Genomic DNA, 144,179 nt, shown 5'->3' with positions numbered 1-144,179 from the left:
TGGTTGTCTAGTATTCCATGGTGCATATATACCATATTTTCTTTATTCAGTCTATTGTTGATGGGCATTTCGTTTGATTCCATGTCTTTGCCTTTGTGAAGAGTGGTGCAATGAACATACGTGTGCGTGTGTCTTTATAATAGAATGATTCCTTTGGGTATATACCCAGTAATGGGATTGCTGGGTCAAATGGAATTTTTATCTTTAGGTTTTTGAGGAATCACCACACTGTCTTCCACAATGGTTGAACTAATTTGCACTCCCACCAACAGTGTATAAGCATTAATTTTTCTCTACAACCTCAACAGCGTATTTTGGCTTTTTATTAATAGCCATTCTGATTGATGTAAGATGGTATCTTCTTGCGGTTTTGATTTGCATTTCTCTAACGATCAGTGATATTGAGCTTTTTTTTTTTAATATGATTGTTGGTTGCATGTATGTCTTCTTTAGAAAAATGTCTGTTCATATGCTTTGCCCACTTTCTAATGGGGTTGTTTGTTTTTTTCTTATAAATTTGTTTAAGTTCCTTATAGATGCTGGATATTAGACCATCACAAATTATATGTACAGTTTGCAAAAATTATCTCCCATTCTGTAGGTTGTCTGTTTACTCTGTTGATAGTTTCTTTTGCTGTGCAGAAGCTCTTTAATTAGAACTCGTTTGTCAGTTTTTGCTTCTGTTGCAATTGCTTCTGGAGTCCTCATCATGAAATCTTTGCTCATGCTATGTCCTGAATGGTATCGCCTAAGTTGTCTTCCAGGGCTTTTGTAGTTTTGGGTTTTACTTTTAAGTCTTTAATCCATCTTAAGTTAATTTTTATATGATGTAAGGAAGGGGTCCAGTTTCCATTTTCTGGTTATGGCTAACCATTTATCCCAGCACTATTTATTCAATAGTGAATCCTTTCCCCATTTATGCACCTTTTTTTAACTAACTTTATTTTTTAGAACAGTTTTAGATATACAGAAAAATTAAGAAGACAGTACAGAGAGTTTCCAAATAGCCAAACCCATTTTCTTTATTTTATTTTATTTTATTTTATTTTATTTTATTTTATTTTATTTTATTTTATTTTATTTTATGTTTGAGACAGAGTCTTGCTCTGTCACCAAGTTGGAGTGCAGTGGCACCACCTCAGCTCACTGCAACCTCTGTCTCCAGGGTTCAAGCTAGTCTCCTGCCTTAGCCTCCCAAGTAACTGGGACTACAGGAACGCGCTACCACACCCAGCTAATTTTTTTTTTTTTTGTATGTTTAGTAGAGACGGGGTTTCACCATGTTGGCCAGGATGACCTCCATCTCTAGACCTCGTGATCTGCCCACCTTGGCCTCCCAAAGTGCTGGGATTACAGTTATGAGTCACTGCACTTGGCCCATTTTCCTTATTATTAACATTTTTTAAGTACGGTACATTTGTTATAATTAATGAACCAATGTTGACACATTATTATTAATTAAAGTTCATATTTTATTTAGATTTTCTCAGTTTTACTTTATGTCCTTTCTCTATTCCAGCATTTCTATAGAATATCATGTGATATTTAGTTGTCTTTTTTCTTTAGGCTGTGATACTTTCTCACATTTTTTGATGCTAGATGACCTGGACAGTTTTGATGAGTATTGTTTGAACGTTTTGCAAGGTGTACCTCTATTGGAATTTGTCTGATATTTTTCTCATGATTAGAGTGGGTTTATGGGTTTTGCGAAGGAAGACCACATCTTCACCATATAGTAGCCATGGTACATACTATGAACATGACTTATCATTATTGATGTTGTCCTTAATCACCAGGCTAAGGTAGTATTGGTCAGATTTCACCAATGTAAAGTTATTCCTTTTGTCCCTTCCTTACTGCACTCTTGGAAGAAAGTTATTATGCATTACCCACAGTTAACAAGTGGGGAGTTATGCTCTATCATTTTGAAGGCAGAGTACCTACACAAATTATTTGAAATTCTTCTGAAGAGGAGACTTCTGTCTTCTCCCCCACTTATTTATGTGCTCAATCTTTTATTTATATCAGTATAGACACACGGATATCTATTTTATGCTTTTGTTTATAACCCAATACTCGTTAATTTTGTTGCCCAAATTACTCCAGCATTGGCTTTTGGTACCCCTTTCAGTTGTCTGCTGTGATCGTTTGACAAGCCCTCATCAATCTGGTTTTTTGTTTGTTTGTTTGTTTTTGCTTTGTTTTGTTTTTGTTTTTGTTTTGGCACTTCCTTACTTTTTGCTACTGTAAGATGCTTCCAGGTTCCTTTTGAATGTTTCCTCCTCCAGTCCTAGAAATCAATCATGTTTCCAAACACATGTATCGTTAAAAATCTACTTTTTCTTTTTTGAGAATGTTTTGGTTCTTATTTCCAGTTTTAGCTGTGCTTGAAAACTTTTATTGTTAACTTCTTTATATGTCAGTCCAGAGGTGCAAGTATTAGAAGAAAGTTTTCAGTTTCTATTACTAAACAAAGAGTTTAGAAACAGACTTGCAATTTCTCTTCTGAGGCTCCTATATCACCGGTGTCAAATGTGGTAGCTTGTTAACAAGAAAGCTACTACCCAGAGAGAGCTTAGAAATGCCAATTAGAGTCAGATCATTTATTTATAAATGTATAAATTCATTTCACGTTTTATCATGGGGCACAGCATGCCTTGCCCCTTTAACTGTAGAGATTACTGAGCTTCGTGGAACGAATGGCATGGTCTCCAGGTGACATTTCTGACTTGCTCATCAACTTCCCTCCTCCCCAAGGACCCCAACCTCTCCTGAATTCACAGAGGGTGGGTTTTATATTGTTTTTAAGAATAATTTCCCATGGAAGGCAGAATACATGAGTTGTTCTTGGTTAAGCAGTAGATGTGGACATGCAGAGAAGATGGATAACTTTAACCCTGGGCATGTTATCAAGCTGGTTTATGGGATTTTAAGAATATTTATTATTTAAGATTTTTATTTTTAATAAAATTTATATTTATTTATTTATTTTAAAAGAGTGGTAAAATATAACACAAACCATTTTTTTAATCACTCTAGGTCTAGGGCTTCTGAAGAAAGTCTTTCTCTTGGTCATACATAGATACTGAAAGAGCAAAAATCATTTCCCAAGGACCCTCCAGTGTGTCTTGTCTGGCTAGGGAGCAATTTCTTTTGGCCTAAGGGAAAATTATACATTTAAGTCCAGGAAAAAGAGAGTCCACCTCTGGCAGTTGCCTCTCGCTTCTGGAGACATAGATTATTAGTGTCCTTTTTTCGTGTCTGGAGCTGCATCTCAATGGCATCACTAGAGGAAACACAAATGTCCCCCACCCACCACCCCCAAGGCAGCAAGTGAATTATTCAAGGTGAACTTAATTAACAATACCTCTACCCGTCACAGTATCCTAAACAAGACTGCAATTTAAACAGTAAGAGCAGCAGTATTTTAGCTGCGTCTTAAAAATGTGCAAGGTGAACTAGGAGCAGACAACAGGGAACAGGGAAGTTTTATTTTTGGTTTCTATTAAGATATCAAATTGACTTGTCAGTAACTGTCACAAGCATGTTTTTAGTTTCATAGATATCTTGAAAAATCTTTAAATGTGTGTGCATGTATGGCTTTCAAGACTGAATCTCCCAGGAAAGAAAGAAAAGTTTGTTTGCTTGTTTGTTTCATTAGAGATAAATTATTTGAAATGCCAGAAGGGGCCAGGTGTGGTGGCTCATGTAATCCTAGCACTTTGGGAGGCCGAGGCAAGAGGAGGATCACTTGAGTCCAAGATTAGAGACCAGCCTGGGCAACACAGTGAGACCTCGCCTTTATGAAAAAGAAAAATTGTTGGGCATGGTGGTGTGTGCCTCTAGTTCCAGCTACTAGGGAGGCTGAGGTGGGAGGATCACTTGAGCTTGGGAGGTTGAGGGTGCAGTGAGCCATGATCACATCACTACACTCCGGTTTGGATGACAGAGTGAGACCCTGTCTTAAAAATAAACAAACAATAAATGGAAAGCCATTGATGTGGGTTGATAGTTCACCCTAACTGCAGTATAGTAGTCTGCACTTATCTGCAGGGAATATTCATGAGGAACCCTCAGTGCATGCCTGAAATCGCCCTTGCTGAACGAACCCTATATATACTATGTTTTTCTGATTTGATAACTGAGGCTGCTACTATGTGACTAATAGCTGGGTAGCAAATATATACAGTGTGAATAAGCTGGGCAAAGGGATGCCTTACTTCTTGGGCACCACAGAGCTGGATGGTGTGAAATTTCATTACACTACTCAAAAGGGTACATGATTTAAACTTATGAATCATTTTTTTCTGGGGTTTTCCATTTAATATTTTTGGACTGTTGGTAACTGAAACTGTGGAAAGCAAAACCATGAATGGGGGGTGGGAGGTGGAGAAACTGCTTTTACCTATTTTTCCAAATAAGTTCTTCCATCTGTATCAGTCCTTTGACATAAACTCAAAAATTCCTCTCTAGCTACAAAGTGACATGCCATTACTATTAAAATTGCTAGCCACAGTTTGATATATTAAACTTCACTTGTTCAATTCTGTTCTATCCAAGGTGTGAAATAATTACTAGCTATAACTTTGGTTCAGGTGAGTTCAACATTTCCTTTGAATTTCTTCTTCTTTTCATAGGGTTTCCAAATTAACCATCAATCATGAGAAATTCCTGTTGACACCCGCTTTCTCGACTTTCTACTCTGGAGTCCAAGTTTACAGGTCTTTTTGGGCTTGGGTTTTGTTGGGTGGATCAGAGGAGATGAGAGGTAGAGGTCTCTCAGCATCCCCACTAAGTGACCTCACGGGGTGATACAGAATAGGGACTCTAATTGCAGGCCTATTAAACTGGAAGGCCTTCTTTAAACTTGCCCATTTCCAGGTAGAGCTTGAAAGATATCCACATTAAAGTTTACCATGGATGAAATGTACATAATGGTGCAAGGCAAAATGTGTGACAGTCTCTTGGCAGGATTCATCAATCATTGCAGACCTTTTTCAGTGGGGATAAAGGGCTCAGTGTGACTCGAGTAAGGGTTTATATTCCAGGAATCTTGGTTTAGCAGAAATATATCCTCTAAGTTATTTTTTATTAATAGCTCTTTGGGGAGAATAGGTTGTAAGAAAATTCCCCCTTCTTGGACTATGGATTTATTACTAAAAGCCCATATCAAATCTCTTGATCCATTAAGTACTGTGAGTTACTATACATCATAGGTAACTATCTTTGGGGAAGCAATGACATAGTACATAAGACTGACAATACTTTGTGGGTGGAAGCCATTCAGTACACTTTACTTACCTCCTCTCCTCCTCTTCTTTTTTTAACCAAGAATGGTCAGGTACAAATACATATAATGCAGTTAAATATTTGGCCAACTGATAGGTATTAATGTATTTGCTATTGTTTTAGTAATTTTCAAAGATTAAAGAACAATGAAATATTCATGCTTTTAAAATATTCAAAATTTTCACTACTCATTTTTATTAGCTAAAAATACTTAATATTGGCTGAGTTTTCAGTGTGTGCTAAACATAGTATTAGCTGTTTTAGGTAAATTTTTTTTTCATTCATTTTTCTCCAGTTTTCTCTGAGGTAGGTGCCAGTATGGACTTTGATTTCATGAGTTGACAACTGAATCTCAGAGAGGTTAAGTAATTTAGCCCAAGGTCACACAGATATTCAGTGATGGGGCCACATTTGAACCAACGCAAGTTGCCTGTGTTTTCATCTGTTACTCTAAACTGACTGCTAAATAATATAAATTGCTCTGTAGTCTAAGTCAGTTTATTTCTAATATTCCATATGTGGGCTGGCTTTGGCTTCAATACACCAGAATGGGAAACTCTCTGGGTCTCAATATAGTCCTTTGTTATAGAAAATCATTTTTCTTTATTATCTAAAAATCTCTCTTCTTGCAGCTTTTATCCACTGCTTCTGGTTTGGTATCTAGACCTAGCTATATGAAAGCATATTAGGAACTACAGAGCCCAATGAGGGTATTATTTTTTTTTAATTATTATTCTATGAAAGGTGAACCTTGTTCTTATGTGGTAGACCTGCATGTACTAATGGGTACAAATATATTATTTGATAGAAGAAATAAGACCTAGTCTTCAGTAGAGTAGTAGGATGACTGTAGTCGACAATAATCTATTGTACATTTTGAAATACCTACAAGAGAAGAATTCAAATGTTTCTAGCATAAAGAAAAGGCAAATGTTTATGGTGATGGATGTCCCAAGTACACAGATTTGATCTTTACAAATTATGTAAGTGTATTAAATTGTTGCATGTACCCGGAACTATGTAATCTATTATGCATCAATAAATTTTCTAAATGGAGAAATCACAATAAGAAAATAAATAAAGACAATGATCATGATCCTTTATCCCCACCTACCACTTTTCTGGAATGAGCACTATTAGTCTCTACAAGTGTCTTCCATAAAAAATAACAAAAATAATAAATGGAATGCATAGTAATTCCAGAGCAATATGCTAAGGACTTACATAAATACAAACTCACTGAGTCCTCATGTACACCCTCTAATCTTGTTTCCACTTTACAGATGGGACAACTGAGGCCCAAATCAGTTGGGTGACATGCTCAGGCCACAATGCTTATAGATGGCAGAGTTAAATTGCAAACCTGTGTCTGTCTAACTCCAAAACTTTTGCTCCTATGGGATTTCCTTGATGGCAACCCTCATTAGGCATTTCTAATTGATCCCCAGAACCCATTGTCAGGGTCAGGCCCAGGTAGCTGTCTCATGCACTCCTTTTCCTCCTAGACTGTTGGTCCCAAGGCTGGAAGAAGTCACCTGCCTTCTTGTATAGAAAATTATCCCTATTCACTCTTTCTTTCGTGGGTGACTCTATCCAACTAACTGCAGAGTGGGGTCCAGTCTCCCAGCTTCTACTTCTTTTCTTTATAATTTTGAGTGTTTCCTACCAGGATACCAATGGAAAATCAAGAAGATGTAAAAATATCTCTAAAATAGTAGCTTCTGGCTCTGGCCAGTCTTTCTTGACTTTCATCTGGGAGTATGGTGACCAATTCATCTAGTTTGCCTGGGACTTTTCCTGTTTTAGCAGTGAAAATGCCTGTGTCCTAGAGTCTCCTCACAATTGGGCAACCAGGACAGTTGGTCACCTGAACTGGGAAGGTAAATGGACAAATTTTAGATAGGCTTGGGGAATGAGGAGATTATAAATTAGCCTCCTAAAATTGAACACAAATTGTATGTTGACTAGAGAGAGGTAGCAATCAGGCTGCTAGTAAATGGCAGAACCAGGTTTCAAACACATGTCAGGCTAAGTCCAAGCTAGACATGCCGTGTCCTTTCCATGATGGCTATGGAAAAATCTCTCCTAGGGCACGGCATCAACAGATTATCAAAAAAGAAAAAAAAAATGTCCTGGAAAAGGGCAAGTATCATGGACCTAAATACTGTTGAGTAAGTAAAATTTCCTTGTGAAAAGAGATTCTCAGAATGTAGCATTTTGGGCATAGTTAGACCAGTATAAACTAAGACTTCTAAATCTGTTCTTCTGTATATTATATCTTTATCCATATAGCTTTAAGACATAATTACAGCTTCTGGGGGGCCTGCCACATTATTTTTGATTCCAGGGTCTGAGATCAGTTAGTGTTCTTTTTTCTTTCATTTGAACTGATATTAATCTGGGTATCTACCATTTGTATTTTTCCAACCCTCTATTATTTCTGGATGTCTGAAAAAACTTTAAAAATTATTTCAATTTTCAGAGTGGTTGTATTCTAGATTGTCTTGTGGTTATCATTGTATCTATACATGTAGGCCATATCTAATAAATAAAGTGACACCTCAAAATGATAGTGTTATGAGTAGTTGCACGTTCACTGAAATTACAGATAATTTAGGTGGTTTGCAAGCTTCTTGTTTAATGGAATATGACAAGTGCAAAAAAATTTTAATATGAATTCCTTAGAAGTTCTATTTTGCTATCAAAAACCATTGATTTCCTTCTTGGTACAATAATAGCAGTTAAACCGTCCAGAAATACAACTATTTTAACTGGGAAAAGAATAACGAGACAATATGAGCTTGGGTATGTGATGAGGCAGTCTCACGTGTGAGTGTTACTGAAAAAGGTTTCTCACTGGTAGTTTTTCATGCAAATAAGAACAAGCTAATCACTTTACATGCATTATCTCATTTGGTCTTCACAACAAACCTGTAATAATCATTAACATTTATTATGTGTTTGCCATGAGTCAGGCACTATTTTAAGTACCTTATCTGTATTATCTCATTGCATTATCACTATATCTTAAGTACCTTATCTGTGTTATCTTACTGAATTATCACTATATCTCTAAGAGGATTATTAGGAATACTTTCTAAACCTGGCTAAGGTGGCTTAAACTGGCAAAAGCACTTACTGATTCATAGGAAATCCTGAGGCAGATTGTATTAGTCCATTGCTATGAAGAAATACTCAAGACTGGGTAATTTATAAAGGAAAGAGGTTAATTGACTCACAGTTCCGCATGGCTGAGGAGGCCTCAGGAAACTTACAATTATGGTGGAAGGTGAAAGAGAAGGAAGTACCTTCTTCACAAGGTGGCAGGAAAGAGAGCGAGCACAGGGGAAACTGCCACTTATAAAACCATCAGATCTTATGAGAACTCACTCACTGCCATGAGAACAGCATGGGGGAGAACACCTCATGATCTAATCACCTCCTACCAGGTCCTGCCCTTGACACATGAGGATTACAGGTGGAGGTGACATTGGGATGGGGACATAGAGTCAAACCATGGCACAGGTTTTACTGGAGCTCAATGATATCCTGAAGGATTCAGCCTTCTTTGATGCTTTCTTTCTGCCACCTTCAGGGGGTCATCGATGCATTAAAGGATGGCTTCAACAGGCTCTCCCCAGCATCATGCTTTCACACAATAGCACCCAAGCAAGAAACAAAAGGAGATGTAGCAAAGGGCCTTTTTGTATACTCTTCTCTCATTTTCAGGAAGGAAAATCCTTTTTACACTTGATCTCAGCCAAAAGAACTAGAAGCAGTAGGTAGGAAAACCCTTTCTAGACATTTCCAGCAAACTTCCTTTCTCAACTAATAAGTTAGAACTAGGTCATACCATCGTCCTCACCTTTCAAAGAAGTTAGGAAGCTGGATAACTGAAAGAGGAAAGTTGGGTTGCCTTGATTGGCTTAACAGAGTAATTCTTAGACTATTTTGTCTAAGGAGCCGTTTTCACCCTTAAAAATTATTGAGGACGCCAGAGAGCTTTGTTTATTTGTGATCTCTATTGATATTGAAATTAAAACATAAATTTTTAAAACATTCATTAATTTATTAAAATAGCATAAGTGCCTGTTAGCATTAAAATATTTTTGCTGAAAAATAACTGTTTTTCAAAACAAAAAATTAGCAAAAAGAGTGGTATTGCTTTATGTTTTGTATGTCTCTATTAATGTCTGACTTAATAGAAGACACCTGGATTCTCATATCTGCTTCTGTATTTAATTTGTTGTGATATTTTGATTTGGTTGAAGTATATTAAGAAAATTCAGCCTCAGGGTATCTTAATAGCTTTTTCAGGTAATTGTAGATATTCTTCTTTGATACTATACCCAAACTCACCAAGTGGTAGTTTGTTAAAGGTTAACTGCAATGTGGAATTTGAAGCCATAGCTATAAATGTTTTAGTACTTTGTTTCATTAGATTCCATTGGTCTCTTTTCCATTTGCAGGGGTCTTTTATCCCATATGATTTTGTAACATCATGCATTGGTAATTTGGAAGCTATTGGTTTTTTGAGTTATGCATATCTTCTAAAATACTTATATTTTATTATGTGACACAAAAATCACATTCATCGATATCCCCACGGATGTCATCACAAAAGTCTTTACATGTCTAGAAGTTGTTAAGCTGTCAATGATGGATACAAATTCTCTAAAATTCTAATTTTCATTTGAAAGCCTATATCTTATTGTTGACAACAAATACTATCCGTTGTTTTCCTTAAAGTGTGAGTTTCATACTGTCTGTCAAATACCTAAGTCTGAATTACCATGATTTGTCAGTTGCTCTTTTAGGTAAAAATGATGTTCCATGATAAAAGTGACTAGTTCAGCTCATAATTCAAACAATTGCACAAGTTGCCTTTTCTTAAAATAACCATAGATTTTTTTCATGCCTAGAAGTGCTTCATGTGTACTTCTCATTTCAACACACATAAAACATTTAAAAGATGTGTGTTTAAGGGTCCAGATTTAATAGAAATAATTTATTAATACTTTTTCTTGCTTTTCACCAAAGCCTTTTTTTTTCTTTTTTTTTTTTTTTCTTTTTTTTTTTTGCAATGGTGATGAAGATCACAACATGGCTCTTGATGTAGTTTGGTGGCTCTGCCTTGATTTATTCTTAAGACCCAAGCAGTTTTGCCCATCGTTGCTTTGGCATCACAGTGAAAAGAGTAAATAATGCATTAGAATTCTTATGAAAATAGTTTATTTCTTACAGACTTCCTGAAAGGATCTCAGGGACCCCCCAATGGTCCATGGATCACACTTCAAAAACTGTTGTCTTAGACCATCAATAATTCGTCTTCTAAAGTTGGACAAGCAGCTGCCCAAACCAAATTAGGTTCTGTTAGCAAGGACAGGAGAAGAATATATGTTTTATAGAGACCTATTGCACGCAAGACAAGTCTGAGTTCTGAGACAGCAGGCATGGGACTCAGCTCAAGGATTGCCTGTCTCTTTAGCAGTGACTTTTAATTACTTCCTGGTTTTGCCTCCAAAAATGATTGCTGCTTCTTAATTCATAAATCTAGCCTCTGATCCTTCACTCCACACCCTTGTTCTGGAATTCGTGTCTTCCACAATCTTTTTTGTTTTGTTTTGTTTTGTTTTTGTTTTTGTTTTTGTTTTTTGTTTGTTTGTTTTTCAGACGGAGTCTCGCTTTGTCGCCCAGGCTGGAGTGCAGTGGCACCATCTCGGCTCACTGCAAGCTCCGCCTCCCAGCTTCACGCCATTCTCCTGCCTCAGCCTCCCGAGTAGCTGGGACTACAGGCACGCACCACCACGCCCGGCTAATTTTTTGTATTTTTAGTAGAGACGGGGTTTCACCGTGTTAGCCAGGATGGTCTCGATTTCCTGACCTCGTGATCCGCCCACCTCGGCCTCCCAAAGTGCTGGGATTACAGGCGTGAGCCACCGCACCCGGCATCTTCCACAATCTTTACAGGATACTGTCGCACCTTCTATCCATCCACTCAACTCATTCATTCTCCAGTTATTTGCCACCCCTTGCTGTTCAGTGTTTCCCACTCATGGAGGAAGACTGCTTCTCCATCCTTGTTTGTTGAAACCCTACCCAAATCAAATGCCACCACCTTCATGATGCCTTCCCAGTTCCTCTGTTAGTCTGTCCATCCTTTGTGACCTCATATTATTAGAACATCCATTGAATCTTGCTTGTGTTACATATAGTTGTGCCCAGACCTGTTTTTCCTGCCAAATTTCAATTTCATTCAGGGTACAGCCCACAGCTTTCTTCACCTTTATGTGTTGTGCTGTTCCTAGCACAGTCCTGGCCCCTCCTAGATGCTCACGACTGTTTGTTGGGTGAAGTTTCACCTACAAAATTCTGATATGCAGAAGATGGAAGACACAGCTGAATGCCTGAAATGGCCTATCATTTCATTGGTTAGACAAAAGAGAGGAAAATTAGGATTGGTTTTGATACATATTCATCACCAATTTGACATATGTTTGTCTTCTGGGAGTAGCTGTATAATCAAATGTAAGCAGAGAACCATAAATGCAGTTTCTTTGATTTTATTTTTATTTTTTTGTTTTCTTTAGTGTGGTATGTTTCCTTCGTACCAATGTGCATGATGAAACGAGAGATCATTTTTGGATGTAATTCTTGCCTGACTCAGTCTTTGAGGTGGTTGATATGAAAATTTTGCACAGGTGTGCAATTCTTCTGCTAATTTAAGCTACTTTATCAAACTCAATGCCTGATGCAAATGAAAAACCCTGAATTTAATATTTTTCAAGTTACTAAAATGAAAGTGCATTGAAAATGAAGCTCTCTCTAGATTATTTCTGCTAAAGTCTTGATGATGAACCTTTGCAAGTAACTTGAAAACCTCTAGTGACATAACTGCAAATTGGAGGTGGCAGAGTTCGCACCATCATGGCTCTAAAGAGCATTTATCAATACAACTGCAAGGAGGGCTCCTTGCTCTGGGCTGTTATGCAGGGGCTCTGTGGAAGGAAGGAACAACTGAGATCGAGGGAGTGGTAAACTTGTTTTTAGTTGAGTTTACTGAGGTATAACTTACATATGGTAGAAGCCATCCCTTTCTTTTCTTTTCTTTCTTTTTTTCTTTCTTTTTTTTTTTTTTTTTTTTTTTTTTTTTTTTTTTTTTTGAGACGGAGCCTCGCTGTGTTGCCCAGGCTGGAGTGCAGTGGCGCGATCTCGGCTCACTGCAAGCTCCACCTCCCGGGTCCACGCCATTCTGCTGCCTCAGCCTCCCGAGTAGCCGGGACTACAGGCGCCCGCCACTACGCCCCGCTAATTTTTTGTATTTTTGGTAGAGACGGGGTTTCACTGTGTTAGCAAGGATGGTCTTGATCTCCTGACCTCGTGATCCTCCCGCCTCAGCCTCCCAAAGTGCTGGGATTACAGGCATAAACCACCGTCCCGGGCCGTAAGAAGCCATCTCTTTCAAGGTCCACTTCTATTAGCTTTGAAAAACACTTACAGCATCATACCGCCAAAATTAAGAAATAGAATGGTCTCATCACCCCCAAATGCCTCCTCTTGTTTCTTTATAATTAACCCCTCTTCAAACCCCAGCCCTGGGTACCCATTGATACGTTTTCTGTCCCTGTAATTTTGCCTTTTCCTGAGTGTCATACAGATGAGAATATAAAGTGTATAGCTTTGTGTGTCTGGCTTCTTTCACTTGGTATAGTGCATTTGAATTTTATCTATGTTGAAACAGGAATTATGAGTTTATTCCTTTTTATTGCTGCGTGGCAATTCCATTGTAGGGATATACCACAGTTTGTTTCCATTTATTAGTTGAAGGACATTTATTTTCAGTTTGGGGTTATTGTAAATAATGCCACTATAAACATTTGTGTACAGGTCTTTGTGTGAATGTTGAGTTTTCATTTCACTTAGGTGAACACCCAGGAATGAGATTGTTAGGTCATATGGTGATATGGTTTGGCTGTGTCCCCACCCAAATCTCATCTTGAATTGTAGCTCCCAGAATTCCCACATGTTGTGGGAGAAAACCTGTGGGCGATAATTGAATCATGGCGTTCCCCCATACTGTTCTTGTGGTAGTGAAAGTTTCATGAGCTCTGATGATTTTTTAAGAGGAAACTCCTTTCGTTTGGCTCTCATTCTCTCTCTTGCCTGCTGTGATGTTAGATGTGCCTTTCGCCTTCTGCCATGATTGTGAGACCTCCTCAGCCATGTGAAACTGTGAGTCCATTAAACTTCTTTCTCTTTATACATTACCCAGTCTTGGGTATGTCTTTATTAGCAGTGTGTAAATGAACTAATACATATGGTATGTTTAGGTTATGGTATTTTAAAATATATATGGAAAATAACTTATTCTTATAAAAATGTTATTTCTTACAAAAAATTATGTCTCTTTATGGTTTTTGAGGTGAACAGAACCATGGGTGACCTAAAACAATAGATGATAGTGTTATTGTTATTTGATTTGAGTAGATTTTATGTGGTAGTTTTGCAACAGACCTATCTTCCTAATTATATTTTGCTCCAAGTGGATATTTAAATTAGTTGGCATTCTCTGGAAACCACCCATGTAGCAGCCAAGCAGAAAGCCACAGGCCAGGGAGAGGGCAACTAACTGGGGATATCAGTGTGGCTACAAATAATTTGCAAAGTGGTCAGCAAACAGGCAGAAAGCCCATTGATGCCTACTGTGTTCTTATAGCTAGAATGGCAATTGCCCTATTTTACTTGCACAAAACATTGATTTTTTTTTTTCTCAGAGAGCAATATGAGTCAGAGCTGTCCCCAATCCTTAAAGTGAAAATATGAAATTCAATGATTTCCAAAATTCCTATTCAAACTTCTACTTCATCTTTCTCTACACTTTGCTAGTTGCTAGGGGAGAGTTAGGCATCTGAAAAATGGTATTTGTCCAGAGACTAACATCAGATATTCTGTCATTGTGAGCTAAAGGCAGTGGGCAACAGCATGATTGTTTTAGGAACATGAGAAGGGAAAGCTCATATAGGATAGGACAGTCAGGAAAAGTGCCATAGAAAGGATGGGAAATTGAAAGTGAGTGACATCACAGTGGTCCCCACCAGTGTTGAAACCTCCTTGCCTCTGTTGTGTTCCACAGCACCTAACATGACCCCTGATCTCAGCAGACGTTTACCAAAATATGATGAACCAGAAGAGTCAATACTGTAATTTTCAGTCCGAAAGCTGGCAGTCTTGAGACAGAAAAAGAGCTGATGTTTCAGTCCGGGTCAAGTTGACACGTAAAATTAATCCATCACATCAGCCATTTATATTCTCCTAAGTATGACTCCCGGAAAAACTTTTGCACATGTGCACATGTGCAAGAATGGTCAGAGCAGTATAATCCATAGTATTAAAAATCCAGAAATGAAACATATGCTCATCACCGGTAGAAAGGATGAATAAATTGTGCTGCAGTTGTTCAATGAAAATGAAATTAAGTAAACCATATACATACAATTTCAGCATGGCGAATATCTAAAATATCACGTTTGGTGTAAAGAAAAAGCAAGACAGAAGAATACATGCTACTTTTATAAAGTTCATTTATAGGAGGTTGAAAGTGAGACACAATTAAACTATATATTTTTAGAATGAAAATCATATATGGAAAAACTTAAAGAAGAGCAATGGATAAATCCAAATTCAGGATATCAGTTGCCTTTGGGAGAAAGAAAGGAGATATGATTTAAAGGAGCATATAAGAAGCCTCTAAGGCACTGGCAACATTTTATTTCTTCAGTAGGGTAGTTGGTACATGATGGTTCTTTTATTATCTTTCTTTAAACCATACATATATATACTCACATTTTATAATAAAAATTTAACAATTTTCTGAAATAGGTAATAAAACTTTTGAATTGCCTATGGCCTTATTGTCTAACATACTGAGCCAGAGTCTCTTATTTCCCAGTCCTTCCAAGTCTTGGCTGGAAACTTCTAGCAATAGGAATGGTATCTAGCCCCAGCTTCATGGAGCCAGTGGCATTTGTTATAAGCCCGCCCTTTCTCGAGTCCTTTATATGTTGAACTGAAAACTGTCTCTTGGCGACTTTGCCCACTGGTAGTAGTGTTACCCAATAGGTCAAGTGTCATTTCTAACTTCTCTTTCAGTTGAACCTATCCTTGAGTATTTGAAAATATCTATGTGTGCCTTTACCTTGCACTCAAGCATTCCTTACCAAGTCTCCTTGTTAAGCATCCCCAGTTCCTCGACCTCGAGACCACATAAGGAATGGATCATGTCTTCTTTATCCTGGTCCTCTCTTCCAAAGCCTCTAGTTATTTTTCCAAAAGTTTATAGTCAAGCTGGTTGGAAGTGATCTTAAGACAAGAAACAAATTTAAGTGCCAAAGTCTGACATGAACAAGACATGCTGGAGGGATCTGGAAGGAGATGAGTAAGTTTTGCTTAGAAGAGTGAAAAAGTATTCTATTATTTGGTTATTTGTGTTACCACAAATAAGTTTAAATTTTAATTTGGGTTTTTATCTGCTGAGTAATAAGGCTGAAAACCAAAGAGGGGTAAACATTTATAATAAAATTTATCTTTGATATTACAAAATAAGGCCTGTTCCTTAGAATTCATGAAAATGGTTAACATTATCTAAACATTAATATTAGTAACATGATAGGCAAGAGATGGCTTATGCAAACTTTTTTTTTTTTTTTTTTTTTTTTTTTGAGACGGAGTCTGGCTCTGTCACCCAGGCTGGAGTGCAGTGGCGCGATCTCGGCTCACTGCAAGCTCCGCCTCCCGGGTTTACGCCATTCTCCTGCCTCAGCCTCCCGAGTAGCTGGGACTACAGGCGCCCGCCACCTCACCCGGCTAGTTTTTCGTATTTTTTAGTAGAGACGGGGTTTCACCGTGTTAGCCAGGATGGTCTCGATCTCCTGACCTCGTGATCCGCCCGTCTCGGCCTCCCAAAGTGCTGGGATTACAGGCTTGAGCCACCGCGCCTGGCGATGCAAACTTTTAAAGATAGTGGGTCTCTCTCTTTCTCCCTTCCTTCCTTTCTCTCCTTCCCTTCCTGCAGTACTGTTATCTGCTCAGTATTCATTGTTTATGAAATGACATTTTTGGAACTCTGATATGTTTCAATTAGACTCCATTGGAAGGGATGCCCAGGCCCTTTCCTCATCACTTACTACCTATCATTCTGCTCCTCGGTTTCCTCATCTGTAACACTATAATGATTCTGTACCTACTTCATAGGGTGGTAGTTAGGATGTGATATAATGATGATTTTAAACCACTTAGACCTGGGCCTGGAACAAGGTAAACTCTCTATGACTCCAAATGAGCTTTGCTATTATCTCCCTCCTATCCTCAAGGGTTTCACAGCCCAGGATTCCACAATGCTAAAGTTCCAGGTATCTTCTTGATCATTCTTTGGGGTTTTCTGCTTTTTTTCAAGTACTTCCTTCTTTGTAAACCAAGCTCAGATGCTTAAGGGGGTTACAGTCTTTTTCCAACCTGAAAGTTGAAATGGATAGCTCAGGAACCCCATTTAGATTGGCTGGCAAAGAAATAGTCATAACTATTTTGAAAGTTGGGATTTCACATAAAATTCAGAATTCTAGTATCTCTTTAAAAACTGCAGTTTCCACCAGTACTGAGACTGCATTTCCTTAGGGCGCCAGTTGGCTCGAGCTGAGCAATGGCTGCCCATTTTCCCTGGGGTGTGCAGTCTTCCCTTCTCCACCATCTTCAGGCTAAGCATTTCACTGACATCTGCACACTCGGCCCACTCGGCCCACTCAGCCCAGGTGTCAAATGAATCTGAAATCCTTCCCATTCCTAATTGAAAAAGACCTTTATTGAAAACATGAGCTTGGGTTTTGCTATCACAGGTTTTCACTTTGGATTTTTGCAGAAGCTTTTGAATCTCTTCTCACTTGTTAGAGAAACTTTTTTTTTTTTTTTTTTTCCTGCAGCAGGTTTCTCTTTGTACTCTCCAAGAACAGCTTGCTGGCTTGCAAAAAAGAAGAAGCTGATATCTTTGGGGAGCCATCAGAAAGAGCAGATGCAGCCCCAGCATGGTGCTCCTGTTCCCTGCAAGTGGCTCCGTAACACTTTATTTGTGAAGAGGAGGACAGAGAATGTCTCTTCTCCCCACATCTCTATTTGCATTTTATTAGGGACCCAGTAGGATGGTTTATAAATCGCCATCTTCACTCACAGATCTCTCTATAAGCCCCCAACTTACCAGAGGGCAAAATACAAGAATGCTAAAAACAGGATGGTGTTAAAAGGAATCAGAAAATGAGGCTCACAGCTGTGACTTTTTCTTCTGCTTCAAAAAGTGCCTTTTGTTTATAAGACTTCTAGGGGAAATAAATGGTTTCTGTCGAGATACATGGAGGTAGTACAAGGCTCAGTTGAGGAAGGCTGTTTCAGGGGAGTGAGGCAGAGAGATTAGGGTTCTACATTTACCACCTCCATTTTCTGGCCACTTGTTCTGGCATGACTTCATGCTTAACCTCAGCTTCCTTATATCCTGTTTCATAGAGTTGGCTTGGATGAAGTAGAGCAAAGCATGGAACTTCCCTGGCCATCTCCATATCGCCATCCCCTCTCCTTCATCTTTGCAACTTCCCTTGTCCAGGATTCCTATGTTTAATTTTGACTCAGTGAGCAGTAGGAAGGCTGTACCTTTCAAAGAGCTTTGACTTACTTGTTAAGCTCAGTTGATACTATTATTTTAATCATTCTAGAGGAAACTTGCTCTTGAAATAAGGAAAAGAGAAACCTAATTTTCCCCCAGAATTTTATTAACTGAAAGAGGGGAAACTAATGTATGGAATCATGATTATCTTCAATCTGGGATACGTCCTGGGGAATCTTTTGAAACATGAAAGAAAAAACTAGTTGTGTTTGGTTGAGTTTGTCTTAAATGTAAAGTGGGTGTGCTATGTATGGTATATGTGATACCTCGCTTGGTGTCAAAACAGTCTGGTACCTGACCATTCTGCAGTTAGTTCAGGCTGCCTTCAATACAATTTGGATTTCAAAAGGGAAGCTGTCAGCTCAGCACTAAGGAGACAGAGAGGTAGAATTGAAGTTTGAAGTCAAAGTTAAATAATTTATTGTCTTTTTCTTAAATATAAAACTTTATTACAAAGCCAAACCATCTTTGTCTTATTTTCCCATGTACACTGGGGCTAAATTTGCTCTAGCTCTTTCTCTTTCTTTTCGGGATATTGAGAAGAGATTGGAATGGTGAATTTCTTATCCTATCTCCCATGCTGGGTGCTGAAATTAGATCTTCCAGATCCCTGGAAGGTTGAACTCAGTGATCTCTGAGAGTCTCTGCTAGGCCTATGGCTCAGTGAAGCTCCACAGGCTTCACTATGTGGCTGGTGAGCTTCGTATCTCTTGTCTCTGTGGGTTTCTTATGATGCCTGTTACCATGGAGAAAGACCACCTCCCCACAGTTACTTACTTCCTCTACTGGAATTCCTTAACACCAAATAAAGAGCTTCATTTCAGCACTTAATACATTTCAGTGTAATTACTTATACATCTGTTGATGTATCTCTTGCCTATGACTTTCCTGAAGAGAAAGATCAGGTCTCACCCATCTTTTTATTCCTGATACTTAGCATAATGGCAAGTACCTATTAGGGGGCAAGTCCAATACAGTGTTAAATAGAAAAGAATGAATAAATGTGGTGCCCAATGCAGGCAAAGGTATGGAATAGGGTGAGGTGTGGTGACTCAGGCCTGTAATTCCAGCACTTCAGGAGAGTGAGGCAGGCAGATTGCATGAGCTCAGGAGTTCAAGACAGGCCTGGGGAACTTGGCGAAGCCCTGTCTTTATAAAAAAAAAAAAAAAAATTAGTCAGGTGTGGTGGTGCACACCTGTAGTGCTAGATACTTGGGAGCCTGAGGTGGGAGGATGGCTTGAGCTCGGGAGGTCAAGGCTGCAGTGAGCCATGATCATGCAACTGCACTTCAGCTTGGGGGACAGAGGAAGATCCTGTCTCCAAAAAGGAAAAAAAAAAAAAAAAAGAAGGTATGGAATATCTTCTTATTCACACTTTCATATCTCCAACGTAGGAAAAAAATTGGGCTAGAGAAAGGCTATTGGGAGGAAAAATACCCAATCTTATAACAACTGTTTGGCTCAGTTTTACCACTCGGGAGGGGATAGTGGGAAAGGAAGGTTAATGAAACAGATAGGGTCCGATGCATAAGGGAACTTGCAAACAACAGCAATAAGTATGATGACAACACATTGGATTTTGTTGGTTTGTTTCAGTTGAACCATGGTCCCGGGAAAAACTGCCATCTTCCCTCATTTACTCCATTCTTTTCCAAAGTAAAAATTATGGGGCCAGGGGGCTTTACCTTTGCCATCAATATCACCCCTCAGATGCCCAGATTTCACCCTGTTTACCTTTGACACTACAAGGAGGGCTGCCCACATGGAGTTGTGTACATAGGGAAAGAGACTTAACAAAATCTCAGATCTGGGAAGTCCCTCAGGCAGAAACAACTGGCTAGTGGCAAGGGCAAGTCCTCCCCAGAAGCTGGGGTAAGCAAAACGGAGAGCTTCGGAGGCAGAAGTTCTGGACTGAGCAGTGATCACTGGGCTGACACTAGGGATCTTCTGAGCTACACACTTAGCTCTCACAGTGAATGTTCCTGGCAGGGTCAGCTGCTGAAATGATCCAAGTTTCTATGGCCCTATATGTTGACCTTCTTACTCTAGACCTCGCTGATTTCTCTTCTCTCATCTTTTCCCTTTCTGTCTAAGCTGTGTCTTTCACCCAGGGAAATGTTTGACTATTGAAGGTGGTGAAAAAAATCCTTGCTATCTTTCATAATGTTTCTTCCAAATATTTTTAAATGCCTTTTAGTACATTCTAAAACTTTCTAAGGATTATGCCTTTGGAAACAAAACAAGGAATACTGCCTTTCTTGCCTCTGTTTTCTTCCTAGAGTCACTTCCCTTTCCTAGCACAATGTATGGAAGTGTCTTAGCTGCCTTAGTGAGAGTGGGAATAGATAATGGGGAGGGGAATATGAAAAACCAGCGAAACAAATAGAGTTACGCTTTCAAAACTACTGTCTTGCCAAATGTCCCATGCTGTGGATCATAGAGTTTATCCTATAGACAATGAGAAGCTATAGAATTTTGAGCAATGTGGCAACACGATCAAAGTTGACTTTGATGACTGATATATCTGTTTGGAAGGCTTTGTTTGCCAACTCATATTTTTTTGTGATTATACTTGTTCTCAATATTTTACTAGGATTTATGATGGTTACATAAAGTAAAAGATAAGACCTATGTCTTCAAAATGCCTCAAAAACTTAGGGGAATAAAATATTGTATCCATAAATAACAGAAATTCAGTTAAGTATGTGTATAAACTAGTCTTCTGGATGGTACAGGATGGACCATAAGTATGATAGGGGTGTATGGAGGAAAAGAGCCAGAGGCATGGGAAAAGGCTTTGTGAAGAGGTGGTATATGAACTGAGCCTCAAAGGATGGATGAGTAGAAATTGACTGTCAAGAGGAGTGGCGGGAAAGTGCAAAGTGGAGGAGAATGCTGTTATGACAGGCTTATGCTATTTTCCCTCCACAACATTTCCCCTTATGCCTTCCCAACAGACCCCAGCATTTGTTTGGGGACCCACATGGCTCTGGGAAGCCTGATTTCACCCCTAGTCCTGGAAGTAGATCTTTTGGTCTAGGCTAAGTCATTCCATCCCCCAGGTCGTGGTGATTAATTTGGGCTAGGGCTTTTGCTTAAATGGTAGAATAAAAGTCTTTCTCTGATCAGTTTCATGTGCAGATGTGGGGCCGATAAACTGCTGCATGAGAGAAGCCATCTTTATAATGGTGCCAATGCAGAGTAGGATATAGTCAAGAGATTCAGTGAAAATAGTTTCAGAGATCGCTGGATCAAGCCATATTTGAACTTGTCACTTATATGATACAACTAAGGCCTTTCTGAGTTGGGTTTTCTGTTCCCAGCATTAAAACATATTAACAAAGAGAGCTGTTCAAAGTATGCTGGCCTGTGATTGGAAGTAATGAGTAGATTCTTTGGAAGGGAGGTTTGAAATTGTGGAAAGAAGGAATAATAAGAAGCTGAGATTGCTTATTCAGGGTGAGACGAAATTCTGAAGGGTTTTGAATACTAGACTGATGGAGGTATATGTGGATAGGCATTGATGCCATTGCTTGATGATAGGAAAAAGTTACTAAACCTTTTATAAAGATGTAAGAATGAGACTGGCCACTAATGCTCAGAATCAGAAACCATGTAATGAGCCTGGGGAAGACTCTTGTCTTAGTTCCCAGTTTCTCTTTTCCCCAGAAGAAGGACCCATAGGGGCCAATTAATACCTCCCCAAGCCTTTACTTTGCCAGATATCATCTTTACACCAGGCTTCTGGAACTGCTCCCATAAAGTTTAAAAGTTGGTGTGTATAAGTTTATGTGTTTCCTTGTAAAATGCATTTGTTATATTGCTTCTGCTTGAAATAAAATGTGTTTCCCAAGTTATAAATATGAAGTTTAGAAAAGAGCATATTTCTTGGTAGGAATGTTTTCCTTGTGACACATTTTGAAGTTTGTTTTCCATTTTTCTTTATCTCTGTTCCTTCAGAACTGTTTTGTTTTTGCCGTTATGCAAGATTTGCAGCCAAACACTCTATCATGTTTGTATATTCTTCCTTAATCAGATAAGAAAATCACTCTAAGCTTTATCTAGAAATTTCCATAGTAAAAATAGTTTTAAATAAATTCAAATAACACTACAAAGGTGACTAAACCTCAATAGGTATGAACACAATTGTCCATAGAAAACACACACTACAAGCAGGTAATGGATGGCACAATTTCACATGAAATTCCGAGCTCAAAGGCTATGTAAGATTTACATTCTTTCAGGCTACACTACTTAATAAGAAAGATTATCTTGCACTTTGTGATTTATTTCACAACAGTCATTTTTTTTTTCTGCCTCATGTTGCTGATGTTTATGGGGAACTGTGTGGTTTCCAAGCACCTGCCACCACAGACTGCTAAATACTACACCTCCACTTTAGGGCAGCACTTTAGAGCAGTTTGGCTCTGGGTGCCACATAAAGGTGCTGGTGATCTCTGGGGAATTTGGACTGATGATCTGAGCATTCAGTTCAGCTGGCCAGTTGCAGTTTAGTTTCCAGGGGCAAAGTCAAGGATCAAAGTTGAGTTTTCTGATTCTTTTTGCTTTCTTCTCAATAGAATTCCTTAATGCACTATTTGTGTAAGAAAACACCAGTGATTTTTCTTTTAAAAATGGGGAAGAGTAGGGGACTAGTAAACCCAATAAGCAGGATCATCACCTAAAAAGTCTGATCAAGATATGCATGTGGAAAGCTATTGCACAATCCACCAATCATTTAGTCACTGATAATAACACATATTGAGGGCCTAGTTTGTTCCAGGAACTGAGCCGTCAGTGCTGTTTCTAGCAGAGCCTGAGAATCCTAAATTGGCTAGCAATCAAATTCTCAATTAGACCAGAGTATGTGGATCCTCTCAAAGGGAGAAACACTGGAGCAGAAATCAACAGAGATGTTATCAGATAAAATGATTCCATGGGGGATAGCTGTGGTCTACTGCAGTATTTTCCAGCTGGTATATCGTGCCATACAATTGTTATTAAAAAAAAAATAAAAACCTTAATGGTAGATGAGGGCCTCTTTCCTGTCCTTCCATATTCTGTTAACTTAATCTGATAAGCTTGTTTTAAATTAGTAGGTTTTTATTTGACTAATAGAGCATTCTTCAAAGTGTGTGTCATAGAATGCAACTCCTACAAGATAGCCCAATTAAAACATTGTTATGGGATCAGTTAATTGTGGGACACCCTACAAATTATATGCCCTTCTTGGAGTTGTTATTTTCATACTAAAGACTCTGAGAGGTCCTGCAATACAGAACTTTTACAGTCCCGAATTCTTTTTAACTTGATCATAGAATAATTTTATGTCATCTGTGGCTATGTCTTTTCCCTTCTCCCTATCTAGAAAAGTCAACACTCCTGAGCCCTGAAAAAGACAGGCAGCTAGCAGCCTCAGTGGCCCGGATGCAAAGGCAGTTTACACAGGACACCAGGAGAACTAGAGTCTATTTTTTTTGCCAGCCTGTGTCTTCTGTTCAGCATGGATACCAGTCAAAGAATCAAGGCAACGTGGACATAAAGCTACATGATTTATGATCAACAATGACCCAAACAGAGATGACAGGAAAGACAATGGGTACAAGAGAAGGTCTCCACCATATGAGATTTACAAATTCATAAAACACAAGACAATATTTCTGGCTTTGTTCCATTCCTCTATTCTACCAACCTTCTTGACCAATATCTCCTTGGGGCCCATCTACAATGCTAGCTAGCCTGGTGCCACATTAGATTTCCAGCAGGGAGTCACCTTTGTTTGAATACACATATGTGCGTGCACACACACACACAAACATACAACATACACACACAAACTTTTTATTCCTTATCATCTTTTAACCTGTTACTAACAATAGCAGTCTTGCTATGAAATGTTTTAGTAACAAGATTATCATCTACAAGCATTTACCACATACTTTTCTATAAAAGGCTTGAAAGGCACAGGTAAGGGCAAATGTAGTTCCTGCCCTCATAGAATTAGTTAGGAAGAATTTCCTCCTCTTCTGTTTTTAGAAATAGTTGAGAAGAATTGATAAATTCTATGCAGCACAATGAATATATCATCCCATTTTGCAGTGAAGCTATCCAGTTCTGGTTTTTTCTTTGTTGGGAGACTTTTTATTACTAATTCAGTCTGGTTGTTCATTATTGGTATGTTAAGGTTTTCTATTTCTTCCTATCTCAGTCTTGCTAGGTTGTATATGTCAAGAAAATTATCAGTTTCCTTTAGGTTTTCTAATTCATTTGTGTATAATTGTTCATAACAATATCTAATGATCCTTTGCGGTTCTGTGGTATCAGTCTCAATGTATCCTTTTTTGTTTTTGATTTTATTTGAGTCATCTTTTTATTTTCTTAGTCCAGCTAATGATTTGTCAATTATGTTTATCTTTTCAAAAAAACAATTTTTTGTTTTCTTGCTCTTTTGTATTTTTGCCCCTGATTTGTTTAGTTCTGCTCTCATCTCTATTATTTATTTTCTTCTGCTAATTTGGGATTTGGTTTGCTCTGGATTTTCTAGTGTCTCAAGGTACATTGTTAGGTTTTTTAATTTGAAATCTTACTACATTTCTGACATAGGCGTTTATTGCTATTAATTTCCCTTTTATTACTGCTTTTTTGTATACCATGGGTTTTGGCATATTGTGTTTCCATTTTCATTTATTTCAAGTAATTTTTAAACTTTGCTTTAATTTCCTCATTGACCCAGTTGTTCAGAAGTATGCTATTTAATTTCTGTGTAATTGTACAGCTTCCAGAGTTTCTCTCATTATTGATTTCTAGTTTTCTTCTATAGTGGTCTGAGAAGATACTTGATATAATTTTAATTTTTAAATATTTTTTGAAGTTTTTTTTGGCTTAACATATGGTCTATCCTGGAGAATACTCCATTTGTTGAGGGGAATAATGTGTATTCTATAACTTTGGATGAAATGTTCTATAAATGTTAGGTTCATTTGGTCTATAGTGCAGTTTAAATCTGATATTTCTTTGTTGATTTCTGTTTGGATGATCTTTCCAGTGCTGAAAGTGATATGTTAAAGTCCCCAACTATTATTGTCTTGGAATTAATTTTTCTCTTTAGCTCTAATAATTTTTATTTTATTTTATTTTATTTTATTTTATTTTATTTTATTTGCAATGGAGTCTCACACTGTCGCCCAGGCTGGAGTGCAGTGGTGCGATCTTGGCTCACTGCAACCTCCGCCCCTCCAGGTTTAAGCAATTCTCTGCCTCAGCCTCTGGAGTAGCTGCCCAGCTAATTTTTTGTGTTTTTAGTAGAGACGGGGTTTCACCATCTTGGCCAGGCTGGTCTTGAACTCCTGACATCGTGATCCACCCACCTCGGCCTCCCAAAATGCTGGGATTACAAGCGTGAGCCACCACACCCAGCCACATGTTTTATATATCTAGGTGATCCAGTGTTGAGTGCACATATATGTATAATTGTTATGTTCTCTTGCTGAATTGAACTCTTTATCATTATATAAGGGCCTTCTTGGTTTCTTTTTACATTTTTGTCTTAAAGTCTATTTTGTCAGATAAAAGTAAAGCTATTCCTGAACACTTTTTATTTTCCTTTGCATGAAATACCTTTTTCTATCTCTTCACTTTTCAGTCTATAAATGTCTTTACAGGTGAAGTGAGTTTTCTAGGCAGCATATATTTGGGTATTTTATTTAAAATTGACTAAAGCAATCTGTATTTTTTAATTGGAGAATTTAAACTGTTTATAATCAGGGTTGTTTTTGATATTTTTGATAGGTGAAGATGTACTCCTATCATCTTGTTGATTTCTGATTGTTACATATGTCCTTTGTTCTTGTCTTCCTCTCTTACTGTTTATCTTTGTGATCTGGATTTCTGTAGTGATAACATTTCATTCCTCTCTCTTTGTTATTTGTGTTTCTGCTCTGCCAGTGAGGTTTACACGTTCATGTGTTTTTATGATGTTAGATATTATCTTTTTACTTCCAGAACTGTTAAGCAGTTCTTGTAGGACTGGTCTAGTGGTGACAAATCCTTCAGTTTTTGCTTGTCTGGGAAATATTTTCTTTCTCCTTCACTTTTATAGAATAATTTTGCTAGGTATAGTACTCTTGGCTGATCTTTTTTTTTTTTTTTTTTTTTTTTTTTTCTTCAGCACTTTGAATATATCATTTCATTCTCTCCTGGCCTCTAAAGTTTCTGCTGAGAAATCTGCTATTAGTCTGATGGGAATTTTCTTATATATGACTTGATGCTTTTCTCTTGCTGTCTTTTTTTTTTTTTTTTTTTTTTAAAGACTTTTGACAGTTTGACTACCATGTGCCTCAGAGAGGACGTTTTGAGTGCAGTGTATTTGGAATAGTTGAGCTTCCTGTATCTAAAAGTCTATTTCTCTTCCAAGACATGAAAAGTTTTCAGCTATCATTTTATTAAATAATTTTTCTAGGCCTTTTCCAATATTTTCTCTTTCTAAAATTCTTAACATTTCAACATATGATTTCTTGATGATGGCCCATATGTTATGCAGGCTTTCTTCATTCTTTTTCATTCTTTCTTTTTATTTCCTCTTTTTTGTCTGACTAGGTTATTTCAAAAGATCATCTTTAAGTTTAGAAATTCTTTCTTCTGCTTGATCTAGTCTATTGTATAAGCTCTTGATTTTATTATTTATTTTATTAACTGAATTCTTTATTGTCAGTATTTCTGTTTGATTCTTTTTTATATCTATCTCTTTGTTGAATTTCTCATTCAGATTATGAATTGTTTTCTTATTTCTTTGTATTGTCTATTGTGTTCTCTTGTATCTCACTGAGTTTCTTTAAAATCATCATTTTGAATTTCTTTTCCGGCATTTAATAGATTTTTCTCTTCTTCAAAGTCTTTTACTGTGGAGTTACTGTGTTTCATTGCTGTTTCATATTTCTTTTGATCTTGGTCTTGCATTGATATCTACATCTTTGGTATAAAGGTTATTTCTTCCAATTTTATGGAGTAGCTTTTGTTGGGAAAGACATTTTACTATAGATATATCATAGCATCTGTTGGATAGAGTACTTTGGTTTCGGTTCTGGGTGAGCATTGTAGTGTAGTCTCCATATAATTTCTTTGGCTGTAATCAGTATTGGCGATGTCTATGAGTTCCTCAGTAGCTTAGGCTGTGGTCATTTGTAGAGGCTGTGGTGAGGCTCTGCTGGGGATGGGGGCCCCAGGTGGGCTGGTCCTCTAACCTCTAGGTGGTACAAGAGGACAGCAGCTGTGGTGGCAGTCTGCCCTGGAAGCAGCCAAGGGCTGCTTCCCAGGCCCTTGGGTGGCATGCACAGGACTCAGTGGTCGTGGCAGCAGCCCTTCAAGAGCCAGTTCTCAGGCCTCCAGAAGGCACACTCAGACTGTGGTAGCCATAGTGGCTGAAGCAAGCTAGGTTTTGGGTCTTGGGCAGCACACCTGGGTGCATGGTGGCCCCACCATTGGAGAGGAGAGGTTCACTGTCAGTGGCAACAGCCCTGGCAGACTTCTTTCAGGCTTTAGGAAGCACCCACTTTGGCTGCATTTATCCTGGGAGCAGCCTCTTTAATGTGCAGAACTGCCTGTTCCCCGGGTGGAGGGTACTGTGTGGGCTCAAGGGTCAAGGATGTAGCTGCTTTACTGGATTCAGCTGGTGTCACCTGGTGAGATGTTGATGAGGCCCCAGAGATTTGATGATACAGGGATTATTGGGCCTCAGGGCAGGATGTAGTCTGGTGTTGGCTCTTCTCTCAAAATGATGTCATGCAGCAGCAGCCTCTGCCCCAGGGAGTGAGTGGAACTCAGTGCGAACTTCCTCTAAGGGACAAAGTAGTTGTGTGGACACCAGGCAGCTTCCTGTACTAGGGGCCTCAGAGTCTCAGGGCCTTTGGAGGTTGAAGGGCTCTCCTGTAGCTAGGAATGCAGGTGTCCATAGTAGGAATATGAACTTTTAGGGATATCTCACCTTTTGTTTGCAATAAGGAGTCCTTCCTGCCTCTGAGCCAAAAGTGGCTTGCTTCTTCACTTCTCTTTCTATGCTGTTATTTCAAGTTTCTGTACATCTAGGGTCTCAGTCACTTCTCTGCTGAAATTCAGTCTTCTCAAGGATGGGATTAATAATGACATAATGTCAAAGCTGAGAAGTTCTGAGGAATCATTTTCTTGAATATGCCTTTTCCCCTCTTACCTCTCTAGGAGGACCTGAGAGGGTACCTAGACCCACAATGCAAAGTACTTTGGCAGCAAATATCTTAATTTAACAGGTGTACAAAAATGTATTCCCTCTTTTCTAGGTGGTCACAGTCTGGTGGGAGAGAGGACAAAGCAAATGATAAAGGCTATGACAAAGGGAGGTACTGGTTATTATGAGAACACAAAGGAGGGTATTCAGCTTGGGCTGGAAGTTGGGAAGATCAAAGGAAGGGTTCAGACTTGAATGATAAAAAGAGCTCTATTGACCTTCTTTACAAAGCACTGGGAAATTCTGTGCAAAGGTATAGAGGAAGGAGAGTTGCTGCAGTACCAGAAGACCCAAACTTGAGCATGGGATGCACTGTGGGAGGTTAGCATTGGAAGGCAGGCAGGAACTGGATGCCAAAGCCCTTTGCATGACATGTTAAGGGGATGGATATTCATTTGTCAGGGGATCAGAAGATCTGGGTTCCACTTTTAGGCTGCCAGGCACTGGTAATGTAATTCTTGTCACCACTTTCTTTGGGCCGTAGTTTTCTCATTTCTAACCAGAGAGGATTAACTCCTTTGAGATGTCGTCAAATTTTAAGCTGTCTATGACCTTTGTGTAAGAATTTTTAATGAATTATGATTCTTTTCTGTCTTGTTCCTGTTCCTGGTCTGCTTTTGTCAGAGACTGACCAGGCCACTTCTCACTGTATTCACAAACAGGAGTTTTTTACCTCAACATGTTAGGAAAAGTCTACTTCTCTTTTAAGCCTTTAGCTTTTGTCTTAGAGTGAAACAAAGAGCTGTTGCAAAGTCAGACTGGAATAATTATTATTCAGACCTTTTCCCTCTTCCATGCTGTGTGGTCTTTTTCATATTCATATGACTTTTCTGTTTTCATTGGACCAAATACAATGAATTTAATGAACTTTTTATTAAATTCTGTTTCTTACAACTAGAAAGACTTTTTCCTTCTCTCCATGTTGTGAGTTTGTACGTGTTACTAAATATTCAAGCTTTTAAAATACATTAGTGGCCTTTTTTCTATTTTGTTATGCCTTAACATGGTATAAATATTTTTGAGAAATCAAAAGATTAATAAACTAGAAAAATATAATTAATACCGGTGCTTTCACCATCCAGAATGAGATGCCATTTTTATTTTAAATTTGCTTCTGGTTGAATTTAAACATTTTAATAAAATCATTTCAGATGAACGTAGAATTTTATTTGATTGTTATCAATATCAAAAGCTTGTTCTCCAAACCCCCTACCATGTGCTTTATCTTCAAATGTGAAATGCATCCATTTAAGAAATCTAACCAAATTACAGACATCCAATATACGTGTACAATAAATAGACCCACAAATCAGATTCCTTTTTTTTTATGTTTTAAACTTTTTATAATGCATACCAATAAATACAGTTGAAAATTAAACTTCTATGGGAAAAATTAGATAAATGAGGATTAAGGAAATGAACAAAGGCCAATGAAGGAAAGGGAAACACTGGGCAAATAGTCAAGTGACCACTGTATTGTTCTGTTGGATGTGGTTTCTGGCCGTGGATTACTTTTAATTGACTTCTCCTATTCTAAAGTCAATTTTGCCTTGTACCTGTCAACATGGGCTATAGAGACATTAGTCTTTTCTTTATCTTCAATTCGATGCCCAAATAGTCTTCCTATTAGAGGGCTGTTCAATGGGTGAGATACAGCTTTGCTTTCCCTATGAAAACAAAGATAAAAGAGTTTCCTTGTTTCCACCCTCTGAGAACTAGGGAAGGATGAATTCAAATGACCTTGTTCATAGTTTGAATCTTGAGACAGCAAGGCAGACTCAGGGACAGTTGATAAATCATTCATGAGTTGGTTTACAAGAATAATAAAGGTTCCTGATTTCTCCAATTTATTTTCAACACTGTGTGTTTGTTGTAAGTACTTTTATAAATATTACCTCTCTTAGTCCTCATAACTTTATGCATTGAGTACTCTTATGGTATCCACTTTACATATGAGGAAACTGGTGAGATTTTAAGCAATTTGTTCAAATTTATTAGTAAAACTTGTTCCTTGATGAAACCCCTGGCATCTTGGCTTTATTACCATGTTTTGCACCTTGGGCTTCCCCATCGAAAGTCCAGAACCAAACTGTTCCTATTGTGTAAACTAAGTCATGCCTCCTTATGGTCAGCCTTTCTTGGTTGCTGCCCAAAGTTATAGCTGAATCATCTAGCCTCCCATTGATTAATTAAATTGATTAACTAATTAACAAGAAATTAACAAATTTCTTGTTTTCCTTAAATTAGCTCAAGCTTGATTCTATTACTTGCAATCAAAAACCCTGATTGGTACACAGCCTCTGCTTCCAGTTTCTTAATGATATATTAATCCTTATTCATTTCCAATAAACTGCTTAAAATATTATATTAAGTACTAAACTTGATATTACAGGTTAGATTTTTATTCTTTTTTTCAAGTTATGACTTCTAGATATCCTCTTTCTGAATTAAGGCTTAATTTTAAAAAGGAAGTCAATCTTATTTCCCTCTTATTTTGACAAACAACTTAATTAGTTGATGTGGATGGGCAAATAATGGTCTGTTAAGATATTTAGTACCTAATCTCTGGAACCGATGAAAGTTAATTAATATGGCAAAAGGGACTTCACAAGCATGATTAAGTTATGGATATTGAGGTGAGGATATCTATTCTGGATTACTTAGGTGGGGCCTAAATGTAACTAAACTATCTCTATAAAAAAGAGGCAGAGGGGGATTTGACTTCAGAAGAAAAGCGAGCAATGTGATGAGAGAAATAGGGATTAGAATGGTATGCTGTGAAAACAGAGGAAAGAACCACAGACTAACGAATATAGGAGGTCACTAGAAGCTGAAAAAGGCAAGGACTTGGATTATCCCCTCAGAACCTCCAGGAAGAACCAGCCCTGTTAATAATTTGGTTTTATTCCTGTCAGACACATGATCTCCAGAACTATAAGAGAATACATTTGTGTTTTTTTTAAGCCACTACGCTTGTAGTAATTTGTTACAGTGGCAACAGAAAGCTAATTGTTGATGGAACAAGATCATCATTTTGTAGACTTATGCCTGGTATAGAAAACTGAGCATATTTTGACTCTATTATGTTTTTAGCCTAGGAAGGATTGATGACAACTCACACACATGCTTTGTAAGATGTTCAGACAGTTACTGGGAAAATTGTGTCATGATTTCTGTTGTAAAGAAGGAAGAGCACTTTTATTTTATGGTCAATGGATTTTTTTTAAAGGTGAATGATAGGAAAGCATCAATTGGCATAAGCTTGATTAATTGCCAAAATTCACACCTCAAATTGTCTTATGGGTTTTTTTTTTCATGAAGTATCATTGACAACGTTCCTGCCACCAGTTTTTCTAGTGTTGAGAGTAATTCAATATTGATGGGAGCGGCAGCAGGAAGTAAGTTTGGCTGGAGTGCCAATGTAATGTGACCTACATCTAAAAAAAAATCCCAAGGAAACTGTCTGCCCAAAATAAAGCTCCGTTTTTATTCTAAGTGCTATTTGTCCTTTAGAGAAGGGAAGAGTCGATTAATCACTGAGGCCGAGTCCTTTGAAAGATTACAAGGCTTGTAGAGTATGTTGCTGTGAAAGCGATGCCCCTTGAAGATACTATACACTAGATAAGGTTTTATAAATTTAATTTTAAAAGTTATACATATTTTAAATGACATGGGGCTTTTTGCTGGTAGGGAAAAATAATGAGCCCTGTGATTCTTGTCATAAGTGTGTGTGCCTGTGTGCATGTGCACATGTGTTGGGGATGGGGGGAGTGGGTGGAGTGAATGAATACCTGTTAGAATTCTTTTGAGTTATGTCTCAATATATTGCTATTGTTAATAAAATTATGGTTGGTGTACCAAGCAGAATACATTTGAAATAAATAGCTTCTAAACTGATATTACAGAGATTTCCAATATCAACTTGTTTCTATTTCACCGTGTGTAGATAATAGGAGGGAGACTAAAGGTCATTGCTTATGCTGTAGTTATATGTCTTACAATGCCTGACTGATGTTTTTAAAAGAGTGGCTGAATACTTATACCATCCAGGATGGATATTCTCTCAGATGCTGACAAACACACATCTATCTAGATAATGGAACTGATTCTTTCTTTTTTTAATGTGTGTTTGTTCACATAAATACAACGCATAGAGCATTCAGCTGTGACTCATGAATAAATCTTGAAGATGCATGAGAAGACACAGCATTCAAATTTGATTTTCGATTAAGGGCAGAAAGAGAGAGAGAGAGACAGAGAGAGAGATAATATCATCTATGGGGAAGAATGCTATTTCATTAAATTCCTTTGGTGTTACTGGGGAGGTAAGGTTATACATCATGATAGAGAAGTGACATGTCTTAGATTCAACCATTGTTGATAGATGCCAAACATATTGTGTTTTTTGTTGTTATGGCTTCTGTTGTTACCATTACAGCATTATGATCTCTGCCAATTAGCTAAAGGGAAGGCCATTTTGCTAGGTCAATTTTATGAATGACCTACCATCAAGCACCTAAGATGTGCTTAAGTTTGGCTCTGGTGGATTACATAAAAATGTCAGTTTCTTTCCACAAGTTAGTGGGGAGTTAGAAGAATAGAGTGAAAAAAGTATAATTCTCAATGTCAGCAAAGTGTGGCACACCTACTTGCCACTTCCTTGTTAGTTCATGGTAGATATTGCTAATTGCTCAGGCCTGTCCTTTCCTCTGACCTTGGATGTGACTTCTCTTCTCAGCATCAGACGCTAGGAAAACACTAGCAATGAATTGAAGATGGCATTCTCAGTAAAGCTTACCCGCTGTCTTGTCCTCAGGTAAACAGATAACTCAACCTTACTAGGTGAGTGTATTTATTTACTTGCAAAATACCTGCCCTCAAAGGAGTTAGTGAAATAATGCAGATGAAAGTCCTGTGGTGCTGATGGGGCCAGACAACAGTTGCGAGTGTTCCTCTCCAGGTGGCTGGATGAGACTTGTACACATGAGACAACTTGTGAAGAATATTGTGATCAGTAACAGCTTCTCGTAGCTCAGAAGTTAGCTTTAAAACCAAAATCCCACCAAAAATGTGCAATGTCCTCTTTAGTGGTTAATTTACCCATGAATTAATTTGTTAATCTGATAATTCAACAAAGAACACACCTACTATAGATCAATGTCTGTGCTTCTGGAGGAAGATTCAAGCCAGTAGGAGGAGAAATGCTCATGATACATGCCATTTTATATCTTGGAATTGTTTGCATCTTTGGATAAATTAGCATTTAATTTCAATAAAGAAAGAAAAAACTCTCCCTGCCAAGCCAGTTTGTTACAGTCCTAAACTCAACTGCCTCACAAATCTTTCTAGAAAAAAAAAAGGGCAGGAAACACCATCATGCACCCTTTTGGTGCTCAGATGAGATATATGTGACTTTCGGCACAGAAAAATCAAGTTTTTCGTTAAGCCATTGTGGCCTTCCTGGGGACAAGAATTGTCACTGAAATATCTCTGTAGTATCACCTTGGCACCTGGTAATTAGGCAGGTCTCCTGTAAATGAACATTTTGGAAATGACACATGCAGAACAATAGTGTATATGGAGCATCATAAATACTTTCTGGTTTAGGTGCTAAGTGCTTATACAGTCTTGACTACAGACTCAAAAAGGCATTGGAACTTTTTCTGCAAAGGTAAGTATGCTCATATGGTTAGCCGTCATGACATAAGTATGGCAGTTACATTAAAATGATCCTGTGAAGCTAGACACAGTGGTGCATGCTTGTAGCCCCAGCTACTTGGGAGAATGAGGCAGGAGGATTGCTGGAGCCCAGGAGTTCCAAGCTGTAGTGAGCTATAATCATGCCTAGGAATAACCACTGTATTCAATCCTGGGCAACATAGCGAGGCTCCATTTCTTCAAAAAAACAAAAAGAATTCTGTGAAATAAAAATTTAATATGAGTTTTTTTCTGGTGGAGTTGGAGATAAGGAACAGGAGATTAAGAAAGGGAGAAAGAAGAAAAGTACATTCATTTAAAATGACAAAAACTGATATTTTTCAAATAGAGATAATAAGACCAGGTAAAGATTGGGGAAGAGATTTAAAGTTCATTGAAGAGTAAGAAGTAATGTTTTTGGTTTGTTGTTTTGTTTTGTTTTTGTTGTTGTTTTTGTTTATTTTTGTTGTTGTTTTTTGTTTTGGTTTGTTTAGATGGAGTCTTGTTGCCCATGCTGAAGGCTGGAGTGCAGTGGAACAATTATAGCTCACTTGCATCCTCAATCCTCCTGCCTCAGCCCCACAAGTAGCTGGGACTACAGGTGCATGCCACCATGCCCAGGTAATTTATTTAATGTTTTGTAGAGACAGGGTCTCCCTTTGCTGCCCAGGCTGGTCTCAAACTCCTGGCTTCAAGTGATACTCCCATCTTGGCCTCCCAAATGGTTGGGATTACAGGCAGGAGCCACTGTGCCCAGCCAGAAGTAGGTTCTGATATTCCCTTCAGTTCTAACTTAAAATGACATAGGTAATGTGTTTCTAGTAACAGAAAGTGGAATGGACTTCAAGTTAATAGGAACAATGTTTCTCAAACTTTTTCTCTGTATTCCACTCAACAAAAGTACCACATGGAGCTACATGGTGTAAATAGACCCACGAATGAATGAAGCAACAAGTCCAAGGGCTCTGCTCACCTCAAGTCGGCCAGGTCTCCCTGAGGGATGAGCTTCTTGGTACGCCTGTCACCCAGAGGTGGCTTGACTGAGGTGCTGATGAAGTTCATACTGCAGGAGGACTTACTCTCATGGGTTCTCTTTACAGTCCTACATTTAATTTTGCATCTATAGTTTTTCATTCATTTTCTTTAAAAAAAAATTCCCCAGGCCAGGCATAGTGACTCACACCTGTAATCCCAGCACTTTGGGAGGCCAAGGCAGGCAGATCACGAGGTCAGGAGTTTGAGGCCAGCCTGACCAACGTAGTGAAATGCCGTCTCTACTAAAAATACAAAAATTAGTCAGGCATGGTGGTGTGCACCTGTAATCCCAGCTACTCGGGAGGCTGAGGCAGGAGAATTGCTTGAACCCAGGAGGTAGAGGTTGCAGTGAGCCAAGGTCATGCCACTGCACTCCAACCTGGGCGACAGAGTGAGACTCCATCTCAAAACAAAACAAAACAAACAAACAAAAAATTCCTCAAATTGCATACACTTCCAATGCGACATTACTGGTTTCCAACTCTGCTTCTCTGCTTACAACTCACGTATGGTATACTTGCTGGGAAGTTCTCACGTGTAATGTGTTCATGCTGGGCCCTATACTAGCAACTCATTCAATAGCCATGAGGGGGATCTAGAATATAAGGTGGCTGAACTTCTCTACACATGAAAGTTTAATCCTTGGCTGTTTAACATAAACAAATAAATACCTTAATTCATTAATATGTGTGTCCTGTACTGAGCACTAACAATATCTGCAGCCTTCTAAAACACCAAAGTCATACACTTTGGAGCAAGGGTTTGAGAAATAGCATAATTAGTCATTAGTTTTCAATGTCTTCTTGCAACATTCTACCAATAATTCGTGCAATAACCCCCGTATTTTAATTCCTCTTTACAGAGATGATGGCAATGGAATGCAGGCTCCCAATCCATGATGCCTCTGTTAGATCTTCCAAGCCTAGAAAAGTCTTTGATATCATAGGAATCTGGACCTATCACAGGCTTCATTTCCAGATGCCACTTGATATGACGTGATAAAGGACCCAGTTCTCCTCTCTTTCTATTCAGTTATTCCAAAAGCAATTTTACTTTACACAAAAAATACAAAGTAGGTAGAATTTGTCTTTGGGATGTTCTACTTTTCTTCTTAACACCCCCTTACCTCTCTAACATCTACTTTGTCCAATTTGCTTTCAATGAGCCATGGAATCTCAGAGTTAGAGGGAAACTTAGAATTCTTAGAGTTCAACACTTAGCTGATTCTCCAATGATATATATAGCATCCTCAAAAAGTGAGAGCCATTAGCTACCTAAATAGACCCAGGGATGGAGAGTCCGCTGCCTCCATCCATTTGACTTTGCTCTAATTGGAGGACTGCTCTTTCTTATGTTTGACTGAAACCATTTTCCTTCCCCATGGGTTTAAACATCCTACTTCTCTGTTCACTGGTTTCATGATTATTCTCTTCGTACTTTGGCAGGATTTCTACCAAGATGCCAACTGATAATTTAAGCTCTTATTTCTACAAGGCCTATTCTCCATGAACAGGAAACTTTAGAAAAAAATATAAATATATAAATCCGTATAAGAATCCCAAAGAATAATTAATACCAATGAAGTTCCAAGAACAAGCTAGAAAGAGCAGTCTGTTATTTGCCTATTAATTGCTACCCCATGCTTTTCTGGCCTCACATTATCACTGTAGACAGCCTCAGATGGACAGCCTCAGCATCAATTCAGGATCAATTCCTGAACTAGAATTGACAAACTTTACTACGAATGGGACCTGAACAAGATACAACTTCTCTGGAAGTCTCCTAGTTTCTCATCTTCAAAATGAAGAGGTTCATCTCAGTTTCAAAATGTTCTCCAGCAGCCAAGTACCATGGTTTGGAGTGCCTCAATTTTTACCTGACAGAGAACTTACTGAGATTTCCAGGTTCCAGAATTCAAGCCATCACCAACTCAATACATGTAGAACACTGATTTTGTATACTTGAGTAAATTTAACCTCAAAAAACCATTAGGTAGAATACAGTAAGTTGGAAAGTTGTGTTTCTTTAAAATTACATCACTGGGTAGATAGTAATTTTTATTTCTGGAAAGTACTTATTAAGCCATTTTGGTCTCTGTTGATATTGGATTATTACATATCATAAGAGAGCTGTCAGAGAGTTATGTGTGAACAAAATCATATGAATTACAATAGTTTACCTCTAAACAGTCTATTAATATATTCATATAACACTTAGAGATCTTTCTTTGTGCCTCAACTGTGTTAATGCAGTAAAGATTAAAAACTATGCACTTGTGGTCAGCACCAATATTTGTAATTAATTTTGACTTACAGTACACTAAATTATAAATCAGGTTAAAATTGTAGCAGTTTAAGTGAATAGTCATTAATGTGTTACTTTTCTGTTGCCTTATTCAGTTTTAGAAGTATATTAAAAGAGTTTTGATGTTCTAAAAAGCAGATTAAAGACATGTGGAGCCCAGATAAAGCCTAGTGAATGTGATTATTTAGCAGCAATGCAAATTGTTCTTATAGCCATCTCCCTTGGTCCACTGTGATACTCTCTATTTCAAGAGATGAAAAGAACTCTGGAAACAATTAATTTCTGTGAATGGAATTCATCCATTAGGACAGAGACAGACCTTGGGAACCATGAATGATGGAGGAAAGGGAGATTGGTGAAGGTACATCTTGGGTCACATTCTTTCCAAAGTGATAGAAAGCAAAGATGATTGTGTAACTTCATATGTGAGTGGACAGAGCTGAATATGAGATGATATTTTCAATGATATATCAATATGTACTACTAGTGACACTATGTGACATTATAGAGCATTTACTCCATTTCTAGAATGTAAACATTCTCCCTATCACCAATAACGGATCATGGCACATCCATAATTAGTGATTTGTTCTCTGACGTATGGAAAGGTGCAGGTTGTATATACATCACAATGGTTAGCCAGGTGCTGGCTACATTTTAGGTGCAATTAATTGTTGTATGAATTGGGTAAATAAGCATTAAGTAATTATGTGGTGCTCTGAATCTGATATTTTAGATCAAACCAGAATCACAGGTCTTCACTCTATTGCCCTATTTTCCATTACTCTGTCTTAATTCATGCTTGTTTTTTTACAAACATATTTTCTTTCTGCTTAACCAAGACAGAGTCATTCATTGTAGCTTTTTCATTCATTTTGGTTCATTTCAGAGGCTTCCTTCCATTCTAGGTGTTTTGATTGGTTCAGGGGTAATACCTCTCTTTTTCCTCAACTCTCTTGAAGCCCTTTGCAGCAATTTGGCATGTGTAATGAAGTGGCACACAGCTGACCATAATCAGTATTTTCAGTACTGAATTTAGCAATCTGAGCCAAAACTGGCTTGTTAAGGATAGCAAACAGGATATAATGGAAATGAAATTTCTTGTTCTTGCAAAGATTCTATGACAAAAATATAATACAACTAGCATAAATTTTGAAAAAAATCAGTTGGTATAGGACTATCACCAAGGAAGGCTGCTCAAATGCCAAACAAGATTGTCCAAGAGGCCAAAACATGTTTCATAATATGAGAACATGACTCCATGCTGCCACGTTTTCACCCCAGCAGACTGGGCTCACTGGGTTTCACTGTGGAACCCATAGGAATAGTGTGGTGAAATATCACCCTATGGGGCCTACAAATAGGCCAAGGAAAATCTAGGTAGAATTTAAAAATGGAAAACAGAAGGGAGAGAGTTTGGTTTCATAAGGACTATGAAAGTTTCAGTGTGTGTATGAAAATGTCTTGGATACCATCTTCTTCATGAGTCTGTGAGTTGCTTCCTGTTGCTTGGCCCTCTCCCTCTCTCCCCCTCTGCATCTCTGTGAGAGATACTTCTGAGAATGCAAAATGGGAGTGCTTATGAACTGAACAGAGATTGTAGACAGAGACAAACTGCTCTCCTGTTCCTTGGAGTCACCAATGAGAAGGTAGACCCAGGGAGAGGGGAATAGGGAGGATGTTGTCAATACTATCTTATATGATTTATTAAGTGTGTGCGTATAATGAAAACAAGTGGTATAAAAACTTCTCCTTGTTGCATGTTTACTGTGTTGCAGAGAGACTTCCAGAAGGTAAAATCTTACAAACCTTACTTGAAGAAAAATCTTTATTTTAGGCATGAGGAGACTGAGGTTCTCATAGTTAATGCATGGCAGAATCAGGATCTATCCTTAGATCAGTACTGGATTTGTCTTACATCTGTTTTTAAATCTGCCTTAAATCTGTCCTTAGATCTGTCCCACTCCAAGGCCTCTTTGCCTCCATCCTACGTTGCCTTACCAAACATGGAGTTCTTGGGGACAAGGGCCTATTGTGCATCTTAATGTCTGAACACCAAGACATTCTACAGTTGATTAAAACAGTAGCAGAAGGAATGTTCTTCTCTTCAACCCTCTGCTCTTGTATTATAAAGTATTTCAAAAAAGAGACAAGTATATGGAAAAAAACATGGGAAATGCCAATCTGCAAAATCAGTGGTTCTTAACCAAGGTGATTCTGTCCACCCCCGCCTCCAGAGGACATTTTGCAATGTCTAGAGATAGTTACAATGGTCATGACATGGGGAGGTTCTGCTTGGCATCCAGTAGGTAGAGGCCGGGGATGTTGCTAAGTATCCTGCCATGCACAGGGCTTTCCTCCATGACAAAAATTATTTGGTCCAAAATGTCAATGGTGCAAAGGTTGAGAAACTAAATAAAGAGTTTAGCAAACCAGACATTTTTAAAGCCTTTTTATATTTATCCTTGATTTTTCTCTTCTCCCTAAAGCAAGCAACCTTGGGCATGCTTTATGTATATACTACTAATATATTTACTATTCATATAAATATCTATCAATAATACAATGGATCATTTTAATATCATCTGTACATATCATTCCCTGACTCATTTTTTGAATTAAAATTAGATTTTTAAGAGTTATGTTTTAAAAACATAAATGTTTTTTATAAACATTTTAAAAACATTATCTATTTTTATAAATTTAAGCCTAGTTTACTCATTTAAATATCAGGAGAATATTTATTATATGAACACAACACAATTTATTTACTCACTCATTTTTTGATAGACATTTAAATTATATCTGATTTTTTCTTTACTGTAGTGATTCAATAAACATTCTTGTACATGTGTGTATAGAATGGACTTTCTCTAGGGCTTACAGAGAAAAGTCAAATCTCTGGGTTATACCAATATACATTACCAAGAGTGAATATTAGTTTTCATAACCTTACATCTTCTCCAGGGCATGATATTGTCTAATGTAATTTTTGTGAGAAATTCTTTCTTTTACATTGCAGAGTCTTCTGGGAGTCCTTAACACTTAATCTTAAAGGATTATCAGATTCCTTTAAAATGTTATGTGGATAGTCATTAATATGTCTCGTTTCTATTGCCTTCTATTCATGTTCAGAAGCAAATTAAATGAATTAAAGTCAGTACCCTTTTCAACAAACTGTATTGCCTCTTAATCCAACTGCCATCTAAGTGTTCATTCCTGAGGTTGAACTTTCAAGCTCACGTCAAAAATTCAGAGGTCACTGTAACTCTTCTTCTGCCTTTGGCCACACTTTGATACCACAGCATTAACCTTTTGGTTCCATCCAGTTCTTTTTACCCCCACTGCTAAACCCTTGATTTGAGTTCATAATTTCTCACGGAATTTCAGCAACAACATGCTAACTGATTTTCTTGTCCTCAGTACTACCTGTCTCCCATCTGTTTTCCACCCAAGGTCCAGATTAGTCTTTCTAAACATAAAAAAGGGCCAGGTGTGGTGGCTCACGCCTGTATTCCCAGCACTTTGAGAGGCTGAGACAGGTGGATTACTTGACGTCAGGAGTTTGAGACCAGCCTGGCCAACATGGTGAAACCTGGCCTCTACTAAAAAATACAAAAATTAGCTGGGTGTGATGAGATACCATCTCACACCAGTTAGAATGGCAATCATTAAAAAGTCAGGAAAAAACAGGTGCTGGAGAGGATGTGGAGAAATAGGAACACTTTTACATTGTTGGTGGGACTGTAAACCAGTTCAACCATTGTGGAAGACAGTGTAGCGATTCCTCAAAGATCTAGAACTAGAAATACCATTTGACCCAGCCATCCCATTACTGGGTAGATACCCAAAGGATTATAAATCATGCTGCTATAAAGACACATGCACATGTATGTTTATTGCGGCAGTATTCACAATAACAAAGAACTTGGAACCAACCCAAATGTCCATCAATGACAGACTGGATTAATAAAATGTGGCACATATACACCATGGAATACTATGCAGTCATAAAAAAAGATGAGTTCATGTCCTTTGTAGGGACATGGATGCAGCTGGAAACCATCATTCTCAGCAAACTATCACAAGAACAGAAAACCAAACACCGCATGTTCTCACTCATAGGTGAGAATTGAACAATGAGAACACTTGCACACAGGAAGGGGAACATCACACACCAGGGCCTGTTGTGGGGTTGGGGGAGAGGGGAGGGATAGCATTAGGAGATATAACTAATGTAAATGACGAGTTAATGGGCGCAGCACACCAACACACCACATGTATACACATGTAACAAACCTACACGTTGTGCACATGTACCGTAGAACATAAAGTATAATAAAAAAAAAAAATTAACTGGGTGTGGTGATGTGTGCCTGTAATCCCAGTTACTGGGGAGGCTGAGGCACGAGAATCACTTGAACCTGGGAGGTGGAGGTTGCAGTGAGCCGAGATAACACTATTGCATTCCAGCGTGGGCAACAGAGCAAGACTCCATCTCAAAAATAATAAATAAATAAATAAATAAATAAATAAATAAATAAAATTTTAAAAAGTTATTTTTAAAACCATTTATTGGCTCTTCCCAATGGAATTCAAACACTTTAACCTGACCTGGCTTGCCTCTTTAGCCTTCTTGCTAACTATTCTTCCCTCCACAGTCCACCTTCCATCGTAATCAAATGGACCTACAGTAGTTCCCCCTTACCCGGAGAGGATATGTTTCAAGACCCCCAGTGGATGCCTGAAACCACCAATAGTCCAGAATCCTATCTAGAGCACTACATTTTCCCCTATCCAATAATGGGCAGTTAGAGTATATAAAGTGAATACGCTGAACAAAGGAATGATTCATTTAAGTTTTTAATTTTCATGTTCTGAATGGGAACAAAATGGAATGGTGTGAGATTTCATCATGCTACCCAGAATGGTGCACAATTTAAAATTTATGAATTGCTTATTTCTGGGTTATTCCATTTAGCATTTTTGGACCACAGTTGAACCCAGGTAACTGAGATCACTGAGGGCAAACTCATTGGTGAGGAGGTCGGCTGTACCAGCATTCCCTGCAGCGCCAAGCTTCCCATGCTTCTGCTCTGTGCATGCTAGTCTCCATGTTGCAATGTCCTTAACAAACTCTGCTCAGCTACTCATACTCATCCTCCAGGTCTCCTTCAGGACATCTTCCCTCATGACTCCCGCAAACGTGAATTGCCCCTCTTTGTACTGCCCTGACACTATGTCATATGTCACTAATCACATTTCATTGTTGTTTGTCTCTTTCCATTCTGGTTTCCTTACTAGGAATTCAAGGTCTTGAAAACAAGGTTTGTCTTTCATTTGTCTTCACATCTCTGATTTTCAGCACAGAATAGGTGTTCATGAAATCGGTGAGGAATAATTGTAAAAGCTTCCTTAACTATGGAATGTCTCTCAGCCCCTCAAATCATAGGCCTACACTGGGGTGAAACCAGGGTCCAGAGACCTGATGCTCCCCTCTTTGAAATCTCATGTAAGAGGACCAAAGACCTCCTCTGTTAGATCTGCAGGAATTATGCAAGACCCAACCTGCATGTTGACCTGCCCCAAATATCCTACATATCTTACACTTACCATGTTGTAGAATGTGTTCTTTCTAAAGTATTTTCATTAGGTTTTAAAGCCCACATGCATCTTAAAGAAAATGTAAACCACATGTTTGACATTTATTTACACTTAACTACTTTTTTCCTATAAAAAAGAAAAATGTAAATTGATGTTCAAATGCCTTTGGGCTTTTTAATAAATGAGGCTTTCAAGTCGTTTTTCTTTCCATGGAATTATTACAAAGGAAAATGCCTTTGAACAATAGAAGGTCATGGATCTATCCCAAATTCTAAATAAGTGGTATTTTAGCGGGTTTTAAACTTGGTTAAAGTTCTTATCCCAGAGCTCTAAACCACAAAGCCCAGTTTTATTTGTTCTCTTCATCTGTCAGAGATAAAAACAGAGGATATTGACCTTTTATTTATCTTTGAAGCTTTGAAGTATAATTTGTTCAGAGAAAGGGTTCTGTACTTAGAACATCTGGGTTCTAGCTTTGACTCATGCTAGAAACAAGGATTATGTCTGTATTAGTCTGTTCATACACTGTTATAAAGAACTACCTGAGACTGGATCATTTATAAAGAAAAGAGTTTTAATTGGCTTATGGTTCCACATGCCGTACAGGAAGCATTCCTGGGGAGGCCTTAGGAAACTTACAATCATAGCAGAATGTGAAGAAGAAGGAAGCACGTTTTCTCATGGCCAGAGCAAGAGGAAGAGAGAGAAGGGGGAGGTGCTATTCACTTTTAAACAACCAGATCTCATGAGAACTCACTCACTGTCACAAAAATGGCAAGGGGGAAATCCACCCTTGTGATCCAATCACCTCCCACCAGGCCCCGCCTCCAATATTGGGGATTACAATTTGGCATGAGATTTGGGCAAGGACACAAATCCAAACCATATCAACATCCCTACTCTACTTTATACACTTGGTGGGAGAATCAAGTGGCATGGGGATGAAAGTAAATGGATACAGTAAAGAGGACTACTCATGGTCTGAAAGTGGGAGAGTGAATTAACATGATGCCTTTAGAGGGAATATCTACAGAAGTTTTAAAATAATGTATGTTCCTTCACCAAACTATATATATAAGAGTGTTTATTGTACTCGAGATTTTAAATGCCAAAAAGATGTAATTTAAATGAACATGTGTGAGAACTAGTTAAATAAATTAATGAAATATTAAATGATTGTTAAAAATCATGTATATAGATTATATATATGAAACAGAATACTTTTTCTTGGTAGGATATATAAGACATATACAAGTGGTTACCTCTGGGGACAGAGCTTGGGGAAAGTTTTTAATTTTCACATTATACTAATCCACTCTTGGATTTTCATGCCATGTACATGGATTGGTCTGTGGGCTTATGGGACATTTTTCTTTTTTCTTTATATTCTTCTCTACACGCACATTCAACACACACACACACACACACACACACAAGTATTTAAATAATGTTTAAAGAAATACAGAAGTATATGGTCCAATAGAAGATACTGGAGGAGCTTGTGCCCTTAGCCTAGAAATAAAGGGTTTGAGCTTCAGATCAAACAAATTTGGGTTTGCATCCTGGCCAAACCGCCATTCTAGTTCTATCACCTGGGGAAAATTACTTGAATTCTCCGAACTTCAGGTTCCCTATATAAAATTGAGGGCAATAACCTACCTTTTAAGCCTATTATGAGAGATGAATTATGTAATAAATAATGAATAACAATAATGCGTAATAAATAATGCATAAAGCTGCATACAGCTTGCAAAATGGCAAACCCTCATTAAGTTATGTTTATAGTTATTGTTTTTATTATGATCATCATTATTATTACAATAAGATAGCTAACACCTTTAAAGCTCTTTCTTCGTTAAGAAGACTATTTCAAGGGGATTGAGTCCCTCAGCCTTGTTCGTGGCTAGGTTTAGGGGAAAAAAATATGAGAGTGTGCTCCAAGTATGGCTTAGCTGTTAGAGCCAAAAGGCTCAGGCAGTGGAGGAGTAACAAAGTACATATACTGAAGCAGCAGATTTCATGTGAAACATTCCCCATCGACCTTCTATGGTACTGAGTGTCAGCCCGTGTTGCGTGGAACTCTCAGCTGAAACAGTGCTTCTTAAGTAGCTCACAGCATTTAGCTTTCCAAAAAAAAAATTTTTTTTTTTTTTGAGGCAGAGTCTCATTCTGTCACCCAGACTGGAGTGCAATGGTGCAATCTCCGCTCACTGCAAGCTCTGCCTCCCTGGTTCACGCCATTCTCCTGCCTCATCCTCCCCAGTAGCTGGGACTGCAGGCGCCCGCCACCACGCCCGGCTAATTTTTTGTATTTTTAGTAGAGACAGGGTTTCACCGTGTTAACCAGGATGGTCTCGATCTCCTGACCTCGTGATCCACCTGTCTCGGCCTCCCAAAGTGCTGGGATTACAGGCGTGAGCCACCGCGTCCAGCCCAGCTTTTCCGTTTTTATAATAAGCTCCAGTGCCAGGTTCGGACTCCAGAATCCCTAGTCTCCAGATGAAAATCCTTCAGTGGACCCATGGTTTAATGTCTCCCCGGAACAGAGCTTTCTAGAGTTTGAAAAAGTTAAAGTGCACTCCTGACCCAAAACCATTTCTTGACTCTGAAAAGAAATTGTTCCTGGAAGTGCTTCAGGGGAAAGCTTTGGAGGAGCAGCTTTCCATTTTGCCTTGAATTGCAAACTCACATTAAAAAACATTAAGGATAATAAACTGGAAATTCAATTACCAGGCTTGAAGCCAGAACACCGCACACTCGATTTGGATTTGCATCTTAACTTATAGCTTGTTCTTGCCAATATTACTTACCATTCAGACCTTTGCTCATGGTATAAAAAGCACTTAGTGCACAGATGATTTCTCCCCAAGTGCTTTTTGATGGACCTGCCCAAATGTCGATTTGGGTATGAGTTTAAATTAGGAAGAAATTTAAAATATTTCTCCCTTTTATTTATATGTTTTTATTTTTTGCACTTTAGGAATCCAGAGAACTACATGACAAGAGTTTCAAATTTCTAACAGTGTTGAATGTCTCCTCTTGGATACCAGTGAGGGTTTCTATTGGACCTACATCCTAATTAATTTACAAACTCTCATGCGGAGATGTTAGCCACCTCCCCTAATGAAGATGATTCCTAATATGACAGTTTGATAAAGAATACGTGGATGCGTGGTAACCCTGCCAAAGAAAACAACTTTGAGTATAAATTTTTGTTAAAACAAACGTTAATTGAACCCATGGAGATAGAGGGTAGAATGATGGTTACCAGAGGCTGGGAAGGGGAGCAGGGAGAGGAGGAAAAAGTAGGAATGGCTAATGGGTGCAGAAACATAGACAGAATCAATAAGACCTAGTCTTTGGTAGCATAACAGGGTGACTACAGTCAACAATAATTTATTGTATATTTTAACATAACAGAAAGATTATAACTTGAAAAATTTTAACCTAAACAAATGATAAATGGTTGAGGTGATGGATATACCATTTACATATTGTATGCCTGTAACAAAATATATCATGTAGTCCATAAACACATACATCTACTATGTATCCATAAAAAGGAAAAATTTAAAAATCTAAGTTAAAAAAAAGACAAGAAAAGAGTATGCATTTTTGGCTGGCTTTGATTGTTTCAGTAATTCAGGTATCCAGTTGTGGGTGTCTATGAATCTGGATAAATAACTCTAAAGGTAGATCTCCTCAATCCCTGAAGCATGGTATGTCTTAGCCCTGAAGGACACAGGCAGTACTTACTAGGTGTGAACTCAAGCTCTGTCACTTAGCAACAGTGTCAATACAGACAAGTTGCTTAAACTTTTGTGACTCAGTTCTCTCATCTATGAAATTGGTATGCAGATGAGAGAACCTCTCTTACAGGGTTGTGTAATGATTAAAGGACTTAATCATGGGTGTAAAGCTCTTAGAATAGTGCTTGGCACTAGTAAGCACTCAGTAAATATTAATTTTTATTGTTATCAGGTGGGATTCGTAAAAGTTTTCAAGAATAATTATATGATTCTGCTTGGGATAGAGAAAACAGTGGTTTCTCTTTGGATGCCTTCCAGGATTTTGGCTTCTCTCTAGAGCAGTGAATCTCAATCTTGGATGCATATTGGTATCACCTGGTGTCAAAGTATAGTTTTTCAAAAGTTGAAAGCTCGAATCTCATACAAATGTACAATGAGTACTTGCCAAAAAGCTGTTTAATTCATTTAAGGAGGGAGCCAGCAGGATAAGTTTCAACTGGTTTCAAGAGAACTTGAAAGACCAAGTAGACATAGGTCCTGAAAGAATACTGAAATAAGATTGCTAGATGAGATACAAAACTTGGTAATGTTATATAGGGCAAAAACTCTGTAATCTTGGAATTAGACAGAAATTATTTGCAGCTCTTCTAGTGAAAAAAAGTATTTGCATTTTTATTGTACCTGAATCTATTGCATTGCTATCAGACTTTTCCAATAGTTGTCAAACTTCAGCACATGTCAGAATCACCCGAGAACTTGTTAGAATTACAGAAACACAAGCTCTATTCTATTTGAATAAGCCTGGGCCTCTGTTTTTTCTGCAAGGCAACATCTGCTTTTACAGAGTTGTGTAATATCCTAAGTAAATATCCTAGTAAATAGTAAAATAAATGAAGGTACAGTCCCCTAAAGAATTAGATAGTCTTTGATAGGCTTGTTAGACAATCTTCCATCATGACAGTGAATGACTATGTAGTCATCTCTTAACTTAGCTCCACGTGTTTTTTCCTCAATGCTGAGTGACAATTAAAAAAAGAAAACTACTTGTGACTAGGTACCACCCCTACCTTCTGACTAATTGACCTTAAGTGTGATTTAGGAATCAAGGTCATAAAATTTCCCCAGGTGATTCTAATACGCTGTCAAGGTTGACAGCCTCTGGTCTTTTAGGTTGCCTCATTTCCTGACTGCATTCTCTCTTGTACTGAGTGTCAATAACATAAAATGTGCTCAATATTAGGTATTAAAGATTTAATAAATTAAATGAGGACAGACCAATTTGGAATGGCTTGAGTAGCAGTAGGCACAGATTTATTTAACCAATCTTCAATAAAAGTGGACACTTCCACAGGGATGGAGAGTGTACACCCTCCTCAGTTTTGGGAAGACAGCAGAGACTTCTCCAGTTAACATTCTTTTATAAGTGGTACACCATTCACATCACTGTACCTAATTTACAGGTCTCTTGGATGTGGCTAAACTATCTCTTCCTTCCCACCTGTTCTAGACAATTTTTTTTTTTTTTTTTGTCAAACACAAATCTTATTTTTTTCCTGGAACATAATTGAAATCTTAACCATTTGCAAAAGTCTTAAGAGGGAACAGTCTTCACAAGATAAAAATAATCCTTTTTTTTTGCTTCTATTTTACTCTCAAGACCTCAAAGACTGTCATCATCACCCAATTTTTTTCCACTCCAGGATTCTCGTGTCTTCCCCTCAAGGTGCAGCTTTCTGTATGGTGTTGCTGTAGGAAGTCAGTAAGGTGGGTGATTTAGGAAATGGACTCCTCAGCCATCGTTCCCTTATTAAGATCCATTCTTAAGGTGCTATCAGTCTTTTCTTTTGGTTGTCTTTACTTTTCTCCTCTTTGCTTTTGTTTAGTCATTCTGTAGGCAGGAGTGAAAATTATCTTCACTACTATCACCAGAATTATTTTGCCAGGAGGAAGATGCCTGATGTGGAAAAATAGCATCCCTAAGTGTTTGTATTCAAAATGAGCCTCTGAGGGCATGGGAGTGCCTAGGACAAAGTCAAGATAATGGCTGAACTCCTCCACCTGCAACAAAGAAAGGAATTTATTTCTCTTCCTGAGAGGAAGGAGAAAAGACAAGGAGAAGCAGAGAAGAGACACGGTGATGGTGGAAATCTGGTTGCAGCACGAGGCTGAAGAGCTGAATAAAGCCTCTGGTGGCAGAGAGGGTGGGAGATGTGTGAGAACAGCCTGGCTTTGCTCACAGCTCTTGTCACTGCTGTGGCATGAGTCCCACCTCTTTGCAACCCTGTGCCCCACCCTTTCAGTAGTTTATTTTGCACATACCTGTCTAAGGTGAATATGTGTGCCTGTGTAAATTATAAAAAGTAGCATAGAATTTTATGACTGGATGAAGGTAACAGAGTCAACATACATAGAAATTATAGCCAAAGCCAGGGGGAAACTGTGCTTATGGAAACCGTGGAGAGGACTTTGGATGTATTGAGGTACCAGAATGGAGCTCAAGGCAGTTCTACGTAGGGTTACACTGAATTCACCCTTTCCACAGTGATTTAATGGGAGGATAAAGAGTAAATAGATCTCACCTAGATACTGTGCAGGATTCCAAGACCACCCAGAGATACCTCATGAAGGACTGACAAGCTAGTGGAAGTAAGAGACACATACAAAGAGCTAAGTCTTAACACCAGGAAGACTGTATCTTAGACATGCAAAGAATAAGTTCAAAGTAAAAGAGATCTCTTCCAGTCACGGAGACTGTGAAAGCTACATGAAAAAAATAATGGTTCCTGAGCTAAACTTTGAAAAATAAATAGCATTTAGATATGGAGATGGGAGAATAATAATAATAACCACCACCACCATCATCATCACACCTATACATTAGATGGGGAAAATACACCTATATAACCACCACCCCATTCAGATATACAAGATATTTATTGCTTTAGTTTCCTTACGTCCCTATCCAGGTGAAACCCCATGACCCTTCACTCCAGTAAAACACTCTGATTTCTGTCACCATGAATCAGAATTGTACAATGTGCTGAGTGTTTACTTGCATTATCTCATTTGATCCTCATAAAAGCCCTTCGATGTAAGTAAAATGAATGGCTCCATTGTACAGACGAGAGGCCAGGCTTGGTTTAATAAGTAATTTGCTCCAAATCGCATAGCTAGAATTTGGCAAAGCTGGAACTTGAACCCAAAGCTAATTTTAAAGCCCAGACTCTTATCTAATTCACAGAGAAAATAACATAAGCAAGATGAAGAAAACTATATAATATATATGGACAATAGTAAGTAATTTGGTTGCAGTATAAGGCATATGAGGAAAGTAAAGTTTAGCTAAAATGTTCTGGTCTTCTATGGGTCTCTCTTCCATCCAGAAGAAGTACTGTGTGTATCTGTAATCCTCCCACTCGTAATAACTCTGACCCTTAAACCTACAGGCTTCAATCACCTTGTAGAAGATTTTTACATGTCAAAGAGTGTTCTATTTATGAGGCACAGGATAACTCCCAGGTGGCCCTGTTAAATAATAAGTGTTGACTTCATAGTATTTGCTGTTATTTATACATATGCATGTACACATTTGTACAGAAATAAATACACATTGCACACATGGGCATCTGTGCTGAAGTATGCAGCCAAGTGTCAGCACATTATCAGATTTAAATTAGTTGCCTGACTCTATTAATAGCCCTGGTTTTCCAGTTTTTGAAATAAAAGATCCCAGAACAGCTGGGCTGAAATCTGAAACAGAATGGAAGAATACAACCCTGTAAGCAGTAGTAGTCTGTCGATAACTGCTAAAAAAAGTTGGTTGCTTCATAGGTTTGTGCAGATGCCCATAAAACAACCCTTGAAATGCTAAGTGCTTTTTAAAAACAGCATAATCTTCAACCAGTGAAAGGGGTTGATTATGCCTTATCAATCATTTTGAAAACCTCACTGACATCCCATTAAAATTTGAAAGCAGGGCTAAATCCAGGAGCAGAGAGTGTCCATGCAGGCCACATGGCTTCATGAAAGGGCAGCAAGATTTCTGCCCACTTATCAAAGTTGCTTTCCTGCCAGTTTATTATTTCTGGAATTCCACCATTAAACATTTGGACTTTTTAAAATACAATGCTGTCTTAGTTCATTTTGTGTTGCTATCAAGGAATGCCTGAGGCTGGGTAATTTATAAAGAAAAATGGTTCTGCATGGCTGTATTAGAAGCAAGGCACCAGCATCTGCTTCTGGTGAGGACCTTGGGCAGCTTCCAATCATAATAGAGGAGGAAGAGGAGCCGGCGTGTCGCATGGTGAGAGAAGGAACGAGAGAGAGGAAAGGGATGCCATGCTCTTATAAACACTCAGCTCTCTCATGAACTAAGGAAGTAAGGATTCCCTCATTACCACAGGAACTACACCAAGTCATTTATAAGGGATCCACCCCCATGGCCCAAACACCTCCCATTAGGTCACATCTCTAACACTGGGGATCAAATTTCAATGTGATATTTAGAGGGGACAAATATCCAAACCATAACACAATTCAGCTCAATGTCCCTACTACAATTGATTCCTTGACTCCCTAAGTACTACGTGCACCTACCTCATTGCTCCCTGAACATGCAGTACACAGTGCTTTGCTCTGCCACTTAGTTCATGCTGTTGACTAAACTGTATGTCCTTACTTCCTCTGCCTGGCAAAATGCCAGTCACTCTTTAAAGCTCATCTCAAAGCACCCCTCCCATGACATTTACAAGATACTCCTCCACTGTCCCCCTGCCTGGGCAGGCAGAATAAATCATGTCTGCCCTGGTCTTCCCATAGAACTATATTATTATTACTACTATTATTATTATTTTGAGATGGAATCTCACTCTGTCACCAGGCTGGAGTGCAATGGCGCTATCTTGGCTCACTGCAACCTCTGCCTCCTGGGTTCAAGTGATTCCCCTGCCTCAGCCTCCCGAGTATCTGGTACTACAGGCACGTGCCACCATGCCTGGCAATTTTTTTTTTTTTTTTTTTTTTTTTTTTTTTTTAGTAGAGATGGGGTTTCACCATGATGGCCAGGATGGTCTCGATCTCCTGACCTCGTGATTCACCCATCTCGGCCTCCCAAAGTGCTGGGATTGCAGGCATGAGCCACCGTGTCTGGCCAGAATTGTGTTCTTGAACTATGGTGACAAGTGTCACATCTTCTCATGGAATACGTCTTTTGTTAGAGTGAGAGCACATATCTACTGTGGCCTTAAAGTGTGACCCTGGGGCTGGGAATATTGGTTTTACCTGGGAGACAGAATATCAGAATTTCAGGCGCTTTCTCAGATCTTCTGCATCAGAAACTCATTTTACTAATATCCCAAGGTGGATTCATATAGACACTAACATTTGAGAGAGCCGCTCTAGAGGACAGAGAACATGAGTTAGTGATCCTGTTCTCCATCACAGTACCAAACAGGCTATGTATTCATTTAACAAATAGATGCAAGGGACCACATGCCAGACACTGTATTAAGAGCCAATGATTAAAAGATGACCAGGACATGAAGCGTGTAAAATTGGAGTAGTTACACGTGCAGTTAGAGATTAGAATACCATAGATGAAGTAGGAAAAGGCCAACTCAGTTGAAAGCCTTGAAAAGACTTTATGAGTCTGAGAAACACAAAACTGGAAATTATTCAATAGGTTCCTTTACTGTGGGACATCTCAGAGCACTTGAACGCATTTGTTTCTCATGACTCTACAATGTGTATGATACCTCAAACTTATTTAATCATAAAAAGTATTTATGCTTTTATTTACTTACTTATGCATGGCCAATCTTGTGGGATTGTTTTTCAAAACATACACTGGAGATCACTAGTCTGCTCCCACATATTTGGATTTCATTTTGGTTGGCCTGGTGACAGTATTTGTAATGTCTCTCATAGTGAATGAACTATTGAACACCTAACATTTTTCTCAACTAAATCGTAAGCTCTTGAAGAAGAAGGGAGAATATTTCATACTTATTTGTTTTTCTACTCCAGCTTTCACATTGCTACTCAATCAGAATTTGCTGAAGGTTGTTCTGTGTCTGCCTTGCAACCAAGCAAAGCATAAAGGCATGGTGGATTCTTGATTGAGAACTCTACGGGGTTTAACATAGTAAGGAAGACACTCAAATGGGGGTTGTAATCCTGGCTCAGGTCCTAGCTGTGTTGATTTTGAGCTGGTCACCTACCCTCTCTAGGCTCTAACATTTACTTCATGTGCCAAGCATGGCTACTGTGTGACCGTATTCTGTGGTGTCAGGATCTGCAAGTTTAAGAGTCTTCAATAGACATGAGGCCAGGCGCGGTGGCTCATGCCTGTGTGGATCACCCAAGGTCAGGAGTTCATGAGCAGCCTGGCCAACATGGCGAAACCCCGTCTCTAGTAAAAATACAAAAATTAGCTGGGTGTGGTGGCGGGTGCCTTACAGGCACTCAGCTACTCAGAAGGCTGAGGCAGGGAGAATCACTTGAACCTGGGAGATGGAGGTTGCAGTGAGCCGAGATCATATCATTGCACTCCAGCCTGGGCAACAGAGTGAGACAGTCAGGAAAAAAAAAAAAAAGAGATAAGGATACAGGTAGAGAGGTTAGAATTGAATTTTAGGGAAAATTCTGTACTCTGCTTTTCTGAAAATCGTGTTTGAAAATTAGAACTAGTATTTTAGGATGATTTATATGAGAGCCATTCCAGAAGCTGTAAGATGTATACAAAATCTTCTAGAGAGAGATTTTTCAGGACTGATATTATTTTATCTGTAAAATGGGAATAATAACATTGGTTTTCCTTTATCATTATTCATTTGGAACTTCAATAAATCTGAGAAGATTTAGCCTTACTAATTTTAAAAGTAGCTACTAAAATATAAAATTAGACTATAACCACAACAACAAAAATGTTGAACATGCATTGAATTCTAAAGTATTATTAACACAAGACTAAAAAATAATACCATATGCTTATTTAGCACTGGTCTTCCAAGCTGCTCAAAACACTTCACCCTGGTTACCTGAAATATTAATATCCTCATTTTATGGATGGAGGAACAGAAGTGTGGATGGGGGCTAGCTCACTCAAATACCACCAATGTCCTATTCAGAGCTGGGCATTGTCCCTGGGTCTCATGCTCCCCAGTCTGGCCTTTTACCCACCAAAACATATGCAAAAGAATTTTCATTTTGACCTTCAGCCTGGTTGATAAAAGCTGTCTTCTTCCCTGAAATATGTGTATATACACTGTGAGTTGCGTATTTATATGATTTCCTGAAACCTGCAGATAAACAATGATAATTGGAAATGGCCTGTGTGCTTTGGCAGATTTGAAATACTGTAGTACTTAATATAAGTCTGACTGCTTCGCATGATAAGCAGCCTTCACTTACCCAAAATCGAGGGCCATGATTAACTGGCAATTGGCTGGTATTAATTATGCGGCATGCCCTATAAATCTCTCTGCTGATGGGACCCTGGGCAGGTCTGAAATCAGACTAGGTCTTCAGGGGGATTGAGTTGGGAACACGCAGGAGAGTCTGGTACTCTCTTTCTCAGTCCATATTTGCCTCCCAGTTCCTGGCAGCCCCGACTGCATGTATTTCAAGCTCCATTTCCATCTCAGTGAGGTTATGTCCAATGTGATTGTACCTTCCCCTGGCAGGGCCCATCCGCCAACCTTGCTCGTTTATCTCCCCCTTGGCCTCCAACATCAGAGTACTTGTAGAGCCTTACAACGTGCTAAACATTAATATTCACTAACTTGCTCCAGGGAGCTACGCTTCGCCGAGCGCATTTTCACCTGAAAGGAGTTGTTTAATATAAACATTTGGTTAATATTCTGTACATTTGAAAGTATTTTATCAGCATTGGTGTAGGACCAAAAGTCATTTAAATTCAATGGGAACTGATTATGCGCCAAGAATCAGTCCTTTCCAAAAGAGTGTGTTTCCCCCCTAATATAATGTGTACATTATCAAACTCACTTACACGGTTGATGGGAACACTTTGTGGACAAACCTGCAGCCCTGCATTTCTTCTGACTGAGTATTCATCCATTCGGGTGCTGGTGTTAAATGGGGGAAAATATTATACAATATTGCTTTAAAAACTGTCTAAATATAATTATCAACATCTCTGGAGTGATAATAATTATCAAAACAAGAGTTCATCAGAGGAAACACACGGTTTGATGAGGATCCTCTACTCTTGAGTTACTGCCCCCTCACAGAAGAAGGATGCAATAACATTTCTCTTCTTCTTTACCTCTCTAAAGAACCCTGGCTCTCTGAACTGTCTTTTGGTCCATTTTTCTTTATATGTATCTCTGTGACACTCATTACCCCAAAGAATTGTTAGGTAGACAAACAAGGCAGATCCAATAAGGGTTGAAATAGATAAATGAAAACTACATTCCTACGTGTCTACTGAGATTTATTTGAATTACATTCCAAATTTTTAAAGTTTTCACAAGAAAAGTTGCCCCATCCTCCCCCAAAGGATGTGTTTCTCCTTGACCACAAATCTTTAAAAAATGGCTTCATAGGCCATGTTTTAACTTATAGAGGACTGTATCTGAGTTAGATGCTGATTGGGATACTGGGTAGTGGCTTCCATGTAAAAATCCTTTGCAAATACGTTGCATAAAGGACATGGCTATGGTATGTATTCACTGTCAGGCCCAGAACAGAGGCTCATACGACAATTTGGTGCTAGTAGGACCCTTGGAATAGGTGGGACTACACAGCTCCTTCTGCTCTCTTCTCTTTTTGCAACGGAATCAGTTGACTTGAAGCTGAACATATGGTCCTTGCTGGATACTGATTTTTCTTTCAACTTTTGTTTTTAAACTGGGAAATATAACTTACTGGAGAGTAAACTGAAATATATATGTGTGTATATATACATATATACATACATACACACGCACATATATATTTCTTCTTCAAGAGCTTATAGTCTGGTTGAGAAGAACAGTTAGATGTTCAATACTTCATTAATTATGTCAGACAATACAAATACTGTCACCAGGCCAAACAAAATGAAATCCAGACATATATTTATATGTACACATAACATGTAAAGATCTATGTAGCCACCAACCGTCTACTCTTCTTGACAGCAACTCTCTCCTTACCCTATCAAGCTTACTATGTCCTTAAGTGTAACTGGAGTTTGTTCATTTTCAATGATGATAAGTGAATTTTTGGACCAATTGTCAATAATACTGATAGGCATTTGGGAAATTTCTGTTTGGGGCTATTACAAGCTATGGTGCTGGGAGTATCCTCATTGGTGTAAACAGACAGTTGTACACACACCTTAGAGTATAATTGTTAGGTAAGAATTTTTGCATTTCTTTAATTTTGTTGAATAATGCCCAACTGTTTTCCAAAGTGTTGGCAGCAACTTTTATTCCTACCAGCAGCATGCAAGAGTTCTGAATGCCCCACATCTTTAGTAATACTTGATGTTGCTGAACTTTAAAATTTGAGCCAACCTGGTGGGTGCACAGTGGTATCCTACCATAGTTTTAGTTTGCATTTCTCTGGATATGGATGAGATTAAACACATTTTTGGTCTGTTGAGATATGGATATGGATATTGAGATATGTATGTGGATGAGATTAAACACATTTTGACTGTTGGGAATTCTTTGGTAATGTGTCTCTTCAAGTCATTTGCCCATATGTAGAGTAGGATGTCTGGTTGATTTGGTGACCCGATAAAAGAATGACAGCCCTGTTATTGTGTATATGTACAAATTGCTCAGCGTTGCCATCTGCAAGTTTTACACAATTTAACCATGATAAAGATAAAACCATGATTAGTGTAGATTGCCTACCTTAAGTCTGCTAGTTTAGATATTCTTACAGGTTTCCATAGTAAAGAAAATAGGGATTACTGAAGAGCACCATTGGGGCCGTGTCTCAACATCGAAAGTCCTTTGCTTGTAGTTGGAAGGGCTCTGACTCCTTCAAGGATCATTTACATTGCTGTAGCAAGGATTTAATAATGCATACCATAAAGCTCCAGAAAAGAAAAATTTCTCTATCAGTGAATAGCCAACTTACTCACAGGACCTTGGAAGAATACCAAAAAGTAATCTCTTGGATACTAAAAACACTCATTAGTGCTCCGACAGTGGGAACATTGGCATCCTAATTGGCAACATAACCACATACATGATAGTCACAATGAGTCAGAGCATGAAACACTCAGCCCAGAATTATTTATGGAGAGAGAGAGTTGGGCAAGAATATGCCCAACTCACCCTCTGAGATTCTGCTTCAAATTGTCCAGACACCTTCAAACTCTAGAACTCTTCCAGGATTTATCCCCTACAGGTAAACACTTATTTATTCTATTGGTGATCCTAGAATTCATACATTCCCTCTGTGTGTCTCAAGTTCCAACTCTCTAAGGTCATTGGTGACTCCAGTTGCCTCATCCTCCCCCAAAGAATGTGTCTCCTCTTGACTACAAATCTTTTAAAAAATCGCTTCATAGGCCATGTTTTAACTTATAGAGGACTGTATCTGGGTTAGATGCTGATTGGGATACTGGAGTGGTGGCTTTCATGTAAAAATCCTTTGCAAATATGTTGCATAAAGGACATGGCTATGACATGTATTCACTGTCAGGCCCGGTACAAAGGTTCATAAGACAACTTGGTCCTAATAGGACCCTTGGAATAGGTGGGGCTGCACAGCTCCTTCTCTCTTCTGTTTTTGTGATGGAGTCAGTTGGCTTGAAGCTGAACATATGGTAACTGCTGTCATATCACAGAAACCATTCCCTCTGCCATGGCAACCAAAGAATCAATGCACAGTAAGAGCGTGGGCTTACTCAATAAACACACAATGGCACAATGCATAGGCATTTTGTTTGTTTGTTTTTAGAAGCATTTAGAATAGCTGTAAATAATTAATATGTTTCTTTAAACACATTTCTCAAGTCTTTCTGTTAGGGGAGATACTTGGAATTTATGTATCTTGTTCTACTTTATTTCTGAAGCAATTTCTTAATGGAAAGATATTTCATTTCCAAATTCAGGGATATCATTCATCCCTGAGTTCATTGGATTCAATTCTGTTTTCTCCCAAAGATCTTTGAAATTAATTCACCAATATGTTGTTGCTAAATTCGATACCCAAGGAATAGCACAGGGATTAGAAGAACTGTCCTGATGCATCTAATAGCTATAGACTAAATAATTTGGCTCAGGAGTGATGAGAATATCAGAGGCATGCATTCTGCTTAGTATTTTAAGGATACCTATTTAGTTTTGTTCCCGTGCTCATCTTGGTGCATTCTTTCCTTGCTCAGTTCCAAAGGATAATTGCAATCTACTGTCTATACCAAAGTAGTTCCATTACATAAAGGGTTGGAGGGGGAAGAAATAAAAGCGGAGAAATTTCTGTGAGAAAGCATTGCCAGGGGCTGTTTCTTCAGGCTTTACATAACCTCATTCCAAGAAAAAACAAGCCAAAGTGTTGAAAGGAGCAGTAACTGGGACTAGGAGGCATACAAGTTTGGTTTCCACTTCTGTCTTACTTTCATTGTCTCCAGCCCCTCAGACAGAGCTGGGTAGTACAGACTGTGGTTCAAAGGGCCTTTCTGGATGAAACCCATGTTTCTTTAACCCTCAGCAGTGTGCTGTTTTCTCTATGTCATGCTCATCCATTAGCATTTTAATCTATCTTCATATGGCACTATTCTGCAGATGGATTTGCTTTCTTGCCTTTGTTTGTTGTACGAGTGACAAACTTGAGGGCATTTTCATGATTGGGAAAATGCCATGAGGTTGTAAAAATAAGGTGACTTCTTCTTGCCACACCCCAAGGACTGGGAAAGCAGAAATGGCTCCAATGAGGACTGCAAATGTTCTCAATATTAAAATGCTCAGGAGACTTGAATCTGATCAAAATGAGAAGGTCTAGTGGAGGCCTAGAGATTCAGACATGATCCTGAATTTCTCTGTCTGCTAAATGGGATGTGGCTCATCCAACTCTTCAGGAAGTCATTCAGTCAATTCTTTCTTTAATATGGACTTCTTTCTGTAGCTTCTAAGCAGCACTGGGAAATAAGACACATGTTTACATATTGCTTTGGTGGCATAATGGAGAGTTGATAGACTGTTCATTCTTATAAAACTATTTTCAAACATTGAAGGGTTTCTGTTTTATGACTTCATCGCTCCTTGAGGTCTGCAAATTCTTACATTTCTTGGTATTTCCCAGTATGTATGGATTGGGTCTATAAGTAAACAACCTCCCAATGGGAGACTGTAAGTAGAAAAAATGAGAATTTGGGGGATGGGAAGCAAAGAAACTGTTGATGAAAAGAGTGAAACTCTGTCAAATATTTTTTGATTTATTCTAAGCTAAATATGAGCCAAATGTGCTCATGGCCCGTGACACAGCCCTCAGGAGGTCCTGAGAACATGTGTCCAAGGTGGTCATGGTACAGCTTGGTTTTATATATTTTAGGGAGGCATGAGACATCAAGCACATTTAAGAAATACATTGGTTTTGTTCAGAAAGGTGGGTAAAAAGTGAGGGCTTCTAGGCTATAGGTACATTTAAACATTTTCTAGTTGGCAATTGGTTGAGTTTATCTGAAGATCTGGAATCAAAGGAAATTTTCAGGTTAAGATAAAGGATTGCGGAGACCAAATTTTATTGTGCAAAGGAAGCTCTCAGATAGCAGACTTCAGAGAGGACAGGTTGTAAAATGTTTTTTATCGGACCTAAAAGGGTGCCTGGCTCTTAGTTGATTGTCTCCTGGATCTGGAAAGGAAGGAAAATAAAACAAAGGGGAAAGGGGATTCTCTAGAGAATGTGGATTTTTCCCACAAGAGACTTTGCAGGACAATTTCAAGGTATGGCAAGGAAGTATATTTTGGGGTAAAACATTTTGATTTTTTTCCTTGTTATGCCAGAGTCAGATTGGAAAGTAAAGTACAATATACAGGGTTAAATAAAACCCATCTGATGAGAATTCATGGTTTGTAGGGCATGATTTCCCAGACCCTTTAGATAGGAATTTGAGTAAGATTAAAAAAAAAAAATCAGAGCTTAGTCCTCAAAACGATCTTATAAAGGCCGTCTCTTTTCTGTACAGTGTGTATTCCTAAACACTTTGTATTTTGTTTTAATATTTGTTGAGATGTCTTCGGGTGATGTGTACAGTCTAAGTCATGAATAGTCAATACTTGTTCAACATATTTCCATTCACCATCCAGAGTTCATGAAAGACATAGCTAATCAAGAACGGCACTCTTTACTGCTGAGCCACAACACAGTCTCAGAATATTTCTCAGGGTGACACTGCATGCAGACTCTATCAGTTGATCAGAGTTGTAATGCAAGATAAAATAACCTGCCCTCCTAGGTCTGGACTCAGCCAGTGATGTGGTTCCTCTTCTTAGGATGAGTGGCCAGATACAGAAGACAACCTTAGTCTGAAGGGCATAAATATTCAACTTTTTCTGCAGCTCCCTCCTCCTTCTGCCTCTAGTGAAGCATTCCAGATACAACAGGGACACCTTTGGCAGGCAAACACAGTTTCTTCTATCTCATTCCAGGCCACTGCCTCCCTTATGTCCTTATGCCTTCTCTCGGCATTCCTCAAGGATTTGAGTTGCTTTCTCATGGTGCATCCTCTAATCCCTAATAAAGTTCTGGGTCCACAGCTGTGGTAGGCTGAATTCTGAGATGGCTCTCACAATTCTTGCCCACTTAGTGTTCACGCTCTTTACGCTCATGATTAGGTTGCATCCTATGATAAAGGTGAAGGGATTCTGTAGACATAATTAAGGTCCCAGAGAAGTTGATTTTGAGTTAATCACAAGAAAGATGATCATGGATGGGTCTGATCTAATCAAGTGAGTGCTTCAAAGCCCAAGACCTTTATAAAGAAAGAAATAGAAATTCTGCTTGTCTTGAAGGATTAAACAGTCACATGCTAAACTACCTGTGCAAAAGGCCAAGTGACAAGAGCCTGAGAGCAACCTCTAGCTGCTGAGAGAAGTCCCTGGCCAACAGCTGGCAAGAAATGGGAACCTCAGTCATACAGTCACAAGAAAATAAATTCTTCCAACAATCTGGAGGAGCTTGGTGGTGGACATTTATCTGGTTGGTCTCCAGATGGTGTAAATGACCAACATCTTATTTTCAGCCTTGTGGGTACCCAGCTAAAACATGTCAGGCTCCTGACATTTACAGTGTTAAACCACTAAGTTTGTAGTCATTCATTATGTAATAATAGAAAATGAAGGCACTAGATACAGGAGTATCTACTTGACCCTTTCTATTGCCTCTCAAAACCAGTAAATGGTTTCTTTTGAGTGTCTTACTGTTTTTTCCTATAGGAGAATTAGCATAGTATAAGAACAACAATGAAACAGTGATAAGATCGGAGGAATTAAAGAAATTTCACAAGCTCTTATGTCACGATAGTTATTTCTAGTCCACATGAAGGCTAGCTATGGGATCATCCCTCCCACTCTTCTTCATTCCCCTGGGACAGATACTGCTAGTCCAAAGATGGAATGGGTGGAATCCCTGCCTTAGGAAATACTCAGTGGTGATGTAAGGTGAGATTTGTCTTGGAGGAAATCTTAACAGCCTCCAAGCCCTCCTTGGTGAATTCTCTTATTTGCAAGTGTTAAAGTGATTTACCCAGCCTTTTATTCCACTCCCTGCTACTTCCTATGTATACCTTACCTCCTTCATGAAGGGGCACTGCTTTCTTCAAGGCATTTAGTAAGAAATGAACATTATTAGTCATTTACAGTTTGAAAAGCTCCAGACAAGAGTCTGTTTTATCACTGGGTCATTCATTGCTTGGGGTAGCCAAGTTTACCATAAATAACTATCATAGAATTTCTTACAATGGATCAAATGGATCCTCTCCCTTGTTTTGGAAAGGGAGTCTTTTTAAAATTATTTTTATTTGAGACTTTTCATTAACTTATACTCCAAATTGGGGAATTATAATACAATAATTTTACCTACTTCATAAGGATTCTGTGAAGATTCAATGAGGAAATACATGAGTTCTTAGCACCATAAAGCACATAACACATGGTTAATAAATCTTAGCCATTATCATGATGATTACTTTAAATATCTAGTAGGCTGCCAGCAGCATGCAAGACCTTCAGGAAGGCAAGCAAAAATTCTTTTGTACCAGCTGCATTGGTCACAATAGAAACCTTTAGGTTCAACATCACAATGCCACTGGTCATTCAGCTGTGGGTGGGGCTTGGAGCCAAACTATAAATTGGGGTACCTGAGCTTGTAGAATCCAGACAACAAACTCCATCAATTGGCTGGGCGCGGTGGCTCACGCCTGTAATCCCAGCACTTTGGGAGACCCAGGCTGGTGGATCACGAGGTCAGGAGATTGAGACCATCCTAGCTAACACGGTGAAACCCTGTCTCTACTAAAAATACAAAAAAATTAGCCGGGCGTGCTTGTGGGCGCCGTAGTCCCAGCTACATCAGGAGGCAGAGGCAGGAGAATGGCGTGAACCCGGGAGGCGGAGCTTGCAGTGAGCCGAGATCGCGCCACTGCACTCCAGCCTGGACGACAGAGTGAGACTCCGTCTCAATAAAACAAAACAAAACAAAAAACAAAAAACTCCATCAATCAAGAGGAACTTAATCTAGGGAGGTAGGGTAGGGGGTTGATCAGGAGGGGTAGTTTAGAAAAATCTTTATTTTGGGCCTTTTCTAGACTACTGGGGAAAGAAGGGAATAGAGTGGATGGTTATAAAATTTCAGAATCAAGAAAGTTTAATCTGAGAGTCCCAGTTGATGATGAAGACCATGAGATATTGGTATTGGGCACTTAAAAGAATGCCAAATTGGAAAGAATTATGGGCTTTGTCAGAGTTTCTTCTCTTTCTAGGCATGTAGAAGAGCCTATTTACATCATTAAGTTGCCAGTTTTGTGTATATACATATGCAGATATGCATGCATAGTATACCATAAGGCAGCTTAGCTGATTGTAGACCTTAAAGTATGCTTCTTTGTCCTTTCTATCAGTTCACAAATTCTAAGTAGGGAAGAAGTTCTGCCTTAGACCTTGGATTTTCAGTTTTCTGCTGTTTGGTCTGTATGTTTTACATTTTTAGCCCTTTGAAAAAAAGGTCATCCTTTTCCCAGGGTTCTTCTGCTCACTGGGTCAGAAGCATCCGATTTCCTGTCATCAGTTGCAGTTCAGCCATGTTAATACTAAAAGTATAAGAATATCATAATCCCAGAGTGATATAAAGACCTTTCCAAGGAAGATGAGATACCCGGAGGTTGTGAAGAAGTCTGAAGGATTTGACCATGTTCAAATGAAAAGCTTCAGTTCAGCAAAACACCAGAAGCAAATTCAAAAGATAAAATACACTCTGGAGAAGCCCATTCTCTCAACACATCTGACAGTTCACAAAGAGCAACTGCAGTCCAACTTAAAACGTGGTAGGAAAATGGGCAGCGTGCACAGAGGCAATACATAAAAAGAAATAGGAACGCCCAATTAACCAGCAAAAGCCTGCTCATTCCTAATGAGGGAAGATAAAAGCTTAGTAAAGATTAAAATTTATTGAAGATAAAAATGGACACTTCTGGCTATATGTAAAAGCATTGTTGGTAAGAGAGTAGGGTAATTGACTTGCTCCTGGGAAATAATAGGCATTCAAACCACCTCTATAAGTGAATCCACTGGGGGTATCCACTAGGAATAGTAAACAACTGCCAATACCCGAGTTTGTGGTCCAGAACTTGAGCAGTGATCTAACAAAGTAGAGGCTCCCCCTGTGTCATGGGCCCCACCTCTTAAGCAAAGAAGAATGCCTTATTTTGGTAACTCACCCAAATAACAGAACCTTTTTTTGATAATCTTATAGCATCTATTTGGTTAAGTCTGAGGCAGAATTTTTTTCTCCTTTGTATCTTTTTTTTTTAATCCTTGAAGTTTATTATCAAACTATGTCTTGATGTTTCTTCAGCATGTGAATAGGCCTTTCTATTCCCAATTAAGTGTTTCTTTCCTTTAATTCAGTAATCTACTAATCATGTATTTTAATTTCTTTTTCTGTCATCCCTCCCCACGCCATAAGCTACCAGTCACTGTACATGTTGGAGCTCTCCTTATTGTGCCAAAGATCTCTAATGTCATGTCTTTAGTCATTATTTTGTGTCAGAAATTTTTGTTCTTCCAGGGTCGTCTGGCAATGTCTAGAGACATGCTACTGGCACCTATAGAAATGCTAGTGACTTCCAATGGGTAGAGGCTAAAGGTGCTGCTAAACATCCTACAGTGCCCAGGACAGCCACTGCCACAACAAAGAATTATCCAGTCCACAATGCCCATAGTGCTGAGGAGGAGAAACCCTGTCCTAGGGTCAAGGTTGGATGCTGACAAGACTAATTTCAAGTGATTTCAAATGATTGTGGGGAAAATACACAGAAGTTGACAGGAGCAATATGTAGATATTTCCTCCTGTAAATTATATTTCCCTAATGCTAATGCTAGAGCATTTGGAAGCATGTGTATAAATATTTGAAGCACAAAACCAGAGAGAGGCCCTTATGTATTTAGCTTCTAGTTTTAAATAATAGATACTACAATAAACCTTGATTAAACCTTGATTATCTGACATGCTCTGGGTTTGTGCTTTTTGTGTGGGTTACATTTTCTAGTTAATGAATGTTTAACCACAAAATGTTTTTGTTTCAAGCTTTGCTTTGCAAAAATATAGCATTTCTAACTGAAGTGCTTGTAATGTCCCTGGATTGTGAAATAAGCTGAAAACCCTGAAATTCTATATAAATAAAGAAGGGGAGAGTATTATGGTTATGAACACAATTTCTTCTAGGTATGAGATTGGACTAAAATGGTAACTGAACCCAATGTTAGAATTTCTGAAAGTGATTTTAAAAGTAAAAGTCAACATCTAGCAATTAATAAACATCTATCTAAGATTTTATTTAGCACTTTAGTCACGTATACAACACTCTTACCAAGATGAAGAAACTCCATGAGACTAATGAACTGATCTGTATTTGCTTTATATCTTTTTTCATAAATACACTTATTTGAGTAGTTCCTGTTCTAATTGTTTGCAAATTCATTTGCATGATTTCCTTCAATATTTCATAGAACCTACAAAATTAATTACTTGATCTCTGTAAGAATAAGCACCCTGTCCCTTCCCTTTCTGTATTAAGGCTAATTTAAAGGGAGGAAAGCAATTTAATAGAATCTCATTGTTTACTCACATTACACGTGCATAATGAGATCTCAGTAGGAAAGGATGCTGAATGCTACCTTTGAGACTCAATTAGTACCTTGGGGCAAAAATATGATAGTCTAACCATGTAGTCATTAAGACTTCCCAGATGATAGCCTTTGAATGGTCAGAACTGTAGTTTCTAGAGCTCCTCTCAATTCTTCTAAAATGCTAAAAAGCAGGTTCAGAAGACGGTGGGCAAAGACTACAGGAGCCAGAAATCTCCATCGTCATCACTGTACTGGTCTGTCGAGGTGGCATAATTTCCAAAACTCACTGATGCCTTACGCTTGATACAATGATGTAATAAGCTAAAACAGAGCAAGAAAAATTATTCTCTCATATATTTTCCTTTTTTGGAGCCATTTCTTGACATTCCCCCTATATCCTCTCCATAAAGAGTTGAAATAAAACAGTATGACGAACCCTGAAAACTGATACAGAAGTTGTTTGTCTGAAGAAAAGTTTGGATGCCATTTTCTTTTTTCAGTTTCATTCTTTTCCTCAGGTGTTCTTTACATTAACCAGAACCTATCTTAAGTATATTATGCGCATTCATTCAGATTTTTTTTAACAATGACCATCTTCATTTATAAGGGCAGTTGATTTAGAGGTTACTCAATCCATTGTGTCTTTGGATGTTGCAGCACTATTTATTCAAAGTTAGTTGGACAACATCATTTTGCTTACATGTACTCGTGTTCCAAAGAGAATTTAATTTTGCTTACAAAGATACCATATCAAAATGATGTTGTGTTCATTTTTATCACTGCCTGAAATCTTGAGGGCAATCAAAATAGCAGGTAACACAAAGACTCTATTGGTCATTATTGGACACTTTTTGCAGTTGAGGACACTGTAGTCACCAAGTAACTTATTCAGTGTCTGCTGTGCCCTTGTGCAGAGTCTGCCGTGCCCTTGGCACTGAGTTGGATACTGTAAAAACATTACCTGATGAATTTTATCTCCAGGAACATTTCCCCTTTTCAGAACTCAGCTATTCGGGAAATTTCTCCAACTAAAAATAGTCAAAAGACATGAATCTTTGATCAAACCTTTCATCATTCCAAATAATGGAATTGTTCCTCTGGCCCTGACTAGAGACTTATTTACTCATACTTTGCCCGTGTGTTTAACAATCTTTATTTTCTGATTTCCCAGTTCATGATGCTTTAGGAACAGTGAGTTGGAAGGTGATAGAAGGTTCCCATTAGAGGCTGGGCACGGAGGCTCACACTTGTAATTTCAGAACTTTGGAAGGCTTAGGAAGGTGGATCACTTGGGCTTAGGAGTTTGAGACCAGCCTGGCCAACATGGTGAAACCCTATTTCTACTAAAAATGCAAAATTAGCCTGGCATGGTAGCATGCACCTGTAATATTAGCTGTTCAGGAGGCTGAGGCAGGACAATTACTTGAATACAAGAGGCAGAGGTTGCAGTGAGCTGAGATTGCGTCAGAGTGAAGATTCCCATTGGAGGCACAGTAATGGCTGAAAGCCTCAGCAATAGGAGGAGAAATTTGAAAAACAAATAGATAAAAGACAATATGCTTCAGACTATGAGGGCATTAAGTACAAGGGTACCAATAATAAGGCACAGTGCAATAATGGATGGCAAAAACGTGCTTAACATACTGTGTTTAAGAAGACAGAGATGTATAAGATACACCATAAATGTTCTTCTTGCCAAAATATTTACAATTTTAAAAATGCTTGGGCTTAAGAAAGAAAACCATCAGTTATCTGGAAGACTCAGCCACTCTGGTGGATTTATTTTTCTGTATAGCAGACGTTTTAGCATTGTTGATGAAGCACAGCTAACAGTAAACATCAAGTGGCAGGATGTCATTAAATGCTGGGTTGTCTGCCATCTCTTTCCATAGGTTCTAAGAAAAAGTAAGTGATTGAAAGCTCTAATAGTGAAAGAAGGTTTACAAGTCTGTGCTAGGTCTTAAAGCTAAACTAGAATTTGAATAAGTAGTGGGGTTTCACACTGATTAAATATGAAGTCAATTTTTTTGTCCCTTTATTCTCATCTTATCTCTGGATAGTAGTCCAAGAAAATGGACCACTTGAGAGTAGAGATTCTGTAAAAATCCAAAACAAAGTCTTCCATCTTCACTGTTTCCTCTGCCTTCTTCCACCTCTCTTCCTCCAACCATCCTGAGTCAAGTTATTCTGCTCCAGTGTGACATGAAGAGCAGAGTAAGGCAGTAGAATCCATGTCTTAGGTTTAAATTCGGGAGCTTACCAACTGGTACCCTTGAACAAGATGTTGAGCCTGTGTTCCTGCAGATGACACCAGCACTCACAAATTATGATCCCACTGATCGTGAATCATTAGGACAATGCTGGTGATGAGTATTTTCCACAACACAAAATCCTATAAGAAACATTTTAAATGTTAATTTTCCATTGAGTGATGAGATTCTTCAGGATTCTTCTTTTCTCTCTCTACACACCTAGGACCTCAGGGGCCTGATTATGGGAACAAACTGCCCTTTGGGACTTTAAATTACTCAGCAGCAATACCAATGCTGTGATTATTATTGCATGTAGTTTAAATCTCTGCATGAAGAACAGATAGGTGTAAACACCTCTTTTTCTTTCCAGTATTTGCTATAGGAAAGTATGTAAAAAATGACTATTTGGCTGATCAAGTGAAATGTACTAAGAAATTATAAATGTGTAGATGGCAAGAATGAAAGAGGGAATAGTTATGACTCCAAGTCAGTCTGTCTGGAGGTTTCGGGAGATATAGTGATTGATGAATGCCTGTTCAAGTCATCATGGTCTGTTAGGTTCAAGTCCACAGGCTGGAAATTCTTATTAATCAAATGAGGTGGGGCAGAGTGGCCACTCATACAAGATGAGCTTATTCTTATCCAAACCAGCCTGGCTATCCTTGCATTTACCAGGGGTAAGGCCTGCCGTGTCTCACTCAGACTTGTACTCTGCTTAAGTTTTCCTCCTAATAAGAAATAACTCATTGTTGTAATTGATTTGAGAGTGAATCCTACTTTGTGTCCCCAGGGAAATCTGCAAATGCCCAAGGCTCATCTTGTCCTCTCTCATCACCATCCAGCCTCATCTCCTTGAACCCCTCCTCCCATTGGAGCCAGAATGATCTATTTAAAATGCAAATCTAACCACTACTCCTGTTATTCTCTAAATCTTTCAGAATAAATTCCAAATTTCCTAGCATGGACTACAAAACCCTCTGTGACTGGTTCCCTGCTCTGCGACATAGCCTTCTGCCAATCACCAACTACAAATTTATGGTCTACCAATGCCAGAGTACTTACCATTCATGAGGCCCTCCCCTTCTTACCAAGACACTGTTTATACCTCCATGCCTTTGTGCTGTTCTCTTTATTAGAGCTTCCTTCTGTACTCTTTTCCGTGCTATTCTTCCTCATTCTTCAAGATTTAACACACACATTTTTTTTCTGACAAACCTTTCTTTGTAACTCCAGAGTGGGAACTGAGGGAGTTTGTGGTTTTTGCTCACATCGATCTTTGTGCATAGCTCTCTGCTTATCATAGTACATTGAAATGATCTGATTATGTGTTCTTTTCCCATTAAAAATGTGTGCTTTACAAAGACAAGGACTGTATTTTGTTTATCTCCAAGCACTGAGCATCAGACTTGGCAGCCTACTCAGTAAGTGTGTGTCAAACTGAACCATTGTGTTTCTAGAACCTTCTGACCATGTGATCCATTCATTGGTTCATGAGTGGAGGTCTACTTTGATTACCAGACAAACGGGAGAACTGGAATACTTACCAAGCCAATAGAGATTAGCTAGTGGTTGTCTACATATTCAACTGAATCAAAATCTCTATGTTTCAAAAGTCATTTTAACATCTCCTATGTTGCTAGCATCATAATAGGCATTACCAGCATCCACTAATGACCAGGCAGACCACCTGTCCTCAAAAGATTTGTTCTCTAGAGAAATAAAGCTAAATCTAGATGCTACAAGAAAAGTCACAGCCTTGGGGTTTCAGTGAGAAGACAGACCAAATGCTTTTGAAGTAGTCAGAAAAGACGATAGGGTAAGAGATACTCCAAATGCCATTGGAAAATGGCTAAGACTTTGAAAAATAGAGATAGGGAAGAGGTAAACAGGAAGTGGGAGATGATGCTTTCTAGCCAAAGGAATATCACAGGAAAAGACATAGAAAAGCCCTGAGTATAGTTAGGTAACATGAGCACTCCTGATAGTTCACAATCTCACTCCAATGTGACTCATCTTCCATCCATTACCCGCACCTCCAGCCTCCAGCCACCTTAACTCCTTTCACTAGCCTAATGGTTCACAATAGAGTGATCAACAGAACTATTGTTGGGCCCCATGCCCAGATTTCAGATTCGGTAGTTTAAGTGATGCTGTGATCTGGGCCACTTTTGAGAACTGCTGCAAAACTTCCCTTTTAACACCATCACGGCAAATACCTGAAGGCATACTCCCCACTCCCACCCCAGACACCTTAGCAGATGAGTTTCAGAACTCACTCAGAGCCTTGGGTACTTCGCATCTGGAGGAACAACTGTCCCTGGAAACCACAGCCAACTGTCCATTGGCAAAGTGGCCACCACCATTTCAGTTGCAGAGCAAGGCAGTGCTTTCCCATCATCCTGGCAAATGAAAGACTAACTTAGACCATCTGGTTCTGTAACACCCTCCTACACCACTGCTTAAAAGCAACCGAACATATTTTCTCTTACATTTTGTCAATAAAATATTGCTCCCCCAGGCTGTTGGCTTACCACATTTGCAGCCCTTAAGCAAAGTGGGAGGAGTTAGTGGTGGCACCAAGAGGACAGCCATGGGCAGAGCCCCTCAGCCTTTTGCTGTTGACTCTCCACTACCCCCTCTTCTTGGGGGCAGATCCTTAAACTGATGCCTCAAAATATTTTTTAAAAGCGCAACCAAATATATATGAAGACCTTTCCTGGCTGCTGTGCCCTTTCTGTCCTGTTAATTTTGCTTGGCTTTAAGGGAGTGAAAAATCAATGTCTAGCATTTCCAACGGCCAGGTAGAGTGTGTACACATTTATCAAGATTAATTAAAAAGTAACAAATTGTAAAGTAATAACATTAACAACCAGAAGAAAAAGTGTAGACATTTTGACAGTCTTTTTGAATTTCATTAAAAGATGGTAGTGACAAAAACCCCAGAGACTATTTCTACTTTACTAAAGAAATAGGTCACAGATTCAATTACAGTCACTGAAGCATGGACTCAATCTATCATGGCAAATTAAGTACATTTTAGCAACCTACTTTCCTTTAAAAATTTTATAGACACTTTCGGTGGAAGAAGAAAGACTATAGAAAAAAAAAAAAAGAAATTGCAAAACCAAGTCCCACCCTACTCCCCGCCCTAGGCTTTGAGTAAGCATTTGGCTTATTTGCTTTGGGTATAAGACAGAAAATCATTAAGAAATACTCAGCGTGCTCACAATTATTACTCTTCACTCTTTCATGGTTTAATGATGCAGATTTGGAATTGGGAGTGGGAAATGGCTCCAAATTAGAATCGCTAAGTCTTCAAAGTAGGGCTTTGTTCTCCAGGCGGGGCCCCACCCCCTGCTTTTAAAACAGGACTATTTGTACTCGATAGCTTTTATCCTTTTTTTTTTTTTTTTGGCCTTTGAGTCTCAGCAGACCCATTGAGTTCATTTCTGGAAAGATAAACAAATAAATAAATAAGACTTGTGTGGCCTGTGGACATATGGTTTAGCAAAGTGCTGGTACTGGGAGAAGGAAACACCATCTTGCCCATAACAAAACTGGTTTCATGTTGACAACTGATGTTTAGGAAGGGCCTCTTGCCCAGCAGCGAGCAGGGACCATCTTCGAGACACGCAGCCACAGTAACCACCAAGCGTGAAGGACTGAGATCCTTATGTGTGCCCTTTGACAAATAAGAACCTGGGGCTGCTTATGGCCTTCAAAACCCAGGGCAGGAGTCTTAGGAATCTGTTGATTGGCCTGGCCAGGAAGCTTCAGGAGCCCAGGTGTAGGTCTTGCTCCTCAATGACGTGGCCAGCAAAGCCCCTAGTCCGGTCAGTGCTGGGAGTGCTTAATCCATGGCAGCGCCACCTTTTCTCTTACAGCTCTTCCGGGTCTTTTCCCAGTGCCTCTGTGTAATGGGCACAAAGAAGTAAGCAATTGCATGTGCTCCCCAGAGAAGCATTATAGTGCTTCATGCATCTCTAAATTATCTTGCTATTGCCCAATTAAATCAGAACCTCTCATCGGCCAGGCTGAAGGCTAAATTTACTGATTGAATCTCAGTAGAACTAACTGGTAGAAATAAATTTTTAATTTTAATTGCGAAATTGCAACTCCCTTAGAGATGAGGTTTCACAGCAGCTAGTACTCTCCAAAATATTGCAAATACAGAGGTATTCACAGTCTACTTGCTTGGTAGTATCTCTCTTCATAGATAGGTAAATGATAGAGATAGATAGATAGATAGATAGATAGATAGATAGATAGATAGATAGATAGATTTAGAGATAGATAGAGATAGAGACAGATAAAAATAGAGATAGAGATAAAACTGAGTCAAGAGCTACCAGGTCTTCTTATAGTACCAGCTCTTTGAAACTACAGAGTTGGTATGTCTACCTGTGTGCTCTTTAACTCCCATCTGTGAGACTATTCCTGGAAAGGGACAACAATGAGTTTGGGGATGACTCATGAGACCAGAAAGTCTAAAGACTGGCAGCAAACTGAGGCTGCAGGTTCTCCATATAAAGATGGTGAACTCACATTGGTACTCACGTGCAGTAGCTATACTTGTCCTGAATAGATGAGGGGACAAAAAAAGATGCGTATTTAGGTGGCTGCCTAGCCTCCCACTTAGTTTAAGATGGTGTGATACGTACATTTCCTCTATTTATCCTTCAGCTAACTTGATACAGTAGCAAACCCTATTGCTGCTTCTGAGTTTAAACCTGTACTACTGATGTCTTGGTGAAAAAAAAACAACCACTAAATATACCTAAATATATTTATAAATGTGTAATATATTCAGTAATGTTTAGCACATAATAATTTTATATGCTAAATACAATTTTATACTGTATTATGAATTACACTCAGTGCAGCGCGATGGTCATACTGTGAAAGGCCCCTGGGAACTGAGACCAAAGGAAGAGTTGTTCCTACCTCAAGTTCACTGGCCAAGTGTAGAAAATGCCTGCAGGATTTAAAGCAAGGTCCTGTCCTCAAGCATTCTGGTTTAGCTGTTCCAGGGTGGGCCAAGTTTTGGTAGTTGTTTTTTAAGCTTTGTCAGGTGATTCTAATATATAGCATGGTCTAGTATCATTGATTTAAATTTTCTTTCTCTTTCTGTATTCGCTGAATTTGCATAATTTAAAATGACTTTCAGTGTGACTCCCTTATGCTGCTCTCTCCTGCCATTTGGGGAACAGTCAACTTCCAAGACCAACCTTGTTTCTGGAGAAGGATTCTTCCCACATGGGAAAGGCAAGGATGGTGCTGAGCCTGGCGAGTCTCTGCTCGGGGCCTTTGACTGTGCCTGAACACACATTTGCTAAAACTGACAAAGTAAGACAGGAGGTGGGGCTGCCCAGAAGGACAAGTGCTTTGCTTTGTAGCCTTCGAAATGATTTTAAACCCCTGAGATCAATGCTGATAAGATGGATATTTCAGATCAATGCTGGGCAGTATGAAGCCAGAAACTGGTCGGAAAACCTCTGGAAATACGTGAGATACAGCTCAAAACTCTAGATAAAATCCATCTTTCTCTTGTTTGAGTTTTTAAAAGGTAGAATCAGATGGTGCACTAGGCTTGGTGTCCTTGGGAGATGGCCTAGCATAATGGTTAGGACTACAGACACAGAAGCTAATTTGTCTGTGTTGAATACTCACTCTGCCATTCGCTAAGTGATTTGGGGCAGGATACTTAATTCCCATGTGCCTCACCTTCTTCATCTGCAAGATGGGGACGCTAATCACACCTAACTCATAGGGTAAATCTGAGGATTAAATTATGTAGTGCATGTAAACTGCTGAGTCTGGTGCTTGACACACATTATGTGCTGAAGAAATACAGCCATTGTTCTATGTATTATCAGAGGCGTTATGCAGGGTAACTAATTGCTGGATGATTCATTCTATGTCTTCAGTTACATTTTCTTTTCCTAGCTTACATAATAGAATAAAGGATATATTTTCAGAAAAAAGATATTGATGTCCACCCCTGGTGGATCATCAGTGAGGCAGTATAGGAAAGAGGGCTTGGAACTGGAAGCCTTGTACCTTTCAGCTACCTGTGGGTGACTTTGGGTCAAGCCCTTGGCATTGTTTGAATCCAAGTTTTATTAAGTTCAAACATAGGATTTACTTTCATTGCATCCTTTACTGAGATTTTCACTAGGTCCTTATGAAAAATTATTCATGTTTATGTCACACTTTACAAAGAACTTATAAATCATTGCATTCAAGCCTCATGCTAACATGTTGAAAAATATACTATTATCCCCAATTTACAAATGAAGAAATGGAAGTCAAGACTTTTCCCAAGGCCACCAAACTGGTTAAGTGGCAAGTACTTAAGGCTCGCAAGTTCAGTGATGTTTCTAATAGACCGTAAGTGCACCATTTTAGATAAATGGCATATGGCAACATGCCTAGGAAATTATAGTGTGCAATATAAGTGGTATGTATTATCATTATTTGGGGACTTTCCCTTTGATATTATGTAAAGAGAAAGGTAGCACAGAAATAACAAGCCTTAGGTATTATAGTCAGTCACTCATCATTCATTAGCAGTAAAGTTGGTGCCCAGTGACTGAACCCCTATTCCCAGTGTTGATTTAGGACAGACATCATACTATTGATGCCTTTTATCATTTACCCTTCTTTCCTTTGCTGATTTTCACTTCAAGGTGATACACTGCTGACCTATTAAACAGTGATCTTTGTCCACATGAAAATTAATTAGCTGATAATTGTCTGGAAGATAGAACAGTGACTAAGAGTTTGGAAAGTAGAAGGAAGTTCTCTAGGAAGTAAACTAACCAGAGTTTTTTTGGTTGAGTTATTTCCTTCCATCTGAGTCTCATTCTGTCTGCCCCTACTCCTGCTCCCTGAGAAGCTCAAATATCTCTTGATGAACTTGGCATAATAACCACACACAGCTGGACGGCAATATGGCTTGAGAAGGAGTGTACTCACAGCCTGTAATGTTAGATGAGCTTCAATTTGTTCAAACTACTTGCTGTGTCAGTCTGACTCCAGGCATCAGTGTGAAAAATGGGAAATTTAGTTACCTATATAGATAGTAATAGCCACATTCATACCTTGAAATGTTGTAATATTTTTGAAGTTACAATGCACACACGTTTCAGGCGATTGTTGCCACAGTTTGGTGAAATAGGCAGGTGTTTTCTTCTTATTATAGAGTAAACAAAACTCAGACCTGGGGAAATTTTTGACTGGTCCTGTTTTACAGGGGCAGACTCATGTCTTTACTAACTCTGCCTTTTTGTGTGGACACTAATCTTTTGCCTACCCAGGACAACCACTACCAGGACAAAGTATTCTTTTATTTTGTAAAACTAGGCCCTTTTTTTGGGGGTGGAGCTCCTATATTCCCAACTATACATATTTGTTTACAGTTACAATGCATTGATCAGATCTTATACCCTGGACATGATTGATTGATAAAGGGTTGGACATCCAACCCAATGTAGGCCAATCTCTTCCCAAAATTTTTCAAATTGGAAATAGGAGACAGAAGTTTACAGCCATGGAAGCTTAGACAGCCGTGTTTTTCACTGTGTTGAGAAAGCTGGTTTGCATGGAAAGAATGAAGCCAGTAAGCAGAGAAACAGAGTTGGGGAAAAGAGAGAATCTGGGTGGCGTTGGAGTCCCTGGTACCAGCTGTTCCTAAGACTGTGTCCGTTGGGAAAATTATCCTTCAATAAGGGTTTGTAAGAGTTTTTTCTCTCAGATTCAGCTCTATCATAAAGCGGTGACAGGCATTGCATTTCAGAACCTTTAGCTCTTTAACAAAGTGTGGCAACATTTTCGACTTTTATTAGAGAGTTCTTAATAATTTCTTGTGCAAATGAGGCCAATTAGACAATCCTGAAAACAGGCATATGGATCCATGTATACTATTTGGGTTGTGCAAGAAGTTCAGAGTGTACTATGTGGAATGCATTAGGCGAACATCTGAGAGATTTGAGATTAATGAAGTGGGAAAATAGGAGGTTGGTGCAAGGGAGCTATATGTAATTGACATCCACTCATTTGTTAAGGTCAATGTAGAACCTGTTTTTTGGTAGATATGTCTTTTTTTTTTTTTTCTACAGCATCTTAAAAACTATGCATAAAATTCTCAGCAATATAATTCTTACATTTGTGAGCATTTACATTAACAACGCCTTTTATGCACATTCTTGCCTTTACTTGTCACAAAACCTTGTGAGATAGGGAGGTCCTGTCACTCCAAATGCTTGTAGTAATGAGGACAGAGGGGCTTGAAAAAATTAGTGGTTGAGGAGACAGAATGCCCTCGGAGGTTTTATTGGATAGTACTTCTTGACGGTGTTTATATAAAGGATCTAGCAAGTTTTCAACCTAAGTGGATGTTTTTGTTCTTGGTATTTTTTCCCACCTCTTAACACTTGCCTGCTCTAAATGTCTGAATTCTCCAGGGTTACTGAGCAATCCTCTGCTTTTTAGGCACCAAGTGTAGCTCGTGTAATATCTATGAATTTAGTTTTTAAGTTTTCTAAAGCTAATGCCTAAGGCCTTCTTCAGAATATTTTACAATGGTTTATTGCTTTTTAAAAATAATTGTATATCAACCAGGATTGGCCTAGGACTCTCATAAATTTTTATAAACTTAAAAGAGACGATGTTTTATAATTTGTTAAACTCCAAAAAATATAGGTATATTTTATGATCTCCCCATTTTTTCCTTCTCCTGGCTTTCTTTTTGTATAATGCACAGCTCTCCCATTCTTAGCAAGGAGGGTTTGAGTGCAATTGGCTTCAGCATAGGGATTCTGATTGGGTTAAGGCAATAAGCCACGCCTATCTTCCCAGCTGAGATTGGTTTAGGGATGGACCCTTAACCCCGTCTGAGCCAATGAGAGGGTGGGTCACAGGCGAGAGAGCTTCAGGAAGAGGCATTCTTTTCTCCAGAACAATGTGATTCAGTGGGACCCTGTGAGACATGGACCTATTTGCAAATAGGTCATAGGTAGAATAATAAAACTCTAGTGTCATAATTATTTTATATAGGGCCTGATTTAATGCATTGTGGAATATTCCACTGAATGAAATCATCTTGTAGACTGTAAGCAGCAGACTAAGATACTAAGAACTAGAATTTGTACACCGTGATTGATTATATTACAATAATTTAGTTCAAAGTAGACATCATTATATCTCATCTAGAATTTCCTTCTAATGTGAGGAAATGTTTCTGCATGGTAAATTTGGTCAATTTTGCAGCACCTGTTTCTGAGCCAGAGACCCTTACAACTCCCTGCGGCTGGAATGCTGGGGGTTCTGGAAGCTGGGCAGCACCCCTTTGACTCTAATATGGAGTGGACATGTGCCCTAGGGTTTCCCCTCCAGTCTAACTGTTGTCTATCCCAGGCCTACTGTTTTCAGGAAATGCTATACAGTTGCATAAACAAGTTCAAAACCAGCTCCATTTTTCTGGTTGACCGAATAGTGCTGTTTAACATGGAAAACACATTTACTGGTGAGTCCTCCTTTGTAGTTAAATTCATTCCGATTGCCCCATCTTGTGGAAGAAAGAAAAATAGCCAGATTCTTCTCTTTGGGTATATACTGTAAAAGAAAAAATTCAACCCATTTATCTCTCTCTTTGTCTACAAGCTCTTCTCTTTCACATGATACATTCCAAATACATTATTCTGAAGAAAGGCCTGTAGTCCTCACATATTTGCAACCTGATCCCCTTTCTTTACTGGTACAAGACCAGTATGCGATGGTTGCATTCAGAAGTGCTAGACAGAAATTCATTGCTGCAGGGGAGAACTCAAGCTCTGCTACCAGAATGTAGGCCCAAGTCAGAATCCATTTGTGCAGGTCAATCTCTCAACCTGCTGAGTTATTCTCAGAATCCTGGAACAATAGTGATCACTCTATTTCCAGGTATTTGAGATACTCTCCTCTTCTTAAGCCAGTCTGCCTTGTATTCACTCACTGGTACATCGTTGTCTATTCAGAGGAAGAGTAGATGGAATCAATTCACATATTTGTTCATTCACCAATCTACTTATTTATCCATTCATTCACCTTTTAACTTTTTTTGTTTTTTTAACTTAACATTTATGTATTGAGAATCTTCCATATGCCGTGTACCATGCTAGGTACTAGGGAAACAGTAATGGGCAAAAAAGTCACATAATCTACCTTTATGGAATTGGCACTTTTATTGGAGCTGGGTGCAGATATTAATTAAACAATCAGACACATATATAATTGAAAGTTGTGATAAGTCTATGGAGGGTACTGTGGGACCATAAAAGGAAGACCTAATGTATGGAACCTGACTTTTCAGGATAAAGGGACATTTGAGCTGAGATCTGAAGAGTAGACACTCAAGGAGAGACAGGGGCGTGTGGCAAGAGCATTACAAGCAGAGCCTGTGAGCTGGGAAGAATGCAGTGACTGCAGCGGAGAGAAAGGAGACAGAGTGGCTCCCAAGAAAGTTATAGAATCAGTCCGGAACCAGATTATGTTGGGCTTTGAGGACATATTAGGAGTTTGGCCATCTGACCACATGGTTTGCAAATAGAAAGCACTGTTCTTTCATCAAACAAGGCTGATTTAGTCTGACCTTCCTTTGCTCTGGCTCACAACAGTTGTGAAAAAGGAGCCAAACCAGTGCTTTCTGGGTGTCCCTATCTCCTTCTGGGCCAGCAAAATGCGATAGGTTCCGCTATTTATCCTGTGCCCATCCTCTGCAACCTTTGAATCACAGCTACATCTTGATAAGTTGTTGTGTAATTTCTCAAATTACAGTTTCTTTGTGGGGGACGCCTACGATTTACCTAGCACCTAAGGGTGTTTGTTTGTGGGTACAAATGACTGTTGATTCTGTCTCTAAGCAACAAAGAACAGCTTGCCTCTGCAAGCAGTCAGCCTGAAAGTTGCACAACACTGACATCTGCTGCTTGTATGCAGTCTGAGATTGTACCAGGTCAGAAAGAGGAAATGTAGTAAAACTAAATGTTTGAAAACGTTGGGCAAACGCGCACACACACACACACTCTCACACACACACACACACACACACACAGGTGTGCGCACACAGCTCCTCTGCAACCTTTGGTCTTGTACTTCTGATTTTTCAATAATATACAAGAATAGAAGGCTAATTTCAACATGATGTTTTCTTACTGTCAATATTTGCCAATTGGACGAGGTGTTCACATGATAGAAGATGAAGTTTCTGCTTGGCTTTGGAGGAAAAACAATTGACAAAAACCTAGATCAATGTTTTCACTTTGCAAATATTAATACAAGGCATAGAAATAAATGAAAAAAGGTATCAACTTTCATCATAAAGGCAGCTTAATGATAGTGATTTTGTGGATGACATATAATATTTGCATAGTAATTTACCATTTCTAAAGCATTTTAAGATGTCTTTTCACATTTCCTTAGTCATTCAACCATTTATTCACTATATAATGAGTGCCCATTTTATGTGAGTGATTAGTCTAGGCTGAAAGGATTCTCTTGGTCCTGGCAGGGTAATTAAGGAAGAGTACAGCATAATGCTTAACCCAATAAGCATTGGATTCAGACTTTGCTGCTCTAAGTGTCCATGACCTTGTGTGTTTAATGGCCAGTGACAATAACAATGCCTATCTCATCGAAATGTTGTGAAGATTAAGTGAAAATAATACATGTAGAACATTTGCTACAATGCCTAGTACATCACAAGGTACTTATGGAACCATGACTTTAGGTATCCCAATTTTTAATGTAGGAAACAAAAGATTTTCGGCTTAACAATGTTTCATGATGAGAAAGTAAAAAATGGGTATGCAGTTTATGAGTTTATGACTGGGATATCATGAGGGTTAATGGAAAGGGGTAGGTTGAGAAGGCTGGGAAGGAGGGCTAGTCCTATTATCAAAGAAATCTAGTGTCTAAGAAGTTTTGGCTTCATCGTGTAGGGAGATTTTAAGGGAACGCTGTTCTCAGAGTAGTGCTTTAGGAATATAGATTATTGCGGTTAAATGACAGGAAGGAACAGAGATAGAAAGCAGAACCATCAGTTAGGAAGTTCTTACATGGGCCCTGGTCTGAATTAATTGGGCCTTGAGACAGACCAGAGATGATGGTGGGATGCAGAGTAGCAGGTTGATGAGGATATTACAGAGAATGAATCTAGATGAGATGTTGGCTGTTGAGTGTTTATTGGCTGTTTCATGGGATGGCTACATTGTAGCCTTTGAGATCTCATTCCTTGGAAACACAAAAGAAAATAATTTTTCCCTTTTTTCTGTTTTGCTGTTTATGTTGTGTGGAGATCAAATTCTAACCCAGAAAATTCAGTGTGTCCCAGCAACTCGTTTATACAGTAAACAATCAGTCTGTGTTCCCTTGACAGGAAACTGCCAATGGCCATCAGAACAATCACACATTCTTCCATCGGAGAAAGGCAGCCAGGACAAACTTTGAAAATCTAATATGATTGGTCATATGTCTAGATCCTCTGGGTTTAGACTTCTGAAGTAAAAAATCTCTAAAAGTTGTTTCTGGAAAGTGAAGAGAATTAGATCTTTAAATGTAGTGAAAGTGAAGAGAGCAAAGTAAGAAATGGAAACTATTAACCAGCACATGTAATAAACATATGTAAAACTGTATAATCTATAGCAAATAGCAAATACATGTTCTTTTTTATTATGGAAACATTTGTCAATATTTATCATATTACCATAAAGAAAATCTTAAGAAATTCTAAAACATACAAACCTTAGAGCAACTCAAACCCAAGGTTACAAATCATTTACAAAAGTATGTAGCCTCATTGTGGATATTTTGGTTATTAAACAAGAAAGATGTAAAAAATTTAAATAAATTAAATATTTAACTTATGAAACTAAAGATAACACCAACACAATCCAAGTAAAATTATTAGATAACTAATGATAATAACAACTGAATTTAATAAATTAGAAAACAAAATGCAATTAATAACCAAAAACTTCTTCAGAGCATTAAAGTTACCCCCTCTTCCTTGAAAGTATTTAAAAGAAGAGACAAGAAGGAAGAGAACTACAACTTTTAAAATAAAACAGAAGTTAGAAATATAAATGTTAAGAGATTAGATGAGCTAGAAGAAATATTTCGTGCAACATTATGTCAATACATTTAAAAATATAGATCAAAATAATAACTTCCTAAGAAGATGAGTTGTTAAAATTGGCTCAACAAAGATAAATCAAGGAAGCATCCACACTATTCCAGTAACCAGAAAATAAATGTAAATATTTGTCAAAGATCTACTCTTTAAAAAGATACCAGGATTATGAATAACTCTTATGTAAATTTGATAGCCTAGAGAAAATGAACCAACTTCATGAATGACATAACCAAATCTCACACAAGGACAAACGGATTATCTAAATAGGCACATATCTATAACCAAATTGAATCAATAATTAATAACTTTCCAAAACAGATAGCACCAGACCTGCATGTATTCACTAGTGAATCCAAACAGTTAAGGAAGAAATGCTACTATGTTTTTACAGTTTCTTCCAGAAAATAGAAGGAATACTTCCTAACACGTTCTATGACACAGCATTAACATAATACCAAAACTAGACAAAAACATTACAAAAAGAGGAAACTAAAGACCAATATCTCTCATAAACATCGATGCAAAAATCTTCAATAAGGTACTAGCCAATATTTAACAATATAAAGAATTATGCACATAGCCAAGTGGGATTTATTCTAGGTATAAAAGTCTAGTTCAACATTCAAAAATCAATGAATATAATCTATTACATCAATAGGCCAAAGAAGAAAAATTATATAATCAGTTAAATCAAATAAGTAGTTGCAGAAAAAAAGTTTGACCAAATCCAACACTCATTCATCATGAAAACTCGCAGTAAACTAGGAATAAACGGGAACTTCCTCAACTTCATAAAGAATTATATACAAAAAACAATAGCTAACATCATAATGGTGAGAAAATAGATGGTATCCTTCTAAGATCAGGAACAAGGTAATAATGTCTGCTTTCACCACTCTTGTTCAGCATCATATTGGAACCCCTAGCTAATGCAATAAGAGAAGAAATGGAAATAAAATATATAAAGGTTTGAAGAAAGAAATTAAGCCTTCTTTGTTAGCAGATGACACGATTGTCTATGTAGAAAATTTCAAAGAATAAATAAATAAATAAATAACTCCTGGAGCTATTAAGCACTTATAGAAATGTTGCAGGATACAAGGCTACTATACAAAAGTCAACTGATTTCCTATATACCAGCAAACAACAGGATTTGAATTAAAAACACAATACCATTTACATTAGCACTAAAAAAGAAAATGAAACACTTAGGTATAAATCTAAAAATATATATATAAGATCTATATGAAGAAAATGACAAAACTTTGATGAAAAAATTAATGAATATTTAAATAAATGAACATATATTACATGTACATGAATAGGAAGACTTAACATCATCAAGATGTCTGTTCTTCCCAAATAAATCAATATATTCAATACAGTACCAACCAAAGTACCAGCAAATCATTTTACGGTTGTCAACAAGCAGATTATAAAAAAGACCCAAAATAGCCAAAAAAATATTGAAGAAGAACAAAATTTGAGGTCTGACACTAACAAACTTCAAGGCATACTATAAAGCTAGAGTAATCAAGACACTGTGGTATTGGTGAAAACAGAGACAAATATGTTAACAGAACAAAATAGAGTACCCAGAAATAGATCTACACAAAGGCAGTCAACTGATCTTTGACAACAGAGCAAAGACAATTCAATGAAGGAATAATAGTCTTTTCAACAAATGATGTTGGAACAACTGAACATCACATGCTAAAAAATGAATCTAGACACAGATCTTACAGTTTTTGCAGAAATTAGTTTCAAATAAATTATGGACCTAAATGTGAACTACAGTACTATAAAACTCCTAGAAGGCAACAAAAAAATCTAGGTGACCTTGGGTTTGGCACTGATTTCTTAGTGATCCATAAAACAACATTGTGATCAATCAATTGTGATCCATCAAAAAAATTGGTAAGTTGGACCTACTTCATTAAAATTAAAAATTGCTCTACAAGCACACTGTCAAGGGAATGAAATGACAAACTACAGAATGGGAGGATATATTTGCAAAAAACTTATCTAATAAAGGACTAGTATCCAAAATATAAAGAACTCTTAAGATTCAACAATAAGAAAACAGCCAACTTTAAAAATGAGCAAAAGACCTGAACAGATATCTCACCAAAAAAGATATGCAGGTGGCAAACGAGCATACAAAGAGATGCTTACCATTATAGTTTACTATGGACCTACAAATTAAAAGGATAGTGAGATACCACTACTCACCTATAAATTAGAATGGCTAAAATCCAAAACACTGACAAATGATGAGGACGATGTGGAGCAACAAAAGCTCTCATTCATTCCTGGTGGGAATGCAAAATGCTGCAGCCACGTTAGAAAACAGTTTGGCAGTTTTTTCAAAACTCAACATATTCTTACAATACAATCAGCAACTGCTGTTTTGGATATTTAGCCAAATGAATAGATAATTTATGTCCACACGAAAACCTGTACATTAGTGTCTATATAGCTTTATTTGTAACTGTCAAAACACAGAAATGATCAAGATGTCCTTCAATAAACAAAATAATAAACAAATGAAGGCAAGCCCATACAATGCAATATTACTTTGCAATAAGACGAAATAAGCTACCAAGCTACTAAAAATGTGCAGGAACATTAGTACATATTGTTAAGTGAAATAAGCCAATCTGAAAAGGCTATGTACTGTATGATTACAATTACGTGACAACCTGGAAAAGGCAAAACTATGAGGACAGTCAAAATATCAGCATTTGCCACGGGCTTGTGCAGAGGGAGGGGAGGGGAGGGGAGAATGAACAGGTGGAGCCCTGGATTTTTAGGGCAGTGAAACTATTCTGTATGATACTATAATGGTGGGTACATGTCATTAATACATTTGACAAAAGCAGTAGAATATACACCACCAAGAATGAACTACAAACTTTAGTTAGTGATGATGTATCAATATTGGCTCATCAGTTGAAACAAATATGCCACAGTAATGCAAGATATTAATAATAGGGAAAATTGTATAGGGGAGTGAAGTGGGGAGTGAAGGGGCCTATGGGAACTCAATGTACTGTCTCTTCAATTTTCTCTAAACCTAAAATTACTCTAAAAATGAAGTCTATTAATTTTAATATATATAAATTAGATGTTGTTTTATATATATATATATATATAAAATTAATGAATAAAAATTTAAAAATGATACCTTGGCTGAATGGTTTTAAAGGGCACTCTTTTTGAATTTAGGTGTTAAGGGCAGCTAACACCTAAATTATCCAGATAATGCAAGAATATTTTCAAGAAGCCAAAGATCCCAAATTCCTTTGAACAAAATACCAAAACCAAATGGAAATTACACCCCAAAAGAAAGCCACAACCTAGCCTTACTTAAAAATGAAAATGCAAACATCTAATACAATTTTAGCAAAGAAAATACAGCCATGTATTAAAAGAAAAAAATTATATGTTTAACATTTTATTCTAAAATTTTTAGAAAGGGCCAATATTTGGAAATTTATTAAGGGGAATTCCACATCAAATATTTTCAGAAAATAAACTCTTGGCGATTCACCATGCACATTAACATATCAACAATTTTGCAGTCCTATAGTACAGCAACCTGGTTTTGGTTTAAACCAGTTTCCCCAAACATATTTGACAAGGGAACATGCTGTTACTTTTAAGTTTTATCCACTAACATCCCATAAAATACACTGCTCAATGCAGACATGTTTCTCTCCTTCAAGTTGCATAAGGGGCTGTAGCAGGCAGACTCATGGTCCCAAGATGCCCATGTCCTAATCCCTGCAACCTGTGAATATGTTATCTTACATGGCAAAGGGGAATTAAGGTTGTTAATCAGCTGACTTTGGATAAGGCAATTATCCTGAATTAACTAGAAGTGCTCAATGTCATCACAAGGGCTTAAAAATGGAAAAGGGAGGCAGAAGAGAGAATCAGAGAAAGAGATATGAAGATAGAAACAGGTCAGAATGATGTGAGAATGACTTGACCTGCCCTTGCTGGCAATGCAGATGGAAGAAGGGGCCATGATCCAAGCAACGTGAGCAGACTCTAGAAAATGAAAAAGACAAGAAAGGGATTTCTTGAGAACCCTTTAGAGCCTCTTCGAAAGATTCCAGGAAGGAATGCATCCCTGCTGACACCTTGATTTCAGCCTGTTGAGATCTGTGTTGGGCTTCAGAAGTGTAAGATAATAGATTGGTGTTGCTTTAGCCACTGAGGTTGGGGTATTTGTTACAGCAGCAACAGGAAACTAATATACAGACTGTCTGTTTCAATACTTCCTTAGAAAAACCCCTAGCTTATTTTTGGTCTTCTACAATTAAACTTGAGAAATAAACATACTGAAGGGAAAGTGAGTTGGAATTAGTACCAAGTCAAAATTTTATAGCATTTTTACAGTATAATTGTCAGGTTCATTATTGTGGCTGTGGTGCAGTAGGAATAATACAGAACTTGCAGTTTTAATGTTTGTGTAATCTTGAGAACACCTTTTTTTCAGGTTGTTTTTTCTTTTATGCTATCTCATGGAGTTATTGTGAGAACTCAGAGTCACTATTTGACAGTACTTGAAAGCAGGGCTTTAGGGTGACTTGCAGGGTTTGAAACCTGGCTGTGGTCCTTGCTGGCTGTGTCATTTTGGGGAATTTCTCTCCTGCTTACCCTGCCTATCTTACCCCACTTCATTTCTTATTTCCTTTCCTTTTTCATGCAAATTTTGCCAGGTAATACACTCATATGTGTTAAAAACCAATAAATTTATTATAAAATTTCAAACAGTGACACATCTTTGTCTTAACTTTATCATATATCTGCCTGGTTCCCCCATCACCTCCTCTCTGTGACATGCACCCATAGGTACCCACTGTTCTTAGTTTCTTACGTATATTCCAGAGTTATGAAATTGAAGACAAAAAATAGAAATTCATATTTTACATAAAAGGTGTATACATTTTATACATTATATACATCATATTGCACTTTTCTTTTTTTACTTAAAAATGTATCCTGAAGACCATTCTCTATGTGCACATGGAAGGCCCCTTTATTGTTTTTATTTTTCCCAGTTGTATGATATAGCTAAATGCATATATTATAATTTATTTAACCTATTTATGAACACAATACTGTTTCCAGTCTCCTCTATTACAAACAGCATGGAGGTAAATGGTCTTATACATAAGTAATTTTACATGTTTGTAAGTATCAGTAGGAAAATATCCCAGAAGTGGGATTGTTAAGTTAAAGGGTTTATACATTTGTAATTGGCAGATGTGAGTAAGTTTCTCACCTTCTCTTAGCTGTAGTTTCCTCATTTATAATTTACAGATAATCATAAACATACTTCATGAAGTGGTTTTGAGGATCTAATGACGTATCATGTAAAGCACTTAGCATTAAACACATTTTAACTTCTATTAATATCACTATAATATTATATCATGTTATAAATTGCAAAGTGCTAAGCATAGTACTTTAAATATAGAATATTAATGTTATCAAATTCTGTAAGTGCTAACTTGGGGATAGCACATGCAATCATATTTTAATAACTCACCTAATAGGTAGTAGTTCCTTGCAGTTAGCATATTTATATGTTAGTTTTGCTACTAATTTGTTTAAAATGTTCTTTTCCTTTAAAATATGCTAAAGACTTTCCCAATTATCCAAATTATGACAAATTGAGTAACAGTTAACTGCTCCAATGGCAAGTTACCCTTCTCTATTAAAATAACTTAAGCTGCATTTTAGCTAAAACAGCCCAAGTTGAAAGTTGTCCAAAGGTGTTATAAGAAATAATGTATCCCAATATGTTATTGGATGATTTTTATGAACATTAGAGGGGTTGGAAGATGTGTACCCTATTCTAAAAAAGATAAATAGTCCAATTGGAAAAAAGTCTCAACTCAAATAATTTAACTCTCTCATTATGAAGATTTCCATGAAATAATTGAAGAGTTGTTAGAATTCATATGAGCTGTACACCTTATACATTTCAACATATTTATTACGTAGGAGGTGTCTATTATATATTCATTATTGTTATATGCACTTAAAGATTAATATTTGCCGTTTGCTATCCATATGTAGGATAATTTTACAGGCCACAAGTTAGATAAAATCACACAAACAAAATAATAAATGTCTAGCTGTAATTAGCACCTTACAAAACTTTCAATTTGAATGTCATATAAAGAAACTATGGGATTTTGAAATATAATAGGTCAGGATTTAAGAGGCCTTTTTGATTTTCAGCTTTGATTGCAAAGAAAGGAAATAAACAGTATTGGTAGGATATGAGGGCGTCTTTTGGAGCTCAAGGGCAAGAATTACAGTTGGTTTTCATGAGGGGCTGTAAACAGTTTAGTTCATAGCTCCATTCTACAGATTTGATGGGTCCTGCTCTCTGCTTCCTTGACCAGCTTTTTTTTCAATCTAACGGGTTTTAACTGGATTGTACTTTGAAATAATTGCTACTCCAAAAGGGTAGCTCCCTAGCTACCTTGAGCTTCTTCTAAAAGTTCCAGGAAAAAAAACTTTAAAAAATTCAGGACAAAACAGAATTGTATAGTGAAAAGAATATTGGACCAGAGAGTAGTCAGCAATCCGGGATTCCAGCCTATCTCAACCATGATCTTGCTATGTGAGTAGGAAAAAATCCATGTAAGTACTCTCTTAGTTTTCTTTGTTCTACCCATTTGCAGGCACATTTATCCCCCAAATCTATGTCAAATATGCCTGTGTTCTCTCTTGCTAGTACTGGAACCTTAGACTGGTCTATTGCAATTGCAGCTCATTTTCTCTCTCCAGCCTGAGCTCACTACTGGAACAGTACAGTCAATACAGGGGAGAATGAAAATTCAAGCATGTATGCATTTTTTAATCCAAATAATAAGCTTTATGATGATACCTTGGATAGAAATGTGTAATATAGCAGAAGGAAAACGGTAGGTGGTGAGTTGGAACATTCACTTTTACACATATTGAAGTCAAATTTCTTGTGTAAAACCTAGTTGACTTGTCTAAGACTCAGCAAGGCGGTCTTGGCTACAGCTATAGATTTGGAAACCAACGGAAAGTAGGTGGTGGTAAATCCACAGGAGAGAATGAAATACCCAGGGAGAGTATATACTGAGAGGAGAAAATTCAAGCATAATTTCATAAGTGTGTTATATATCCCATCCCCTTACCCCCGACAGTGCCCCCCATAAAAAAGCCTCAATCAAACAAACAAAAACAGAGCGTGGCACAGCTGTTTCCATGCAGTTGGTTTATTTTGAGAAGTGTTCTCAAAGAACAAGAGTGGGGCATTGTTGGAGTGGAAGGAAAGGAGGAAAAGTTAAGTAAAGGTGATTATCAAGCTGTTCACTATTGTGAACAACTGGAGTGGATCCCTTAGAGATTCACAGAGGAGCCATGAGGAATGCACCTCAGAGGGGAGGTTTATCTTCCCACCAGCTTCTGTGCCTCATTGGATAAGGATGGTCTTGTGGGGTGTCAACTCCCTCATACTTTCAGGTTTTCTAGAGACAGAATGACTGAAAGCTTCCTGCAGGCATCCTATACAATGATGGCAGAGAGCCCTGGACTTCCGTTTTGTTCGTCCATTCATTCCTTTTATTGTTTTTCATTGAATATACACGTATTTTAAATGTGTGCCAGACACTAGGAAGTGGTTAAAGGTTAGAGCTCTTTCTTTGATATCCAATAAGGATGGGTCAACACAGGTATGGAGAAATCAAGAGGAGGTGGAAGAAGCAGAGAGCTTCACATCTGGTGGCCGTTAACCCAACTTTTATAGGCACACATACCCTAAATATCCTTTCCATTTCACCATCCACTCTTAATTACTTTCAGTTATTCCTATTGAGGTCAGGGGAGGGGGTGGGAGGAGTGAATTTTAAAAGGGGTTTGGCTACTACCAGCTGTTTTCTTGGAGTGATTAACAAGTCTCTTCCATCTTTGTTATAGTCTGCCTCTGTGTTCCCTGGACACCTCCATTCCAGTGCAAGATTCCCATGGTTGAATTCATGTAAGTAAAATAAATATTTGGTGGAACTTGACTGGAGTAACTATTATTTATTGGCCTTTTGCTGTGTCTCAGGCTATTGTTATTCTTGTTGTAAGTGCCTTACTTGGAACATTTCATTTACTTTTTTCAAAAACCCCATGAAGAAGGTCAATTTGCTGAACCTGCCCACAGCCTCTGTAAGGACATGCAGGATAAACCTCATGCTCAACCCTTCACCATGAAAGATGTGACCAAAGTCCAGGTTCTCTGTCCCATAGGATAATTAGAGGCAATTGTCGTAGAAGGAGAGCCTGGGCAGAAGAGCCTGTAGATTCAGGTCAGTGGCTGGTGGCCAGGTCAAGCCATTTTTAAGAAGTGGCTGGTGGGTGAGAGATAGAGGAGGCCAAGAAGCAGAAATGGGAGAGGCCACCCTGAGAGATGGAGGGAGATTCTTCTGTTACTGAGAATTTTCATTTCTATAAAACCTGCATGCCCCTATGGCTTTTGTGCTCCAAATGGTTCTCTTTTTTTCTTTTTTATTTTTTTATTTTTATTTTTTTGAGATGGAGTCTCACTCTGACACCCAGGCTGGAATGCAGTGGTGCGATCTCGGCTCACTGCACGCTCTGCCTCCCGGGTTTATGCCATTCTCCTGCCTCAGCCTCCCAAGTAGCTGGGACTACAGGCGTCCGCCACCAGGCCCGGGCTAATATTTTGTGTTTTTAGTAGAGACGGGGTTTCACTGTGTTAGCCAGGATGGTCTCGATCTCCCGACCTCGTGATCTGCCCGCCTCGGCCTCCCAAAGTGCTGGGATTACAGGCGTGAGTCACCGCACCTGGCCCAAATGTTTCTTTTACATACATTCCATCTTTCATCTGAGCTAGCTTGAGAGACTTTATGTTCTTTCCAGCCTTGATTAGAACCCAAGCCTGTATTATCAGAACTCCAGCAGCATTCATCATGTTTAATCTATATTGTCAGGAGAGAGAGAGTTTTGTCTAATAGGAATGGCTAGTAGTTAGAGATCAGGTGACGTGTTTTATTTACAGTACTACCCTTTACTTATCTTGTGTCCTTGGGCAAAAACACCCTTTTGGGTTTCTGTTTCCTGATCTATGAAGTGGGGATAAAATTGCTTACCATATCTGTTTTATACAAGGAGGATATATAAAAATAATACAAATTAAAGTTACTTAAAAGTTTACAAAGCAATATATAAATGCAAATCATCGTTATTATATGTGACCAAATAAAAATATATTCATCATATAGCCTTTCACACTAGTAACATTTCTAAGAGCTGATCTAGAACTTGAGTTTCAGCAAAAGTTGTCAGATGTGCTCCTTCCTTCTTCTAAGGAAACGATAGAAAAAAATGTCTGAGTAGGCATACCTGCCATATGCATGCATATGTATTTCATACATGCTTTTTCACTGGAGCAATGCAAATAAAATCAGTGTTACTAATCCTTCCAGCTGGGTGAGAGTTTATTTTAAAGTCTGAACATTCGTATGTTCACTGGTACAAATATTTTTAGGATACCCCGCACAAGCCTGTTTAGTAGAAAAAAAATTTCAAGTGCCTTCTTGGACAGAAGGTGTTCACTTTATTAAGATTTCAATATTGGGGAAGTTATAAATTTAGTGTTTTATGAATCAAACAAACAGAAATCTTAATACAAAAGTGCTCCAAATCTTCATCTGTCCCTTACTGAAAATGAGTAAATTGTGCAGGCATGAGCTTTCTGTTACTAGAGATGTTTGAGCTGTGGCTGAACAATCATCTAGCAGAGATAGTTAATGCTTGGGGGAGGAGCAGAAGATGGTCTTGATTCCTATTGAAGGTCATGACCACCTTACATTCTGGAATCAGACTGCATTTACTAGAGACTTACTGTAATACCTGTTGGAAATAATGCTGAGCCTGGAAGGAGTCTATTATCTAGAATAGGGTCAGCAAACTATGGCTATGGGTCCCATCTGGCCTCTCACCTGATTTTGCAAGTGAAGTTTTATTAGAATGCAGCCATGCCCATTCATTTAGTTATTGTCTAGGGTTGCTTTTGCCCTACAGCAGCAGAGCTGATTAGTTATGACAGAGACCATTTGATGTGCAAAGCCTAAAATATTTACTATCTGACCCTTTATAGAAAAAGTTTGCCAATTTCTATAAGAAGCAGATGGCAAAGTTTACTGCATATTTCTCAGAAAGTGCATCTTTACCTACTGGGGTTATAAGGTGTATTTGAACTTCTGTATCTATTTATTTTTGTCACGTTTATTTTTAATTTCAGCCAATTCTATGCACTAATTTCTTCATCTCTAGGATAGTGATATTACGACACTTGATCTTACCCAAAAAGCACAGAAGCAGTGAGAGTGGTGATATTATTAATATTCACTTCACTGAGTGGTTGTGAAGATTAAAAGGGAATATTTTACATAGCGTGAACCTGAACTCCTACCCAGTACACTGTACTACGCTGGAACCATATAGAGGCAGATGGGGGTGGATGAGGGTTAGGGATGTCAAGGAAGTTTTGTTGTGGAGGGTGTGACTAGAATTATATTTTTGAAGAGAAGGTGAGGACTCAGATGATAGTGGAGACACTGTTATCGCAGTTATAGGGAGGCTGGCTAAGCTGACCTCTGATCTTCCCAGCAAGGAAGTCATCATACCCTTACCCAACCCCCCTGCCATGTTTTAAAAGGCCAGAGAGATTTTTGCCTGCTAATTATTCACTTGACCCAGAGAAGTAAGTGCTTCTCTACTTTCAATCTGTGCTTTCTATCACTAAGATAAACTAGTAACGATTTGCCAATAAGATGCAATTACAGTGCCTGCTGAGGTCAATATTCAATCAGTGGTTCCATTCTCAACGCTGCTTTGATCAGTTGGTCAAAAATTTCCTTTCTTTAGATGCTTTGTAAACTATGATTGATTGAGAGGTTTGGGGGTTTAAGATTGGAATGTGGTTTCATTTTTAATCCAACTTGTGAGCCGCACTTCAAACTCTGGCCAAATGTGATAGTCTCCCTTGGGAAGCTCCTGCCTACCCTGAGACCAGAGTGAGTACTTCTTCCTATTCCTCCCATCATCTCCTGCCTTTCTACCAATACAGGTCAGACTCTAAAGAATAGCAAATAAAGTAGACTATTCTGAAGGTTTTGTAGAAAAATCAGCAAGTCATGTTGATCACACTCTCCAGCAAAAACAGCATTTTTTTTTGGTTTTTCAATTCTTTTCTAGTTTCTCCTTATCTGCTTGGTCACCTTTTTCTCCCTTCTCTTTTCCACATACAGGCTTTTAGACTTTCCTCTATAAGTTAGAACGACTCAGCTTCTCCCTCACTTTGGAAATCTTACTCTGAATAGCAAAGTCCTTGTAGATAACTGAACAAAACCATTGACTGTTCCTCAGACACTTTTTGGGAACACCAGCCCAGATCACCATACCTGATCTTCTGATTTGTAGGAATATAGCAAAATTTGAATGAGAATAAATCTAAGTAAAATTTTGGCACTTCATTCCAGAAACCCAAAATGATGGTACCTCACTGCATCTTGGTGTTCTACTGTATCATAATTAAAGTAGAATGCCTGAGTTTTTGTGGGCTCCTCTTTCTCTCTCTCTCTCTCTCTCCCCTGATCTCCCTAATTCATCTGAAAGTCTAATTTTAGTTCAAGGATAGAATTTCATCTTTGTTTTGATATGGATTCACATTTACTTAGGATTTATAATCAGAGGCTTTAAGTAGCTGGTGGTAGCCCTTCTGTGTTGCTAAGATTTTATTATTTTATGTATAAAATTTAAATCTTCAATCCTCCTGGGTTTTATTTTGGTAATGTAGCAACATATCTTAAATTTAAGATATATCCATAGCTTTTGTTGCAGAAATCTCTCTTATAGGAATCTATCCTAATGAAACAACAGCTGGACTTTAATAAACAAGGATGTTTATCACATTATTTGTCAAGGCAAATACAAAAAAAAAAAAAAACACATGGATGTACATTAATAAGGGCGCTACTGAATAAAGTCTGGTATAATCCTCTTATGGAACATTAAATGTTTCCTAAAATGGATAAGCCTCTCTCTATTGACCCAGAGGACTGTTGATACTGCATTGTCATGTGAGAAAGGCATCAAATGACAATAACAACTCCAAATCCCTTATATCCTTTTTTTTTAATGTAAAAAGATATGGCTGAGAGTGGTGGCTCATGCCTGTAATCCCAGCACTTTGGGATTTACTTGAGGTCAGGAGTTCGAGACCAGCCTGGCCATCATGGTGAAACCCCATCTCCACTGAAACCACAAAAATTATCTGGGCACAGTGGAGGGCACCTGTAATCCCAGCCACTCGGGAGACTGAGGCAGGAGAATCAATTGAACCCGGAGGAGCGGAAGTTGCAACAAGCTGAGATCCTGCCATTGCACTCCAGCCTGGGCGACAGAGTGAAACTCTGCCTCAATAAAACAAAACAAAACAAAACAAAGCAGAACAAAAAAACAAAAAGTTTAAGTAGAAAGACACCAGACTGCTATATTAGTTACTCTTGTTGGGGGTAGAAGTATGAGTAACATTTTCTTTACATGGTTTTATATTATTTCACTGGTTTTAAAGATTGTGGTAGACCCATGTTAATTTTATAACTTGACAAAAAATTTCATCTGACAGAAAGATTTTTAAAAATAAAACAAGTAGACAAGTAAAACTATTATTTCTCTATTTGAAAACTGTGGTGTCAGATATTTTGGGAGTTGCATATATGTACAGAGAACAGTCTGTTGTAGTGTTCTGCTCATAGTCAATTTGGGTGAGAGCTGGGATACTTCAGGGAAGGGAGAGGCTCTTAGGTCCAAATTGGAAGAGGAGAATCCTAGAGCTATTCATCTTGGATTGTGGTGACTTTACCTTTATTTCTGCTGAGATAGATTCTCCCTTGCACCCATTTCCCCGGTGACTCACCTGTCACTTAATCCATTGAGGGTCAAGATGGCTCTAACCCAAAAGTTTTGTGGCAAATTTTTAACCTCTCTTCTTTCTGCTGCCTTCTGAATTTGAGTTATTGCTATACTTTTTAGAGATTAATAAAAGGACTAGACTTGGTGGGTCCATAACACAGGTTTGAGTTAAGTGTTCTGGTACCATCTATGTGACCTTGCATAAATAACTACTAATCTTAGATTTGTCAGCTACGGAGTGGACACAGAGGTGCCTTTTTAGCAGATCTTACCCAGGACAGTAGTAGGTTTATGTAATGCATAGGGGTTGTAAAATTACTTTATAGTTTTTATAAATTTGGAATTTAACTACTAGTCTCAACTCTCTGTGATAATTTATCATAGAAATTGTTGATTTGTATGATTACCTTCTTTTTGGAAAAAAAAAGGAAAAAGAAAAAGTTACTGCTTTCCTAGGTGAGGGCCCATTGGGAAGTAATGTTTGCTTTTTGATCTTTCTGCCTCTGGTGCTTGTGTAACAGAAGGTAGAGTTCAAGATGGTTGGTGTCAGACAAAATTCTACAGACCCATAGAAGAAAATTTCAGGCCTCTTGCCTATTGGGTGAAGATTAAGTGTTCCCATGGTCTCCTCTATTACAGCAGTCAACAAGCCCATGATAAAAACAAAACCACTAACTCGTCATCTCTGACTTCATTTTTGCTGTATCTGTTGTCCGCTGGGTAACAACAAGAAAATAATCCCTTTCTGTAATATTTTCAGTTTTTACTTAGATGTGCAATCTGTTTTTTGTTTCTTTGTCCCATCTTTGGTTAAGCATCCTAGCTTATACAATCGCTCCCTTCTTAAAGATAGAGGCATTGCCTTAATAACAGGAATATTCTACATATTAAAATAGGCATCTTTGAAAGCACAAGTTCATTTTTAGAATTAATAATCAATGTTAATGTGTTATCTTCAAGTGAGTAATAACTTATACACATATTCTCTTATTTAATCCTCAAAACAGGGGCTCAGAGGGAGCACCTAGCTTGCCCAAGGTCACATTGTTAGTGGGTGACAGAATTAGGGCCTCAGTCATTCTTTTTAGATGAACAACCTAAACTATTTTAACACAGAGTTAAAGAAATGATCATTGACTGAGTTAATGATTCTATCAGTTAGACCCAAGGGACAACTCGCTTAACCAATATCTACCCCATGTAAGCCAAGGAGACTTCTTTTATCTGGGATTTCTCAGATAAGCTAATAGGAATTCCAAATGTTATTTGAACCTAGTCAATCATGGAACCCTGTTGAAGACCACTTCAGGGGAATAAATTCTAAAACACATGTTTTGGGAGAAGCTGCTCCAGCTAGAGTCAGACTCTGTTACCAGGTACCCTCAACACTAGAGACCCTCGCTTAGCTCTTGTAACATGGCAGCACTTAAATATAGCTTCTTGTTCTCTTTTGGGTGCACAAGTTATTAATTAATTTTAGTTGTAAAGAAATTAGCATTGCCAACTGTCCATTGTGCTTGCGATCTGGTATTCTTTTGTCAAAAAGCACTGAGGCCTATTGTTCTAACCTTTCCCATGTTCACATTGAATTTCTGATGACAAAGCGTATTTATTGTCTTCCATCCAGATTTTAAGCTCTGTCTGTGGGGTTTTGGGCAGTTGCCATTCTGAGGAGGAGCAGAGGATCATGGCTTTGCCAAAGGTATGCTTGAACAAGGTGGCTAAAAATGACCTGACCTGTCTCTTCTTAGCCTTCTGTGTTTCATGTGGATGTTTCAGCAAACATGCAAATCATTGTTGGTATAGGAATTGTTCACTGCCTGGATATTAATTTTCTCCCCATAGAAAAAGGAGCTGGGAGATGAATCATTGAGTTGTTACCCAGCACAGAGAATGTTGTCTGCATTCATCTATCTTCCATTCAATCTCCCTTCAGAAAGACATTATGGGTGAGCCCCACTCTTCCAATTGCAAGTATCACCAGTGACAGCTTTGCAAGTGGCCTTAACAGCTTGTCAGGAAACTAATCAATGTAGCTTTTCACAAAGGAATCTACTTGATCAATATCACCAAGGAAGCTCAGACCTAACAAACAGATCACATAAGAGTTTTCATGATCAATAGAAGTTACACAGAAAGTAAATTATTGGGTATATTTCAATGAAGGTATTTTAAATGCTTCCTGCTGATAGCTCTTTCTCTGGGGGATATAGTAATATACCAAAAGTGATAGAAGAGACAGTGTATGCCCTGTCAGACAGACCCCTAGGGACATGTTCTCAACATGAAACGTACATACACAATTAGTTGAGAAGATGTAACTCTGGTTTTGAAGGAAAACTGGTTTCAATGTTTGTCACCCTACCACCAAGTAGATTATAAATTTTTGATGAATGGGATTATTTTGGCATACCAATACCATGGGCATGGGCATATAATAGGCATATCAGTTATATTCTTGCTGAGTTGACCATTAGTCCCTACACTTCTCGGAAACTATTGCTACTTCTATGTCATCCCTGCCATTTCCATCCTCTGCGTTTTTCCGCACTATCCTTGGGGAGACCCCAATTCTAAATGTTGTAAATTTTCCTAACATATAGTCCAGAAGTGTGACATTAGGAAATGCTGAAATCTCTGGAAATAAAACTTAAGGCACAGCTGTACTGTAATAATACATGAGGCATTACCCAACTTTTTTCTTCCTGCTGTTTATGTCTCTATCAAGTATCTTGCCTCATAAAAATAGACAGATCAATGAGACAGAAAGTCAACAAGGAGAACCAGGAATTGAACTCAACTCTGCACCAAGTGGACCTAATAGACATCTACAGAACTCTCCACTCCAAATCAACAGAATACACATTCTTCTCAGCACCACATCGCACTTATTCCAAAATTGACCACATAGTTGGAAGTAAAGCACTCCTCAGCAAATGTAAAACAACAGAAATTATAACAAACTGTCTCTCAGACCACAGTGCAATCAAACTAGAATGCAGGACTAAGAAACTCAATCAAAACCACTCAACTACATGGAAACTGAACAACCTGCTCCTGAATGACTACTGGGTACATAATGAAATGAAGGCAGAAATAAAGATGTTCTTTGAAACCAATGAGAACAAAGATACAACATACCAGAATCTCTGGGACACATTTAAAGCAGTGTGTAGAGGGAAATTTATAGCACTAAATGACCACGAGAGAAAGCAGAAAAGATCTAAAATTGACACCCTGGCATCAAAATTAAAAGAACTAAAGAAGCAAGAGCAAACACATTCAAAAGCTAGCAGAAGGCAAGAAATAACTAAGATCAGAGCAGAACTGAAGGAGATAGGGACACAAAAAACCCTCCAAAAAATCAATGAATCCAGGAGCTGGTTTTTTGAAAAGATCAACAAAATTGATAGACTGCTAGAAAGAATAGTAGAGAAGAAAAGAGAGAAGAATCAAATGGATGCAATAAAAATTGATAAAGGAGATATCACCACTGACCCCACAGAAATACAAACTACCATCAGAGAATAATATAAACACCTCTATGCAAATAAACTAGAAAACCTAGAAGAAATGGATAATTTCCTGGACACTTACACTCTCCAAAGACTAAACCAGGAAGAAATTGAATCCCTGAATAGACCAATAGCAGGCTCTGAAATTGAGGCAATAATTAATAGTCCAGCAACCAAAAAAAGTCCAGGACCAGACGGATTCACAGCCGAATTCTATCAGAGGTACAAGGAGGAGTTGGTACCATTCCTTCTGAAATTATTCCAATCACTAGAAAAAGAGGGACTCCTCCCTAACTCATTTTATAAGGCTAACATTATCCTGATACCAAAGCCTGACAAACATACAACAAAAAAAGAGAATTTTAGACCAATATCTCTGATGAATATCGATGCAAAAATCCTCAATAAAATACTGGCAAACCGAATCCAGCAGCACATCAAAAAGCTTATCCACCATGATCAAGTGGGATTCATCCCTGGGATGCAAGGCTTGTTCAACATACACAAATCAATAAATGTAATCCAACATATAAACAGAACCAAAGACAAAAACCACATGATTATCTCAATAGATGCAGAAAAGGCCTTTGACAAAATTCAACAGCCTTTCATGCTAAAAACTCTCAATAAATTCGGTATTGATGGAACGTATCTCAAAATAATAAGAGCTATTTATGACAAACCCACAGCCAATATCATACTGAATGGCCCAAAACTGGAAGCATTCTCTTTGAAAACTGGCACAAGACAGGGATGCCCTCTCTCACCACTCCTATTCAACATAATGTTGAAAGTTCTGGCTAGGGCAATCAGGCAAGAGAAAGAAATAAAGGGTATTCAGTTAGGAAAAGAAGAAGTCAAATTGTCCCTCTTTGCAGATGACATGATTGTATATTTAGAAAACCCCATTGTCTCAGCCCAAAATCTCCTTAAGCTGATAAGCAACTTCAGCAAAGTCTCAGGATACAAAATTAATGTGCAAAAATCACAAGCATTCTTATACACCAGTAACAGACAAACAGAGAGCCAAATCATGAATGAACTTCCATTCACAATTGCTTCAAAGAGAATAAAATACCTAGGAATCCAACTTGCAAGGGATGTAAAGGACCTCTTCAAGGAGGACTACAAACCACTGCTCAGTGAAATAAAAGAGGACACAAACAAATGGAAGAACATACCATGCTCATGGATAGGAAGAATCAATATCGTGAAAATGCCCATACTGCCCAAGGTAATTTATAGATTCAATGCCATCCCCATCAAGCTACCAATGAGTTTCTTCACAGAATTGGAAAAAACTGCTTTAAAGTTCATATGGAACCAAAAAAGAGCCCGCATCTCCAAGACAATCCTAAGTCAAAAGAACAAAGCTGGAGGCATCATGCTACCTGACTTCAAACTATACTACAAGGCTACAGTAACCAAAACAGCATGGTACTGGTACCAAAACAGAGATATAGACCAATGGAACAGAACAGAGTCCTCAGAAATAATACCACACATCTACAGCCATCTGATCTTTGACAAACCTGAGAGAAACAAGAAATGGGGAAAGGATTCCCTATTTAATAAATGGTGCTGGGAAAATTGGCTAGCCATAAGTAGAAAGCTGAAACTGGATCCTTTCCTTACTCCTTATACGAAAATTAATTCAAGATGGATTAGAGACTTAAATGTTAGACCTAATACCATAAAAACCCTAGAGGAAAACCTAGGTAGTACCATTCAGGACATAGGCATGGGCAAAGACTTCATGTCTAAAACACCAAAAGCAACGGCAGCAAAAGCCAAAATTGACAAATGGGATCTCATTAAACTAAAGAGCTTCTGCACAGCAAAAGAAACTACCATCAGAGTGAACAGGCAACCTACAGAATGGGAGAAAATTTTTGCAATCTACTCATCTGACAAAGGGCTAATATCCAGAACCTACAAAGAACTCAAACAAATTTACAAGAAAAAAACAAACAACCCCATCAAAAAGTGGGCAAAGGATATGAACAGACATTTCTCAAAAGAAGACATTCATACAGCCAACAGACACATGAAAAAATGCTCATCATCACTGGCCATCAGAGAAATGCAAATCAAAACCACAATGAGATACCATCTCACACCAGTTAGAATGGCGATCATTAAAAAGTCAGGAAACAACAGGTGCTGGAGAGGATGTGGAGAAATAGGAACACTTTTACACTGTTGGTGGGATTGTAAACTAGTTCAACCATTATGGAAAACAGTATGGCGATTCCTCAAGGATCTAGTACTAGATGTACCATATGACCCAGCCATCCCATTACTGGGTATATACCCAAAGGATTATAAATCATGCTGCTATAAAGACACATGCACATGTATGTTTATTGCAGCACTATTCACAATAGCAAAGACTTGGAATCAACCCAAATGTCCATCAGTGACAGACTGGATTAAGAAAATGTGGCACATATACACCATGGAATACTATGCAGCCATAAAAAAGGATGAGTTTGTGTCCTTTGTAGGGACATGGATGCAGCTGGAAACCATCATTCTCAGCAAACTATCACAAGAACAGAAAACCAAACACTGCATGTTCTCACTCATAGGTGGGAACTGAACAATGAGATCACTTGGACTCAGGAAGGGGAACATCACACACCGGGGCCTATCATGGGGAGGGGGGAGGGGGGAGGGATTGCATTGGGAGTTATACCTGATGTAAATGACGAGTTGATGGGTGCAGCACACCAACATGGCACAAGTATACATATGTAACAAACCTGCACGTTATGCACATGTACCCTACAACTTAAAGTATAATAATAATAAATAAATTTAAAAAGAAAAAAAAAATTCCTGCATGGACAGAAAATAACAGAACCAGATGCCTCTGTTCCCTCTCTCTTCCATGCTGTCAATAGCTTCAAATTACTTACTCCCAGTCAACTCCTCAAACCTTCCCTAGGTTAGGGAGAAGAGGAAGAGCCAAGATGGTGGAAATTACATTTCCACTGCCTGAGTGAGTCAGGGGCTTAATGTCTGCAAATTTTGGAGGATTTTATGATCAAATCTTTTGAAGTTGTGCTGTCAGAGAGTCTTATCAAGCGTGATGTCAGTGGAATTCTCAGTAAACACCACTAAGGAGAGTTCCTTTTTGAAGTGAACTCTTGGTCTTCTAAGAACTAGGAATGAGTGGTATGCTTTCTTGCCATGTAATTGAAGAAGAATGAGACTGTCCCAGAACCCAAACATAAATTTCCCAGGCACATGATGGTGAAGCAGATAGTTTATCTGTGACATCTGATCCAGCAGTTCAGTTCAATATGATATGTCCATACTCAACATTCTTAAATTGAAAAAATATTTTTGAGCACTTATTATGAGCCAGGTGCTGTGGAAGATGCAATGGTGAGCAAAAAGATACTTTGTCCTTGACCTTTTGGAGCTTAGAAGGTCCAAGAAGTACCCCTCAGTGGAATCTCCTTGTAGGTTACATAGTTTAGGAGGAAACTATATGGCCCCAAGTGGTTCTGCACACCTCCTGGGAGGGAGGCAACATGGCATCACCAATAATTTAGAACTCTCCTGACAATTATTTTTAGTGGGACAAGTCAGATCAAACTGGCTTAGCTCTGGCAACTATTTTCTATATATAGTCAAAAAGAAAACAATTAATTACCATGACCTACCATGGTTAAGCACTGTGCTATAGGATTTACCTGTGTTATATTCCTTAGTCTCTTCAATATACCTAACTTTCCAGTGTCTCCCAATTCTGAGCACCATCTGCAAGAGTCTACTTGGAAAATATTCAATGTAATGAACATTTCTTTTCTTCCTTTCATCTTAGAATAAGCAAGCACAATTTTCCTTGTCATGTTAACATTTCTTACTTTATTATCTCCTAGGTGTGGTAAGAGCTAATCGGATAAACTAAGGCAATGTGACAATGGATAATTATGACCCCATGATAAAAACAATTATGCTTTTATATGCCATAGGAAATTAAGACATGCATAACATTAATAATAATTCAAGAACAGAAACAAGAATATCACAGATATTTGGGAATTTGGTGTCATTTTATCAGTATATTTTTTTGATCCCTGTTTAGCCATGCTCCAAGTAAATTGAGAATTTATAACTTTCCTTTCTTCTTTAACTTTGAGAGAAATCTGGCAGTCAGCTGGAGAAAAAGTATGCACCGGCATTTGTGAATGAGCACACAGCTCTCTCTCATTGATCATTTATCCTCTAGCATCCTCTGAGAGACATACATATATGCTTCTGGGGGCAAAAATCTTTCCTCTGACAATGAACAATCTGTAGTTATATCCTGGATAAGCCTAGTCAAACTTAAAGATTGGTTAGATGTCAGATAAGAGCTTGGAGGGCAACTTGGAATTTCTCAGAGATGTAAAATATCCTTTAGATCTCAAACAACAACAAAAAAAAGTAAAAAAAAAAAAATCCATTAATCTCTGTGCTTGCCATCAGAAAAGCAACCTTTGAAAGTTCACAATATTTTGATTTTTCAAATAGCAAATCAAGAAGAGGAGTCCTTGAAAGTGCCAGTTTAAAAATGTGTTTGCCATTAACCTGAGGGTAGGCACCTGGGGAAGAGGGAAGTTTCTGCTGCTGAAATTTTTGGGGCTTTTATGTCTATTGGCACTGGACAGCTAAATGCAGTTAAGGGCTAACACTGAGGTTGGCAATGAGAAAATAATGCTCTTATGAGGTTTTAGTTCCCCACTGAAACATGCTTAAATACCTTTCAAGGTGTCAACAGCATTTGAATATTTCTAGGACATTAAGTACCTTGAAATATTGATAGGCTGAACTCCTCTACCTGCATGTCATATGGAAGAATTCTGTTCTGAAAGAAATCAAGCCTAAGTCTATTGATTGGCTGAATAGCCAGAATCAAGGCTATTGCTGAATCTCAGGCTGCACAAGGCTTGTAGTGACACATGCATAAGTTCTAATTCCAGCTTCACCTCTTTCTGGGTATTTGATATTTAACAAATAACTTACCATTTCTAAACCAGTTTTCTTGTCTGGAAAATGAGAAAAATAATGGTGCTTACTTCATAAGACTGTTGTGAAGATAAAATTGGCTTCTTTAAATGGAGGAATGTCAGCAAAATGGTGAAATATAAGTTTTCTCAGTTATCTTCGTATAGAAAGATTTTTGACCACCATTCATGAAAAAGAGTACATTTGTGGGAGTACAGGAGTCCAGTGGAGAAGTGTAGCACACTATTAAAGCAAAAAGCTCCAAGAATAGATATATTAAAGAGCATAAGAAAAACAGTTTTACTTTATCTGTATCACCTGTCCCAAGGCTGCACAGATCAGTGCTAAGAAACACCCCCTCGGCAGGCAGTTATTCCCAGGGAGGAAAGTTAGAGTGCAGTGAGTAAGCATCTAGCTTCCTCAGCTCTGCAGGACACTGTGCCCAAAGATCCATTTATTTCTTGCCCCACCCAGAATGCTAAGGGGATTGGAATGGCTGAGTGATTGAGAGAGGTTAGCAATAGAGAAGAGAGGCAGGTTTTCAATGCAACCAGGGCTCAGAAGTCAACCAAGGGCAGTGTACCACAGACTCCATCAGGAAGCTTGCTCACCAGTCTCTTAGAATGTTTAGCTGGCCAACCCCGCCAACTGACCCACAAAGACTCCCAATGCTCCATGTGTCTCAAACACGCCTTCCCCCTGTGGCCAGCCCCCTGCATGCACCCCTACAGAAGGCAAGTGTCAGCTTTTTCAGATATCTTGTGGACACATACAGGCAGCCAGATTGACTCTGTGGGATTTGGAAAATGCATACAAAATTGAGCATTTCAGGGCACTTCTTTAGGAAAAACAAACAGGAGACTCTTAGACCCTGGCATGATTTTTTAGCATCAAGAGAAGGCATACAATCTTAAGAACTACCATCTAAAAGAGAAGTGTGGAGCATGTTCATCCATAGAAAATATCTTAGAGGACCTAAGAATTCCTAGCCATGTTGGCTGATGGAGTTGTTTCTTTTCTAAAACCTAGTCAGTAGAGACTGGAGGAGATGACTCCTTTAAATGAGAATACAGCAATACAAGACTTTAAGAAATATGAAAAAAATTGGCCAGGTGCAGTGGCTCACACTTGTAATCCCAGGAATTCGAAACCAGCCTGCCCAATGTGGTGAAACCCTGTCTCTACTAAAATTACAAAAATTAGCTGGGCATGGTGGTGGGCACCTATAATCCCAGCTACTTGGGAGGCTGAGGCAGGAGAAGCTCTTGAAACCAGGAGGTGGAGGTTGCAGTGAGCCAAGATCATGACACTGCACTCTAGCCTGGGTGACAAGAGTGAGACTCCATCTCAAAAAACAAACAAACAAAAAAAAAAAAAAAAAAGAAAGAAAGAAAGAAAAGAAAAGAAAAAAAGAAACATGAAAAAAATCAAGGAAACATGGCATCACAAAAGGAACACGATAACCAGTGGCTGACCCCAAAGAAATGGAGATCTGCAAATAGCCTAACAAAGACTTAAAAATAATAGTTTTTATAAAAAAACTGAAGGACATAAGGAAACTACATGAACAAAATTGTAAGTTCAACAAAGAGATGTCATTATATAAAAAAAGAACAACAGAAATTCTGGAGCTAAAGAATACAATGAATAAAATAAAAAAATGTGATAAATAGCATAAACAGCAGGCTTGATCAAGCTAAAAAAAAAAAAAGAATCTGTGAAACTGAAGACAGGTCACTTAAAATTATCCAGTCAGAGGAGAAAAAAAATAAAAAAGAACAAAGAAAAATAAAAAAATAGTCTATAGGATAATGGAATACCATAAAAAGAACTAATATATATTATGTGAGTTCTAGATGGAAAAGAGAAAGAGAAAGAAGCAGACATTTATCTGAAAAAATGATGATAAAACTTTTCTAATTTGGGGATGAAATATATACATTTAGTTATATGAAGCGTAAAGATTTCTAAACAGGTTAAATGTAAAAAGAACACATTATAATCAAACTATCAAAAAACAAAAACAATTAATTTTGAAAATAGTAAGAGGAAAGAGGCTTGTCACATGCAAGGGAACCTCCAACAGGCTAGCGTCAGATTTGTCAGCAGAAACCTTGCAGGCCGAGAGAGTTGGATGATATATTCAAAGTGCTGAAAGAGAAAAACAAACAAACAACAACAACAAAAACCTGTCAAGGATGAATGATTTACCCAGAAAATATGTCCTTCAGAAATGAAGGAGAGATAAAAACTTTCACAGATAATATCTCAGAGGGTTTATCACCACTAGACCTGAAACTCTAAAAGGGAGTTCTTCAAGCTGAACTGAAAGTATACCAATTAGTAACATGAATACATAAGAAAATATAAAACTCACTGGCAAAGGTATGTATGTAGTCAAAATCAGAATACTCTAATACTGTAATAGTGGTATGTAAATTGCTTTTAACCTAGTATAAAAGTTAAAGGGTGGGTGGCTGAGCACAAGAGTTTGAGGCTGCAATGAGCTATGATTGTGCCACTGCACTCCGGCCCAGGAGAAAGACTGAGACCTTGTCTCAAAAAATAAAAAGCGAAAGGACAATATTATTTAAAAATCCTACAGTTACAATAATTTGTTAATGAATATACAATTTAGAAATGTGAAATTTGTGACATCAAAAGCATAAAATGTAGAAGGGGAAGTAAAAGTGTAGACTTTTTGTATGTGATCAAAGTTAAGTTGTTTTAAGCATAAAATAAACTGTTATAACTGTAAGATGTTTTACGTAAGCCTTATGATAGCCATAAATCATAAACCTATAGTAGATACATAAAGCATAATGGAATAAAAGCATACTGTGACATAAAAGTCATCAAATTACAAAAATACACAGTAAAAGAAGAAGAAAGAAACAAAGAAATGACAAAATAGCAAGAAAACAATGAACAAAATTAGAATAGTAAGTCTTTAACTATCAACAACTACTTTAAATATAAATGGATTAAATTCTCTAATCCAAAGATATAAAAAGGCTAAATAGATAAGAAAAACAAGAACCAACTATAAGTTGCCTCAGCAACTTACTGCAACTTTAAGGACACAACAGGCTGAAAGTGAGGGGATAGAAAATGATATCTATGCAAATGGAAACAGAGAGCAGGATACCTATGTCAGACAAAATAGTCTTTAAGTAAAAACTGTAAAAGGAACCAAAGAAGGTCATTATATAATAATAAAGATGTCAATTTATCAAGATGATATAATAATTACACATATATGTGTACCAAACATAGGAACATATAATTACATAAAGCAAATATTAAAGGATATAAAGGGATAAATAAACAGCAATACAATAACACTAGGAGACTTCAATATCCCAGTTTCAATGATGGGTCGATCATCCAGACAGTAAATCAATAAGGAAGTATTAGATTTGAATGGCACTTTAGGCCAAATGGCCCTAGCAGACATACACACATGACAACCAACAGAAACAGAATATACATTCTTCTCAAGTATACTGGGAACATTCTCCAGGTTCTATCACATGTAGGCCACAAGATAAGTCTCAAAAATTTTAAGAATATTGAAATCATATCAAATATCTTTTCTGACCACAGTAGTATGAAGCTAGAAATCAATAACAGGAGGAAAACTGAAAAATTAACAAATATGTAGATATCAATTAACACGCTCTCAAACAACCAATGGGTCAAAGAAGAAACCAAAAGCAAAATAAAAAATATCTTGAGAGAAACAAAAATGGAAATACTACTTACCAAAACTTATAAGAGGCAGCAGAAGCAGTTCAAAAAAGGAATTTTGTAGCAACAAATGCATACATTAAGAATAAAGGAATATTTTTTAAAAATCTAAGAAAATTGAATCAATAATAAAAAATCTCCCAACATAGAAAATCTCAGGACCAGATGTCTTCGCTGATAAATTCAACCAAACATTTGAACAAGAACTACTACCAATTCTTCTCAAACTCTTCCAAAAAAAATTGAAGAGGAGGGAATATTTTCAAATGTATGTTATCAAGCTAACATTACTCTAGGTTTGTAAGGGCGCTACAAAAAAAATTACAGACCAATATCCCTGATGAGCATAGATGCAAAGTATCCCCATCAAAATAGTAGCAAACCATATTCAACAGCATATTAAAAGGATAACATTCCATGACCAAGTGGGATCTGTTCCTGGGATACAAGGATGGTTCTATCTGTATATGTAAAAACTCCCAATAATTTAGGTATAAAAAGAGTGAACCCCAAGATAATAAAGGCCATATGTGACAAGACCACAGCCAACATCGTAGTCAACAGTGAAAACCTGAAAACTTTTATCTAAGATCAGGAACAAGACAAAGAACTGAAAAAGAAATTAAGAAAACAATCCCATTTATGATAGCATCAAAGAAAATAAAATACTTATGAATAAATTTAACAAGTGAAAAATCTACGCACTAGAAACAATAAAACGTTGATGCAGAAAGTTGAAGAAGACATAAATAAATGGAAAAGTAGTCTGTATTCATGGATTTGAAGAATTGATATTGTCAAAATGACCATGCTACCTAAAGTGGTCTATGGATTCAATTCAATCCCTGTTCACAGAAATAGAAAAAAACAAAAAGATTCTAAAATTTGTATGGAACCACAAAGACCCTGAATAGCTAAAGTAATCTTGTGCATAAAGAACAAAGCTGGAATCTTCACACATAATGATTTCAAATTATATTACAAACCTTTAGTAATCAAAACAGTATGATACTGGCATTAAAATGGACACACAGACCAATAGAACAAAATAGAGAACCTAACAATAAACCCAGGCATATATAGTCGATTACTCTTTGAGAAAGCACCAAGAACACACAGTGGGAAAGGGATAGTCTGTTCAATAAATGTTGTTGGGAAAACTAGACATCCACATGCAGAAGAATGAAATTGGACCATTATCTGACATCATAAACAAAATTCAACTCAAAATAAATTAAAGACTTAAATGTAAGATTCTTAGAAGAAAACACGGGGGAAATCTCCTTGATATCGGTCTTGGTAATGCTATTTTTTGGATATGACACAAAAATCACAGGAAACAAAAACAAGAGGGACTAAATGAAATTAAAAAGTTTCTGCACAGCAAAAGAAACAATAAACAAAATGAAAAGGTAACCTATGTGATGGATGAAAATATTTGCAAACTGTATATCCCATAAGAGTTAATATCCAAAATATATAAGAGATTCAAGCAATTCAACAGCAAAATTCCAGATACCTCAATTTTAAAATGAGAAAGAACATGGAGAGACATTTTTTCCTAAGAGGACATACGAATGACTAGTAGGTATATGAAAAGGTGCTCAGCATCACTAATCATCAGGGAAATGCAAATTAAAATCTCACTAAGATATCATCTCATACCTGTTAGGATGACTATTATCAGAAAGTCAAAAGGCAAAGTGTTGGTTACAATGCAAAGAAAAAGGAGCCCTTGTGTACTGTTGGTGGGAATGTAAATTAGTACAGCCATCATGGAAAACAGGATAGAGGATTCTCAGAAAACTAAAAATAGAATACCATATGATCCAGCAATAATTTATTTGTGTCTGGGTATACATCCAAAGGAATTGAAATCAGTATGTCAAAGAGGTATTTGCACTTCCATGTTCATTGCAGTTTTATTTGCAATAACTATGATATGGAAGCAACCAAGGTATCTTTCATTGGAAAAAGAGATGTGGTGTATTACGCAGGCTTGAAAAAGAAGGAAACCTTGACATCTGCAACATGATGAAGCTGGAGGACATTATGGTAAATGAAATGAGGACATGCAGACACAGAAAGACACTGCATGATCTCACTTATATGAATTTTTTTTTATGAGCTCGTAGGAAGAGAGTAGAATGGTGGTTACCAAGGGCAAAGGAGTGGGAGAAATGAGGAAATGCTGTTCAAAGGGTACAAATTTTCAGTTACAAGATGAAAAAGTTCGAGATACCTAATGCACACCACGATGACTATAATTAATAATATATACTTATTGTATACTGGAGATTTGCTAAGAGAGTAGATCTTAAATGTTCTTACTATATAAAAGATAACCACGAGAGACTGTGGGATGGTGGGTATGCTAATTAGCTTGATTTGTGTAATAATTACATAATGTATACATATATCAAAATATTATACTGTATACCTTAAATACATGCAATTTTATTTGTCAATGAAACCTCAATAAAGCTAGAAAAAAAAACAAAGTCTTAAATAAAGAAATAAACCTTCACATTTATAGTCAATTGATTTTTGATCAGGGTACCAAGATAACTTAATGGGGAAAAACAGTATTTTCAATGAATTGTGCTGGGAAAACTGGATATTCACCGATAAAAGAATAAAATTTGACCCTTATACTATATACCGAAAGTAACTCAATATATAAACATAAGAGTGAAAATTATAAAACTGCTAGAAGAAAATAAAGAAGTAAATCTTCATGATCTGGGATTAAGCAAAGCTTTCTTAGCTATGTTACTAAAAGCACAAGGAACAAAAGAAAATAGATAAATTAGACTTCATCAAAATTAAATCCTACTCTTCAAAGCACACTATCAAAAAAGTTAAAAGACATCCACAGAATGTGAGAATAGTTGAAAATCAAATATCTGATAAAAAATTATGTTAGAATATATAAAGAACTTACACAAATCCATAATAAAAAGACAGTCCAATTTAAGAATGGGCAAAGAACTTGAATATATACTTCTCCAAAGAAGACAAACAAATGGCCAATAAGTGCATAAAAAGATGTGCAGCATCATTAGCTATCAGAGAAATGCTCTTCAAAACCATGATAAGATACCACTTCACACCCACTAAGACGGGTATAATAAAAAGATAGGTAAAACAAGTGTTAGATTAGTTGTGGAGAATTGAAGCTCTCATATACTGCTGGTGGAAATGTAAAATGGTACAGTCACTTTATCTGAATATTTGAATAACTAATGGTACAGTCACTTTAAATATTTGAATGACTATTCAAAAGTTAAACATGGAGTTACCACATGACCCAGAAATCCCACTCTTAGATACAGACCCAAGAGAAACTTATGTCCACACAAAAACTCGTACACCAATATTTATAACAGCATTATTCATAATAGCCAAAACCAGAAACATCTCAGATGTCTAGCAACAGATGAATGAATAAACCAAATTGTTGTATTTATATAACAGAATATTATTCAGCAAAAAAGAGAAATGAAGCACTGATATATGCTACAACATGAATGAAGCCTGAAAACACACTATGTGTAAAAAGCCAATTATAGAAGACCACATATTGCATAATTTTATTTTATTTTTTTTTTTTGAGATGGTTTCTCACTCTGTCACCCAAGCTGGAGTGCAATGGTGCGATCTTAGCTCCACTTCTTGGGTTCAAGTGATTCTCCTGCCTCAGCCTCCCGAGTAGCTGGGATTACAGGTGCCTGCCACCATGCCTGGTTAATTTTTATATTTTTAGTAGAGACAGGTTTCGCCATGCTGGCCAGGCTGGTCTTGAACTCCTGACCTCCAGCGATTCGCCCACCTCAGCCTCTCAAAGTGCTGGGATTACAGGTGTGAACCACCATGTCAGGCCTGTATGATTTTATTTATATAAAATGTCCAGAATAGCAAAATTGTAGATTAGTTGTTGCCTAGGTCTGGGTGAAAGTGGGGAGGAAGTGACTGCTACAGGAATGAGGTTTCATTTGGGGATGATAAAGATGTTCTAAAATTGTGGTGACAGTTGCACACCTCTCTGAAAGGCACTAAAACCTCTGAGTTATACGCTTTAAGTGGACGAATTGTGTGGTATGTTAATTACACCTGAATAAAACTATTACATTAAAAAAAAAAAATGGGCCAGGCTCGGTGGCTCACACCTGTAATCCCAGCACTTTGGGAGGCTGAGGCGGGTGAATCACGAGGTCAGGAGTTCGAGACCAGCCTGGTCAACATGTTGAAACTCCGTCTCTACTAAAAATACAAAAAATTAGCTGAGCGTAGTGGCTGGTGCCTGTAATCCCAGCTACTTGGGAGGCTGAGGCAGGAGAATCCCTTGAACCCGGGAGGCGGAGGTTGCAGTGAGTCAAGATGGTGCCGCTGTACTCCAGCCTTGGTGACAGACTGAGACTCCATCTCAAAAAAAAAAAAATCAAAAAACAAACAAACAAAAAAAGACTTCTGCAGCCGCTAAACACTGGTGGGGTGGGGAAGGGGGTAGGTACCTGGGTAGAATCCCAGTAGGGTAGGGGAATAAACTTGGATGAGAAAAAAAAAAAAGTACCTCTGCTAACTTCTACCTATTAGAATTGTAATCTTCTATTATGAATGTACATAACAAGCTGTAATGGTACTAATGGTACCTGTGATTGTATTCACCAGTAGAAATCCCTGATATTTTCATTTTATATTACCGTTGCCTCAGGGATTTGAGAAAAATTATTTGTACTCAATGCCATTTCAAAATCATCTTAGCTATTAGATTAACCAGTAGATATTATTAACGTTACTGGCCCATGTGCTACTGGTAACAGACTCACCTAGGTAAGGATCAAAGGGAAATACAACCTTTCTCTTGCATGCTCTGTCTGCACAAGGCAGGAACATCTGGAAAGAGCCAGCCTCCCAATCAGGACTGGCCACACTCTCTCTCTTTCCATTCCTCTCTGCTATCTGTGACTACTAGCCACCTCAGATTCAAAGCAAAAGCAGAAAGCCAGAGCCCTACTTTAGTTTTTTGGCTTAAGCAACGTTGTTCAACCCAGTTGTAACATCTATATGAAGGAATTGAAGCAGGAGTCATAATCCCAATTAGCTACTGTTTCTTCTGTTTAGAATTCTTTGAACAAGATCTTCATAGGGAAAGAGAAGTGAATAGTCTTATCCAGGTCTCACACCTCTATTACAAACCCCCTGTTAATATCTCTATCGGATAATCCCTCCAGTAAGAGGTTAACATTAATTCTCTGTGTTAGTAGTACAGATGAGTGAACTGGGATGTGTGGAAATGTGATAACTGACCCGAGTTCACCCAGCTAGTAAGTGGAAAATCTCGGGTTCAAACACAGGCTCCTCTGACTCAAAGTTTGTGTCGCTTCTACTACTTTAAATAACGTCAAACAGAACAAACAAGTTTTACTTCCCTTTTTGAACTCTTAATAGGCATGATATGTTTATCATAATCTATCATGAGGAAAAATCCCCTACCTCTGCAAAAATGACAGGAATAATGACGGGTTTTTTCTGGATGTTTTCCTTTGGGTGGTGGGGGAAGAAACTCTTTTTCTGAAGCACATTCTTTGCTTGCATGATAGAGTACTTGGGATTATTTTTAGAAATACCTGCACTGTCCGTTAGAGCTAATTTTTTTCTTGCTGATGAATTAATGTTGCTATAAGCCTTCTGCTGGAAACCGTTCTTGGACACGAGAAAGTTTTACTAATTGAAACCCTGCTTTTGGCTCCTTGTTTATTTTGAGCCATCTCGATAAGTGGCCCCATCATTTGTCCAGTTGGACAACCCAGCAATATGGAAGCCTCCTCCTGTTTCACTACTCATAGTCCATCACCAAAGTCCCATCAATTCCAACCTCCCAAATAGATCTCAAAGATGTCCACTACTTCCCGTCTCTGCTACCACCACTATAGCACAAGTATCATGATCTCTTGCCTGGGCCATGCAGTTGACTCCCCAGGTCTATTTATTCTTGCTTCCCCACTCTTTGCCCTCTTTCACATCTTTTCTCTACATTTCAGACCCTTTAGTAACTTGCCTTTGCTCTTAGGATGGCATCACCTCTCCTTAACTTGACAAACAAAATATTTTTACTGTTGACCCTAAACACTGCCCTATCTTACCTTACCCCTTAATTCCCTTTACTCTCTTATTGCCAGTCTTATTGACCTTCTCTATGAATCAGGATATGGTAGGTTAAGCTGCAGCAAAAAGCAACCCCCAAATCACAGCATCTTAAAAGCAAAAAGGCTCATTTATTGCTTACAGTATGTATCCAGTGTGTATTAGCAGTGGCAGCCTGCAGGGGGGTGCATGCACTAGAAGAAAGCATGGCCAATTGCATGCTAGCTCTTGAGGCTTCCACGCAGGCATGGTGTGCATACACACAAATGTTTGTTCACATTCCATTGGGCGGAAAAAGTCACATGTTCACATCCACATTCACAGAGGCAGGGACATGCAATCCTAGCATGTACCTAGATACACAGGAGGACACAGAATCAGCATCAGCGCATTGCACCTGCTTCCTTCCTCCATAGGCCTTTAAACAAGCTGATTCCTCTGCCTGAAATGCCTTTCCTTTTATTCTTTTATTTTTTTCAATATTGCCCATATTTAAAATATAATATACCCTCCATTCCTTGAAGTAACTCCTGTATTATTCTCTGCATCTAAGCTCACGCTTAGGGAAACCTTCCTTAACTGGGTCAAAATATCCATATTTTAAGCTCTTATAGCAACATATACATGTATAAAATTTGCCATAATTGCATTTTATCTTTGTTTGAATGAATATTTGATAAATATCTGTCTCCCATATAAGACTGTAAGCGCTATGAAGAGAATGACTTCGCTGGCTTTTGCTCACCAGTGTTATAACAACAAAAAACAACACCTATTGCAGGCCAGCCATAGTTCTAAGTACTTTGGCACATGACTCTTTCATATTTACAATAAATGGACTAATTCATTCATATTTACAATAACCCTATGAGGCAGATACGATGATTACTGCATTTTATAGATAAGAAAATTGAGGCACAGAACTTGTCCAGTTTCACACAGCTAGTAAGTGATGTGAAGCCAGGGCTCAGACACAAGCCTCTTACACCAGAATCATGCTCTTTACCATTGCAGTTTACAAGTGTCTAGACACCCCGTGGTGCCAAAAGAGGTGTTCAGTAAATACCTTTTGAATGGCCTGATGAAGGAGTAAACCAGTATTCTGTGATGTACACTCAGGAAAAGGCTACCATGGGGCGATTTTTCTGGAATGTCAAAGCTGGAAATTTCCTTCGAGATCATCTGGTTCACTTTTCTTCTCTTATGGGCTGGTAAACCACAGATCAGAGTTAAGGTTGCTGCAGAGTTGGCTCTGGAATGGCACATTGGAGGGCATCTCTCAGAGCCACACCTTTCTTATTTCATTAGGCAACAAGGTAGAAAATGGCACCAATGGGGATTTCTTCCAGTAGACCAATGGAAACTTTTGTGTATGTGAAAGATTCGAGTGCAGCGGGTGGAAGTGACTTTTACCTTCTCTCTTTTCTGAAATTAGATTTTCTAGGACAGAATAAAAAAGAATGCCAAAGGTAATGAAATTTCCACGGTTACACACACAGTTTAAATTAACAGTGTGAGTCAGTGTTTCAGAATAGAAATAGCAACAAAAGCTGACATCCTGGGAAAAAATGACTCAATTAACTGTATGTGCACTGCCACTGGTTCAAATTTCTTTGATGATTTGTAACCAGAGCCCCGTGAAAATTAAACCCCAAAGAGATTGTGGCAGAATTTGTATCTAGTTACCAGGGTAGCTGGTTCACTGGGGTATGTGGTGGTGATGGTTGAGAACCTTTGATTTCCTAACCCACTGTGGAGATCTAGATGCCTGTTAACCATCTCTTAGAGACACAGAGTGTCTCATGGATGAGGAAACATGCTAATCATCACCTCCATAATTCTCTCTCCTGGCATCTAGGTCCTTAGCAAACTCCATTCATCCAGCTCCCTGAGAAAGACATTTTTGGGCCAAATACTTTCAGAGAAAGGAGTAGATCAGGTGTTTAGAAGGCAAATATCTTTATGAGATTTACTTATTTTCTCTCCAAGGAGAAAAGAGCACCAATAGCTAGCTTATTAGAGATTGCTTTGAACCCTGAGGATTACACAGATAAAAGGAGGGAACATTGTGCCTTGTGTTACTCAAGCATCCTTTGCTGCAAATGGAAATTGACTTAGCCAAAGCTTAGTGAGAAGAGTGGAAAGAGGAAGTGGGTCCTGGGGCTCCTTGGAGGTACAGCTGGAACAGGGATGTCATGTGGAGGCTACAATTCCTCTCATCCTCTTTATGTTCTCCCTTCAAAGCCCCCATTTATTATTTCAATTTTCCATCTTTGCGACAGAGTGGGCTTCTATGACTCTGCCTTGCCTGGAGGTCCAATACAGGTGAGTCACTTGTGCAGCAGTAAGGATAGGAGGGCAAAAAAGAAGGAGCCTGGGGCTTGGGGCTGGAAAGTGATAGTCAGCAATGCATCCTGTGCCTCTCATCCTACTCCCAGCATCTGATTCTGCCTCAGATTCTTGGAACACAGATGGACCAGGGGTGCATGGCAGCATTTATATCTGGGTTGCTGGAGCTTCTATAGAATTGGCACGCATGTGAAGCCAAATACTGCAGGGCTCCTTGCAGTTAGCTTAGTACATGACCTGCAATCCAGGAGCACTGCCTCTAGACTACATTCCAAGACATTTCAGTATGTTCTCTTTTTATTTTTGTTGCTTTCTGCCTGCAAGTCATCAATCCATTCATCCTTTCTCCCATACTCATCCCCCCAGTACATGCATTTATTTCTTCAACCAACAAACACTTGTTTTATGCATATGTGCCACATACTGTGCTCTGTTTTAGGGGGCACAGAGATAAGTGACTCAGTCTCAAGGCAGACTTAGAAAAAAATCAGAGAAGGGTGGAAATTTCTTAGTTGCTGAGAGCATCCAGCAAATAGCCAACCTCCTGTGTCCCATGACATGCTCAACAGCCAGGGGCATTCAGGCTCTGTCTGAACAATGATTGTGAAAAGTCTATGCTGGGGTTTACTTAGCCCTCCTGGAGAAGACATTAAATTATTCTGTCACCCACACCGTTAAGCTTGGTGACTGAATCCAAGCTGCTTTATATTCAGCCTAACTTGGAAGGAAGGGCACAGTAACACTGGGAATATCACCCACCTTTCTTTCCTACCCCATCCCAGGAGAAAGCTGCCCCTTTCCCAGGATGCCTCTATTTCTGCTTTGCGGTTCCCAAGGTCTAGCTGAAGATTCTACCCTCTGAAGAGGACTGGGCCTCTTGTTTCAGAAAATTGCAGCAAAATGGAAGAATAGAGAGATATGAACTTGTCACAAGGGCAGAAGATGATCAGTTTCCATAACTTGGGTAGTGACCTCAACTAAGACACATTAAATGAAATCACATATGCGTGCTCTTTCTGTATTGTAATTGGTGAGTGCTAATTTGAAGCATGATCTTTCAAGTGGTCATCTAGAATCTGCTGCAGAAACAGTAAGAACATCAATCATTATTTGAGGCTGCAGATGATTTCATCCTATGAAGAGCTAGCCTATGATGAGTTTCTCTGGAGGCCTCTGAGGTAGGCAGGGCAAGAGATGACCATCCTATTATACAGACGAGGAAACCAGACTCAAGCAATAATGGCTATGAGCACTTCCTATGAGTCTGCTGCTGTCCAGAGCGTTCTCCATATACCAGGTATTTTGAACTTTTACAGATGAGGAAACGGAGGTCAAGAAAGGATAGGCCTTTCTCCCTAAGACACACAGATAAGGCTGTAGTAAAGCCAAATTTCTAGACCAGGACTTTTAGGTGCCAGATTCACACTCTTAGAGACCCTGGCTATCTTATATTATCCTAAGGTCACATAGCCATGAGTGGTGGGTCTGGGAGGGAAACCCAAGTATTTGACTCCCACCCTCTAGTGTTTCTCCATTGCTTCATTTTCCCAGTACGGTCTTCATCCTCCTGAATTCCCACTTAGCAAAATGACATGTGGAGAAGTTGTGCTGGCTGCCACTTGAAGGAGGCTGAGTGGTGGGCATGGGCTCTCAGCCACTCCCTATCAACCTAGAAGGAAACTATTCCCAGTAAAAGCCTTAAATCTGTGGTGATGAGAATTTTCTAGCTTACTTGAATGCCATGTCTCATCGAGGCTGGGACACCTGGGATCACAGATTCACTGGGCAAAGACAAACCATTTAAAAATGCAGGTCCTCCCATAAGCAGAGCCTGCAAAGTCTGTAGAAATTGTGCTCGTTTACTGCATGCTGGGCAGGGAATAGTGACTCATACTGAGCACTTGTGAGGCACCAGTCACCACACTAAGCATGTGGTCTGCATTAGCTTAGGTTGGTATTCTTATCTCCACCTAAAAGATAAAGAAACCGAGATTCAGAGAGACTAACTAGTATGCTCCAAGTCACACAGCTGGAAAGGCCAACTAAGATTTGAACTCTAATTTCTGTGGCTCTCAGAAACCAGTCACTGAGAGGCACTCTCTGCTGTCTGCTAAGCCAGACTGCCTGCCAGAATCAGAAGAGGAACCTCCATCTGGGGTTCACATTGTGAACAAACAGTAAGAGAAGAAAGGCAGGGTAGATGGGGACAGAACGCAAGCCAACTCCAGAAAGCTGATGTTAATGACCATGAGGGTCTCTGAAATTTCATTGCAATCCAGAAATACAAATTGATAGTGGCACAGCCCTCTCTCTGGCAGGACAGTGCAGTATCTGGAATTTCTTCTTTGCCAATGAGGTATTCACCCTCAGGAAAGGCATTTAGTATTCCACATTTTTCTTGAAATGTATAGGTTGAACATTTACATTTTCTTGAAATGTGCCCTACTTATTGATTTAAACGTTTGTAAGCATTTACACATTTATATAATTTTTATTGCTGCTATATAGAATCTTCAGTTCTGTTTGATTTTGCTAATTGCCCTAGTGCTTCCTCTGTACTGGAGTATCAATAATAATAATGATCAAAGACCTAAAAGTGCATAAGCATTTTCTGTTTCTGGCTTCTATTTCACGAATAAAACATTGATGCTCTTTTTAAGTTGGCCATCACTCATCTGTGAGGTTTTGCAGACAATAACAGTTCATTAGTAATATCTGGTGGGGGAAGATGTATGATGCTGTAAATATTTAAAATCAAATTTGAAAAAGAAGACAGAGATGAATGCATGGGATGGGGGCGGGGGAGGATGAACATGGTGCCCAGGGCTACGGTTTTCACAGCAACTTCCACTGGGGCCCTGCCATTGTTTTCCCTTGTAAGTTCCATGAAACAGGACTTAGCAATATTGCTACACCCAGCAGGGGCCAAAATGGCCTTTGTGGATTTTAATGGGGATCTAAGCCTGTGGTCCTTCTAAAAGTAGCTCCCGTGATGGGGACTTGCGAACAGATAATTTGTTTGGAAACTGATTCCAAGGAACACTTTTAGGGAGTCTCACATGATAGGGAAGGAAAAGGGCCAATGAAGAGTGTCACACATGAGGTACTGCTGTAGATAGGGGGCCCAATCCCACTTGGAGCCCTTTAAGAAACCACTATGAGGGGACCTAAGGGGCCAGGAAACCTTGGTCCATCCTCCACCAGCTCTTTTCCTAAATTGGTAGAGTGCTGCTCATGGAAGGGTACTGGCTCCCATTTCTAGCTAGCCCTGAGCTCAGGCCCAGGTAGACCCATCAGGATCTGCAGGTGGGAGCTATGGACATGTCAGCTCCTGGGTAAGTCCCTGAGAATGGGCAGGACCCATTCAGCTTAGCTACAGGGTGTGGGTACGAAGTCTAGGGTTTCTTTGTTGAGGTGGATGGTAGAGAGAATCCAGCTCACCATTTATCTTTTGGAACTCCAAACCCCAGGTTTGCCTTCCACATCACATCTAAGAGTTGTAGAGGGCAAAAACTGGTCATGAGTGACAGTCTAGTCCAGCTAGGGAAACTGAAACAGTGTCAGCAACACAGACATCACACAATGGCACTCAGCCAGAAGAGGACTGGTTATCAGAGAAAGCTTCCTGTTGTGGTTAGGAGGAAACCCAGAAATGGCTTTGGGAATGCTGCTGCTTCTATTCACTTCCTTTGGGTTGTTTGGTGGACTCTGATCCTTGTTGGGACTGACTGGGAAATGTTCTCCCTCCAAGCCCTCCTCCCATTCCCAAATCCTTTGTTCCTCAAAGAGCTTATATCCAGCTCTCCAGGCCCCTGACCCATCTTTTCCATCTTGCTTTGTAAAACTTTCCTGAGGCAGGGTGTGGTGGCTCATGCCTGTAATCCCAGCACATTTGGAGGCTGAGGTGGGCTCTTCAGCTCTGGAGCTCAACCACCAGCCTGGGCAACATGACAAAACCCCATCTCCAAAAAGAAAAAAAATTACAAAAAATTAGCCAAGCATGGTGGCCCAAGCCTGTAGTCATAGCTACTTTGGAGGCTGAGGTGGGAGGATCACTTGAGCCCAGAAGGTTGAGGCTGCAGTGAGCTGTGATTGCACCACTGCACTCCAGCCTGGGTAAGAGAGTGAGACCCCATCGTAAAAAAACAAACCAAAAAATAAAAATAAATATAAAAAAACTTTCCAAACATATTTTATTTCCTTGAATCCCTGTTTACTACACACACACACACCCCCCCACACACACCCACACCCTAATCTGTACTCTGATGCTTTGAACTAAGAATGGATGAAAATGGTATGTTTTTCAATGGAGGATTCCTAAAGCTAAACTGCTTTAGCTAAAGTAAGTGGGTTTTTAAGCTCTTCTCCTGCTCTGCTTCATGCATGTCTATAAAAATCACAAAATGTCAGAACAGGAGGAAATCTTAGGCTCATCTAATTTAATGTCTTCGGTTCACAGAGTTGTAAATCAGGGCTCAGAGACAAGATGGGATTTCCTTGAGGTCATGACTAGGTGACCCCATGACAAGCTGATAAGAGTCTATCATATATTTGTTAATAGACCTCAGAGCTGGGACAGAACTTTGGAGCAAGTTCCTTTGATCCAGGGCACAAAGGAAGTGGGGGAACCAGGCACACATTTCCCACCCTGCCAGAACAGGGATTGGGTGAACAATTTTTTGGCACATCTGCCTTTGCTAGAGGACCTGCAAATACTTTTACATTAAATACATTCCTAGTGGACTTGGTTCCATCTTTACCTTATGATTAAATCTACTTTCAAATGTAGAGGCCAAGGAGTTGCTTCAATATCCTTCATGATGAGATGTTTATGAATGTGAGAGGCCATACCTTCAATTTTTTTATGCCTCTGACCATATCTTCCTGGGTGCAGTCAGAAGCTGTCTATCTATAACATCCACCCACTGACTTTGCACTTAGAACTGAGATCGGAAGGCAACTCCCTTGACAGCCTTACAAATGTCAACATTGTACCAGATCTAATGCTCCTTGTGCAACCTCCTTTTGATTGCCCTCACTTTCCTCTTTATACTTTGACAATTGTCACTTGGCTTCTTAGAATATAGGACTCATAACTGATGACAAAACTCTGCATCAGTGGTCTGACCAGCACAGAGTGGGCAGTCCCCCTCTTTCCTGGTACCTGAGTGATCGGCAAAAGTACTTTAACTTCTACATATAAACATGTTAATTTAGCCTCAAATCATCATTTGTATTTGTTTTTAGCAATATAATAGTGGCACAAATTTACCTAAACTCAGTGGAGAACTATAGGCTTTTACTGTTTTGCTGTCAACTCCTAATCACCCCTTTTCCCCATTCTATACTTGGGCAGCTGGTTCTGAGAGCAGGAGTTGCATTTTTGGCAGGCCTAAACACATGTTTTATATGGCAACAGGATGGATTATTTTATAATAACTTCACATTGACATATTTATGACACATAAATACCATCATGACAATTGAGAAATAGGATTTGCTATGCCATCAAAAAATCAATCTACAGAGCCACACTCGGTGGCACAGGCCTGTAGACCCAGCTACTTGGGAAGCTGAGGTGGGAGGATCGCTTGAGCCTAGGTGTTTGAAGCTGCAGTGAACTATGATCATACTACTGCACTCCAGCCTGGATGACAGAGGAAGACCACGTCTGTTTAAAAAAAAAAAAGAAAAGAAAAACATTAATTTGCAAAATAGACAGGCTTAGTAAAAGAAATACTTAAGCTAAACGAAGGTCTCCTAAACACACTGTCATTATTACAAAAGAGGATTCTACAAAGGTAGGGGATGGGGGTGGGGTGGATGGGAACTAGCATTACTCCTGTCTTGACGGAAATCAGGGTAGCCTTGTGCTTAGTCAAAAGACCTCCATTGAGGGCTCTGTACCAGGTAAGTGACAGATTATTAAACAGGCAATTAAAAAACTAACTCGTGAGAAGAGGTGAAAACAAATGACTCGCAAAATAATAGACCCATAGACACTCGCTCAAGTGAAGAGGATTTCACGAAGTTTGGGAAATGCTTTCCTTCTTAGAAGTTATTAGCATATTAAAAGTACTGAGAAATTTTGTAATGAAGAAACACAAATAAGTTTGTTTAATCATGATTTCTCAAGCCTTCTATGACCATCAAAACCTTTTCTTTTACAAATAACTCCAACTAAATTTGGTAAATACTGCTTTGGACAGACCTTCTATCTCTCTGTCTAAGTTATCTAAAGTTTACCAGAATCTGAGTTCACTCGTTTCAAAGTGCTCTGTTTAGAGACCATAGAAAAACTCATAAATGTTTACTAACCCATCTCATTTCAAGCCATGGGTCATAAGAACTGACACAAATCCAGTGACACACCAAATAAAGAATATCCTTTTCTCAAATTGGCATGGCAAGATTAAGATTCCTATGTAAAAATATTTTCCCAAGGATTTCATTATTGGGTTAAGAAAGAAAAAGAAATAAATGGGCATTTTCTTTTCCTTACAAGTAGGGATTTTTGTTGTTCTTATTGACTTGAGATTAGAACCCACAAATATTTACTGAGCCGAGTGTATACACTCAAGATGATTCTAGGTCGTCTAACAGATATCAAAAGAAAATCATAAACCATCACTGTTTTTGCTGCATTTACAGTCCAGCAAAACTGATATTAATAGAGAAAGAGTAAATACTCCAACAATGTTGCCTAGAATATGGCACTTGTGAGAATTAATCAAAAGAAGAAATCCGTGGATTGGAGAAGATATGGGAAGATTTCATGGAGTTAGTGGGACTTAAATATGGCTGGGAAAATTGGGAAGAATTTTTAGAAGATAAGAGGACAACTGGAGCCCCAGACAATTAAAAAACTAACTCTTGACAAGGGGCCTCTGGGAAATTTTTTTTTCTTGGGCCTGAGCTATTCCAGGAAAATGTTCCTGTATGTGAAGAGTATCTTTATTCACCAGACTTTCATCAGAAGTAGATGAAGCTTGGAAATTTTAAATATAAAGCAGACTGCTGCAACTAGACTATATGTCAGGAGTTTGAATTTAGATATTAATGGGTATTAGATATTAAGATAGTAATTATAATTACTGTATATTAATATAGTATTACTATATTTAAATATATATTAATTATACTATATAATACTAGTATTACTATATAATAAATTGGTATTACAAATAATTACTATAATTATATATAATGATATTTTTATCTATTATATTATTATAATAAATAACTATTTATTATTACTATATAATAATTATATATTATATACTATGCAATATAGTACTAATATTACTATATCATATTATTAATTAATTAATATATAGTGATCTTAATAATACTAAGTATAATCTAAGTAATAATACTGTTTTAATATAATTCATAATAGATATTCATATGTATTAATAATATAATATCTGAATTCAATATCTAATATTTGAAAAATAAAAGGGTAATTGGTTTTTGTCTATGTCTATTTTTTATAAGGACTAGCGAGTTATTTGTGTGTGGACACCCAGTCCCAGAAGGTAAAACCATTCTTAACCATAGTCAGGACCATCACACTCAGCTGACCTAATAGCCTATTTCCACAGAGGCAGAACAGTGTGGTGAGGGCCAGAAATGAGACATCAGCATAATACTTGGAACACAGTTGGAGTTCATTAAATGATTCATCTTCTCCTTTTTGTCATCAGTTTTTAGAGTCCTCAAGTTGTGTTGACCCACCTGGAAACACCGCTGGCTCCAGAATGCCAAGCTCCAGTAATTTTATAAAATAAAATTAAAATACCCGAAGGATGTATTTGCAAACAAACTATAGAGATTAAGATTATACAGCAGTTAAGAAAGCATGAGGTGGGCGTACGTGTGCCAGTAAGGAAGGAGTTTTACAAGCAAGATGGAGAACAACAAGAATAATGTGATCACATTTTTCCTTTTAAAAACCAAAATTCCATATAATACTCAGTTACCATTTGATAAGTTATTAGTGTTTACCTGGCACTGTGCAAAGTGCTTTTAAAACTCTTATCTTGGCTGGGTACGATGGCTCATGCCTGTAATCCCAGTACTTTGGAAGTCTGAGGCAGATGGATCACCTGAAGTTAGGAGTTTGAGACCAGCCTGGCCAACATGGTGAAACCTTGTCTCTACTAAAAATAAAAATACAAAATTAGTCAGTGTAGTGGCATGAGCCTGTAGTTCCAGGGGCTCAGGAGGCTGAGGCAGGAGAATCGCTTGAACCCGGGAGACGGAGATTGCACTGAGCCAAGATCGCACCACAGCACTCCAACCTGGGCGACAGAGCAAGATTCTGTCTCACAGAAAAACACAACAAAAACAAAATGTTAAAAAAAAAAAACAAAAAAACCCTTATCTCCTTTCATGCTCACAATGCTGAGAGAGTGGTATTGTTGTCCATGCCATTTTATAAATGCAGAAATTGAGGCTTAAAGAGGTTAAATAACTTTCCCAGCATCATACATTCAGATAGTCTGATTCCGGAGCCTATTCTAGAAGTCATGATACAACTTAGGTGTCCAAGCCTAGAAAAACACAGGGAAGGACACACACCACTGTTGTCAGAGGTTACATCTGAAGAGAAGGGATGGGCTGGAGGGAGGGGTGAAAGATAAGTTTGAGACATTTGTTTATTACTCTAAATTAATATATTGCTTCATGTATTTGCAACAAATGTATATCAGTTTAATAGTTACGAAGACAGTCCTTTTCGCAAAAGAGCAAATATATAATCTCACATATATGAAATATATGAAATAGGCAGATTCATAGAGACAGAAAATAGATTCAAGGTTCTCAGGGACTTGGGAGAGTGGGAAATGAGGAGTTAATGCTTAATAGGTGCAAAATTTCTGCTTGGCATGATGAAAAGTTTTGAAAATAGTAACAATGGTTGCACAGCACTGAAAATGTAATTAATGTCAATGAATTCTTAAAAAATGGTTAAAATAGTGAATTTTATATTATGTATATTGTACCATAGGAAAGAAGGAGAAGGAGCAGGAGGAGAGGAAAAAGAGGAGAAGAACAGCAAGAAGAAAGAAGGAAGAAAGAAGAAGAGGAGGAGGAAGAAGAAGGAGGAGGAGGAAGAGGAGGGGAAGAAGGAGTCCTTTGAATTGAATTCATCCGGTTTTTGGAAAACTCACTCTATTTCCCTTCTTTTTTTCGTTTTGCCTGTACATTGTTGTGTCACAGATGTGTGGCGTCCCCAGTGGCTCACAGGGCCAATGAGATGTAAATGCAGCTTTACCTATTTGGACATGTGGTTGTGTTACAGTCCCTGAGCAGTAGAAGATGCCTCTGAGCACCAGCTCCTTTGCTTCCCTTTGTGGTTTGAAGCCATATATTTGTGATCGGCTCAATGTTGGGCAAAGAGAGTCCCCCTTTTTTTTTAGAGTACCTTGGTGTCTCTACAAGACCTGAGAGGCAGTGGACACAGTTTCTGTGGAAAATATCTTACATTCTACATTTTAAAAAGGTGGGATTGGGTTAGGCTCTGGAGGTTTTATTTACATGAATGAGACCTTCACTTTCATGCAGTGGATTAGAGAAGTAGGCAATTATTCATTCATCCATCCATCCACCCACCCATCCATCCATCCATCCATCCATCCATCCATCCATCCATTTGTATGTCCACTTTATTAAAAAATCTTTAAGGAGTACCAACTATAAGCCAGACTTTTAGCCAAAAACTGAGTAATAAGCATCACATTTTTTATAAGACTTCAAAAATCAGCATGGTGTTATAGCAAATAAATTAGAATAGGCATCCAAGATCATGGCTTCTTCTCCAGTCATTTTCACTTACTTGCTGTGTGATTTTGGGCAAGTTCTTTCCCTTCTCTCAGCCTTTCTGATAATCTCAGAGTTGCCCTCCAGCTCCCAGATGTGCTGATTCTATTTCTATAGCTAGTCTCAGGTGGTCCACAAATACTTTCAAATATGTCTACAAGTCTATGGGTGTGAGAAAGACACACATATATTGAAAGGTTGTGTCTTTATGTTCATGCCAGTAAAAATTGATAAGGATTGTTCCTGTCCCAGTCAGCATTTGAGTGCTTAATTTTGGTAGTGATGAAAATAACAGAAAAAAACATGGGCACTTGCATATATAGAAGAAATATGTGATTATGATTTATAGAATTGAACTAAAGAATAGTTGTCCATCTGCGAAAAGATTTTATAAACATCAAATAGAAAATCATGTTCAGCTCCCCATAGATGGCATGAAAGAGTGCTTAATAATCGGTAAATATGCTTTTTTGCTGCATGTGTGTGCCTTTAACAAATATTGACCTGTCCTTTGCTGATATATTTCAAAACGTGAGTAAATCAAAATAAGATGTGTTTTATGGAACTCTCTTGTTTTATTATCTGTCATTTAATTTTTAATACCTAAGTGACACCTGATATATTACCTAATCAAAAGAAGAGAATTATACATTGCACATAATCAGTTATTTTTGCCATATCACCGAAATTAGACTAACAGATGAGGAAAATAAATAAGATGAACTTTAAAAATGAAAATGCTTAGCCTTTGGAATTTTAGTTGACAGCTTTTGAAAATTAAATTATAAGTCAAGTCCTGATAGGTTTGATATCTTCTTTGCAGTTTTGCCGATGATGTATTGCAGCTTTAATGGAATATCATTTATCATCTGATAATAACAAATGTAGTATTTCTGAGCTTGTCATCTCTTCTGTGATGACAAATAGTCCAACTTGTAGCGGCGATAATGGAATTTTATAATGATCTGTCCTAAACTGACTCACTGCAGCTGAGCTATTTTTCTTAAATCTCATAATGCCTATTACATGTAGATTACAACAGTCGGCGCCTCCCATCTAAGCATGAGCTCGGATCAATGAATCCAGATTTTGGGCAAACAGCCCAAAAGGATCGAACCATATTTACTTGTTTATCAAGATTATTCCTGTTAGGCTAATAAGAGAGCTTGTCAGAGGTTGTCGGAAATGGCAAACTATATCATTTAGAAGATAAAATAGGTGATGAAAACTCTGTTTATCTCTTCAACAGTAGGCAGTATATCCAGTTTGCAATTCTACTCGTCCAATCCATCATTTCATAGGGATTTATTTAATGAAGGCCTTGTGCTGAGAAACCCGAGTTAGAGAGCCCAGCCATTCTTCCACTTTATCTTGAAGCAGGATTTATTTTATATCTTAACACTTGGTTTGTCTGATAGCATCGCCTTGTTGCACCTGTACATTGTATAGTCCAAATCACTTGCCTTTTTGACACTTTTCTGAAACTTCCAAACAGTCTGAAGTGTCACAGAAAACCTAGATTTGGAGGTTGTGAGCATCTTGAAATATTGCATGGTATGTGTGGACATAACTATGGCAGACGTGATGCTCTGAAGCTCACCTCCTGGGAAGGAAAGTTACTGACATAATTGGAGGAGCCATCTGAGTGGATAGTGGAGGGGACAATATTTCCATTGCAGATTTGATTTTTACCCTCATCTAAGCACATCTGATTTTCTGACTGTGGTCACAGCAGGCCAGCATGTGGACAAAGGGAAAGGCCTGGTGTGAAGGTGTTAGTTTTGACAGTGAGTGAGTGCTATGTACAGGAATGAAAGACAGAGCATACTGCTAATGGCAGGCACTGATATGCAAATTGATGCCTGACATGCCTGAAGATTTCACAGGTGGAGACAAGGGTAATGGGAGGTGTGCATTTCAGATGGGCTCTGATTTCATACCCTCTCAGCCTTTGAGCATCTGTTTCAATGTCATCTTGGATGTGATTATTCTTTTTCTTTTTTGGTGGAATTTTACTCCTGGACCAGCTTAAGTATCTGATTACTTCCTTCAGACTCTGAGCTTTGCAGTAAAGCCTGTATACCCCACTTTTTTTTTGGTTTCTTCACTTCTTTCTGTGCTTCTCCATTCCCGTTTTCTCCTTTTCTCTCTCTTCCTTCCCCTTTTTCTTTGACTTCTCTTTCCACCTTTCTTCTCTCTTCTGCTTCTTTCACACAAAGGGTCACAGATTCAAGTAGAGAAGATGAAGGGGAAAGAAGACTTCATGTGAACTCGATGGTCATGGATTTCACTTCAAATACAAACCATGTCCAGCTAATTGTGGCCAGGTGAGGGGACAGGCCACAGGTGACCAAGATCTAAAACTCTTTCAAAAGAAGCTGGAAATGTGTTTTTTATATAAAAGGCCATGTTTGAAAATATTGCCAACTACTTCAATGTTTCTTTTTAACATTATTTGTGGGGCCTAATAAAAATTGAACTGAGAACAAAGGCCACTTCTTTGTGAGCTGTAGTTTAGACACTTGACCTGGGTGACCTCATCTACTCCAATGACCTCAACTACTCACCACTCAGAGTAGAGCTAGCTCCTACTCTCTCTGGTCTTATATCTATTTTTCCAACTATCTGTCAGATGCTTCATAAATATTTCAAGCTCGGAGGCAGGGTAAGAGTATTGAGAGGAAGAGTCTTGATTTAGATAGAAGGCTTACTTCAGGAGGAGTGGGAAGTAAAATCAAGTAGGTCAGGAGGAGATTTTTAGGGAGTTTGGGTGACAAGAAGACAGTCTCAACTGGTTAGCAAGCAATAGGGAGCCATCGTGAGCTCATGAGTAACAGAGTGACATAGCAGAGGAAGATTTAAGGAAGATGAGTCCAGAAAGGAGAGGAAATGAAGGTAGAAATGGAGGGAGGGTGGGAAGTAAGGTCTCATATGAGAATTCAGCAGTAAGAATGGAGATGTGGATGTGAAATGAGAGAAATTCTCAAGACACAGGTGACTGGATTTGATATATTTAACATGGATAATTAAAAACACAACATCTAGAAGAGGTTGATGATAACTCTTGTAAGAAATGCAGCAGCCAGACGGTGGAGCCCTCTGGTAGGAGAGGCGAGATGAAGACCAATCTGGATGACAGCTTTTCCCTTCATTTCAGTTTTTTTGTAATGTTTCACTTTGATCTCCATTAATTATACTGTAGGCCTTAGAAAGAAAAACCCTTATCCCCAATATTTTAACCTTATGTTTCTTTCAACAGACGTGTGGACACATTTGTGGAGAGCCTCCTCAGACCCTGGAGCTGTCCCAGGGCAGGGATACAAGATAAATAATAAAATGCCTGCCCATGAAGAGCCCAGAGCCCCAAAGAAAGATTAATAGTGTAGGTTTCAGTAGAGAAAGAACTGGATCATAGTAAAAATACATATTCTGTGACTTTGGGGAAGTGATATAAAATCTTACGTTACCTCATTTTTTAAATATATAAAATGGGCATAAACTCTTCCCTCTCTCTTTCATGAGGCTGCTGTGCTACAGTAAAAACCATCCCAATTTTCCCAGGACTGAAGGGTTTCCTGGGTCACAAGACTTTCAGTGCTAAATTAGGACAGTCCTGGACAAACTGGTACTTTGGTCACCCTGTGTGACACCTAAACATTATAATACATGTAGAAGTCCTTTAGAAAATACAAAGACTCAGAAAAATGTGATGCAGTGCAGCTTACTAGGAATACTTTCTGGGTCTTCAGGACCAGGATGGAAAAACTGAAGTCTCTAAACTGGTGATTAAAATTCAGTCACCAAGAGTAACTTTTCCAAAAACGTTGCTCAGAAATGTATGTATTTTATCCTTTTCTCCAAATGTCAGGTAACGGAGTATTTGGTATTTCATTAATACATTTGAATTTTGCCTGAAAGGTATTTACGAAGAACTAGGCCAACTATAAAACCTTGCAACTTTTCTAAAAAATGTACAGGTAAGTAAAGACAATGCCCTAAGTCAAAGATGAAAAGAAATATTTTCTATTGCCTGGAAAATAATCAGTTTTCTAAATAAGCCAAAGTAAGGTTTAAAATAATAATAATAATAATAATAATAATAATAATAAAATTTTAAAAGCCAGGCACTGCATGGCTCGCACCTGTAATCCCAGCACTTTGGGAAGCTGAGGTGGGAAGACTGATTGACCCCAGGAGTTCGAGACTAGCCTGGGCAACATAGTGGAATCCCATCTCTACAAATATTTTTTTTAAAAAAATAGCCAGGCATGGTAGCACATGACTGTAATTCCCGCTACTTTGGAGGCTGAGGAGGCAGGATGGCTTGAGGCCAGAAGTCCAAGGCTGCAGTGAGCCATGATTATGCCACTGCACTCCAGCCTGTGCGACAGAGTGAAACACTGTTTCAAGACAAACAAACAAAACCAATCTGGCAGTATGTGTGTATTTTAAATGTATTTTTCATCATGAGTTTAAAGTCCTTATTGCTATGGCCTCTGTGTTTAAGAAATTACAAACTCCTCAGCAAAATTTCCAGAAATAGCAAAAGAAAACAGAAAACAAGAAACTTAGAAATCCTAAGAGGTGATATGATAGTTTCATTTAAAAGACAGTTCTGGTCTTAAGAATTGAGGACTGAAAAATTTCTGTATTCTTTTTGATGATGAAACCAAGATGTCCCCATCAACAAGGAGGTTGGAACTAGTAGCATTGCTTTTTATACCCAGCTGTGTTGACACAGTCTGGAAGAATAACATGGCATCCCTGGACAACAGGAAATATTTGAGGAGCTTCCTAATTAGGTCCACAGCCATGATCACTGTCAGTATCTTATCAAAGAAGTGGTAGTACTTCAGTAATTAGCTGGAAAGAAAAGGAGGATGTTTATAACTCATCAACATTGAGATCTCTTCAAAGAATCCCAGGGTGAATTCTAATCTCCCACAGCTTTATAATCACCCAGTATGGTTGGCTTACGTATGGCAGATTCTACCTATCCAGTAAGTCAGATGTGGGGGATTAATGTGTCAGAAAAGCTAATAAAAGCAAAAATGTTATTGTGTTAATTCAGAGGAAGGGACACTGGAGGCTGCAAGACTTGAAAGTTGCATAGGATCTGAAAAGGGTGGTCCTGGGTGTTGTCCTTCCTAGAGAGAAGACTCGTGATTGCCTTTTCTTCTCTAAGAGCAAAGGAGAGACAGCTCAGGCCTCACCATCTGTCTCAGGTGCAGCCCCAGTCAGGTGTCAAGATGTTAATTCAGATTGTTCTATCAAGGCATTGTTTCATAACAGGCTGGGGATGACGTCTCTCACTTGGTAACTCATGAACCATCATCATGATTTTGATATCTTTATATTCTTGTACTACCATACACTCAAACTTTCTTTTTTTAAAAGGATAAGTTGAGACATATCTTTTTACTCTGTCTCTTGATGTCATTAATATAATGATTATTTTAAGCTGAAGACATCTGAGATTTGAAGACAGATGCAGAAAGAAGCCTTCTTGGAGTTTCCCTTGTATGACTGAAAGCAACAACTTTTGGAAAATAAAGCTTTTATAAATTCCCACTTCAGACCGAACCCACTCTCAGAAGAAAAAATACAAATAAAACCTACCCTGTTCTCTTCCTGGAGGAGTTTTATGGCCCTAAAGTGGATAGAAAGACCAATGGTACCTGCATAGGCAGATATTATCACAAACTTTCTTATCTCTCATTTGTTCTTTTAAAAACCCATTTGTCTTTCCTAAAGAAACCCACATATCCTTCCCATTGGAGCCTTTTCCCTCTCCATCCTTCTCCCTACTAAGTTAGGTGTATTCGCCCCAAATTTTAACCACCCCTTTGACTTACTAATCACTGAGCACCTCATGTGTATGTATATAGCATGCATCAATAAATTTTTCTCCTGTTAATCTGCCTGTTATCAATTTAATTCGCTGATCTCCAGATATGAACCTAGAAGGATAAAGGAAAAGGTATTTTTCCTCTCTGACACAGTAGTTATAGGCATTTTTTCAAATACAAATTGAAGTATGGAACTCTTAAAACAAAGCACAACGGAGAAAAGTGTGCTGAAAGGTCATCACATAGGAGGAAAGAATAATCAATATCCCTTCCTGGTGGGAGCATTTGGTAGCATAATGTCATCTGCCCTTCACAACAGCCTAGCATGATATCCATGTGACAGGGATAAAACACAGTGACATGTATATATTCACTGTCTCCTCTATGCTTGGTCTTTTGAAAAGAGGTCTCCATTAGCTTGTCCAGTGCTTGACCCTTTTCTCATGATGTCTGTGATTATAGGTGAGGCAGAGAACTGGAGAAATCTGGCAGCCTAGGTTGTTTTACTAGACAATGTGTGTAAGGTGGAAGGAGAGAAGTATAGGAGGGAGGGAAGGAGGGAGGAAGGAAGGAAGGATAACCAGAAAAGGGGACAGGAGAGGAGAGAAGAGAAGAGAAGCGGAGGGGAGGAGAGGAGAGGAAAGGAGGTTGTTTTGAGAGAGTGTTGAGATTTTGAAGGAGGAAACACTAGAGATTGAAGGCAGCTGTTCTTTGGTGGGGATACTAATAGAGAAATTGGGAAAGAAGTTTTTAAGTTTTATAAGGTATGAATGGGATTCTTTATCTTTTAATGAGACTTCAGTAAAGAACAAAGTTGTCTTTCAGTATATTTAGGCTGTTAGATTGACTTTTTTTTTTTTTTTTTTTGAGACAGAGTTGAGCTCTGTCACCCAGGCTGGTGTGCAGTGGCACAATCTCAGCTCACTGCAACCTCCGCCTCCTGGGTACAAGCAATTCTCCTACCTCAGCCTCCCAAGTAGCTGAGACTACAGGTGTGTGCCACCACACCTGGCTTATTTTGTATTTTTAGTAGAGATGGGGTTTCACCATGTTGGCCAGGCTGTTCTCTAACTCCTGACCTCATGATCCACCCGCCTCCATCTCCCAAAGTGCTGGGATTACAGGTGTGAGCCACCATGCCCGGCCAGATCGACACTTTTAAATAACTTGATGTTATACCCCGTGAGGCAACTTAACTCTATGTGAGTTACACAGATAATTTTTATTCTCATTTTATAAATGAGTGGAGGTAAAGTGACTTCCCCAAGGTAGGAGGGCTGGGCTGCACTTTCTAACTTTATATCCACTATTCTTTTATATTTTGCCACATGATCCATGTTTTATAGACCTCTAATAATCTACACTGATGAAGCAATGCAAAGTCTTTTTTTCTTTGGGAAAGAAACTACCCATTAAAAAACAAACAGGTGGGCAAACATCTTATTTTTGTTCTTATAAATATTCCCCAATATTTTCTCTCCAAAACCCCAACCTTTTCTCACAGCTCAACTTCCCTGTCTTCTGGATGCGTTTCTATTTTTCTTCCTCTATTTTCTTCCTACCTTATACATACAATCTCTACTAACATTGCATTCCAAATATATGTTTCTGGTGGGCCAGGTACAGTAAGGAAGGCAATGGAGCATGGAAAAAAAACAAAACCAAACCAAATAAGAAATGTAAACAGACAGGGATTAAGAAACAAAACTGCATTCTAATTTTGACCGCATCATTTATTAGCTGTGTGGCTTTGCGGAAGTTACTGAAATTTTGCCGAGCTCAATTTTCTCATCTGTAAAATGGGACTAGTGAAAGCACCTCCAGGATTATTGGGAGAACTAAATGAAGGACTGAGGTCACATAAGGCTTGGCAACAGTGGTGACCACATAATACATGCTTAGTTCTCCCCTCCCTCTCTATTCCATTGGTCTATTATTGTTGTTGTTAAAATTTTTCCCTCCCTCCCCTCTACCACTCCCATCTGATTTGGAGCTCCTCAAGAATGGAAGCTGTCTTCTTGTTCATCAGATGGTTATCTTAATGGACAGGAAGTTTATTCTGCTTAAGAAATTCTACTTCCCTGCAGCCTGTGGACCCTCGCTCACCACTCAGGGGTGGTTTCTGGGTGCAGCAGGCCTAGCTGAGGGTTCTCCCATCAGCCTACCCTGTGCTAGGGAATCACCCACACCTGGGCTGTGCAGAGGCTAAAGTCCCTTCCTAATCAATCCATCACTTCCCAGAGCCTGCTTCACTCCTGACCCCAGCAGGCTGTTAAAAGGGGGCCCATGTCCCTTTGGTTCTAAGTGTCCACTTTGCTACTAGCAGAGAACAGACATTCAGAGGAGAGGAGCTCCCCACCACTCCCAGGCCGTGCATGGAGCTTCTATCTCCGTGGTGCCAAGGCTGGCCTAGGATGCCAAGAGAAGTCCAGAGCTAAGCCTCTGACCTCTCTAACCCATTCCTGCCATTATACAGCCCTAAAATCATTAGAGTCGGAGAAGGTAACCCCTGCCCTGGCCTTACCTTCAGAAGCCCCATTGCTTTGGAATAACATGCTAGAAAAGTTTTAAGTACCTTCATCTGTGCCTCGGATGAGTCTGGTGGGGTGTTTGAGCCAAGTGGGAATTCCCATGGACCCAGTCTAGGTTCCTCCTGTTCAGGGCATTTTCCAAACTTCTAATTGCAAATATTCACATGTGGGGTCAATCGGCCACCTTGCTTCCAGGAAGGTGACCAAGAAGTTGACTGCTCCCACTGTGGGTATAACTGTATGAGGTTCTGCAGCCAGAATGGTGCTGACACCTTGATTTGGGGTAATTCTCACAGCAGACATAGGACGATGTAGCTCTGGCTGCAGAGTTCCCTGCAGACCCTAAGCTTAGTGACACATGTAATCTATGCACGTATTCTCTACCATTCATGTAGAGAAACAATTCCTAAGAATGTTGGGCCCCCAACTCTGACACCTGGGTTGGCTACCCCATCTCCTCCATAGGTTTCATATCAGGTGTCAGGAGCAGTCACACCTGTCTCTTCCACGGGCTCCCTAGACCACTGCTCTGTATTACCACAGGGACTCACATGTCCTCTCCTGCCTCAGATGAAGTGATAAGGTCTTGCCCTCCCAAGTCAATCCTACGGCACATGAGGCAAGGGATGAACACGGCTTGCATTAAAGGGACCTCTCATTCGTCTTCCTCTGGCCATAGAACCTCACCTATGCTCCCTGTGGTAGTTATGTGGAAGGCAGAGGCCAGTCAACACTAAAAGCAATCACATTCTATAAATGCAGCAATTGCAATCTACAGAGTTCAAAACAAGACATAGTGGGAAGATGTGTTGTTCTACTTTTTAACCCATACAATTTGGAACAGTAAATTTAACACACACACAACATTAATCATCATAGTCTTGTTCTGCATACATTGGGTAAGACTTGGATTTGTGGTCATTATTAACAAAGCTCAGTGGCAACCTCTTAGAGTCATTGGAAGCTGGTATTTGTGGAGGGCCCAAGGATGATGCAGCTGTATAAGTAATGTTATAATCAGCATTAACAGAGTTAGGAGACAGCAACTGGGTGAAGATCTATATTGTTTCAAAGCAAACAGTTTAGGAAGGAACCATGGCACTGTAAGGAATAATTGTTGCTATTTTTTTCTTGCAGCAGACATGTGAAATTAACAAGGAATGGTTCACCTGATAAAAAAAGAACATGGAGAGATGGTTCTTGAATCTGAATAGGAGGAGATTGCGCCTGGACACTAGGAAGAATCTTCTTCTGCATTGATTTAATAAAAAGCAACTAAATAAAGACCTCTTTTCCACCTATTATTCTCAATCTTCATTAATAAGTAACTATATTTCACATGAGCCTATGAATTTTGTAAAATATTTTTTAAAAAAGAAGTTCATTGTATAGGCAGAGGCCCTGCAGCAAATATTTGTCTTGTGCTGTGCACACCTTAGGGGTTACCCTGTTTTGGCTTAAGTGACAGCAGATCACATTAACTGCCTTGAAAAGACCCATTTTAGGAATAAGTAGATCTCGCCTCATTAAACTTTTCTACCATGTATTCAAGTGGTGCTAATGCATCCTCCATCTTCCAAATGAACCTTTCCCAGCCTCAGAGAGGGTAAATAACTTTATCAAAGTTGCATGGCTGGAATTAGCAATGCTGCACTTCGAGCCTGAGGATCTCATGCCATATTCTTTTAGTTACAGTGGTCTCAGTTTCTAGAGGTAGAAATCTTAAAGATCAGGACCCTTCGTGATCCAGTGTGCATGGCTGAGCTCAGTTAGGTTTTTGTGCATTTATTTTGAATTTTATCTCCAACAAGATTAAGGGCCAAACTCAACATACTTATTTCCTCTGGGCCCCAGTGGCTGTAAGACATGGGATGTTTGGAGTCAGATGAGACAGCAAGGATCTAGTTTAGAGCCCTGATGCTTAAAATGTAGTCCACAGATCAGCAGCAGCAGCAGGACCTGGAGCTTGTTAGAAATGCTGATTCTCAGGCCCCCTCCCGCAGACCTGCAGGAGCAGTGTCTGCAGGTTAACAAGATCTATGAGTGTTTCATAAGAAAGTTAAAGGTGAGCGGCACTGGTTTCCAAAGAAAGAACAGGATTTAGAGTACAAAGACTTAAGTCCTCATTTTGCCCATACTACCTGCTATCTGAGTGATCTGAAACAAGATCCCTGATTTATCAGACACTCACTGTCACCAATGTCAAATGGCAGTCATGCTTGCTTTGTAGACATGAGCCCCATGAGATGATCCACAGGAAAGCGCTTGATAAAATGTCAAGTGCCATGAAATACTCAATGAGCCCCAAAGGAAGAGCCTGGAGGCCTTTATTATTTCAACACACCCCTAGCTTGGCTTGAGCAGGTATGTAATAGCTGTGGATGGAGTGAGTGAACTTGACCCACACCTTGAGAATAGGTTTGTTCAATTAACCAATTAACTAATGAGTTAATTAATTAAAAGACACATTAGCAAGCATTCAACATTCATTTATTTGTTGAACACATTTTTGCTGCATGCCTTCTTTGTGCTCTTAGGCTGGGAATACAATGGGGAATAAGATAGATGATGTTGTCTTCCTCACAGAGCACACAAGCATTGCTGCACATCCTGCACAAGTAGGCTCTGTGCATGCTTAAATTGAGCAAAACTGTGGCTGTGGCAAGGGAGCCTCCAATGATCTTGTTTCCATGTAACCTCAAATCATCCATTATTGCTGTATCTGCAAAGAACTAAAGTCCTTACTCTTTTTCTTGGTCATGAGGTTTCTATAAAGAAAACATTAGGACTCTGAAGTGGCCTCTATCAGATATCACTCATCTGACCAAAATATAATACACCAAGCTTCTATTGGTTGGCCTTGTGTTGACTGGTTTGACAAAAAGGAATTTAGGCAGAAATTGCAGGCCTGCTGAACTTTCCAGTATCTCTCCCCATTTCTAGATGAGGCCTGGAATGTCCACCATTAGTGCTTCATTTCATTGGCTTGAGTGGAGCAGGCCCATGGGCCTCCTATGTGAAAGCAGTTGTTTCAGGAATGGTGAGTACATTGATACAGGGCAGTCTGAGCACCTTAGTTTGAATTCCCTAAGAGTAAGCTATGTCACAGGGAATAGGTGAGAGTGTAAACACTGGGACCTCAGAAATGGGGAGTTAAAGCAAAGGCTGAGGCACTGGGCCCAAACACGGACCATTTTAACAGTTTATATTCTAGAACTTTCTCTTTTTTCCTGTGTGATAGTGTGCTTAGGTATTATATTTTAACTTATAGTTATAACTTATAAGTACATACTTTTACATTATAAATATTTAACTATTGCTGAAGTTTATGTTAATAATTTTTAATTAAATATTATAACTTAAGGTTTCCTTAAACATTGGTTCTTCCAATATCACCTTTATTATTCTTGCTGTCTGTAAACACCTGTGCTATCATGAGTTGTGTGAGTGTTTTAATTTCAGTTCCTGAATGCTAACACCTTTTTCTTTTCTTTTCTTTTTTTTTTTTTTTGAGACAGTCTCACTCTGTCATCCAGGCTGGAGTGCAGTGGTGCCATCTCAGCTCACTGCAACCTCCACCTCCCTGGTTCAAGCAATTCCCCTGCCTCAGCCTCCCGAGTAGCTGGGATTACAGGAATACACTACCACACCCTGCTATTTTTTTTTTTTTTTTTTTTTTTTGTATTTTTAGTAGAGAGAGGGTTTCACCATGTTGGCCAGACTGGTCTCAAACTCCTGACCTCAGGCAATCCACCTGCCTCGGCCTCCCCAAAGTGCTGGGATTACAGGCGTGAACCACTGTGCCCAGCCCACTTATCTTTAAAATACTGAAGTTGATGATATAAAGTAATTTTTAAAAGATGCATGTGTATGTTACTGAAAATATGTGTTGCATAATAATGATATTGAAGTTGATTTTAAACTAAATCCCTTTTGATGCCTTGGCTTTAACTTCAGCAATAATACTTACAAATTCATGGGTTTGATGCACATCCCCTTCAATCATAACTTTGATGTATGTTTTGTGATGCAATAAAATAAAAATATTTGATTTTAAAAGTTTATTTGTCTGACATCTTAAATCGTCTTAAGAAGCATTGGGGTTGAAATATATACTTGAAAACCTAATTTTCAAGTATCGAAGATAAATACTTGAAAAACACTGTCTTAATTGCCATTTTGGTTGATCCTGATGTTCAAAGAGATAATAGCTGGAGAGTTGTTCCTCTTTTTAAAATGTGTGCACACAGGACAATGCCGTTAATGATGGTGGTGAAGGGTCTGGGCTCAGAGCTTAAGTAACCTGGGTTCTGTTTCCATCTCTGTCTTAAAATTTCTGTATGGCATTGTGCAAGCCCTTCCCCTCTCTGGGCCTCAGTTTCTCCATCTGCCCAATGAAGGGGGAAGGGCCCTAGAAGCCATTCCATCCTGTGACTCTCTAGATCGCTTGATTCCCCCGCAGTTGAGTCAAGTGTGTTTAAGTAAGCAAGCCACCTCCTGTTCGCCTCATCTGGCCTCTTATCTTAATAAGTAATGAGTGTGCCAAGGGCTGACAATGACATATTTTGAAAATAGTTTTAATGCATAGCTGGCAGAGGACCTGTTGGGCGTTGACAAATTACACAAACAGAGATGATGAGGAGTGCATCAAATATTAACGGCCCAGGGCCCAGACGGCAATAGAGAACTTACCTGTGTCTTACATAAGCCTACTCATGTTCGGCTGAAGGGAACATTTCTTTTCAACATCTCCAGGCAATTGTAGGGTTGGCTTTCAGCAAAACGAAGAAGAAGCCAAAGTTAATTTTTGTAGGTGACCCTTGACTTTGGTTTAATTTATTCCTGGAGGATATTTGAGAGTCAAGCTCTTTTAAGTGGACCCGCTTACACCCTGCGTAAAGGTTATCAATTGGATTTTTGTTCCTCGATGCTGATTCCTATCTTAAAAGTACAAAATTGACTATAAAAAGCATGAAATACTAATAATAATAAGATATAAGCATACGTGTTTGAAAAACATGTATTTAGAATATATTTCTAACTATTTTAATCTAAAACAAGAATGCTTCTTTTGGGTTTTTTCTAACCTCGGCCTGATTGGGCTCATCTTCTTGAACTTTAACAAAATAAAGTTTAAGTCATTGTCCTAATAACTCTTTTTGAGTATTAGTCACTCCAAGTGCCCTTGCTTGAACTGAGTTCAGACTAAAGTGAAGGTTTCCAAAAAGTTAATGGTTGATTTGAAGAGCAGAAAGTCTTTTTTATTACTTCTTGCTCTTCTACGTCAATGAGATATTGACAGGTCTTTACTGTGAGTAAATAATTATATTCTAGCCCAGTTGGGTTGCCAGATTTGCAAATAAAACTACAAGATTCCCAGTTACCTCTGAACTTCAGACATATGTCAAATAAGTTTTTAGTGTAAGAAAGTTCTGTGCAATATTTGAGACATGCTAAATATGATTTGCTGTTTATCTGATAGAATAATTTAACTGAGCATCATCTATTTTATCTGGCAACCCTAAACCCAAGGTTTGTCAAACTTTTTCTATAAAGAACCAGATAGTAAATATTTCAGGTTTTGCAGGACATAGATAACTACTTCACTTTGCTGTTGCAGCACAAAACAGTGTAGACAAAATGGAAACAAATAGGCATGGCTTTGTTTCAATGAAATTTCACTTACAGAAACTAAAACGTGAATTCCATAAAATTTTCGTGTGTCATGAAATATTATCCTTCCTTTGATTTTTTTTTTCCCCCAGTCATTAAAAAATATAAAACCGGCTGGGGGCGGTGGCTCACGCCTGTAATCCCAGCACTTTGGGAAGCTGAAGCAGGTGGATCATGAGGCCAGAAGATTGAGACCATCCTGGCCAAAATGGTGAAACGCTGTCTCTACTAAAAATGCAAAAATTAGCTGGGCGTGGTGGCACATGCCTGTAATCCTAGCTACTCAGGAGGCTAAGGCAGGAGAATAGCTTAACTATACATATATAACCATGTGAGCTTGCAGTCTGTACAAAAACACTCAGCTGGCCAGATTTTGCCCACGGGTTGAATTTGCTGCCCCCTATAAAACCTCTAAAGGTACAGCCACCATCTAAGTCTTCGGGGTGACCACTGACTTCAAGGTAAATGTTGTTCATCAATTTAAAGCTGTTTTATTTGCTATAGTAGCCATTAGAATTGAGAAGTTGTGTTAAGTTTAAAATACACACCACATTTCAAAGACTGAGTATGGTAAAAAAGTAAAATAAAGTTAATTTCACCTGTTTTGTTTGGAATATGTCTACTACAAGATTTAAGATTACATACATAGCTCTTCTTTCTGTCTCCCTTACACTTCTTCGGCTTCTTTGTGTTTTAGATTTGGGGTCTCACTCTGTTGCCCAGGCTGGACTACAGTGGTGCTATCATAACTCACTGCAGCCTCTTGGCTGCAGCCAACTCTTGTCTCAAGTGATCCTCCAGCTTCAGCCTCTGGAGTAGCTGGGACTACAGGCCATGTCACTACTTCCAGCTAATTTTTAAATTGTTATAAATAAGGGGTCTTACCATCTTGCCCAGGCTGGTCTCAAACCCCTGGGCTCAAGGGATTCTCCTGTCTTGGCCTGTCAAAGTGCTGGGATTACAGGTGTAAACCACTGTGCCCAGCCTCTCCTTGTCTATAAGAGCTGGTATTTGAGCATTCTTTCTTTTACTCATTCCATTCATACAACACATATTTGATAAGCATCTACTATGCATCAGGCATTGTTATTGGCCCCGGGTAGAGCAGCCAATAAGACAGACATGGATGATACCCTAGGGAACTTTCCCTCCGAACTGTAATCCCAGCTACTCAGTGGGCTGAAGTGGAAGGATCACTCAAGCCCAGGAGTTCAAGGCTCCAGTGAGTTATGATCGTACCACTGCACTCCAGCCTGGGCAACAGTGCAAGACCTTATCTCTTAAAAGAAAAAACAAAAGTAAAGATTGAAAATCCTAACTGTAGGAGGAAGAAAAGAAGTTTAGTGCTCTGAGGGCCTTAAAAGGAAAGATTGACACCATCAGGGCAGAGATGAGGAAGTCACATTGATCTGAGATGTGAAAGAGAAGTAGATGTGAACGGAAGGTGGAAGAGAAGGACAGTGGCATTCCAAGGAGAGGGAAGGATGGGGGAAAGCTGTGGTGGTGACAGGAGGGTGGCTGGTTGTTTGAGAGTTGGGAGAAGGCCACGAGGCAGGGGCATGAGGGTGAGGGTAAGCACAGTGAAGGATGAGGGCAGTTCAGCAGAAGATGGAGCCATCACTCATCATCTCTATCCCAGAGGGCCAACAGGAAGCCACTGAAGGGCGTTTGCTATCAGATGAAGGTGGGGAGTGCCATGGTGTTTGCATTTTAAAAGCCTCTTTTGGCTGGAGAACAAAACCTCTTTTTGCGGGCCACAAAACTCAAACCAATAATGCCCACCCCACTACAGTCCATGACTGAGCTCTTTGGGGTGGAGAGACTAAGGGAATACTTCCCAAAGCACCTCATAGGCATTACCTAGAGTTTGCTGAAATGTCACTCCAAGTGCATGTTTTGGGGAGCACTCCCAAAGGGGTGACTCTAGACTCACCTCGGAGATCACCATCAGCCAGAAAGCAAAGGAAAACAGAATGCTGGCATGAGAATATGCCATGTTAGCACCAGAGTAGTTCTCTTTAAGAACCGAAAGAGAACTGAGCAATTGCCTACTCTAGAAATTGAAGGTGTTTAAAAATGCAAATTGTATATCCAGGTGCCAAAATCATATGCTTGTGGTTTCAGCCCCAGTATGGACACATGGTAGAATTGCAGGGAGTATCTTGACCACATTCCAGTTGCTGTCTTCCCCATATGCATATGCACAGACACATACACACCACACACCTTTCCCGTTAAAGGTTGATATGGGCATGATTGAAGCAGATCATCCCATGAGTTCTTTGTTTTTCATTTCTATTTAGGTATAAAATTTGCAGTGTTGACATGGTCACAGAACAAAGAGAACGGTGATTTATGTTTCATAATTCCTAGAGCTGATTTCCTGTGGGATTGTGTTTTATGTCCTATCACATCTTGTGCACTCTGTATTCTCCATCCTTTGCTGCTTGGACATTATTTGACTAAAGCATAGCTGGAGTGTGGAGTTCTGGTACCTCTGCAGGGCAGGTGGAAGGGGTTTGGGGGAAGGGGGTTCTATTGGCTATTCTCCGCTTGTACTGTATAGGCTGCTACCTCTCCTCATAAAGCATGGGGCAATAATGGGCCAAGTGAAGCAAGGATGCTAAAATGTAGAATCTTTCTTAACTTGCAAAATAGTGTGTGACTTGTGAGATGATAGACACATTGTGGCCGGAATTTATTCTTTCTTGTGGGTTCTTGGTTTCACTGGCTTCAAGAATGAAGCCACGGACCCTCGTGCTGAGTGTTACAGCTCTTGAAGACAGTGTGTCCTCAGAATTGGAAAAAACTGCTTTAAAGTTCATATGGAACCAAAAAAGAGCCCGCATTGCCAAGACAATCCTAAGTCAAAAGAACAAAGCTGGAGGCACCATGCGACCTGACTTCAAACTATACTACAAGGCTACAGTAACCAAAACAGCATGGTACTGGTACCAAAGCAGAGATATAGACCAATGGAACAGAACAGAGCCCTCAGAAATAATACCACACATATAAAAAAAAAAAAAAACCATCTGATCTTTGACAAACTTGACAAAAACAAGAAATGGGAAAAGGATTCCCTATTTAATAAATGGTGCTGGGAAAACTGGCTGGCCATAAGCAGAAGGCTGAAACTGGATCCCTTCCTTACTCCTTATTCAAAAATTAATTTAAGATGGATTAGAGACTTAAATGTTAGACCTAAAACCATGGAAAGCCTAGAAGAAAACCTAGGCAATACCATTCAGGATATAGGCATGGGCAAGGACTTCGTGTCTAAAACACCAAAAGCAATGGCAACAAAAGCCAAAATTGACAAGTGGGATATAATTAGAGAGCTTCTGCAGAGCAAAATAAACTACCATCAGAGTGAACAGGCAACCTACACAATGGGAGAAAATTTTTGCAATCTACTCATCTGACAAAGGGCTAATATCCAGAACCTACAAAGAACTCAAACAAATTTACAAGAAAAAAAACAAACAACCCCATCAAAAAGTAGGCAAAGGACATGAACAGACACTTCTCAAAAGAAGACATTTATACAGCCAATAGACACATGGAAAAATGCTCATCATCACTAGCCACCAGAGAAACGCAAATCAAAACCACAATGAGATACTATCTCACACCAGTTAGAATGGCAATGATTAAAAGGTCAGGAAACAACAGGTGCTGGAGAGGATGTGGAGAAATAGGAACACTTTTACACTGTTGGTGGGACTGTAAACTAGTTCAACCATTGTGGAAGACAGTGTGGTGATTCCTCAAGGATCTAGAACTAGAAATACATTTGACCCAGCCATCCCATTACTGGGTATATACCCAAAGGATTATAAATCATGCTGCTATAAAGACACATGCCCACATATGTTTATAGTGGCACTATTCACAATAGCAAAGACTTGGAACCAACACAAATGTCCATCACTGACAGACTGGATTAAGAAAATGTGGCACATATGCACCATGGAATACTATGAAGCCATAAAAAAGGATGAGTTTATGTCCTCTGTAGGGACATGGATGCAGCTGGAAACCATCATTCTCAGCAAACTATCGCAAGATCAGAAAACCAAACACCGCATGTTCTCACTCATAGGTGGGAATTGAACAATGAGACCACTTGGACACAGAAAGGGGAACATCACACACCAGGGCCTGTTGTGGGTAGAGGAAGGGGGAAGGGATAGCATTAGGAGATATACCTAATATAAATGACAAGTTAATGGGTGCAGCACACCAACATGGCACATATAAACATACGTAACAAACCTGCACATTGTGCACATGTACCCTAGAATATAAAGTATAAAAAAAAAAAATGGTGTGTCCGGAGTTTGTTCTTTCAGATGTTCAAACGTGTCCTGAGTTTTCTTCCTTCCAGTGGGTCCGTGGTCTGGCTAACTTCAGGAGTGAAGCTGCAGACTTTTGCAGTGAGTGTTACAGTTCTTAAAGGTGGTGCGTGCGGAGTAGTTTGTTCCTCTGGGTGGGTTTGTGGTCTCGCTGACTTCAGGAATGAAGCCGTGGACCCTTGCGGTGAGTGTTACAGCTCATAAAGGTAGTGTGGACCCAAAGAGTGAGCAGCAGCAAGATTTATTGTGAAGAGCAAAAGAACAAAGCTTCCACAGTGTGGAAGGGGACCCCAGCAGGTTGCTTCTGCTGGCTCCGTGACCAGCTTTTATTCCCTTATTTGGCCCTGCCCACATCCTGCTGATTGGTCCATTTTACAGAGTGCTGATTGGTGCATTTACAATCCTTTAGCTAGACACAGAAGTTCTCCAAGTAGCCATCCAACCCAGACGCCCAACTGGCTTCACCTCTCAACATGGGGAAGGAAGGAGCCTCAGGAGCTACCATGGTGCCTTGCACCCTGCAGGGAGCTCCTCTCCCTCTAACCCCAGCCTGGAGGTTTGGGGATGGCCTTCTCCACAGTCACCTTCACTGTTACATTGCACTTCCTTTGATTGAGGTTGGACCTACCTCCTGTAGCCTTCTCCTCTCTTTCCACCCTAGGGGCTTTGAATTAGTCCATCCCATGCATTTGCCCCAGCAGGGTGAGGAGTGATGGAGGAAATCTCCTGCAGAGGTGTGTATTTGCTGCACTGTACCTGGGGAACGGTTGAAGCTGATTGTCCCTAAACTCATGTGTGGTTCTTGTGCCAGAGTGCCATGTTCACTCTCAACCCTGTGAGGTAGGAAGGAAGAGAAACACAGATTCGGGAAGCTGTGTTGTCCCTCTCTTCAGAATGCTCCTACTAGTCCTAGTCCTAATGGAAGCCTTATCTCTAACTTTCTTTGTGCCAGTTGACCTTGCCCTATTACCAAAGCTGATTGGACTGAGAGAGTCACCTGACCTAAGATGAACCAATCAGTGTCTTTCTTTCAAAAACATGAAGGGCTTGGAAAAATGCAGCCAGCCATGATGGCCTTGAAACTGAGGCCATAAACAGTTTGGATGGCAAATAGCAACATCCGAGTAAAAAAATCCACAGAGGTTTGGAGAAGCAGAGAAAAGAGCTTCAGAGAGAAAGAGAGACCATGGGGAGAATGGAAGAGGCTTGCAAAAAGAAACAGCCGTGAGAGCTCAAGTGGTCCCCAAAATGAGGAGATAAAGAACAGAGGGAGCTGGTGACTTTCCAGGGCCAGCTGTAGTTCTTCAAACAGGTTTCACGAGATTTTTCTGCATCCTTCCAATAAATTCCTTATTGCCAAAGCTAGCTTAAGTGAGTGTCTGTTTCTTGAAATAAAGTGATCCTTCAGACTGGGTTGTAAAATTTGATATCATAGGGAAAAGATAACCCTACTGGTTCATTTCCCAGAGTCACTGCCAATCTTAGGCATATGGTTTAGAGACGGGGAGGAGGGTACCAGGCCCAAACTCTTTCCTCCTCTGGTGTGCCATCCGGCCATAAATTGCAATATTAGGGTCCCGTTCCTTTGGGTTAAGGATTTGTCTCTCAAAGAGCTTAGCTAAATGGCACTCAAAACAGGAAAATCACTCACTCAGGGATAATGAGCTGGGAGTGTCTTTCAGGGAAGCAGACAGGTGAGTGCACAGCCTGCACGAAGAAGATTCCAGATGGGCAAGATCTGAGGGGCTCTGTGTTACGCTGCTCCCTTCAGCCAGATCAACAGCTCTGCTTCTATCTGAAATCATTCCAACAAAAGAATTCTTCATATAT

At 38.7% G+C, this 144,179-nt stretch overlaps 3 long non-coding RNA genes across 3 annotated transcripts; 2 read left to right on the top strand and 1 right to left on the bottom strand.

Moving 5' to 3' along the window:
• Positions 1 to 47,925: 47,925 nt before the first annotated feature.
• Positions 47,926 to 61,798, bottom strand: LOC144338022 (uncharacterized). Its single transcript, XR_013411746.1, has 3 exons — positions 61,676 to 61,798; positions 51,917 to 52,032; positions 47,926 to 48,694 (listed from the first exon to the last, which is right to left on the bottom strand). It is a non-coding gene; the product is annotated as an uncharacterized LOC144338022 (long non-coding RNA).
• On the top strand, positions 56,890 to 124,503 carry LINC02911 (long intergenic non-protein coding RNA 2911). The gene is made up of 3 exons (XR_013411745.1): positions 56,890 to 57,001; positions 88,339 to 88,399; positions 123,127 to 124,503. It is a non-coding gene; the product is annotated as a long intergenic non-protein coding RNA 2911 (long non-coding RNA).
• On the top strand, positions 62,301 to 64,314 carry LOC144337942 (uncharacterized). Its single transcript, XR_013411598.1, has 3 exons — positions 62,301 to 62,336; positions 62,574 to 62,685; positions 62,832 to 64,314. It is a non-coding gene; the product is annotated as an uncharacterized LOC144337942 (long non-coding RNA).
• Positions 124,504 to 144,179: the final 19,676 nt, after the last annotated feature.

Source organism: Macaca mulatta, chromosome 20, assembly GCF_049350105.2.
Source record: "Macaca mulatta isolate MMU2019108-1 chromosome 20, T2T-MMU8v2.0, whole genome shotgun sequence".
Lineage (NCBI taxonomy): Eukaryota > Metazoa > Chordata > Mammalia > Primates > Cercopithecidae > Macaca > Macaca mulatta.
The sequence above is the reverse complement of the archived record's forward strand: the minus strand, read 5'-3'. Positions and strand labels throughout refer to the sequence as shown.